The sequence below is a fragment of the Echeneis naucrates genome, chromosome 13 (assembly GCF_900963305.1).
Source record: "Echeneis naucrates chromosome 13, fEcheNa1.1, whole genome shotgun sequence".
In the NCBI taxonomy this organism is placed as follows: Eukaryota; Metazoa; Chordata; class Actinopteri; order Carangiformes; family Echeneidae; genus Echeneis; species Echeneis naucrates.
The window spans coordinates 5,499,351-5,643,529 of NC_042523.1; the positions used below are offsets into that span (position 1 = coordinate 5,499,351).

The following is a 144,179-nucleotide window of genomic DNA, read 5'->3' on the forward strand; positions in this document are numbered from 1 at the left end:
TCCGCCAGACCATAATGTCCCAACTATGACAAAGGAGAGCGGGACTGTGATTTGTCATTAATGGGACCAGTAAGTCCTTTTCTGCTGGAGTAAAAGCTGACCAAATTCTTTACTGGTGAAGCACATCCTTTCTAAGGGCTGCAGTCCTGAACACAACGGCCTGCCACATCTGCTGGCTGCCTGCCTGATTTTCTGCCTGGCTGCTTGCAACTTTTCAAAAAAAAAAAAAAAAAAAGAAAAAAGAAAAAAGAAAAGGAGGGGGAAGAGGACTAGGCGACTGGAAAATGTGAGTTGTTGAAAAACAAAATGTTTTGGATGGCAGTGTGTGTGTGTGTGTGTGTGTGTGTGTGTCGCTGTGTGTGTGTGTCGCTGTGTGTGTGTGTGTGTGTGTGTGTGTGTGTGTGTCGCTGTGTGTGTGTGTGTGTGTGTGTTAGGGGAAAGTTAGTGACAAAGGGAAAGTTGCATCTTATCTGGACCCTCTTCGCCCAGTAAAAGCTTTCAGGTGCACTGTCCCATTGAGCGGATCAGGCCGGGGCAAGCTTGAGGAACTTTTTTTTTTTTTTCTTGCTCTTGGCAACAGATAAGAGAACAGAATCAGACCCAGATTGCTGGGACTATACAGGGATCTGGGTAACACATTACTGCCACCCCAACATGTGCCACCCGCCCAGACTGTGAGAGCTTGGCAACACTGTACTTAATGTGAAAGCAACGCTGGCAAAACAGGTGGGCTCCCTGAATGTGCCCTGTGATTAGATCAGTCATTACCACTGGTATTGTTGGCGAAGAAACTAACCTATTTTTTCAGAAGACCACCTGTATTGGAATGTGTTGCTTCATTTTAACAGCGAATGAGTCAGTCCGTGAATGAGGAAAATACAGTGTTGGCATACAGCGAAGATGAATTCTTTCACTTTTCATCGATGATTTTCTTTTTTCTCTCTTCGTCAGAGAGTGAAGTGTAGCCACTGTGGGTATTTTTCTTACTCAGGTTGTTCACCGAAATTGACTTCTTGTTTGTGAGTGCAGCTGTAATTTGTGCCGCACTGTCTTCAAAACTGAGGACCATACATCTCTTGCTGGCTGCAGCTGTAAGTTTTCTCCCTCTTCCTCCACCTCCTCCCTGCTTTTCCTTCAGCTGACAGTTGTATCAAGGACCACACATTGAGGAGGTGGAGCGCGGCTGTTGTACTTCTCTGGTAGACAGGCTCACATATATTAGCCGGCCCAGAGTATATTTCTGCTCCATCGTCATTTATCTACCAGGCAGGCAGAGTGGGGGTATGAACACGGCTGTGCTGAGGCTCATAAAACAAAGCCTCCCACCTCCGCGACCTTTATTTTCCTCTTGACTCACTTCTCATCCTGCAGCCTGAGACCTTGTCATGCAGGCCTCCTTTGCAGAAGACTCCCCATTGGGCCTCTACCTGAATCACAGAACAGAGAACAGCTACAGCTGACTGGCCTTGGGACAAGGGCAGCAGGAAGGGGCCTCTCTCGTCTATATAACTGAGCCCCAGGAGGACACAAGCAAAAAATATTGTCTTACCGAAGAGCTACAAGAACCCTAGGTACTCCTGCAGCCGTGCAGCGTTTGTTTTCCTACCCATGTCCAGTTTCACTTTGGAATTCTAATCGCATTTTACTACCACTTACAGTTTCAAATGCTTGGTGTAAAAATGTCAGAAGCAAGCACCACATACCTGTCTACTTAAAATAGTAGTTAATCAATACTAATCTATTTTCAAATGTTTTACTCAAAAGGAAGAAAGAAAATAGTTTGTACGCTAAATTATACCCCGTGCTCATTTCCATTCACGTTTGTAAAACAGATGATATGGCGATGTGTGTGGTATGTTTAAAGTGGCTGTTTATCTTAGCTGACTGGAAGAAGAAAATAACTGCTCACTGTACCTGTCCAAAGGTGAAAATGTCCACAATCCAGAAAGCTCATTCATCATCATGATCTATCTTCTGACCATTCCCTGTCCATAGCTTGCTGTAAATATGTATTTTATTTACAGAGTCGATGAATTTACTCGCCCAACTATCCAATGGCCAACTATTTTGGTGACAGTATTGTTACCAAGGAAATTATTCTGCTGTGAATGAGATAAATATTATTGCTGAGTAATAGCTCATAACAAAAGGCTTCCTCTGATGTTTATAATAAATGAGATGACTTGTTCTGCTTCTGAATGGATGACCTCAACTGGCTTTCAAAAGCCCGTAGATAAATTTCCTCTCACAGCCAAACTGAAGATTGCTTGCACTGCACTAAAGTTTCATCATAACAAGTGCTTTAGTTTTAATGTTTAGTGCTGACATCTTGTTTTTCTCAAAACAAGAAGAAAAATCTGTCATGGGGTAAGATTATTTAACATGTTCCCAACTAAAATTAACTAGTGTAAACGATTTACTTGAATCAAGTGTTGTTCTCTTGAGACCAGTGGAGATTTCTGCTTATTCCGTCTTGTTTACACTCACAGAGCCCTGTAACAAGAGCACTCAGACTGGATCGAACCGTGGTTATCTCACTCCACTGACGGAAGTTTTATTTTAGCTTTAAGACACCAGAGTCTTTCTTTTTTTACAGTGTGCTGCTCTGGGAGGACCAAGCTTGCGACATGCTAGGCTGGGTATGTAAACCGCAGGACTGCAATCGGGCCTGGCACTCTCCCCTCCTGTGAAGTGGAAAGCAGGTCCATGTCAGGGAGTGTGTGTGAAGTCCTGGACGAGCTGACCTGGAAAGAGCCAGATGGGGGCCGGGGTTTGAGCACCATGGAGGCCTTTTGCAAACAACATGTGGAAGGGCTTTGGTGACTAATGTAGCGTGGAGTATTTATGTACTGAGCGCTGACTTGACCAATGTCCATCAGGATTCAATGGGCAGATATGCCAAATACAGCCACAGCCTCTGCAACCAATTTCCCGCCCCCCACCGCCCCCACCCCTCTTGGCTTCATCCCCTCGGGACCTCCAGACTGCTCCTGGTTCAGCTGTTTAGTGTACAGTAGCTCATACCCACAATCCTCTCTGAGCAGGTGGTTTGTCATAGGCCTCTTTGTGTTCTGGAGACTGCCATGTCTCTGAAATCAGATGTAACAATCAAGTGCTTCAGGCCTTTTCTTGTACTTTCTCTTGTTTAATTTGTTAAAAATAATATTAAATCAGATTAGTGGAGAGGCTGCATGCAGGTTTCATAAAGCCTATAGGGCCATACTGGAGCTAACAGCTAACTATACTGATGTTGACTTCTTGCCAAGAATTAGATAAGAATGTCGACACAACTCTGCAGGTGTAATTGAGGTGCTTGGTTTTATTTCTTATGTGTTGTTTGTGTGCTGATGCCATTTGTTCTCTTTCCATGTCTTCATGGCTCCTCTCTCTTGGCTGATTATATTCTTCATTGATGTTGACAATCTTGCCATCACTACTGTCTGTTTACTGAATCTTAGTTTTTTTTTTGTTGTTCTTTCTTTGCACATCTATGTCTATTCCAGAGGTTTCTTTCATCTTTTTTTGTCTAAAAGGGATTTTTATATATATATATATATCATAAATTAACATGTTATAATTAATTAGTTTGATCTGAAGTGTGATCTAAAGAAAATTGAAGTCTGAGAAACAAGTTGTTTGTTGTGAGCTTTCTACTAATTTAAAGCTTATTTTTTAAAGGCTATATGTGTCTGTTGACCATTTCAACACACAGCGTGATCTGCTTTTGTTTTTCCAACTCCCTTATTTCCTCACATGAATATCAACACAGTTTGAGAGCAACACTACTGACACCACAGAGACTTGATTCTTGCTTAATGTGCTTAATAACAAAACAATGCGCTTACAGTTTTTGCTGACACCCTAATTTGTTGATAGGCTGCGTGCCATCAGTTCAGCTGGAGAAAACACAATGCCTTTAAACCTGATTAGCAGTTATGGTAAATGTCCATTGAAAGGAATAAAACGTTAAGGGTTTAACTTCATTTGTATAGCTGCATAATGTGTTTGCTGCAGCATTTGGGGAAGCCTTTGTATTATCATGGAATATATCACCAGAAGTGTGGCGGTAAATTATCTCTCAGCAGAGGTTCAGCAGAACAGAAGACTAACATTTTAAATGTTGAGATGTTTCCCTAAAATCAAGAATTAGCTTCAGTCCTGACATCGAAATTACTGCTTTGTTTTCACTGTGTAATAGAGTTGTCAAACATGGTTTACCTCCTTCTTCTTCTTGAAAAAAGAAAAAAAAAAAAGAAAGGAAGAAAAATCCTGTGTAATTTACAAGCACTCCACTAATTTGTGCAAGTGGGAGTGTAAACTTGCATGATAGTGTGGTTGGCACGATGCTCGCTAATTCAAGACTGGCAGGAGTTAGAGCTGAAGAGGAAGCCTGATTGTTCTTCCAGCAGAGTTTCATCGACTTTGTACAGGATCCCCAAGTACAGTTTAATGATATGCAAATATGGCACGGGTTGCAATGAAAAAAAACATTTGCATCAGAATGTGTGCTGAGGCTGATCATCCAGAACTATCTCAATTATTTTGACAGTTGAAAATAAAAGTTTCAGTGATATTCATATTTAATGTTGATTATGGATCCGTGAGAGCAACAGAAAGTTTTGAAAAAACCAAATTTGTCCTGTAGTGATCTCACTTGATATATAGCATGCTGTCCGCACACTATTTTAAATTGTTTTGGTAAAGATTAAACTCATGTTGATTTGATTTGATTGTTTTGGCAGTCCCTGCTCTTAACCTTACTCTCTGCCTTAGTCTCCCAAGTCATTAAAACCCTACACCATTTGGGAAGCACCTGTTGGGTCAAATCTGAACCATGACAACGAGCGATCGGCTTTCACACTAACACAAATTCATGAAATGCAGCATAATAATGCTAATGAAATCACAATTTTAAAACAGAGGGAACAAATGCAATTGATATTTCCCACTGAAGCTTCAGAGACACTCTAAGTGAGTGAAAATATGATTGAGCCTGCACGCCATGTTTTTAAGAGACCTTGTGACCAGGGAGGAGGGCAGGAGATTGTTTTGCACATTTTACTTTCAATAATCTTTTTTGATGTTTAAAGTGGATGATTTTGCAACACAATAAATGGACGTCTTCTCCTCTGAGGCTGTTTGTAATCATTAGTTACAAACCCACAAAAGACTGTGATGCTACACTTCAGTTCAACACATTTATGGCTAGAGGACATTTAGTCACAAGATTTTTATTATTTATTTAACTCAAGGCTAAAAGTCATGAAAGGTATGTATAATGCTTCTGAGACTACTAGCAACACTGCCGTTTGCTAAGTGAAAGTCTTGATAAATTAAAGACAACATGACTATGGCTGGCTTTCCTTTCACCTGCATTCGGACTTGGCGGGACAGTTTTTTGTCATTATCAAACACGTGAGTGTGTGCAGATGTTTTCTATGCCAGACAAGAGTAAAGCTCCCCATCAGCAACAGACGTGTTGTTCTCTTCAGCCACTTTACAAGCTCCTACAGTGGATACTGGCTCATTCTGAAGTAGTTTCTGCCAGTTATACGGAAAGGTGACTATAAACCGGTCAGTAATTTGTCCAAGTACCAGTTGTTGCAGTTGTTTCTTTTGTCCCTCCTCTCATTAAAACCCTGTAGAAAGAGTAGATAGAGACTCCTGTTGGAAAATAAACTCTGTGTATAGTCTTTCATTTTAGTAAATTGAGCATATTTTTTTTTTCCCAACATAAAAAAGTGCAGTTTCAGTTTCAGTTTGTCAAGTTGAATTATAGATTAGTTATTTGATATTAGTAATGCATAAAGTAATTTTATTGAAGCATTTATTTTATTATACATGATTTCATTTCAAGAGATGGAAGCAAAACCTAGCATGGTGGCTGTTCTTGCAGTTTTTGAGTAAATATAGACACACGGGGGAACGGCTGCGAGCAGATCAATTCCCAGACACAAAAATCTTTCACATTATTGTTTGATGGTGCCTGAAAGATGAATAATCTGAGTGGATGCTGCGCAGCTTCGCCAGCAGCTTTGCACATACGACATCATGAAGCTGTTGTCTGTTTCACAAGTCCATGTGAGAATGTTAAACTGCCCTCACTGTCGCTGGCCTGCAACGATGTGCTGCCATACAAACACAGAGTAACCATGAAAACAAACAACACATTATCTGCAGGGAACAACCGATGAGTTTCACTGAGTGACAAATATGTGACTGGCCGCAGCACACACAATAGGTTTCTTCTCTTGCTGCATGTTTTTTTTTTTTTTTTTTTGTACGGTAAAGGCATTAAAGCATTAAAAATTTTTTTTCATAAAACAAACTTGAACCCTAGAGTGACTGCCCCATCTGGAAGCAGTAGAGGGCTTGTCTAAAAGATAAAAACGATATGAATCGCTCCTGGCAACTCAAATGTCCAGTCTGGGATAAATTACATAGACAGGATTCAATGAAAGAGGGTAAAAGGGGGTGGGGTGGGGGGGCAGATTGTCTATCAAGGTCTGGTCCAGCATAGCACAAACACACACACTAAACAAACTACTCTGTGACCTGTAGCATGTGTGCACAGTTCCCAGTGTGCGGTTATGGATTGGCTGGGACTGCATGCTGCCATGTTGCCGCCCCGCTCGCACACTGCATTTAACAAGCAACTGATGGCACTTCCAGATGAGGCCACTCTCAGCCAGCTGCTCTGTCATGTGGGCTGGGGAAAGGATTTCGGCAAGGATCAATAGAGAAAGCTGTCTGTCTCTTTGGCTGCATTTATAGCGCGCAAGTGTCTCATACAAATATGTAAATGATTCCCTTTTAAGCATTATTTCCCAGCTTCATGTTCAATGCTTCATTTTGACCAGCATTTCTGTTCACAGAATTTGTCTGCTTCAGCACCACAAAAACATCTGCTGAGCAGTCTTAACCGAAATGCATTGTGGGATTTTTAAGAGGGAGGAGCAGAATGGAATGAATATGAATAACACAAAGTAAAAACAGACAGCGCAACCAGGAGGGGAGAATGGGAGAAAGACAAAAGATTTAATAGGATCCAGGCTGGGCTGAGCTCTCACTGTTTCAAAGGGAGACGCTGCCACATGTACGTCTATGCCTGTTGTGTGTGTGTGTGTGTGTGTGTGTGTGTGTTGAAGACCCGAGCATGCGGCCAGGCATTTACAGCTACACAAAAGGTCACAGCAACACCTCCAGTCCCCATCACCTTTTTCTTGGGTCAAGCCTCAATTCAAAATGGTTCAGGACCTCACCTCATGCAGCCCCATTAAACTTCACGGTCGCGGCCGGCTCTGTGTCTTCCGTTACCCTCACTAATGTAAATACAGACCGTTGCACATCATTCTACAGTGATGTTTTCATTTGTAGGCCTCTCACATGCGGGATGGGATTAGTGTGGACTGTGTTCAAATAAAACATCCTTTATTAGTGCAGTTAGTTCATATAAAACTAAATTACACCTTCAAAGCAACTTTCCACTCTCTGCCATTACACAAGAATATTTTTCTTGTCCTGCCACAGGCATTGAAGGGAAAAGTAAGGGAAAAGACTTTTCTGGGTTTTTTGTTGTTGTTGTTATAAGTTTTCTTTTTCCCCCTCTTTCTCTTAAATATTAATATCTTTCTGAAGTACTTAAGTTTTTTTTTCTTTTTGCTTTTTATTAATGACCTTATGCATCAAATATAATTATTTTTTTTTTTTGGCCAATCAGGTCAATCCGTGGGGAAAAAATAGCAAAGGCTCAGAACTGAGCAATTTATGTTGCAGAGGATTAGTGATTCATCAATACACCTCACAAATTCAGACACATCTGGACTTGACAGACATCTGGAGGCTGGTATGAATATTCTCCTCAGTGAGGAATACCTGTGTTTGTGTTGGGCATCAAGCTCTAGAATCAAGGAGGGAACTAGTGAAAGACGGAAGGTGATTCAAATTCAGCAGAGAGACTCTACTGCCCTCTACTGTGAGTTGCAGGATTTCATGTGGACAATTCAGAAGGAGAATCTTAATCTGTTAAAGCAGAGCAGTTACATTTCATGAATATATTTATTTTTGTAACCGGAGTGAGATGAAAATAAAAATATAAAAATATCATTTTTTGCTGCATTATGTATTTGAGTTTAACTTTGTTCAATGAGAAAATTTGTCAGGTTTAGAAGCATTAATGTAATCCCACTTATTGCAACCCATAAAGGTTGGAAAATATTACCTCTTCTGATGTCATGTTCACTGCTGTCAGTGATGATAATAAATAATGAGGTAATTATTGACCCAAAACTAAACAGATAAACATTACCATAATGTGCCACCTTGCTGGGTTTAAGCCGAAAAAATAAATTGGCCTTCTGCAGCAGGAGATTGGTCGCTTGGGTACGTACGTGAGCCAAACGCCTTGATCATAGCACAAACAAGACCACAGAGATTAGAATGATTTGAACGCATCAAATGCTCATTTCTCCATGGCAATCAATGACAATGCCTAACGCAAACAGTGGAGTCAATTAAAACACATCTGAGCTCTTTGGGTCGGATGAGAACATTTCCAGTCAGACTGAAAAATGCAATTCCTGTCTCAAAATGTTCAGCTCAGACATGTCACAGCAAATTCGAGTCCAGACTCTTGTCAATGAAAATCTGCTCAGCATCCATCACTGCTTGATTTAGCTCTGCCCCCTCCTCTCACTGAGCAGTTAGTCATTTATATGTCTGCTGGCTGCTCTCCATCAAAAGCCTGCATTCTTTCAAAGTAAGGGTAAGAGCAAAACATGATTGTTGCTGACTTCACCCATCTGGGAAATCCACCTGTTTGAGATCCCGGTCCTGTGCATCGGTGCCCACACCAGATGCAAACCCTTCTCCCAAATTACAATTACTCTCCTCATCAAGCGACCCCCCACCACCACCCCACACACAAGCAGGCACACCAGGTCAGACTGGCACACTGACTGAACAAAAAAATCTGCACATGGCTGCGAGTTATTAGATTATTCAGCCCATTTATCCATGTCAGCCACTGAGGCATCATTGTAAATTTGTTTTGTGCTTCACTGGATTCTGAAGTTGATCCTTTTCTCGCAGGTATTCCTACATATTTATGATTATAACTGATGACAGTGTTGCATATGCTGTAGTGTTTCAGTGCAGTTTGATTTTGTCAGCACTGCCAAGTTCAAACTTTTCTGTTTCAAACGTTACTGGGTTGCATGCTCTTAGATGCAATGAACTGTGTGCACAAATTGGTGCACAAACCTGTCTGCGGCAGCAAACACGCTCATTTTATCTGTGAAATTAAGCATGAAAACACATTGTAGTATTTCAACATTTTAATATTCACAAAGCTGGATTGCATAAAGAACAGTTTGATTTGTGTCAGTGTGACATGGGGAAACTAACTGAAGATATCTACTTTTGTGCAAGAGCACAAACATACACTTTAGAGGGCGTACTATTGTCTGTTGAGTACATGGTGTTCTCAGATGTACTCTATTCACTCTGAAAGTGCTGATAGAGATTGCAGGTGAGGGACTTGACTTCCTACATTGCTACACACAATGACAGGGGTTGCATTTGTCACCACGGAAACCATTAGTTTCTTGGCAACATTCATATCATCTTTGGCTGACTCTAAATTCAAATCTAATGATGGGACTCCAGCAGTCCAGTGAAAGAGGAAATGTTTGTGAGTAAAGTGGTGACAAAGCCTTTGTCAAGGGTGAAAAAGCACAAGGGTGAAAATAATTATGGGGTATGCAGAACTTTTTTTTTTTCTTTGTTTTAACCAGTGTGTTTGCCCAGGCTTCTCACGGCTCCTGCCTGGTGGCTTTTGGATGGCTACGAGACATTTAGACTTGAATTCTACCATCCATAATATTCTTGAATGATGAGTCTAAGAGGACTAATGTGCATCTCCATCACTAAATGTCAACCTTTAAAAAAAAAAAAAAAAAAAAAAAGGAATAACATTCCTGGCATGCAGCGATAGCCTGTCGTCAAATGAAGTTACTCACCCACTCAGAGGGACCTCAGCACTTTTCAGATGGATCTGTGTTTTTAATATGACATTTGTAATTAATTGTTTTGCCAAAAGAGATGAGTAGTGCCTACAACTCTCTTTGTGTAGTTGATGCTGAGAGTCAACATTATTCCTCTGTATAAGACCTAAACCTATCCAGTCATGGCTATAACAAATCCCTTTATTTCGATATATTGTTGTGGAGGGTCCTTCCTTAAATACATCTGCCTGCTTATTTCTTCCCTGTAGCGCCACCACATTCCCTAAGGGTAAACCAATTTACATTCTTGTTTTGCTCTTCAGATCCATGCCAGTTTCCATGACAACATAGTTTCACTTTCTCATCCTCTCTGTCTCACTCTCTCCATCTCCGTCCGCACTCTCTCTCTTCTGTTCGCTCTTACGTTCTCTTGACCTTCCTCCGATGTTTCATTTTCTTTCTCGCCAAACACTGGGGTTGAAATTTCTCCTCTCCACTCATTTCCTCACCTAATTGAGCTCATTCCTCTGCTCTGCCATACACCAGCAGAGAATAATGGACTCAGATAAGGCATATCTCTTGGGGGGTACAGTGGGATAGAATTCACAGCATCTATTGCATTTTTATCACAATATACAAATGCACAGTACTCTGTCTGTGGGCTACTTCTGACTCTTCAATATCCCCAGGCCTGTCTAGTTTGGCAGGCGTGATGCCTACAGCCCAAGATGATTGAATCAAACAAATGTGTATGATACTTTTCTTTTCTTTGATTAAAAATACAATTGGCTAACAGCTATTGTGCATGCTCAATAATTGCACATAGCAAATGAAAAAAAAAATGAAAAAAGCAAGAATGAGCAACAGGAAGAATAAATTGCTGCAATCAAATAACAGTATCTGTTTGCTTATCCTTCAATTTAGTTATTTAAATGAAAAATGCTTTCATCCTTAATCCTTTCTGACCTTATTCCATTATAGTTTGGCATTTGCTGACAGAGTGATGCGCAGTGCACATCTCTACCTAATGGTATAATTAGAATCCCAGCTATTTAATTACTCAATAATTAAAAATGTCTGTTGCCAACAGGTGTCATGGCGTGTCTTTGGTTGATTAATGCCAGTCGTTCCTGTCTTGTCTAGAAGGAGAAGGTCATCCAGAAGGTGGTTGGTCTCCTGCACGACTCTGACCAGTCTGCTGGCTCTCACTCCACATCCACAGGTCAGGGAGTCTCTGTGGAATGTCATCTCCTTTACTGCTCCGATCTGACCCTGATCCCTTCATGTTTCACTACTCTCCTCTCTAGTGCGAATCACTGTCCCTCCCTCCCTGTTATGTAGGACTTGGCATGCAACGTGAGTTTCTGTACATTCAACCGGTTATCTTAAAAATTCTTGTGGGTTTTCGATAACCTGCATCCTGGGGTGAAGAGGCACCTACTGCAGCAGTGGAAACATCTGGACAACATGTACTCTCTTTCTTAACCATGATCCGTGTTCCCATGATTTTGGAAATTACTTTATTTGAGTTAAGCACCAGAAAGCTTTCTAGCTCTATCTGTTGTGGACCCAAGATATAGTCTAGTGTAAATAACCCTAACCATAAATGGAGCTGTCTGAGTTTAACACGGGCTGTGTGTGCTCTGTTTGCCTTTCCAAGATAACTGATCACAGATCAAGAAATGCATTTATCCCTCATCCAGGGTATGTTTCCAAGCTTAGCTCTGCTACCCATGCCACCAGAGGGAGTATTCATCTGAAAAAAGAAAACAAAAAACCAACGACGAGCTGGTTTAAAAGTGCAACAACTGGATGCTCAGTCTGACTGAACTTCTTAATGGTTCCCCCTGAACATGAAGTGCCTGTGCTAAGTTTACAGTTTCTGATCCACCTCTGCTCCGAATGTGAAGCCACAGCCTTCTCCTGCGAGATGTCAACCATTCAGTGTGTGATCATTATAGTGCTGAGAGGGCAATGGACGATTTCAGCTGAAAAAACAAAAAAAAAAAAAAAAACACGATGCGCCGATTGATTGATTGAGGCATCCACAATAGATAAAAGATTTCATTTCACGCGACATTGGCATCACCCGTGTGAAAATGATTATAAAGATTTATTGGCATTTTAAGGAGAGAAAAAACAAGGAAACAAACAAAGGAGAAAAAAAAAAAACTAACTCTGACGGAACACAGAAGTCCAGTGTGACAGATCAGTACAGTGACATACGGATGCCCGTGTGGCCACACTAATTATTGTCAGCGACTGGGAGTGAATGGACTCGCAGAGAAATGCAACGTCCTGCCCTTCTACATCTTGAATAGTGGGAGTCATGAACCGCTGCAAGGTGACACGTCCTCTGATTTCGAGCGAAACTTCAACCTAGACACGGCGTTGTTATTTATCGCCACCCGAGACCTTCCTTCAAAACTGCAGCAGCTCCTTTCTTATCAAACATCGGGATCGGGACCATCTTGCGCAGTGTTACGGCGGAGCGGAGCAAGCGGTGGCGGCGGCGGCCACTCCGGGGAATGTCGACTGGCCGTCAGTCCTGACATCGGCCTCTTCTGATCTCAGACAAGCAGCCAAACGGGGTAGAGTACACGGCATTACAGAAAAACACTGTCACCACCCGAGGCATGCTAGCACTTCTTGTTATTTTCCCATTTTCAGCAGCGGTCTTCTTTACGTGCGGACTCGCGTAACTTTCCGCTTCCTTTTCTTTCTTTTTTTTTTTTTTTTTTTTTTTAAACGAAGTCTGCGGGTCGCTAGCAAGCCGATAACAAAGTTCACAATCCCGTTAGCTAGCGTCGCTTCGCTTTGCAGATGTGTGAGTGTGTGTGAGAGAGTGAACGTGTGTATATATATATATATGTGTGTGTGTGTGTGTGTGTGTGAGTGAGTGAGCTACGGCGGCGGGTAGCCTAGCGGAGACATGAATTAGCATGCTAAAGTTAGCCCCCGTGTTGGAGCTGGCTGGCTGGCTGGCGCAGCAAGTCTCCGCTCATGATCGCCGGGGGTTCACATCAGGGCCATGTGTCCTCAGTGTGCTAACAACACTGCGGTGCTTGTCGCAACTTTTCGTGGATTATAACCTCCTCGGTTTTACCGCCGGGAGAGCCTCCGGTCCAGATGCGTAAACGGTGATTATTAGCTTGTCAGCTAGCTAATCTGGCACACCGAGCCGTAAACGGCGTTTTGAATGGGGCTTTTGTGCAAAGCAGCTAAACCGTGTATGGGTCGGTGACAGGGATGCGTGACGATACCTGTCACTTGAACACATACACACACTCGGAGGGGGGTGGGGGGGCATGCTGTTAAATCAGCTGATCTTTGTGTGTGTGTTTAACAGCTAGACACCGATCAGTCGCCGTGATCAGGGTTATCTGACACAAATAAAGGCAAATGATGAATAGATGTGCCGTCACGATGTTTTAATTTTAAAAGGCACTTCCTGTCCCGCTGTGATTTCGCGTACCCGACAGACGAGCTGTGATAGCTGACATGGAATTAAAAGTTAACATTTCAGTGCCACTGTTTCAATTGGAGCTGGTGTAATTTTATAGTTAAACGCAATCAGATTGCGTGTAAAAGTTGTGTAGAAACATGAATGTTTAAACAAAGTTGTCCCCCAGACACCCTTTTCTCTCTCTCTCTATGTATGTATGTATGTATGTATGTATGTATGTGTGTGTGTGTTCTCAGTCCAAAGTTGTGGCACACCATGACCCTGCTTGCTCAGCCTGTTGAATGTGTTGTGTGATAATGCTGCACTGAAAATGTTCACATGAAAAGACACTACTTATTTTCTCTAGTACACAGCCTTTGTGTTTGTGTGTGTGTCTGCACAGGCGCTGCATGCTCTGTGTGTATCTACAATATCCTGGTGAGCTATATATAGCACCTAACAGAGTTTGCAACTTGATCTGAATTGTCTTTCAGGGCTACAGTACACTGTGCGTTGCTTTCCACTGGAAAATAAATCTCTCTCCCTCATCTTTTAGTTCTGCATATCATTTTTTGCTGTGTTTATTTTAGTTTATTTTTTTCAAAAGGGACCTCGTTGCCTAGCCGTAGGTGTTTTAGCAACCCTGTTCAGTTGTGTGTTTTTAGCTGTATTTAGTCCTCAGGGGCTCGCGTAAATTAGTTTGTCTCTGATAATTACAGAAACTTTGTGCGAATCAATTAATCAAGTCTGCGAGGGTTTAGTAGACCAAATACCTTTCTTTTTTTAGTGCATTTAGTTCTCACCACTTCACAAACAGTATGGATATTTGACACATGTATACATGGAAATTGGATAAAAGAAATGACAGATTTTGATGGCATTTCTATCTGTAAGTGCATGGTGACGTATTGTAGGTGTGAATAAAAAGTCTATTTCCTGCCCCTTTTGCTCTGTCTTGAGTTGAGTTGAATAAACGAGCATGCGGCAGCCACTGCATGTCTACACACACTGCTCCAGTACAAGCAGAGGCAGATTTGGTGAGCTGCTGACAGTGTGTTTCTTATCTGGTTAGGTGATCTGAGAAGTTTGGGGTGAGTTACAGCGAGCGCCACGAAGGTGAGCTATGAAAGAATAATGTGATATTGAGAAGGTGTCCACGTGACAGAATACACTAAGACACTTGTGGACTAAATAAAAGAAAGGCCCCTGTCTCATTGTCAAATAAAAAGCACTGGAGCTAGGCATTTTTCATGACACTTGCATTCTGGGTCACGTTAATGTCACAAAGGTTTTAGCTCTGTGCCTTTCTATGTGCTTGTGTTTTGCATATTTTTGCATATACTCTTTCCATACTGATATTAGTCTTCAACCTTTTAGATCACAGTAACCTCAGGCCCACCAAAGTGTGAACGGTCTATTCAGGCTGTTTACTTTGCTGGTACAGGTGAGAAAATTGGAACCGCAGAGACCTCACAGAAGGAACATGGTCTTTAACTTGGCTGCTTGTTGGTAGATGTCAGAATGTAATGTGAACCAGCTACAGGATTGATCCCTCTGATACTGTCCACAGGTTCATGGGTGCAAGAGAACAGATGTTCACCTCTGTTTGTCAGCACTTACTTAACACTATGCCCCGGAAGTGTTATGTAACCAATGAAGTCTCAGTGGACACTGCAGTGGGGTATTTCTTCATGTTCATGTGGTGTAAATACTAAAGTGTGTCTGATTTAGTAAAGCGTAATATCCAATAGAGTGGATACGCATGGGACTGTGCGACTTTGGTTTACAAGTTCAAAACATGTAGGTGTCTAAAGTAGATGACTCAAACAGGAAAATGAATCAAAGATTTTTCGGATATAAAACCCAATGTAGGTGTATTAACAAGCTTAGTGGCCAAGGAGTCCACCGTGAGACCTGACTCTGAACTATAACCAGATCTAACTAATTAGAAGAAACACCAGAATTCAAGGGCAGTGTCTCTCTTTTTGTGGCAGTGTCTGCAAATTCTTGCCTCCATTGGAGTCTCTTAAAGTCATGCTTACACAACGCAACAGGGGGCTTTTTTTCAAAGAGAGAGACATAGGTAGAATCAACTATCTGACATTAAGCTATATACACATTAATCTTCTATGGCTATATAGTCTGACTGCTGGCATGGTATCCTCACACATTGGTACAACAAAAGCCCTCATACTTATATAGGCCATCATATATTATAGGACAGACAATCTTGGTGAGCCCCCACATCAGAGCACCATTAGAAACATTTTCACTGGCCTTGCTGTTGCTGTGTTTTCAGCTGCTTTCTTTGTCAGTCTGACTCTGCGTTCATTTCACATTTTCCAAAACTTGGGTTTTGTATAATTTGGGTTTGATACCAGTTTAAATTTACTCTCTCTCTGCTCTCATCGCCAAAACTGTGGGAGCAGAGAGATGCTGGAGAATCACTGACTAACATTTAAAATGTATTCATCGGTTGCAGGAAATTACTGAGTGACTTGCTGTAAGTGTATGAGGATACAGAGAGTGGCTGGTGTTCGCTTGACTTATGCTGTCTATATGAATGCATGGTCGTATTTTATCTTTCCAAGGGCCTCGTGGAACTCAGCCTAGCTTTAACAGTGTATGCCATTGTTCCCTTTAAGACTGCAACACAGTGTGTATTGCAAATTGTATTACTCATGAATGCAAAAACAGGCTCTAACTGGGATTCTACATCCAGATGCTGAATCTGTCAGCACCTCTTGCTCTGCTTTTTTCATCATAATATTATTTAGAGTGTATGTATTAATGACATTTTAAGACACTCCCACCATTTGCTTCACAGATATATTTTTAGAGATTAAAACCCACCACTTTCAGTATAAGTCTGCACGCTGCAGTGGATACCATAAATGAGTCCTCAAAGACTAAACATGTGCAAACCCTTCATATCCACCCAAGTAATTATAAGGTTGCCGGTTTCATGCAGGTGAATTTTCCTCCCAGTTTTTTTTTTTTTTTTTTTTCTTGTCCAAAATTTCTCTCCTCTTGCATCATAGCTTCAGCCTATGACACTCACCTCACCAGCTCCCACTGTACCTTCACTGTACCTTCACTGCTTGTTATTCAGGTATGACTCACTCAAGCAAAATGTAATGTCAATTCTGACATTTCTCCTACCGTAGTCCTTCTGTCTCACAATTTGGTTTTATGCATGATATTTCAGTGACTGTCAGATTATTTTTATTTATAGAATCGATGGCTTCTGTTTATGGCAAGTTCAGTGTTGTTTTCGGTAGAGGATGAATGTATGTACAATCTCTAGTGCTCCCTCTAAGATCAACAATTTTGATTAGTTCTACTTTGGTAATTCATCTAATGTGGAAAGAGGGTCAGATGTAAGAATTTATTGTTTGATAAACCATATGTGGAGTATATTCTTAAGATCATTTTTCGATGATCTTTTGATCCTATGGAAAGAGCTGAGAGACTGCATTTGGTTGGATGGACTGCTTTCAGTATTCAGTTTGACATTGAATGGCCTCTGTCCATCAGCCTTCTGTTTTCCAACTTGTCTCTGTGCAGTACTGCCTGCCTTCTGTCTGCACTAAGGCTGCAGTTTGATCTTTTTCCTTGATCTAGTTGGCTTTCATCCCAGAATGTGTTGGAGAGGATACAATCCTTGACCCTCGGTGCAAAATGAGCCCTGTTCTTCTCCGTCCACCGATCTGAGTCTTGAACCAGGTGCCTAGAGGCTTCTTGCCACTTAATTTCCAGCTTGTTGTGAATGTCCTCATCTGTGTTTGTCTTGAGTTGCCAAAAAATCCTGTGTGAATTCCTTGTATTTACATGCCTTCAGTGAAATTCTGTTACCCCATCCAGTGCAGAACATATGTCATAAACATGTGCAGAATCCATTTTTGAAGCACAAATAAATCAGAAGCTTGCAGCTGATATGCTTTTTTTTCTCCTTAGCTCACTACTTTTTGTAAGCTTCAAAATGCTTTACCTCGATGTAAAAAGGAAGGTGCATCTTAGGTCATCTCTTTTGTTGTCGCTGTTCAGAGAGGCCTGTTACATCAAAAGACAGCAATGCTTTGAGATATTCACCAATGTCTCAGTTCTCATTTTTTGCTGTGGCCTTTGCTCTGTTGCAGGCCCTCAATTCTGCACATCGCCTACTGGTTAGCCTATATTTACTCAGCCCCGTGACATGTTTTGTTGCCACAGCAACCTGCTACAACCCCCTAGTGTACAGATTTTATTTATTTATTTTTTGGCTGTCACCTGTGTACTGTCCCACAATGCACTGCAAATTGCCCCAAACAAGTAAAACTAAAAGTACTATATATATATTTATTTATTTTTTTTTTTTTATGAAAGATTCAACCTAAAAGATTTTTTGTTACTAACTCAAAAAACTATGTCATTTTTTTAGGTGTTAGTTCAAATGGATGTTGACCTGCAGTAACCTCTTGTTATGCTTGACTAATGCATTCCTACAATGTCAGGCTGCAGAAAAACAAACTAAATCTTGAGAGAGAAGAACAAGCAAAAGATTGAAGGAATGAGGGAGGAAAAAAAAATATCACGGCAAAGATTATAAAGAGCAAGAAATAGATATGGTTACATAGCTGAATATGATCAATAATCCATAAACAGGGTTTCCCTGCCTATTATACCCACAGCAGGCCCACTGACCAAAAAATGTCAAACATGCAGTATAATTTGTTTTTTTTCTCCTGTAATACTTTTACACCAGTTATGTCCTTTCTTTCATTGCCTACAGCCTTTGAAAGAACACAAATATAGCCTTTTCCCATTTAAAAGTTATGAGTTTTGAATATTCTTTTTCAGTGCAGAAAGCTGTCCCACTTGGTGCATCAGTACCAGCACATTTCCTCTAGATGATCAGTTCTTCCTCAGTGATTTGCCACTGGTTGTTAGCAGACATTGCAGAAATATGTGTTCTAATTTTTTTACCTTTCAATGGCCACATTGTTAAGAGACCTGTGAGTTGGTTTCCAAACCAGCAGCAGCCTGAAACATCTGAAACCTCGTTCATCAAAGGGAGTCTAAAAGCAGCAATTTATCAGGTGCTGGCACCAATGGTCACTCAAAATGTCTTGATGGCTGTCACTTTGAAGCACTTTGACGTTATTGGTCCCACTTGATTCTTCTTCAGGGGAAAGCTGGCATGAACTTGATGGCTGATTCAACATCTTTTAACTCAACAGTACCTGCCTGTCATCATCATTGTTGTTTCTGAAGTATCATGGCTTGCAAATGAATTGTGTGCCTATGACAGGAGCACAGCTGACAGAACCATTCAGTGTTTGCCTTGAATGTTCAACAATCAAGAACAATTGCGCCACAGGAACCACACTACTGTCCTGTGTTTTCTGTCCACAGGTGTAATGTAAACTAAATGTCTTATACTTACAATCATCCAGCATTAGCAATGTTGTCTGTGTTACTGAAGAAAAACTGAAAGACCTCTCCCTAGTCTCAATTATGTCCTCAAAGACTCCTGTAATGCTAGCATGTCTATATGGTTTACATTAGATAAAAGACAATTATTTTAATCATTTTTTCCATCATCACACTTATGATCAATTGATTTGGCCACAGTTTTTAATGCTGGGTCCACTTCATGCCACAACCCTCCCCATTTATCCAGTCTTGGGACCAGCACAAGCCTTCCATTGGTTTGTGTTGTGGCTGGGTTTTGAACCTAGAACCTCTGCATGCCAAGCGTGCACACCACCACTGAGCTATGCCCCTGGGCATTTACATAATACAAAAGAGATGATTGGCAAAATAAGCAGTTGACGCTAGGACTATGTATTTTTTACCATTGAACTGCAGTGAACCAGGTATTCATACAAAATATGGCCAAGAAACCAATCCCATGAACGTGTGGTGACAAAGGGGAGGGGCAAGATAAACCCATAACCTTATCTCTATAGAGGGGGAGTTTGCATTAGTGCAACCACAAACACCGTCAGCCACTGCCATTTGCAAACTAACAAACATCATAAACACATCGAAGCTCTTAATCATGTTAACCATTCTGTTATGTCTGCCTCACAATACACTCTGAGTTTGGTTCTGACTGAGGTTCGAATGTGTATTTCCTCTGAGACTAACCATCATAATACAAAAAACAGTGTATGTATAGAGAGTGAGGTTTATCACAACTACTGTCAGCCGCTGCCAGTTACAAGCTAAGGAAACATAAAGAACCTTTCCCCCACACTTCCTTGTCACCAACTATTAAGCAAAAATGAATGACAAAATGCTGAGTCTGGTCTGACTGTAGCTCAAACATGTGGCTCATGCGTTCATGTTTCATATTGTTTACTCTAGCTAGTGCAAGAAGCGGTGATTGGCGGCACACAAGTCCTGATCCCGAATTTAGTTTTTTTTTTTTTTTCATGTAGAAACCATGTCAAAAAATTTGCAAGTTTAAAATGTTATATTTAATTAAAATTAATCGCAAGTCCAGTTTAGACTATATTAATGGATTAAAGAAGGTCCATGGGTAGATTCATAGCCGCGATTGTGAAATATGAAGTTTGTCAAACTCAGGGAAACGTGGCCAGTGATGAGAACCTATGGCTTGTTTGAAACCTTTGTCTGTGGACACGAAGGGAGTCATTACACCAGCCACATAACTAACGTAACAGTATAGCACGTCTGCCAGAAGTCTTTATGTTGTTCAGTTTTGGCAGGCTGTTATCAACTGCACAGCAAGCAAAACTAGATAGTGAAAAAGATGTTTATACTGTACTAATCATTTTTCAAAAAAAGAAACCTACTGTTAAATTATGTGCAGTGGGAAATTGATTCAGCTGCTTCATTTCCCTAAAGACAACATGCTTTCACTGCAGAACTCGAAATGCTTTTACAGCTCATAAACGGGCATGTGAAATTGAGCTTTCCTCCAGTTCTGCGTGCATTTGCTGTGGAAATGCAGCTCAGATGCAGAGACCTTGTGATCGTTTCCAAAACCACAAGTTTCAGCACAAATTTTCTGCATGTTTGTTTTGTTTGTTTGTTGTTGTTTTGTTTTTGTTTTTTTTTAACCCTTTTGTGTAGAGTATCTTTTGGGAAAAACCTTATGCATATATAATCATTCTGCAAGATGTCGGCTAAACATTCAACTGAGATGGCAAAATATCCTTAATGTATTGATAACAAGGTAGAGTAAAGTCTATACCTTCGGTGGCAAGAAGTCATTTGCAGTGTAGAGAATTTTTTTTTTTTTTTCAATGAAAATTGGACAACAATCAGAAATATCAAAAGACTTTTTAAAGAACACAAGATAGCTATCTTACAGTGTTGATTCTAATAAGCAATCATTGGCCACTAGCCTATTGGAAAAGTCATAATATTCCTGCGGTCCAGTATTTTTTGCATCCTTCTTAAGTTTGGGGCCTGTTGCATTTTAGCTGACAACCTCTTTTGTTGTTTATTGAATAATTTATTGAAGTTAAGCTCGCAATTGGGTATAACATCCAGCAAATGTTCACACAACCTGAACATCTGACCTAAACCCACCAAATGTCTTCTGTTTAGCCTGGCATGGATATTTGTGGTGGCTCTGCCGTCATATCGCCATTATTAGTAGTAAAAGCTTAGAAAAAAGTTTTGACTTTGATCAGATGAACTCTGTTAACAGTCACACAAGTCGCATTATCCATGGCCTTATTCTAAGTCACAGTGCAGCATGGCCAAGCAGATTTAACTCATTTTCCTTCTCTCGGTCTACATTTCCACTGGCGCCATGCGCAAATGCAGTTTGCTAACCAGCTGATGTTTTAAAAAAAAAAACAAAAAAACAACAAAGTCCTAACTGTGTGCCTCTGTGTAACTGTGTGTTGTCCTGCGTCATACACATTATTCATTCATCAGCACTGTTAAACACTTTGGCCTCAGTGTTTACTGGTGTTGATCCTCAGAGCAGCTCTGTGGCTCCTGTGTTTTGGACTTGGCTCTGTATTTTGTTCTCACTCTTGGCCCTGAATTCCCAGGGCTCGCTGGGTCTATTAATACCAGCTCGCTCTAAAAATATAGAGTACTGTGTGACCCACTGGGACTAAATAGGAGCTCAACCTCTTACCGTAGGCAAGCTGACACAAACCCACGTATTAGAGTTGCAAATCATCCATGGGTTTGAGAACGCAGCACCTCTGGATGATTGGCTGCAGACAATCGAGAGAACTTAAGTGCTCGCTACAGTCAAAGGACAATACCTTTTTTGTAGGTTAATTTCAATCATTCACGGAGCCTCCAGGCCAAACTCAGAACAGAGATATTTCTTTCCGTTGATGGGGATGAAGGAATGTGGGAGTGTGCATTGCCCTGCTTTGTGTGTATATGAACTGCTCAAGGGAAATGGACATGACCTCATGCCCTCACACATTTGTTGATTGTTGGTTTTGGACCTTGAATGGAAGTTGGTAAGAAAAAGCTGCAGACACCAGGGCGTGATTGTATTATCCCATCCCACACATTACCATTGTTAGTTATTCATCTTACACCTCTATGTGTAAGCTTTAAACTAAATAGTGTGAAAACAGCAGATAATTTATTTGGGATTATTAGTTATATAGAACAAAGTAATAATAGACAACACCATGTTAATTTGTTCATAGACAGCAATAATTTTTTGGTCGCCCACCACAACATGCTGTGGATAAGGCAAAATTAACTGCTGCTGCAAGTCAACAAAGAGCTGGGAAAGCTAACATTGGCTGATGGTGGATATGCCTATATTGCAAAACCATACTTGTATCGAAATTTGTATTTTGTATTTGAAATTTGCATGAAGTTATGACTGACATTGATTCTTTGAAGATTACGAATCATTACAGCCATTGTTAGTCAGGGTCCAAGTGTGAATGCACACCTGGACACTGAAATCATCCACAAAATCAACAATTATGTGGAGGCTGGCTGCATACAATGAAGTTTAGCAGTCATGAACAGGATTTGAATGGCATGCCCGTCTCCCGTAACTGTACACACCTCACTCTGCTCGGTGTAAGACAGTAACTTTGGTTGCAGCCAAAGGCACCACCTTGTTTGATACCATTTGATCCCAGAAAACAGCCATTATCTCTCCTGCCTCCGCTGGAGACATCTTTTTTTAGAAATAGCCCCACCTTGACGTGTCGCCCTCGGTGGTGAAAAATGTTCAGTTCAGTAGCGCCATGAGAGTCTGTGCTGTTTTGGAACGTACAGGTATTACATTAAGTTCAAGGCACAAAGCCATTTTTAGTGTTTACAAGAATAAGCGTCTCACCTGCTGGTTACTTTACAACCCATTTAAATATTTAACGCTAGGCTATTTCATCAGGCCTCACTGACGATGCATTGTACTTTCACACTGAATCAAAGCACACTCTATAAAACCATTTCAACAGAAACTGAACACTGATTGTTGCAATAGACCCCCTTACTTTCAGCTAATAGTGTCATTTTGATAGCATTATGCATAATTGCATTGAAACAGTTCATGTAAAAGACACAGTTTTAGTCACTTAGTATCAGTCCACTAACTTTACTTTGGATTTAAATGGCTATTTGTAAACACTTGTTTGTTGCTGTTCTCAGATGACTAAGAATTTCACTTGGCTTTACAGAGCTTTGTCCAAAGGGTAAAATTTTTAATAGTTTTTCTATTGGAAATTTATTCACTGTAATCATTTGAGCAAATAATTAATATTCATTAAGACCAGATGATATGACAAAAAAAGAAATACATAAAAAACATACTATGTGTTCTATATACCAGCGATAGTGATATTGGTCATGATTAAAATATTTTTTGGCATGTTCATTTCAATTTTCACAAAAAAAAGACAACAATGTATCGACCAATCATGTTATTTTGCATCGAGAGAACATCATTTGTAAGCCATGCCACCTCTGTAGCAGCAAGTATATTGCAGCTCCAGCCATTTTGTGATTTTAATAATATTTTGACTAATTGTTTAGCCACAAAGTCCATTCATTTTAATTTTCTAAAATGAAAAGCCTAATTTCTTTTTCCACCAGCATAAAATGAAGTTATAAATTATTTCTGTGTGTATAGTCAGGGAGGAGCACTCAAGAGTGTCAACAGCACACTAGCAACTATGCTCAATGGGTCGCTGCCCAATGACTTCATTAATATGAGTTCATTCGTTCTATTTGTACACCATGTGTCAGTGTGTAAAACAGAAAAAATTGTGAAAATTGTCAAGTTATGGGCCTTTGATTTGAGTTGAATTGCTTTGTGTTGTTTTAGTTTTTTTTTCATGTTGAGGTGAGATGCATGCATAATACAAGTGTGTAATGTATGTTAGCCTGATGGTAGACTGTCATGTTTAGGGTATACACTGACATCGCACAATGCCAGTTTGGATCGGCTCCAGCCCTCACACCCCGTGACCCAGTATGGATAAACGGTGAAGATAATGGATGGAAGGATACACTTAGGCCACTGGCTGGGAAACACACTTTGTCCAATGTTTGATGTCCCTTAAGTGTATTGTACATGACAACAAACTGATTGTGCACACAGATCATCAATTGAAGAGGGCAGATTACTAATCCTTTCTTACAAATGTTACCAGAGGCAAACACTAGGTCCCATGTTGTTCAGTCAGGAACACTGACCAAGACTGTTTTCTTTGTTATGTTCCAGGGGGGAGGGGATCTTGGTTTTTCTCAGTGGAGTTAGTCCAATAATTCTGAGGGACAGAAACAGTGCGAAAAAGTCTGTTAGTAATTCATATCACTTCTTCATGCAGGACATCACCCCTCCAGTGGTCTGACTGTAGGTTTTAATTGCTCCTGTCCAGAGTCCACTCGTTAGGTGCATTTCCATTACCTTTAGAAATGTGCAAAATTTCGAAAAAAATCTCTGAAAAATAGCAAAACCGTTTTTTCGTTTTGGTTTTTCAGACGTGTGGATATAGAAGTGTATCGCAAAATCCATCCATCCATCTTCATCCGCTTAACCGAGGTCAGGTTGCGGGGTTGCAACTTTCCCCAGCCACATCAACCAGCTCTGACTGGGGGATCCTGAGGCGTTCCCAGGCCAAAGTGGAGATATAATCTCTCCACCTGGTCCTCAGTCTGCCCCGGGGCCTCCTCCCAGCTGGGCGTAAAAGTTCAACAGAAATACTTTTTTGTATTTACACCTCACCAGACATGAAGTAGGGGGTCCCATGGCTAGTTCACTGCAAATCAGTGTTCCACAACATGGAAAAGCAAAATATTTTTGTCCATCCTCCTTGAAGTGGAGTCTCACAGGTCGAGATTTTATGAGAATGATGGGATGCTGCGAGGCAGGACTGTACAAGAATTACAGTTCATTCGCAAAGCACCCTTCAATGGAAACACCTGCGTTTGTACTTTGTCGAACTTTTAGAAATATTGCTTTTAACGGAAACACAGCTATTGACATACAACAGAGTTTAACCAAAAAATGACCCTCTCTTTGGTTCAGCATTTCACCATCACATTTCCCTCTGAGGGCCGCATAGTGGTTAGTGCTGTTGCCCCACAATAAGAAGGTTGTGGGTTTGGTTCCCGGCTGGGGCCTTTCTATGCGCATTCTTCCCGTGCTTGTGTGGGTTTCCTCCAGGTGCTCTGGTTTCCGCACACCGTCCAAAGACATCATGTTTGGGTTAAGTGGTAACTCCCATAGGTCTGAGTGTGAGTGGTTGTTGATCTCTGTCTGTCTCTGTGTGCTGGCCATGTGATGGACTGGTGACCATGGTGACCCCGCCCTCACCCAGTGTAATTTGGGATTGGCTCCAGCAACCCCAGTGACCCGGAAATGGATAAGCGGTAGAAGATGAATGAATGAATTTCCCTCTGAATTGGACAGACACAGCTGGTTCTTAAATCTTGGATCGAGATCTACTTCAGATACTTTTTAATAGGCTCAGCAGCGATGGCCATGTTCCAAATAGAGTTTGCCATTCAACAAAGTTTAGCATTTTAACAGCTTTATATACAACAGTCGACTTTCATTAAAACAAAGACTTGTAGGGTGTCTGCTCATACAATACAGGGTTATTTCCTCACACTTGTTGCAATAATCCAAGTACTTTGCTCTGCTGCACCCATCTGTTCATGCCTTATCATGGTTATTATTTTTATTTTGTGCTTATTTTTATCGAGCAAATGTGAACTTTTTTGTGGTAGGTGTATAAATCCAGGAGTCAAAATGTCATCCTGCTTTACTTTGGCTGTAATTATTTTTCAAGATTTTAGCCAAGTGCGAAATGATTAACACGGTTTCTTTCTAATGTGTTTTTTCAGTAATTGGTCAGCTGCAAGTATAGCTCAGCTCAAGTTGGGTGAGAAATTCTTCAAAGCGTTCTGGTCTCTCTGGTCTTGAATATTGGTCGTTTGACCCAAAGTCCTTTCTGGTGGAAATGGGCAATTAGCATTTTGGACCTGCAAATACAAACATGAGAAAGCAACGTGTTTTTGCCATTAAGAAGTTGTGCGATCATTAAAAGTGAGGAGACCCAGTTGCACAAGGAAAGCTGCAGCCTGTGAGGCAGATGGAAAGATGCCACCTTATCAACATGAATACTGGAGCTAGAAAGAAAATGAATGTTCACACTTGCTTTGGCAGAAACTGAATGGATGGGAGGGGGTGGAAGAGGTTGAGTAGGGGACTTCCCCTTAAGGGGCATTAACTGAATTTTTTATTTATTTATTTATTTTTTAAACAAGCTGGATTTTTATTGCAAATTAATTGCACAGCAGTCAGGTTGATTTGATTCAGTTCTTCATTCACTCGGTGTAAAGATAAAAACAAACTGATCTACATGTCATACAAACATACAATGTACATGTCCACACCCATCACTGCGACACACCTCATTGTTGCCGGTGCAACCAGTTGTTTGAAGGAGTTGCATAACCAATAGAAAGGAGAGCAGCTGCGTGTCACCAGCTCCAAGTTAATAACTTCTGCCCACAAAATACTTAAACTGTTTACTCAAGTCAATTGTGTGTTCTCTCAATTATTTATTCCATCCTGAATCAGACCTTCCATGATGTCACAGGTCTAATCTAAACTAAACTTGTGGTCTTTGCAGTCAACCACAGTGCTTTTCTCCACATGCTGTGACACAAATTGGGTCTTGAGATCTCGTTAGTTAGTTGGATCACCATTATCTCACCACTACTCTCCCTGGTTCTCGTAAATTTATAGACCTTATGTCAACAGCAATCTTACAAATAAAATGATTTCTGAAGCATTTGAACAGCATTGTGCGAATTGCAGACTATTTGCTAATAAATTGTTTTAAATGTTTTTTGTTTTTTGTTAATATACATTCATGTCTCTCTTAGTAAATAACTTTAAAATTAATATGCCAACCAAAAATGGCAAGTCGGGCCAGAATCTGGTCTGGCTTCTACTCAAAGGTCATGAGACAACATTTATTCCATTTTATGTTATTCATTAAAGGTGGATCAGTTTGAATTGTTGTAATGAGTGCATTACCGCTTAACAAAACCTAAACTCCTCTCCAAAACTCATCCCGAAAAATGCTTTAGTTGTTCTCTCTTCTCAAGTCGCTCTGATGTTCCTAGTGGCTGATTGCTTAAATATAGGCTCCATGCACTCATCAAACAGTGGGGATAGTAGTGGAGTGAGAGACTCCTGGTTTACAAAAGTGACAGAGACCACTTACTTGAGCCCTTGATGAGTTCTACCTGTTACAAAGTGCTTTTACAGTCATTCAGGCTTTTCAGTTGTTGTCTTGTTTATTGTGTCATACACACCAGGAATGACTGCAAGTCTCCTTGCTATGTACTGTCTTTTCTTAAAGGCAGCGGTGGACAGTAACTAAGTAAATTGACTTAAATACTGTACTTCATTACAGTTTTTGAGGATCTATTTTTATGTATTTGTTGGAAACTTTGTACTTTTACTCCACTACATTTGAAAGAGAAATGTACCTTTGATGCCTTGAAGTACTTGTTACATTTGTGTTAGAGATTTCCACAAACTGTTCACGGTGGTGTTGCTGTCACTGTCCCTTGCTCATCTGCCGCTCCATTTGGAAGGTGAGCATGCAGGTAACATTCAAGCGAGGGAGAAAAGGTGTGCATATCGCAAGTCATGGCTTCGGCAGCAAATGGAGACAAAGCCCCTCCTGCTCCCAGTGATCATCTGTGGCCATACCTGAAGTCCACATTTGAACTTACAGACCTAAATAATGATTCTTATTTTTTTTTATTTGTTATTTGTTAAATTTGGATTGGAAATGTTGGATTGCTTCCCAGATGTGTTTAAGCTGTCTCTCAAGCTAAACACAGCCTTGGCTGCCTCTGCTGCCAGTGAAAGGCTTTTTAGTGCAGCTGGGTTAATCTTCATTCCAAGATGGGGAAGAATTCACAGAGTTTTAAAAACCAGCTTCTGCTAAAGCTGAACGAAGACCCTAACCCTTCCTGTTTGAGCAGTAAACTAGAAGGAAAAGAGGAGTGGAGGAGAGGTAGAGAAGATTGGAGGAGAGGGTGGGGGGTGAGGAGAGAAGTGTTTTTTTTTTTTTTTTTTGGTTGTTAACCCAATGGTCTTTGGCTTTAAGTTCACTTTATAGAGGTTTTGTTTTATATACTTATATACTTATTTCATCTAGCATTTTGAATTTGAACAGGGGTGGTTTTCTTTTAATAAAAAGAACAAGTGTTAATCCTTTTGTTAGTTTAAGTTTGTTTACATAGGATTTGCTTCTTTTTCAATAATTTTCTGTTCAAATCAAGTAATTTACTGCATTATTTTAGAGTCAGATCATTTGAATGTACTGTTTCAGGACACACGTTGCGTTGAAAAGCACTTGGAAGACTTAAGTATTCTTGAAAGCATGTCCTCCTGTACTTTTACTGAAGCCATAGTTTTAGTTAGCTACTTTCATTTTTATTGGAGTAACATTTGACCAAGAGGATCTGTACTTTGACTCAATTACTGGAGCTGTGTACTTTGTCCACCACTGCTTAAAGGTCCACTTGAAGGTCAACTTCTCAGCATGCGAATAATCTCCCTCCTCTTTGTTTTGCACAAAGCAAGTGAGTCACACTTTGTCAACAGAGCTGATGTCTGACTGTCCTCGTTTTGAGTTAATGAGTGATGAAGCCTTCAGCCAGCGAACAAGGCACCTTTCTGTGCTGACTCGAGCTGGTGTTGGTTAATGACTAATTGCACCATTGTGTTTACCATTACTTGTCAAGGCGAGTGATTGGTGCAGATGGTTCTGTGAAAGCGGGACATCTGACCTGGCCCACTGTACCATGTGCAGTGGTTGGGTTGGGCTGTGTCATCAGCCTAGAATGGAACCCAGTGGAAATATTTACATGAGATCTGCATCATGTCGGCCAAATATCTGGGCTGGATGCTTTGAACTGGCTCTGATGACTACTTTGACCAGCTATTGTTCACCAGCAGGTGTGGAAGGGTCTTGTTGAGACCTGCAAATAATGAGGAGCTGTTCAGTGCTCAGTGCACACGCACTGAGGCACAGCTTTTGAGGAAGTACTAGTTTGTAAGCTGTGCACAAATTCTTTGACGCAGTCTGCAGTCGCAAAGGTTAAAATCTAAAACTCTGAGGTTATGGACGCGGGAAGGCGGAGGTGTGAAGAGGGCGTTAGCTTGCAGCTATGGACTTGAACCCTGAATGAAGCTCCACGTGCTGAGAAGTGTCCTTCATTCTTGATGCTGAGCTTGAATCCTGCTCCGGTGAGCTTCAGTGTAAAGAGGAGAAGGCTTCATCATCTATGTTTTCATACTGAAATAGCAAGTAGCAGTTGTACAAATGGACTCTTTGGTTTGTGGCATTCCTAACTAGGTCCTTAGTGAAGCCTGTAAAAAAACAAAACAAAACATCTATTGAATTTTTGTCCATTTGTACTTAAAATCAAGTGTGAAACTGAGAGAGGGAGGGAGACACAAGTATTGCTACAGACAATGTTGTAGAATGTGTGATGTTTTTGTGGTTTGTGAAGTGTTTTGTTGGGGGAGGAACCTAAAACACTGCACAGAGACTTCTGAGTTGCAGGTTCCTCCCCCAGCTTGAACTCACTCATTGCTCTCTTTCACTTAAAGAGACAGTAACCTCTCAGCAACCATGTCCACGGCCTTGCTCTATTGTCTGTGTTTTGGCCTCTTCTCCCTCTGCTGTCTCTGCTCATGACGTTGATGTTGACCCACCGGCTGAAAACACACACACTGACAGATAGCACTGACTGTAAAGGTTGCTATCTGCCGCCACTGATGATATAACTCTCTGGTTGTCACCCAGGTCCATGTGTGGTCAGTGAAGTGTACTGGGAAGTATGATGGCAGTGTGTCAGCTGAACATCTGGGTGAGATGAGGTGAGTGAACAGGCAGAGAGTTACTATAAAGCCCTAACCTGGAGTTTGCTGCCAGCTATCTAAAAAAAAAAAGAGAGCTGCAAAAATCTATATTTATTGAATCTATTTTTGTAGAGTTTGGCCAATAACAATTTTCTGATTTGATTATTCTACATTTTCAAATCACTGCATGTGCAGTGGTTAGATCTCTGTCCTTCCTACATAGACTAATTATTTCAATCTTTCTATCTCGTGGTTGAAAACAGATATTTAGCCTGAAATACTGATGATTATTATTTTTCTTTTCTCCCCTAGTGTTGCCTGTAAGCAATGTGAGCTTCCCTGACAAATAGGCAAAGCTATTCTCCAAACCGGACCACCTCTCTCATCAGCTAATCAAATGCACCAAGACAATAAACTGGCCAGTCATGGCAAGCAGGTCACCAATGACAGCCGGTCCCAAATACCGGGAGTAAACCAGCAGGCTCAACAGCAGCCAGGAACTGCTGGCCACCTGGGTTCAAAGGGCGTCAGTGCAGGGACCCATGGAGTCAAAACCAACCAGATTTCTCCTGGTAACCCTGGGCTTAAGGTGGTCAGCAAATCAGTGAGCAGCGTTGGAGGAATGCTGAAAACCAAATCCAAGCGGGAGAGAAGTGTCTCCATTGACTCTGGTGAATCGAGAAATGCCATTCCTCCCTCCCTGGAGACAGATGCCAAAGGAGGTAAGGCCTTACATGCACAGAAGAAACTGTGTCAGCATTCGGGATGTATAGACAATGTGTTTCTGTTCTAAGTATGCAGATGTTCACTTCCTCTACCTTCCTATCAGCCAAATCTTTACCCGAATAACCAGATTACGTGTATTCACCGCCTCCACAGCAGGAAGTGAATGCAAGGACCGAGAGGGCAGAAGAACTTGTTTTCTCTCGCGCTGAAATGCCCTGACCTTTCAGTGAAGCTTCAGAATTTCCCCCTTGCTTTTGATAGTTTGTACCACGCATGTGCTCCAGTGATGTTTCTCAGATGAAAAAGCAAATGGGCTCAGAGGGAAGACAGGTCACAAAGTTATAAAAACTTAGTAAGCCTACAGAGCTTGTTATTAATGCAAGAAATGACAAATAGGTGGAAAGGCCTAACGTTCCTTTCTGTGCACGTCTCAATAAATATTAATGCTCCTGTGTTCATGTGGGGTTTTTAATCTGTACTTGTTTACTCTTTGCCTTTTATAAATGTTCACATGATGATTTAACTGATGATGAGATGGCATTAATATGATTTTTGTGAAACTCATCTTGGCTTCCTGTACATGACAGGAACCTCCTCTTTAGATCCACATATTCACAAAACACAAACACATGTGCACGCCCGCATGCGTGCACACACACACACGCACCCACACACCCACACCCACACCCACACACACACTCACACACACACACACACACACAAATGCCATAATTTGCCAAGAGGGAGAGGTGTGGTTCCAACTCAAAAGCAACAGAGGCTAAAAGATAGATAGGACCATTTGAAAGTAAACTCATTATGGCTTCATTTGACTGCCACTCCACGCTCCCCTCTTCTCCAGTTTCTCTTTCTTTTTGTTGTCTTGTTTACTGCAATTTAATTTCTGCATGTCAGAAAACAGGTGCTTTGAAATAAAATGCAAAACCACCCAGTTCCCAAACCTGGAAACCTGTAGAGGTGGTGGGTGACGGTGGCAAAGGTGGCTCAACAGCTGACCTTCTTGTTAAGATAAAACAGTGGTGGTAGCAAAAATGCTGGGAGAAAACATGAGGTCAGGTCCTCATACCTCTTTCAGTTTCACATCACCTCAAAGACCTCTGGAAGCAGAACTTCTCCCTCTGCTGTCCTTTTCTTTGTACTGTCACAGTACACTTCCTTCCGTAATGTACATTATTTTAAGTATTTTAAGTCTGTGGTTACCCAAGCTCATCTCCCCCCAAGTTTGTCACATGTTGATTAAGGAACTTGAACAACCTTCACTGATTTGCTTATAGATATCCGCTATATGCAGTATGTGACACAAACCAGTGATACTGCCTGTTTGTATATTTTCCTCTCACTGAAGCACTTTATTCGCTTGTGGAAATGTTAAGGCATGAAGGCTGAAGCATTTCATGCTGCTGCATACAGTAGCTAGTGCAACCCCAAAATTATTATAGTACTGTATGAGAAAGCTCAGCAGATGCATCTCAGAACATTGCATCTACACATTTGATTTGATCTGATTGAGGGGCAGGGGGGCAGGGGGGCAGGAGTGTAGTAGAGCAGCAAAAGATCATGGGTTTAATGTTTAGATGTTTCAAGTGTGTATTTCTTATACATAAGTTAATTTAAGAAAAGGTTGTTTATAAATATTTCAGTATTAAACAGAAAGAGCACATTAACATGTAAGGATCAGTAAGTATCAGCATGCCTTCTGGTCACATAAGCAGGAGCATGTTAGTAGAAGAGCATTTTCGATCAAAGGTGTATTGACCGGTTGTTGGTTGTTTGTTTGTTGTTTTTTTTTTTTTTTTTTATCATGACATGACTCTGGTACATATTAACGACATGGCTCTTTGATGCAGTTAACTACACTTGAACAAAGATCATTTGAAGATCGATTTAAATGGATTTTGGTTTTCGTTTGTCAAAAAAGGTGAAAGCTTAACTTCATGAAGGTAGCAATGGCATATGGTTCTGATTCTGGAAAATAGAGTGGTGGGTCAAGACCATCCATGTTGAATGTAAAACTGTTGATGCATGTTCATTGTGTATTTTTCTATAGAGGGTGTTATGCGGAGTAAGCGGCGCTGCGTTCTGGAGAAGAAACAGCCGTACAGTGGAGATGAATGGTGCTCTGGACCTGAGACAGAGGAAGATGAAGACAAGCCGCACACTACAGTCCACCGTGAGTCTGTCTACCTCCACGAGGGAGGAAGCACATCGAATGTAATCCGGCCGTCATCAACAAGAGTATCATTGTGACCACAAATGTGAAGGCTATTTTTTAATTACACAGATATCACAAGCTGTGTCGAAAGGATTGCGGTCCTCATCAACAAGAGTGTCATTGTGACCACAAATTTAAAGACTATTTTGGAATTACTCATAGAAATCCCAAGCCATGTCTTCGTTTTATTTTGCCTGAAAACACCAGATTGAAGCCATAAATTATCAATTGCTGTAGTCAGATCCTGCACTTACACTGAAAAGAGGAAGTTGTCAGCTAATAACATCTTACATTGGAGTGGCCCTCTGCTGATTGGAATTTACATGTGTTTTAGCTCCACCTAGTGTCTAGATGTAGCCAAAAGGCTGCACTGTGATAAATGACATGACCACTCTGCACAAGATAAAGCAGAGGGTTAATGTTTTGTTTCAGGGGATCGTGGGCTGGCAGGTCCTGTCCAAGGGCTCTCTGATCGCTTGTCTGCTGGGCCCATGTCTGAACCTGGTGGTCCTATATTGGGATGTGGAGTTGGACAAGGGCTGAAAGCAGAGCCACCACAATCTTTACAGCAAATGGTGTATGTTTTCACAACCAGCCTAGCCAACAGGTGAGAACTGTTTGCAGGTCTGGTATGAAGGTCATTATTCACATGCAGTTGCCTCAATCTTTTTTTTTATTAGCAAGCTCGATTTGTTTGTCTAGATTTTGAGATTAACTACATCAGCATTGAATTCTGTAACTGCATTTATTATTTAACTTGTGTCACTCCTCTATATATTTGACAGTGCTGCAGAGGCAGTATTGAAAGGACAGACAGATTCCATTCTTCTGTTTCACCAGCAAAATGTTCCACGAACCAAGTTGGAGCAGGTCAGACACCCAAAGCTCATTGTCAAAATAAAGTTCACTGTACAAAACCCTTTCGCTCTCCTCTAACCTCAAGGGAGTGTTTTGCACAGTGAAGATCACAGGTGCAAAGTGTGGGAAGTTTGTTAAACTATTTTGGTGGCAGATGCCTCATCCTTCCTGTTTCAATTATGAGTACTGCACTGAGGATGTCAAGTCAACTGTAAAGTGCATGTGTTGTGTTGGCAAGTTTGATATCAATATATCATATATAAAACTAATACTACTTTTCTTCTTTTGTTTGCCATAGGGCCACCCATCAGGAAAAATTTCTAACCTTTCTGAGAAGGGAAACTCCAGCAGTTCACCACCCACCGGCACCCCGAAATCGCAAAGCGGAACACCACGGCCAGCCTCTGTGGGAGTTGGAGGCCCATTGCATCCTGCAGGGACACCTTCATCAGCAGGACACTCGGATAATGAATCCTCTCAGATCAGATCTGGAGGAGCCTCCAGCAATAATAGCATTGTCACCCATAGGTCAGATGTAGGGACCATGTCCACATCGGCAGGTCCAGTCCTTGGGACTGTAGATGGGGAGGGTCCGGGGGGAATGCCCCTTCCTGTTGCGACTGTTTCTCCCTCAGAAAGTCCCTCCATTCTATCTGCACACCTACAGAGTGATATAGGCCAGAGGAGTGGCCCAGGAAATACAGACGGTCTTTCTAAGGAGCAGCTGGAACATAGGGAGCGCTCTCTGCAGACACTGAGAGATATAGAGAGACTGCTTCTGCGCAGTGGGGCAAATGGAGGCCCTGGAGATGCAGGAGGTTCCAACAATAATGCTCCTAATAACTCCTCCAACCTAAATAATAACAACAATACTGATAGGAGTGGTATTCTTGAAGACAGTGATAATGGTACTAATAACTCTGGAAATTGCAGTAGTAGCAATGTGCTATCATCAACCTTGGCTCAAATGGGAGGTATGAAGAAATATGAAGAACCCCTTCAGTCCATCATTTCTCAAACACAGTCCCTTGGTGGACCTGCCCTCGACAGCCCACAAATGGACACTCACCACAACCTACCACAGCACACTCATCACCAGCTCTCTTCACCAGGGGTCACTATGGGTTCCTTACATGGACCAGAAGGGCTGACCCCTGAGCAAATGGCATGGAGGAAACTTAAAGAAGAATATTACCAAGAGAAGCGGCGACAACAAGAAATGCAACCTTCAACGCATCCTCAGCACTTTAGGATGGTGAATGAGATGGGCTTACACGGTGGTCCCATGATGATGAGAGGACCCCCTCCTCCCTACCACAGCAAGCCTGGAGACCAGCAATGGGGACCTGGCAGTATGATGGGAGGAGGAATGGGTGGAAATTTACGAATGATAGACATGCCCCAAGAGGGACCCCGTGGCCCAAGGTTCCTGGGACAGATGCCAAGAGGGCCATCGGGTGGGGGAGGGTTTCCAGGCAGTCCAGGAGGAATTTTATCAATGGAGGGTCTAGGACCTCAAAGGCCCACCAGACCGGGGATGATTTGGTTAGATGATATAGGTGGTGGAGGCCCTTTTCATGGCTGCTACCCAGGTGGACCTCCTCAGCATTTACAGGGTGACCCAGAGCATATGTTAGCACGTGAGGAAATGTTTCGCATCATGGAGAAACAGCAGATGCAGGGGCTTCCTAGGTTTGAAATTGACAGATTAGCAAAACAGCAGCAACAGGACAATCTGAGCTCAAGAATTATGGATAATCCTGGAGGTCCAGACTTCAATCTGGGAATGGTTCGTGGCCCACCCCCTACTCGAGGTGATCCTATGGACTTTCCCATCTCACGTGAAATTATGGGCTCTCCTGGAGCGGGTCCTCAGATGAGAGACTTGGTGGATTCTCCTCTGGGGAGCAACCTCCCAATCAACATGAACCCACAGATGAATGTTCAGCAACAACAACAGATGATGCTATCACAGAAGCTCAGAGGAAGTTCTGCAGGAGGGGGGCCTTTGGGTGAGATGTTTAGCCCTGGAGAGATTTCCCGAATCAGGGCTTCACATAATGGGAGGGGAGGGAATAAAGGAATGATCCCTGGACCTGACGGCCCCTTTCAGTTTTCTAATCAAGGTCCCTTCCCTGGAGGACAGGTGGAAGGGCCCTATCTTCAACAACCTGGCCCAGCGATGTTTGGGCCTGACCAGCAAGGTCCTAATCAAATGGGAGGTACATCACGACTTAGTCACATGCCAATGACTGGAGGCCTCCGGGGATCAGACCTTGGTCCTAGGCACTCCTCTGACCTATCAGTCAATGTTAACCCCTTGACCTCTCCTTCAGTACCTCCTCCTCATCAGCTCAAGTCACCATCCCTCAACCAAGAGCCATCTCCTCTTCTACCTTCCCCATCTGCTCCAGGTCTCAAGTCACCCTCACAGATCTCTTCAGCAGGCCACCACCCCCCTCTTCCACCTGCATCCGGTGCTGGGACTCCTTCCTCTTCTTCCATGAAGTCTCCCCAGGTAATGGGGTCTTCCAGCCTTGGTTTGCACTCTCCATCTGCCTCTCCTGGACGACTGAAATCCCCAGTCATGGCTGTAGGCTCTCCTGGTTGGACATCTCCTAAAACAGCTCTTCCAAGTCCAGGTGGTCCAACCGGTGGAAAAGTTGTGGGTAATGGAGGAAGTAGTTCCACTGAGACAGGTAAACTACAGTGAGATCACACATAGGTGATCGTAGCAAATGCATTGCAAATTTTTGATCATTGTTAATATTTTTCCTTATTGCTGTGACGCTAATATTTTTATGTTCTTTACAGGCCAATCTCTTCCCCCCAGGAGTTCCAATTCTACCCCCATTAGTCAGCCAGGCTCTATGAATCCTACTATGCCATTTACTTCTTCTCCTGATGCCCCTCCATCTCAGAATCCTTTATCCCTTATCATGTCTCAGATGTCCAAGTATGCCATGCCAAGCTCTACCCCTCTCTACCATGATGCAATCAAAACAATTGCCACTTCTGATGATGAGATGCTGCCTGATCGACCTCTTCTATCTGGTGTTAGCATTGGAGGTATGGAAATAAGGGTATATATTAACATAGACAGAAAACTCATTATTTGACAGTATGTGAAAAAAGCAGTAAAGGCAGATTCTGGTTTGCATCATTTGTAGATATTTCTTTGCCATTTGAAAAAAGACTGAATGCATGACATGCTAATTCTTACATACAGAATTCATTGCGTATAAATACCCTCTCTAGGTCTGAGTGCTGTCATTGTGGTTGGGTGCTTTAAATTATGAAGACATTTATATCTAATATGTTTAGAAAAGGGGACAGTCTTTTTTTAAATGTTGTGATGTTAGTGTAATTTTTCACATGCTGGCCTTGTTTTATCATCAGGAAACATGGGGAACCCACAGACCTCCCAGATAATAGTCTCCCAAGGTTCCATCGGTCCTCACAGTGATCCACAAAGCCCCATGGGTATTGTAAGCCAAGCTCAGCAGCACCTCTCTCATGATGCCTCAGGACCTGTGCTTTCTTCCCCAAACCAAATGGGTATACCTGCCATGAATCCTGCCATGATGGGAGGAGGCACACCTGATGGAATGGGGGCCTGCAATGTTTCGCCAATGTCTCAAAACCAGATGGGGAGTTTTCCTCGCATGCAACCTCCATCTCATGGACCCATGCACTCACCTATCGGGGGAATGTCACAGAATTTCTCTCATGCTAATGAAGATATTCTGCCACCCCAACAATTGCACTTGCTTAGCAAAGGTCATCCACACCAACGCCCCTCTCATCCCTCCGACTCATTTGCCTCTCTGCCCATGGGTGAAGGCCCAGATCTGAGTGAAGTCATACGGCCCACTCACACTGGGATCCCTGAATTTGATCTTTCCCGCATCATTCCATCTGACAAGCCTAGTAGCACTCTTCAGTATTTTCCAAAGAGTGAGCCACATCAGAATCCACACCAGGGGCCACCATCCCAGCAACCTACTTCACACCAGCTCCTAAAACAGTTGTCCTCTTCTGGGCCTCCACACAACAGCAGTGCTTCATCCAACCCCCACTTAGCAAACCTACAGAATATGATGGATGAACAGCAGCTGCCAACTCACCCCTCACATGGTGGGATACGCCAAAGTATGGGCATTCCTCAAGGGGGCTCTAGGGGTATGGTTTCTGGTGGGGGCATGGGCCCCATGTGCCCTCCTGGACATATGATGGGAAGGACAGGCATGACTCCTCAGCAGCAACTCCAGCAACAGCAAGCAATGATGGCCAACAGCCTTCTCCACCATCCCTCAAATCCATACCAAGGCATGATGCCCTCCCAGCAGCATCCACACAACCTTATGGCACAGCAAAACATTATGATGATGCAGGCTAAACAGCGAAGCATGTCAATTCCAGGCGATCCCTTTGGCCCCCAGGGTCCTCTACTGTCCCCTCAGGGCACCATGATGGGCCCCCACCACCCACAGTCTGCTATGATGGGCCCTCAGTCTCTCAGACAACGGGGAATGTCTCTGGACGGTCCCATTGGCTATGGCCCTGGAGGCATGGCCAATATGCCATTCTGATCCCTCTTACATAAACTGTAAAAAAAAATGGTTAAAAAAGTGTGTCCATTAGGTTAACTTCCCATTGTGTCCATTTTTTTTCATTAATGTGATTCTTGCAGTTGTTTTGAAAAGAGGAATGTAAAAACATATATCAGTGGTAATCTTAAAATTCTGGATTACATCTGATGGATTAAAATGTAATATTTAAAAGCACTGTATCATGGTTCAATAACAAATCTGAAGCCATTTTCTAAAATACTGTAAATTATGTATATTTCAAAGATGTGTGTACTTGTTGTGGGGACAAAGTGGCGGTCAGGAGAGGAGTGCCTCAAATTTCTATTCGTTTTAAAAATCATTGATTTATTTTCTCCAACTACCAAACTATTGTGCAAAGACATTACACACACACAGACATACATACACACACACACACACACACAGTGACAGCCAAGTCTGGACACTCATTCAAATGAATAGGGAAGTGTCCCCAAACTTTTGACTAGCAGTGTGTCTCTGTGTGTGTGTGTGTGTATATGTATGTATATATATATATATATACGTATATATGTATGTATGTGTGTGTATATATATATATATATATATATATATATATATATATATATTTATATATATATATATAAAATACTGTATGTGCGTGCGTGTGTGTGTGTGTGTGTAATATAATATAATATATACTTGCTGTATATAAGATGCAATTTGTGATTGTTTGCAGTTGTTCTGTATAACTGTGTTTTAATAGAAGTCTAAAAATAGAATAATACTGATCCCTAAGGTGGCTATAATTTTGGTTATTGTGTTGTCAGTTACTGTTGTTTGATTACACTGGCAAGGGGACATGATTGTTGTATAATGTACAATATCTTTATTACAATCAATGCAGTTGCTAATATACAAGCAAAAATAGGTTTTAGCCAGCAAAAACCTTTTCTTTATAGGGTGAATAAAGCATCTTACAATCAAGCCATTTGCTATTGTCAGAAAATCTGCTTAATTCCAAAACATGTAGCATCATTAGAGTTGCAATGTTGAATGGAACAGAAGCATTTCAGTTACAGCAGGCCTGGTATGAGAGTTTATTAGATGTACGTTGTGCTGGTGGTTGATACTCCGTCAGAAATGGATGGTCGGCTGTAATGGTGAGCTCTGATGAAAGGCAGACACACACGTCCGCAGCCCACTTCACAAAGTAACCGAATTAACTCTTTGCGGAACTCCACCCCAACAAAAGCATACAGGAAAGGGTTCAGGCAGCAGTGACACAAACCAAGGGTCTTTGTAATTTCAAGAGCTACTTGCAGTGAACCATAAGATTTACATTCCTCAAATGCGATAGCCCTCATGTCTACCATAGTACGTGTGACTAAAGTGATATTATATGGGAACCAACAGAAGCAAAACACAAGTGTGACAAGGGAAGCCAATCGAATGGCTCCTTCCTTTGTTTTACTTTTCTGACTGTTACACAAAGTCACTATCAATGCTGTGTAGCAGTAGCTCATTATAGTGAGGGGAAAGAAAAAGAAAATGTGATCTAAGACTCTTTTAGTCAAAACCCAGTTGTGTGCATGTATTTCATAATTGTAGTCTGAACACAGAAGCCGGGATGAGTTGGGATATTCTTCTTTTACAGCCAGAAACACGACAGTTGGCATTGATAATCCAAAACAGACCAGCCACAATAACATGCATGTTAGATGCACGGTTTTTGGACGTCGGCATCTCATACTGGGGACGGCATGAACAATAGCCAAATACCGATCAAACCCGATGCACGCCAGAAGAAAACTCCCACAGAGGAGGTTAAAATTTGTCACCAGGCCAATGAGCTTGCAGAGGAAGTTTCCAAAAAGCCAACCGTTGACCTTGTCGACCAAAATGAAAGGAAATGTGAAAAGGAGCATGAGGTCAGCCAAGGCTAGGTGCAGTAGGTAGATCTCAGTAATGCGGAGGAGGCGCTGACGTCTCAGGAGGACGGTTATCATCAGGCTGTTCCCTACCATACCCAGCAGGAAGATCAAGCTGTAAAGCACAGGCAGGAACACTGTGTTGAAGTTCCACAGACCCAGCTCCTCATCTCCACAGATGAAGGTACTGGACTGATTTATTGTCATCTTGTAGTCGTCGTAAATGTAGAAACTGTAGTTCACAGAGCCTTCCATCTCAGTCACCTTCAGGATATAAAGGGGAGGGACAAGTTGGGTATGTGTGTTAAAATCACTTTGTGTAACTCTCTTCTTTGCAGATATCTCAGTCAAATTGTTTGGCAGGAAATACAGAAAGCCCAGATCCTTTTCACTTCCTCATTACAGTAACCGAGGGTGAGTATGACATAACAGCTTACTTCAGCTATATAAAAATAGCAGTAATGAATAATAGCAACTTTTGCCGCCCAAGCAACAACCATGTTATTATTAGCATAAAGCTCCCTTGTTGCAATTGCAAAAATATTTATATTTCTGATGCTGTGCAAACACATCCATAATTTTGCACACAACAATTTGTGCTGTACAATAATTTTAGAATCTGCATGTTTTTCCGCCAAGTATTGTCATGTAAATAAAAATATATATAAAAAAAAAAAACTAAACAGAAAAAAAGGGATTGAGCGAGAGTGAGAAGTAGAATAATTTTAATGGTTTATTTTATTGTTCATTATTATTTTATTTTTAGATGTAGTCATGCTTAAAAAAAAAACTTTCCCTATTTTCAAAGAAAATGAAAAACAATCTGTTCTGACACAGCTTAAGCCTAAGACTATTTATTAGATTTGAATTTATGTTTCTCTTGCTGTCAATTTTATTCCAGGCTGATTTATTTCCTGTGAAAATAGATTAAAATATATACATTTCAGTCATATATCCAGATATGCACATCATCAGTCTGATCTGTTGTAATGATTGTGACTGTGACTTTGATTCAGAATTACAGATAATCACAGATTTCACAGCACGTCCTCTATCCTCCACATCAGTGAGGCGATGAATGTCTTTCAAATGATCTGAAACTTGAGAAAAATGTGAGAAATGTATCATATCACCCCGCTCTGATTTATTATATATAGTACAGTAGATTTTCTCTGATTTCCCTGATGAGTCAACAGGAAAGAACTTGTTCGCCCACGGTGTAATTTACCCACACCTGCTTGGGCCCTTTTAACAAATCGTTTATTCGTTATTTTTCAAGCTTTCGCTCTACATTGTAACAATTTAAGCAATGCAATAGTTGAAACTTAATCATAAGAGGCACCAGCATCATTACTTTGAACCTCACGGCTATAAAAATGTTAGATGTTGTAGCTCGAGTCTCAAAAATGTTGAAAATAAAATCTAAAGTTTTAAATAGTCGATTATAACTACTGCTATGTGGCCACTTCCAGTTAAAAACATTTGACTGAAAACTAAATTCACAGCAAGGCCTAACATGTTGTTTACTGTTACACTCATTCTTTTATAAATAAAGAAATTACAAAATAAATGTGCACATATTCTGCATAAGAATATATCTGAATTTAAATGACTGACTTAACAATTTTTAAGAATGTCTTACCTTAACCTTGGTAAAGGTTTCTTATAGCTATGCGGATAATTCCTGGCCCTTTTTGCAGGCTGCTCTGTTGTAAGCTGAAATGTGTCGTACTTCCTCCTCGTGCGACTTTTAGTATATTTGCTTTGCGGATTTCTTCGCTGGTGTTTTTTTTTTTTTTTTTTTTTGGCTGCTCAGGATGGAAAACAAGTCGAACAGATTCTTCTAAGTGAAGAAGCTTTTTAACAGGAAGCTAACATAGAGAAATTAAGGTCCACGTAACTCCACCCTATTGCAATTTTGGACCAGCCAGATTTTGTTGCTTGTTTTGAAAAAAAAAAAAAAAAAAATCACATGCTTAAATTCTTGCATCCCCATAATCCCCTTTCAGTTACTGTGTTTTTAAATGCAGTAGTTAAATCATGGAGACAACTTGGAGGTAAAACATGATGTTATTAATTACTTATAATGTTTCTGGAAAGAGTTGTAGCCTCCTGACCACAGAATCTAATTTGCTCCAGTACAGAGACCTCATTTTTAGTTGGTGAGACTGTGTACTGGCCCTTAAATACTGTTATTGTCTTTATAAAGTCGGAGATGTATGCACTACATTTATGTCAAGTTTTCTAAACAGCAGTTTCCAAAATAACATATCTCTTTGCATGGGCAATATAGATGCAACTCTTTTGCATCACCCAGAGAATGTAAACAGAGAAACAATTTATATTCTCCTGTACATTAAACATAAACAGACAACAGGAATTATTTCATTTTCATGTGTGACAATGGAAACTATTTAATTTTCCTCAATTTATACAGTTAGAAATCAAAATATTAGTTTCCAGTGTTGTTATCATTAATGAGCCTTGACCTGCTCCGACATCAGAATGATTTAATAGCATTATATTAATTTATTTCTTCTACAGTATATTCATAGATTTTTAGTCCCATTGCAATACATCTGTATTATTATACCGACAATGTGTTATAGTACACCACTGTGATTTGAAATTGAAAATAATCACAGATTTTGCACGTTCTCTATCTTTTGCATCATTGATGTGAGAAATGTTTTTGAATCTCTCCGAAGCCTGTAAAAAATGTACAAAAAGTAACGTATCATCCCACTCTCATTTAGGATGTAATACTGTGAATTTCTTCCTAGCTTATTTCCCCAATGAGTCAACAGGAAAGAACCAGTTGACACCTTCTGTAACTTACCCACTCATCCGTTTTGGTGCATTTACCAGAACATTGATTTAAGATTCTGTACATTGTGACTTTCTCGTATCTAAACAATTTAAAAACTCTGGATTTGAGTCTTGATAACAGGAAACATTCACATAAAACGTCTTTCTGCAAAACACCAAATGTTGAAACTTGGGTTTAGAAAATGGCAGAACTTTAATATTAGTCTGTATATTAAACTTCTGCCATTTTCTAAACCCAAGTGGTGTCCACTTGACTACAAACTAAAATCACAATAAAACTTAACCAGCTGTTCACTGTAAAACCTATTTAATTTTTTCTATTTTTTATTTTTTATATAATTACAGAATGAATTTACACACATTGGTGCATTTGAATTTGAATTAATTAATTCATTCATTCTGAATGGCTTATTCATCAGGACTGCGAGGGGTGCCAATCCCAGTTTATATTTTGGGTAAAGGCAGGCTTCACCCTGTACAGACCTCCAGTCTATTAGAGGGTCGACGTATAGAGAGAAACAGAGAAAAACAACTATTCTCACTCTCCCCCCCTGCAATTCAGAGCCACATTTGAATATCTATATATACTTGTATGATGAATGAACGAAAATTATATTGAAACTGACCTTTTGCTTGTTTCACTTTTTGCTTTACTGCATGATGCAAAGGTTTGTCTGATCTAATCATGCTTACAGGCCTTTCTGAAGTGTCAAAACAAATATTATTAATATTTTACAGCTTTGATTATGTCTGGACACATAAAGCATATAAGAATTCAGAAGTGCAGAAAAGAAACAAGACCACTACATTTGAGGGATTTAAGATCCACAGGTTTTCACTCGTCCCACAAATCTTATGACACTCACTTCTACATTAAAATGCATTTTGGAAAGATCCCAAGGTCTGTTACACGGCCCGTGCGGATTTACATCTTCTGACAATTTGAACCACATGAAGACACAGACTGCACACATTTCCCCCCAAAATTTGGGATTGACAGGTCCAGAGGAGCAGAAAAGTGTAAAATTTCATGATTGTTGTTCAAGAAACAAACAAGCAAAAAACAACAGAACAAAACAATGAAACAAAATAAAAACAAACTAACAAAATAAATAAAATAAATACAACAATATTTATGTTCTTGTTTACATCCCACCAGTGCATTATCCATTTAGGGTTATGTATTGAACGCTTAAAAATGTTAATGATTTGCGAAATGTTAATAAATAATTACCCTGGGGGCTTTTTTCAATGTTCTTTCCCATTTGTTTTGAATGCAAATCTGACAGCAGCTAACGAATAAAATGTTTTCCTAAACGATGCACATTAACAGTCACGAAATGTTTTTTTGTATGGGTGAGAGAAGGTTAGGGTAAAGTTATGATGATGGTTATGGTCTGGTAGGCCTGCAGGAAGTGTAAGCCAGTCAACCTGACTGTCTTCCTCTGAGTATGTATGTATGTTTGTGTGTGTGTGTGTGTGTGTGTGTGTGTGTGTGTGTGTGTGTGTGTGTGTGTGTGTGCGGGGTAGATTATGTTCCACCATCCCTTCTGTCCTCTCTTTCTCAGATAGTATGATACATAGTATGACACGTCGTATTATTGCAGGAATACAATAAAATATGCTTAAATTTTTTGATGTCCGTACAAATGATTGACATGCTTTTTTAACGTTGGCATGACGTCACGTGACCCGAGTTTCTAACAACCCCCCCACACACACACACACTTCGGTGTTTCTCAATATTTCAGAGGTAACCACAAAATTCTGCTCCCTGTATCTTAAATAATAATCAACTGACTGCACCCCCCATCAAACAGAAACATCTAAGGGTTAAAGTAAAACCTTGATTTGAAATGAAATCAGCTGATTAGTTGGATGGGGGGCGGGTTCAAATACGAGCGGAAGCCATCTTGAAACGGATGGTTGACAAGAGTGTTTCGTAGTCAGCTAAAAATTGATTACACCTTACAAACGCCACATAGAAGACCGGCTATTTCAGTTATCCGAGGTAACTGCACATACACCTAAACTACTGAAGTGTGTAGACGATTATCTGCCAAATATTGCTTTTGCTTGGTCACTTTAACAATTAAATGTTAATGTCATTTCGACGTCTTTAGCCAGTTTTCGTTAGCTTGCTAGCGGACTTAGCACGGCAGCTGAATCGAGTGGCGCGTCCGATATTAGTTGATGGTGGCTCCTTAGTCTTGTTTTTTAATTTCAGAATTGAAAGATGTTTTCTCTGTCGTCTAATCTATCGTCGACACTGTATTTTAAATGCATCGGTTAGACTCATTTTCTGAACCCGGGATCTTGCCGTCGATTAACGTAACAGCACAACATTAGCATGCAGCGTTAGCTTCGTGCGCTAGTTGGCCAGATGTCGGCGGCTTGCTCAAAGGTAGCTGCATATTTAGTTGGACTAAATAGACGCGACGGGCGTATTTCGTAGTAACGTGTGATAGTTTGTGCTAAAAACTCATCAATTTGAGTTAACTGCGTCGGCAGTGACGAATAAGTTTTAATATTCGTGTTTCGTCGCAGTTTCCACATTGTTGGGGAAGGTTAGCCAAACAACAGTAACACCCACCGCTGCGTCGGCTAACTTTAGACGTAGGCCAACCACCACTGATAAGTCTATGGGATGAGCTCAATGTTGACTTGACGCGATCATGGTGCGAAATATCTATGTCAACGCAGTTGCGCAATGTTTTTGTCCGCAATGGCGTTTGTAACATTTCGTCTTTTTGTGTTTCAGAGTTGGAAGAACGCGAAGTAAGGACGCGGCGGTTCAGTTTGGCTAAATGAGATGGCTAGCTGAACAGCCGGCCAGTGCTAGTTAAGCCCTCCTGGTCCATGATTTTTCCAGATAACGTTGGCAGATCACATCAATGCTGAGACCTATTTTGCTAAAGGAATCAATGCTTAACAGTCTTTTAAAAGGGAAGAGGAGTTTGTTCCTTGACACTCGATGTCTTAGAATTGCTGAAGAACCTGCTGAGACAGATTTGGACACCTGAAGTTTAAATAATTATTGAGGTCTCCCAAGAGGCAAAGACAATCTTGAGCGGTCCCCGAGGAGTGGACTCACTTCATCCAGACGGAAGTACTTTGTTGCATTTCGGACACATAAATCAAGTTTAGTGAACATGAGTACTGCCAGAACAGAGAACCCAGTGATTTTGGGCATGTCTAATCAGAATGGACAGCTCAGAGGCTCAGTGAAGCCTGCTGGAGCACCAGGTGGAGGCGGAGGAGGTCCTCAGCAACAGCAGCTTAACCAGATGAAAGGCACAATTAACAATGGTAATACCCAGCCAGCCCCAACAACTAATGCTGTCATCAAGTAAGTCATTTGATTGGAAAGGAAAATTTGGACTGCAATGTTTTTAGATATTGACAATTGTTGTCAGTTCTTTGTGCTTTTCGCTTATAAGATTTAACCTTCCGCAGGCCTGGAGATGACTGGAAGAAAAATTTGAAATTGCCCCCAAAGGACATGAGAATGAAAACTTCGGTTGGTACAACATAGCGCTGTTTATAATACAGAACTCATCCATTTATGTGGAAATTGACAATACCTATTGACAGAAGCCCCTCTCATATTGTATAGTGCTTTTTTTATTATATATTAATTTTGTTGGTTGAGCTAAGAAGTTTTTGTTGCAGTACTGATTACATATCTATTTTGAACATATCCCTACTTTTCATTTTAATTCATTTCAGTTTACAAGCCCATTGTTTCTTTACTTTTTCTAAACCAAATATTTATCACTTTTTTTTTTTTTTTATATAATTTCAGGATGTGACTGCGACAAAAGGCAATGAGTTTGAAGATTATTGCCTAAAGAGGGAGCTGCTCATGGGAATCTTTGAAATGGGCTGGGAGAAGCCATCTCCAATCCAGGTAGACATGAGTCAGCTTTTGTCTAGTTTGATATTTGATCAAGAAATTATTACATGTATTAAAAAAGTACCTGATTTCACAACTATACAGTTGAGTGCATTTAAAACATCTCAGCAGTTATTCGAGTGCCGTCACTCTGACATTGATGTTCTTTAGTACTGTTGGAAAATTAAAGCCAGTCACTGTCATACACTGTCACTGTCATACTATATTAAATGACCTTTTGCAATATAGTGTGTAGGATTTCATGACTGGCAATTTTTTTTTTTTTTTTTTTTACCTCATTAGCATTAAGGCTATAGCTTAAGTACAGCCTCAGTTCCTGAAACCTTGACTGAAATTGTAGTTTTTACCGCTATCCACATGAAAATTTGATTGCGTGCCTTTTTGCTCACTAACTATGGAACAATAACCGATTTAAAAGGATAATTTATTTTTAATCTGGCCATGCTATATGTAACATAAGTGGCAAAAAAATTGCATAGCATTTTGGAGCATATATTGTCAGGCGACATAAAGCTTCCAAAAATGAACTGCTTTAACTCAGCCATATATAGGAGTTCTGTGTATGAATATAATAGTTGTTTTTTTTTTTTTGTCTTTTTTAGGAGGAAAGCATTCCCATTGCACTGTCAGGAAGGGATATTTTGGCCAGAGCCAAGAATGGCACGGGAAAGAGTGGAGCCTACCTCATTCCCTTACTTGAACGCATTGACCTGAAGAAGGACTGCATACAAGGTTAAAGAGCAATTTTTTATTTTATTGATTTTTTTTTATGCCACAATGTACTTAATTTCCTTAATGCCTGGCCTAGCTGTTAAACATAATGAGGCTGAAATGTGGTAGAATAAAGCGGTTTAGTATGAAAATAAAACCTGTAATACCATCAACTACAAATCAGACTTTTGAGACACTTAAATCACCAAAATGCTCCAACCTCTCAAGAAATCAGTGTTTCCTGACTTTCTTCTTCTAAGATATTAAACTGAGTGTTAAGGTTAACCATATTGAAAATTATTTGAACTATTTGTAGGAAATAGTTCTATTTGTACTGTGTGTGTGTGGGGGGGGGGGGATTAATGCAATTGACTGCATACTAAATGATTCATGCACAAAAAAATGTATTTTCAAGTTAGAGTTGGCAAAGGTTAGACACATTACTGTTTACATTTTTTTTTTTTTTTTTCCCTTTTCCTCCCCCCAGCTTTGGTCATAGTACCCACCAGAGAACTGGCTCTGCAAGTAAGCCAAATATGTATCCAGGTCAGCAAACACATGGGTGGAGTGAAGGTAATGGCAACCACAGGTGGAACCAACCTACGTGATGACATTATGAGACTCGATGAGACAGGTAAACCTCAGAATTTGCACAATATGATGACATGCGTAAAATCTGGGTCTGTCTTAATGCTAATGCTGTATTGCATGTTTAAAAATAAAATATCAATATGGATACTCAAGGGCAAAAATCAAATGTGTGTGCCCTATTATTGCATATTGGTGCCACCTCAAATAGAGATCCCATCTGTTCCTCACTGTCTGCTTCTTCTGCACTGAATTCTGAATATTAAAAGTTTCCCCCTCCCCCCCACCAATATCAATTTATTTCACAGTGCATGTGGTCATTGCCACTCCTGGTAGGATCTTGGACCTGATCAAGAAAGGAGTGGCCAAAGTCAACCAAGTGCAGATGATTGTTCTTGATGAAGTGAGTAAAATTCTTGATATTTAATTTTTTCTAAATTAACTCCTGTGATTTTAAGGCTTTAAATAGTTGCTTTAGACAACTTTTAATGTGTTTTCCTTCATATTACCCTGATCCACAGGCTGACAAACTTCTGTCTCAGGACTTTGTGGTCATGATGGAGGAGATACTGGGCTTCCTGCCCAAACAGAGGCAGATCCTGCTTTATTCTGCAACCTTCCCTCTCAGTGTGCAGAAGTTTATGGTAAATTAATTGCATATTTAAACTTTAGTACTGGAGTTGCCATTAAATTAGCTAATAGACAAATCTACCTTTGTCACTCTGTCACAATATCACTTTTTCTATCTCCAATGTAGAATTCCCACTTGCAGAAACCCTATGAGATCAACCTAATGGAGGAGCTTACACTAAAGGGTGTGACTCAGTATTATGCTTATGTAACTGAAAGGCAAAAGGTCCATTGCCTTAACACCTTGTTCTCCAGGGTAAGTGTGGCCTTTGCCCCTTTTTTTTTAAAGCTCTAATTTTCAATTAACTCACTTGCTGTTGAGAATAAAGCACTGCAAAAGTTCAAGCCAACTATAGGCATTTAATACATACAAGGAGTAGGAATGAGGCCTTCAATACTGTTTAACAAATATATTTGTAGGCACAATAAATGGTTATTATTGGATATTTGCAAAATGCAAATGGCTGGAAACACCACAGTTCGAGCAGTGGTTTCACAAGGGTTTCTTTCTTTTTTTTTTTTTTTCCTTCTTTCCAGCTCCAGATCAACCAGTCAATAATCTTCTGCAACTCCTCACAGAGAGTGGAGCTCCTTGCCAAGAAGATCTCCCAGCTTGGTTATTCATGTTTCTACATTCATGCCAAGATGAGACAGGTCAGCTCAAATTAGTGCCTCAGAAATACCTGTTTACCAGCTTTAGACCACAAGACATAGATAGCAATGATTCCATGCCAGAACAACTGCTACTATTACTTTAAGCCGACATGAAAAAGCTGTGCCAAACAGACATGTGCCTTTGTTTGAATGTGCAGCTACAGCCCACATCACCACTCTATTTCTGGAGTACTGCTGTCACTGCCAGTTTTATTTCCTGATGATAAACAGCTGTTGACATCTTGGTAACTGAACAACATGGTACAAACAGCTTATGGATTATACCATGGTATTTGCCATCAGTGTTTACAGATTGCATTGAAGATGAAATGTTTTGACCTTATGGCTCTGCCTTTGGTAGCTTTTACTGTCTATAGTTGTGTTTTACACCTGGCAATTAAGATACACACAACAGTACTGTATAATTTTATAAAGCTTCACACAGTTGTGTGCACCTTAATTTGAAGTGGTCGCGTACGACTGAGTTTACATACTCTAAATACTGCTTGTTCTTTTCTGCTTTCCAGGAGCATCGCAACCGTGTGTTTCATGACTTTAGAAACGGCCTCTGTCGGAATCTTGTCTGCACTGGTAAGTGGTAAAATCACATACTTTTATACCTGCTTTTATAACACAGCTGTAAAATACCTTGAGCCATTTTGTATGAAACTTTCTTGCCTTTTTATTTGATTATTTTTTTTTTAAGACCAAATGAAGATTGCATTTCCGTTTGTTCTAATTTGTATGATGGCATAGCAATGTCGAGCTGAGCAAATGTATCTTGTGCTTATTATAAGCCCTCAGAAATAAGTGTCAGATGCAAGACAAATAGACTGTAGCTGGACAAAGGATCATTAGGCTGAAGCGGCATGGAGACCTTAACAAGATGTAGCTGCCACCAATCCTTTTATGGGGATACAATGGACTCATATTGCTAGTGGGAGCATGCAGCACAGTTGGGGTGTCCTGTACCATCAGACTAGGTGTTGGTAAATTGCGAATGCTGATCATAGTGGGACAACAAGCATTTAAAGTGAAATGAAAACGGCTCTCGTACTGCATAGTTGAGACTGTACATATATGTAAGTGCACACTGTACCCATTGTGCAGGTGTGTCCACATTTTTTTCTTTTCCTTTTCTTTCATGGTGGTAGTAATTGTATTGTTTGCAATTTTTACTTTCAGTTTAGTGATAATTTTTTTTAATAGGAGTTGTAATTATCTATTTATAAATATAATTAAATTATCATGAAAGTATGTGATGCTGTCATAGGTTTTGAATTCTTGTTTCCTTCTAGACCTCTTCACAAGAGGAATTGACATTCAAGCTGTGAATGTTGTGATCAATTTTGACTTTCCTAAGCTGGGGGAGACGTACCTTCATCGCATTGGTCGTTCTGGTAAGGGTGTGTGGGGGATGTGGGTGGGTGTGTAAGTAACAATAAAATTATTAAAATCCTGCCTTTTTTTTTTTTTTTTTTTTTAAATGTCTAGGCCGCTTTGGACATTTGGGTCTTGCCATCAACCTCATCACTTATGATGATCGCTTCAACCTGAAAGGGATTGAGGAGCAGCTTGGAACAGAGATCAAGCCCATCCCTGGCATCATTGACAAGAGCTTATATGTGGCAGAGTACCACAGTGAGAGTGGCGAAGAGGTCAAGCCATGAGCCAGTAAGTGTGGGTCTGTCTCTCTGTGGGTCTGTCTCTCTGTGGGTCTGTCTCTCTGTGGGTCTGTCTCTCTGTGGGTCTGTCTCTCTGTGGGTCTGTCTCTCTGTGGGTCTCTCTCTCTGTGGGTCTCTCTCTCTGTGTCTCTCTCTCTCTGTGTGTCTCTCTCTCTGTGTCTCTCTCTCTCTGTGTGTCTCTCTCTCTCTCTCTCTCTGTGTGTCTCTCTCTCTCTCTCTCTCTGTGTGTCTCTCTCTCTCTCTCTCTCTGTGTGTCTCTCTCTCTCTCTCTCTCTGTGTGTCTGTCTCTCTGTCTGTGTGTCTGTCTCTCTGTGTACACGTCTTCCCCCTCCCATTTCTTTTTTTTTTTTTTTTTGTAAGTACAATTCCATGGCAGCTTTTCTGTCTGTTTGTCTTTTGATGTTACGTAAATGCAGGCAGAAATAACAGTTTGCATCCCTATCTCTAATGCTGCTCTGATCACATAACATTTGATAAACAAACAAGTGATTAATCCATAAACATGCAGTAAAGTTCTTTTGTGTCCTTCCTTAATATACCCATTAAACATTGATGGTACTGGTGGAAAGAGCACTTGTGCATTCTATAATTGGTCAACCCTCCTTTGGCACAAGTCACCTCAAACCAGTTGCTGATCAGACCTGCACAGTCACCTGCCCTCTCTCCAAATATTTCAGTGCTTGTTACATAAATTAGGCCTAATCCCTCACCTCAAATAGCATTTTATTTATAACTCCCCATCTTTTTTTTTTTTAAATCTTGATTCTGTTTAGCCATTGTACTTTCCTAATATTCATAATGGACAAGACAATGACTTGTGTAGTGCATAACTCCACAGAATCATATCAATCATAATCCTTTACTTTGTCTGAATTTACTTGAATTTGTAATTTCAATTGATGCATCAGGGCATATAAAAATTTTCATTATATAGAAATACGCAAAAATTAGAATATATGAACTGTATACTGTAGTATCACAGCAAAATAATATAAACGTTCTTGGTCTAAGTTCACTTTTCTTTCTCTTTCCAGATCAGTCCATTCTCAGTTCCCCTTTGTACCCCCCCCCCCATCCTCCACTTCCCCCCCCCTGTTGGATTTTTGTTTTTTTTTTTGTTTTTTTTTCCCCCCCTTTTCTTTTTTCATGTACAGTTTCTGTCCATCTTCCTTTTTTGGATGCCACCATATGGAATGTGTATTTTGATGGATGCTTTTTGGAAGAACTCATTTGCCTTTTTATGGGGCTCTGTGCTGCACCACCTCATCTGAAGACGTAAGCACCGGGAGGAAAGCATGGGACCAAGTCGAATATGTTAATGCACATTGTGACGATTCATATCCACCAATGACACAAAGCCAGCACCAACAGACCCCTGTATGACACCCTCCATTCTCCACATTTTATTTTGGAAGTTTTAACCAATTTGTATCAAGTGCCTTAACAAGCAGTTCAACTCGTTCTAAAGTAATAACTCTGCATTATCCACCATCTTGTTCTCTTCATACCACATACACACACACACACACACACACATGCATAAATACATTCACCTAATTGAAATGTCTTTACACTAATTTAATGTCTGACCCCACACAGGTGAATGCATAACTGTTTTTGAGTTTGTCATCCATTTGCAAGGAATGGAGATGATCAGGAGGGAGGCTGGTCCGAAGTATCTTTTTGCTGGCTTAGCTGCACTTGAGTCTGGCTAAGTGAGGACATACTTGGATTTTCCATGGACAGAGATGCTGGATTTTTTTCCAAGAGACAGCCAGACTGTCGAGTTGCTTGTGAAGAAGCTTGTGCTTCTAAAAGACCCAGATACTTTCCTCTGTCTTCAGCATCAGAACACTAAATATGAATAAGCAGCCTCTCAACACCATGAGTCATGAGGATTCCTGTTTTGGTGGAGTATAATTGGAGGGAACGCTTTTTTTTTCTTTTTTTTTCTCTTTTCCTTTTGTCCTGTGTTTCACCTTCCTATGGATGGCCATACTTAATTCTGCAAGATGTGCAGCAGACGTGGGGTGCACCATACACCTTGTGTATATACCTTCATTTTAAGATTGTTTTAAACAAGTTCGAAAGGCTGGCTGACAAACTGCAAAGCTCCCCCTTCTCTCTTGTTAGCACTGGAGACTGTTTCTTTAACTGCCAGTTTGTTTGATCTGCAATATTGGCCTGTGACTTTATTTATAATTTTAAAAAATTGCAGAATTTATTAGAATCTAAAACATTTAAATTACCTTGTGCATGAAATATTTTTGGAGGAGGAGTTCATCAGTGATAATCTTTTAGCCCCTCCAAAAATGTATGGCTAGTGCAATCCTTCAAAACTGCACTTAAACTGAGATTGTTTAAACTTTTGCCCTCGTTCTCCTGCTACCAGTGTTAACAAGTATTCTAGGCAGATGGCTTTGTTAAGCTTGTGCATTTGAGGAATGAAATCTTTTGTCACCAGCCTTAACTTGTAAAACTGACTCTTGAGACACACACTCAGATCGCCAGTTATAGTGAGTGTTGCTATTTGAAAGAGAAAATATTATTCTATCATGTAGTTGTACTACTCGCTGCAGTGCAGCTGAATTGGCAGAGAATTAGTTTTCTGTGGGAGGTATTAGCTGTTACGTTGATCTGTGCTCTTTAAGCACAGCTATATTCAAATGTTTGGGTAGACTGCTGTGGTTTTATTCCCCCCCCCCCCCCCTTTTTTTTTTTTTTTTTTTTGAAGAATGTTGGCCAAATGCATCAAAATGAACCATCTGACCTAAAATGTAGCAGGAATTCCTTCTCTGTGCATTGCATGTTAGTTAGCTTTTCCTAAAAGCAACTAACAAAATATGTTTTGCTTAAAAAAAAAAACAAAAAAACAACAACCTCCTGAGCAGGTTGGGCTGCACTTAACGCACAGAGATGGGTTCAGGCAATAACACTGACTGCGCTGCTTTTTGTACACTTGTGTCCAGAGGGGAGAGAGGTGTATGTTGGTGCAGAACATAAAAAATTGCCATGGAGGGGTAATGGGCATGAAGGATTACAAAATTGCTGCTAGTCAGACTGCTTGTTTAAAAAGAAAAAAAAATCTGACTTGGGCACCTCAGACTGCTGACTTTATGGTTTATTTTTCTGCCCTCTGTTGCTTTGATATTTTCGGTTAGGGTTATATTTTTGGGATTTCTATTCTGCATTTTAATGCAATATGACAGCCTTAATTTGCATTGAGGTCCTCTGATCATTTCTTTGTTCAGTCTGACCCTTTTTTGCAAACAGGGTTCCCTTTATTGTAAGATGCTCTCTTGACTGTTCTAATCAATGAGAAGTATTGCTGCACATTTAATTTAAGCTCTTTTTAAACAAAGTGTGACAATGTTTAGTTTAAAAAAAAAACCTTTTATTTCTCATTGGTTAGGACTGTGATCCCTATTCACTTAATTCTGCTGTTGTCCCTGAAATACTTGCGCATCAAATTTGGCTGAGATTATTTTTATTTATTTTTTTTTTTGGTAGGTGGGAGGGTTCTGTCAAAGTATTCAAATTAATTATGCATTAGTTGAGTGAACAGGGATCTAATTGTGCAGGCACTTGGCAGCTGTCTGTTTTTTGTCAGCCCACTGGCAGTAATTGCCACAGCAAATGCTTTCAAGTCTCTTTGAAGGTTTGGTGGATTGCTACCTTTGATTGGAATGCCGCATTGCTGCCAGTGGCTGTCATCTCGAACCTTAAAGACTGAGACAAGAGCATCTTGCCCCAGATTGGCTGACTAATTGGATAGTTTGTGTAACCAAATTGTCTTGTTCTTTAAGGTCTTTTTTTAAAATTCTGGGGGGAGGTTAATTTGTGCGCTTGCTGCCCTGATGCACATGTTTATCCTCTTAATGGATGTGACTCATTCACGATCACACAGCTTCTGTGTAAAAATTGGCTGTTCCATCTGCTGAGGAGATGAGCGGACTCCTTAAGGAATCCATTCAAAACGTCTGCATCAGTAAAAATAACATGGGGAGGAGCCTTTGGGCGAAACTACAGGATGACATGATCTAATGATCCAAAGTTATGATAATGGGTATAAAAAAAGTTTGAAAAAGTTGCCCTTAGATTTGGATTCTTTAAGCGTTTTTATTTATTTTTTTTTTTCCTCCTCAAACGAAAAGTTCAAGTGGAATACACAATATTTAAAAAGTATCCAAATTTAAGTGAATAATTAAAATCTGAGTTTGTTTCTTTTTTTTTTTTTTTTTTTTTTTTTGGTCATAAAATTGGTCAACACTTAATTGGCAGAGTTTTCAGTGAAGCTAGTTTTACAGTGGAGTTAAGTTTAAAAAAAAAAAAAAAAAAAAAGTCATGAATATTATTGGGGACGTTTTGTTGACAATAAAGCTCACTGAAATTTACTGTGTCCACAAGTGTGTTTTTTTTTTTTTTTTTTTTTTTTTTCTTTTTCCTCTCTTCCCCCTCGTTGCCTACCACTGCCTTGTCATGTTCAACCATACCTTCAGTCCGAGGTGTTGGCGTGTTGCAGCTATTTTCTGATATCTCCAAATACACTTTGACCAAGAGGCAGTGTTCAGACAGCAGTTTTAATCGCCCTCTGGTCTCACTTCAGTTTATAGCTTAAGATGCATAGGTTGATGGTATTTTGCTTTTCATCCTTTGTTCTTTTGGCCTTTGCAAAGGGTGTTTTCCCACCACCATGTGACAGGTAAGATGAATGACTCCTTGAGAGCGACCTTATGTTCTTGAACTTTATTTGATTCCAAAATTGGCCCAAATTGTTATACTTTTTAGTTAAAAACATTTTGCAATGAGTAACTCGTGTTTAAAAGTGAAATTACTATATGATCCAGGAAGTCCTTTACTAAGAGGTTTCATAGGTAACTTCTATATTGGTGACACATACAGTGCATTGGTTTATTTTTCAAGAGAACTCATTTGTTTGACTCATTCGTATACCAAAGCTGGTAAATGTGTTGTAACAGATCTGTTGACAGCAGACCTTTGGCCTCATCTGCATTGTTTTTAGACATTTATATGGTTTTATTGCTTCTCTGTGGGACTCTAGAGCAACATGAGTTTATTTTAAGAAGCATGTGACCTTTTGTGTTCTGTTGTTAATCTAATACGAAAGCTTTTTCTCATTTTAGTCAAATATACTGCTCAGGGCCCATTTTGCATCATGTACAGGAAGCTAAGCTGTTTGATGATGACAAGTACTTCGTTGACATGAAGCTAAAGGCAGTGCCTGGTGAGTCAGTCATTTAATTTTTTTTCTAAATTTTATTCACAGTATGTGACTATTATGAGGCTGCTCCTGTTCACTGCAGATGTCGTGTTGTCGGCTTTTCACAACCTTTCAAATGAAACGCCAAACGCCACTGTCCTGCCAGCAGAACTGCAGGAGTTCCTCAGTGTGTACTTTGAGAAACCAGGCACAGAGTTTGAGTCATGGACGCCACCGGACTGGCAGGATAAGTGAGACCTGTTTGAGGACTATTCAGATTGTACTGTATCTTAAATGGTGCATGGTTGACATGTTGATGTTGATATTCAGGCCAAAGTTCCTTGGAGGAATAGCAGACCAAAAACTACGTGACTGGGCTGAAAAGATACATCATCTGTGGAAGTCTCTGGGCAGGAAGGTGAAAAGAGAAGTTAAAAAAAAAAAAAAAAAAAAAGTTAATTGCAGATTGATAATTAGATGGAGTTTGAACTTTATACAAAACTTAATGTAGTCTAAAGCTTTAGGAAATGGAGGAGCAACTTATTACATTTTGGCTATTGAATGAATCAAAAAATAGTAACAGAAGTGAAGCATTTATTTTTTTAAATTCACATCATCATTGCAATAACTTAATAAATGCAGTTGAAGGATTTTAAATCTTAAAAAAAAAAAAAAAAACATGGTTTCTGCTACAGATTCATGTGGGAGTTAAAGACCACCCAGAGCTCTACTCGCAGATATACACCCCACATCCTGTTGTCGTGCCAGGGGGGCGCTTCAGGGAGCTCTACTATTGGTGAGTGGTTGAAGCCTGTCGCTCAGTTGTCTGACAGATAAAGTCAAGTCTCATCAGGCCAGAGTTGGGTGAAAACAGTCAAAACCAGCCTGGGGTCTTTGCTCTGAGACTTTGGTCTTCGGTTCTGTGGGCGCACAGTGATGTGAGCGGCTCTGTGTCCAACAGGGACTCCTACTGGGTCATCAACGGGCTCCTGCTGTCAGAGATGACAGACACAGCCCATGGGATGATTGAAAACTTCGTTTACCTTGTCAACAGGTAATCTTTAGAGCATATTTTAATCTATTCTAGCACTCAATAAAACGTCCATCTTGCTGCAGGTAATTCTGGCATACATATCTTGATTAATTAGTCATTTAGAAATCCAAGTTATGCACTTTGTAAATGGAGCACTTGGGGGGCATTTTGAGATCGAGGGCATAAAAGACTTTCCCCCTCCCACTCTTTACAGACATGGCTTCATTCCTAACGGTGGCCGGATTTACTATGAAAGGCGCAGTCAGCCTCCATTCCTCACTCTAATGGTGGAGAGCTACTATCAAGCAACCAAGGATAAAAGTTTCCTCAGGTGATATTTAGTCCCGAGCTGATGGCCTGCCAGACACATTATCATTCTCCAGCTGCCTCGCATCTCTCCCAGATTGAGGGGAGGGAGGGTGGGGGCAGAGTGAACATGAAAACCTCACTGCTCGTGTCTGTCTGGCTCCAGTATTTTTGTTTCTCCTCACATGCCTGATCTGTAAAGTGCACGTGCTCTTGTGTATGATGATTAAAGACAGTAATAAATATTTTGAATGAAACGTTGCTTCCTGCTTGTTTAGAGGTGTTTTACCAGCTCTGGAGAAGGAGTATCGCTTTTGGATGACAAACCGCTCTGTGGCTGTGACAGTGAACGGAGAAGAGTATGTCCTGAATCGGTATTACGTGCCAGTGGGTTTGCCCAGGTATGACAGAAAGGAGTTTTCTGAGTCATAAACAGAGAATGAAGAGCCTGGACATTACGGGGATGTTCCTTCACCTGCACCAACGTGTCTTTTCTTCCTTCCAGGCCTGAATCCTACACAGATGATCTGGAATTAGCTGAAGGTCTTGCTGATGGTAATGTCTTGTTAGTGTTCATATCATCAGGGGCTGAATGAATCCCTCTTCATGAGCACGAGATATATTCCCCCGTTAGTCATTGCATTCCATAAGAAACAAAAAAGAACGTTGTGGGGTGTTTAGTCCTGCAATGAATGCACTGTATTTTATAATTGCTTCTCAGCCAAAAAGTGGACTACATTTCTCCATTCGGGAATGATTGGTACATAATAAAATTTCTCTGAAACTACCCTAGTACAACACTTTATTAATTTTACTTAATATGAGACACATTGCTTCTTTTATATCACCTGGGAGCATATTGACCACATTTTTTCAAAAAGCACTTTGAAGGAAAGATTTACTTTCTTCCTAAAATGTGGACTTTTCCTTCCAAAGTGTTTTCTGTTATTTCAGAAGATTGCTGGCTTTTATCTAAGATTATATTTTTGTTTCAGTGGGTGAGAGGAATGAAAAATGTTGCAAGCAATGTTCTCAGTGGCTGCAAATTTTACTCCCCTCCATCCTGTCACAAGTCATGTACTCGAATAGGTGCAAAAATTTAGATCCTAGTTTGTTGTGACTATAGCGTTGATGAATTCATGGTTTCTCTTGCCCTCAGACCGCAAAGAGCAGCTGTGGATGGATCTGAAAGCCGGTGCAGAGTCTGGTTGGGACTTCACATCCCGCTGGTATATAGACAGTGATGGCCGCAACAACGGCACCCTCAAAGAGACCCAAACCAGCCAGATCCTGCCCACCGACCTCAATGCACTGCTCTGCCTCAATGAGAAGACTCTTGCTTCATTTCACAGGATACTGGGTGAGTGAATGAGCAGCCTTTGACCTTGGCAATGAACTTTCAGTCCGTGCGCTCCATTTAGCTCCTAACTGGCATTATGTAATTGTGATGTGCTGCTTTCTGACAGGTGATAGTGACTCAGCTGCAGCTTATGACCAGGCTGCAGCCCGTAGACTGGGGGCGATGGAGTCAGTGCTGTGGGATGCTGAGAGGGGAGCCTGGTTTGACTACAACCTGGTGACACACTCGCGGCACCATGAGTTTTACCCCTCCAACCTGGCACCTCTTTGGGCTCAGTGTTATTCTCAGGCTGAGATGGGAGAGAAGGCTGTACAGTACCTGAAGGTTGGTGGTCATTACAGGCTTCACTCAAATAAATGCGGAAGAACAGATTTTTGTTTAATTTAAGGAGCAATTTATCCAAATGTATACATGTTTGTCACACTCACACATTTCACACACAATCTGGCTTTGCAGATACTGTACTGCAGACTTGGTTTTACTTGAACAGATTTACCCCTCTGCAGCAGAACACTAGCACTGTATGGGGTTTTGTTTGAGGTGCATCCAAGCATTGAAAACTGCATTTCAGAAAATTGACCAGTAACTTCTTTTTACACAAACAATGCTCCAGTGACAATGGCTGGGTTGCACAACAGTGTGAATAGTTTTTAAAAGAACATTTTTTTTTTCCCCTGTGGGAGATGGTGGGGGTAAATACAACACCAATGGGTGGCAGTAGAATACTTCAAAACCAAAAGCTGTGCAGAGAGATGCCATTAGGGGCAAGTGAAAAATTATATATTTATGACATTTATGTGAAATACCCCTTTAGCCTGTATTTATCAAGATAATGTTGAATAAGCAGTGATGACTTTCTCTCCACAAATGTCAACACAGCTGCACATATACTCTCCAGCGCAGCACACAGCTCCAGTCCACAGTTCGCACTTTAAATATTTTGCAGAAGCTCTTCTTGACATTTATTGAGGGAGGAGAGATTGTTGCTCATTTGATTTGATTTCCCCACCAGCGGCTTGAGCCGAGAGCCATCCCCTCTGCACTGAGGGCCTCTCTCCCTCTCTGGGTGTATGAACAGTGCTCATTAGCTCCAGCAGGTGGCACACACACACTACACAGGGTTCTGTTCCTCTGGTAGTGACAGACTTTTCCTGTCTGTACAGGGGAGTGGGGCTCTACAGTTCCCCAACGGAGTTCCAACATCACTGAAGGAGTCTGGACAGCAGTGGGACTATCCAAACGCGTGGCCTCCCTTACAGCACATGCTCATCAGTGGTAGGTGGTTGTGAATTATCTACTACGCCAAGATATTTTTGAAACCTATAGTGATGGTTCACTGATTGTTATGCTGCTGTGTTGTCTGCACAATATTTCCTGAGATCGCATGGTGGAGGTAGGCTAGTGTTTTGTTTTGTTTTTTTTTTTTCTCCCCCTCTAAATTTTGTATTCCAGCATGCTGGATTACAAACAAACCACTTTAACCATTAGATAAATCAAGTAATGCTCTTCCAGGTCAGTGCTGGTGCCACCTTTTGTTTTTGACAATGATCAGAGAGCGTTTTCTTAGTCTGTGGAATCACTGCCAGGTTGAATTTCCCCAAAAGTGGCAGGACCAGGAATCAAACCAACAGCGGATGTGACTTCCCCACATGTTGCAGATTTCCTTTGGTTTATCTAATTGTTGAAATGCTAAATACTGGATTTTAAGGTTTGTCCAAACTGCCGTCAGAGGATGCCAAAGATCTAGCATTTGATTTGGCCCAGCGTTGGATCAAGACAAACTGGTTAGCATACATGAAGTATGACGCCATGTTTGAAAAGGTGAGTCTTTCCAGGTCTTAGTTTTCCAGCACTCGCATTGTGCAGCGATAGCACTGCTGGCCTGGTCTGTAACTTTCTTCTTTATGACAGTACGATGTGAATGGAGACGGCAAACCTGGAGGTGGAGGAGAATATGAAGTTCAGGTATCTCCTTTAATGTTTTGATGATGTAAAATTGATGTGCTTTCAGTCACTAGTCCTTCTAATTTAATGGCGCTGTCAATTCTTTTGACCTCACTTCTTTGACCTACTTCTTAGCTTTAACACATGCAGACATTCTCTCATTCCTTTTTACTACTTTATAATTTTTCTGCCATTTCCATTCACACAAATGAATCGCCTGATTTCTTTTAGTGTTTTTAATCTCAGCTTTACAGTTCTGCTAATATTTTATAAATAATAATAATAATTAAAAAAAAATAATCTCTCTCCTACTCTGCTGTGTTGGTCTTTCTCTAGCTGGGTTTTGGTTGGACCAATGGCGTGGCCTTGCAGCTCCTCGACCAGTATGGGGCGACTCTCACCTCAGGAAACAGACGTCTCTCTCCTGGTCTCCTGCTGCCTTTGGTCATCTCAGCCATTCTCATGCTCCAGTGAATCAGAGGTGACAACTGAGCCTGGAGGCTGGTTTTTATTCTTGGCATCACTCCTGTAATTGACATACTCCAAAACAGACATTAAAAATCTGACGTTTTTCGTCATTCTGATCATTTTTATTTGTAGAAGGAAAATAATTTATCATGATTCATCAAATTCTTTTTGATAGATATTTTGCAATATATCTTTGGAGGTAGGCTACATCATCTATGGGGCCATTGTAAGATGTGGATAATACAGACACTTCTGAATTCTCTGCGGTTAGCACGTGGTGTCGGTGCTCATTGCTGCTTAAATCAAAACTTTAGGTTGTCCCATATATTGGAATTATATCACAGAAACATTCATTAGATTTAATCAAACAATCCAATCTAAGACATAAAGCTTAACACTCTACTACACCATAACGCTTACTTAGTTTTGCAAAGCCAATAAGAAATAAACTGAAGTAAAATGCAACTATGCTGTTTGAAACCTAGCAACCTTTATTGTCTGCAGCATCGGAATACATTTTATTCAGGTCTCAGCTAAAGCGTTTCAGATGGTGGTATAAGGTCACATATGAAATGGCAAATAGTGGGGCATCCCGGTGGCTCATCTGGCAGAGTGCATATAACAAATCCTCTTAATCACAGTGGCCTGGCATCGACTCCCCTCTCTCACTCTCCCTGACTTTTCAGTCAGAGCTCTGCTCAATTAAAATCCAATGTTTAGTCATGGTCCTTCATCGGGGATCAACATTTTATTACTAAAATCAAACATTTTAGAAACTTCAAGAAACATTATATATAACATGGAACAAACAAATGGAAACCACATCATTGTAAAACCCTCCCACACTTCTCCAGTTCAAAGCTTCTAATATAAAATGGCAGCAGCAGGGTTTTGGGTTTGCATTAGAGGTGACTCACTATAACACAGTTGACACGAGTGAACAATAAACAGTGAAACAATGAGACAAAATTGCACTGGATTACATGCATGTGTTTTGAGTGAATCCCTGGTGCCTCTAAGAGAAATTTGAATTCAAGGTGGGAATGTCAGACTGTTATATACACACAAAAAGAACAAAATCTAATCATAAATGCAATTAGGTAAAGAAATCTTGAGGACTGGATGTAAAAATGATGCACATGTTCAGTACCTAATTTTTCTTATTTTGTAAAATGTTGTTCTGCACTTAAAAGCCACCAAACTGACAGCTTGGCATTTAAAACTTGACATTGTGTTTAGATCACTGGTTCCCAACCTCTTCCAATTCATAACCCAGTTGAAAACTCCAAAATACGGATGGCCTGTAACCAGCCCTAGATGCTGCCTCCTCTCAATCCTTTTTATTTTAATGATCAGACAATCAAATATGTGAGACTTCAGAATTCTTCTTGTTGCTAGCCAGCTATCCAGTTTGATCCGATTAATTGCCATGTAAAATTGATCCGTATATTGAGAGATCAAACAAGTCTGTGATGTGTTCAGTCTGGCAACGACATAAAAGTAATTTTGTGAATGATTTGTCAACCTACCTGGTTTGGATGACCAATGAGTCCTTTTAATAATAATAAAAAAAAAAGAAGTCAGCACTTGAAAACTTTCTGAAGCCGTTAAGTTGGAATTTGATTGTCACTCAAACAAACCTTAAGTCCAAAGTGAAACACAGACAAGTCAGCATTTTCTGTTTTTGCCATTTCTGATTGTTCTGAGGAAGTCATTCCGTCTCTCCTACTTCTGCTTATTTCTATAGTGATGGGCAGGTCAAGCATGAAATTAACTCCATATAGATATTCAAATGATTGGCTAAGAAGGTGATGAGAATTTTGCTCCGTAAAGAAGAAATTGGATTCCTCTTGGCTGTGCAGATGAAGCCCGAGCAGGGATTTCTTAGCATCTCTCTCTTTAGCCTGAGTGCACACACAACAGATTGACTGTGCAACTTAAACGGGCAAAGGGCCAAAAGGTGCAGTGGCCCGTGCAACCCCACAGATTGTAATATGCTTTTGTGAGCCTCCATCTACAAGTCATATCAGTGGTATTTTTTTCACCCCCCCCTGCATAACTGTGGCACCCATACGGTATCAGCCATGTGTGAGAGTGTTTGGAGAGAGTTTAAACAGCAGGCTGCAGTCATTACGTTTTCAGCTCCGGTTGACAGCAGTAATTCAAGTAGAACCTACTTCTTTTGATAACTTGCACATTACCGGGCCGTTTTAACAGAAATGCGTTGCGTTCGGTTAATGAGGAGGAGGAGGCTGTAAAGTGTGGAAGTTGTGTTGACAAGGTGAGACTAAACTGCGTTTTTGTGTGCATGCGTGTGCGCGCACATGTAATTATATAATGTCAGAATGTTCTACTGGGAAGCACGTTGATATGGTGTCCACGAATTGTAAAGCATCATTGACAAGTTCACTGCATGGACACAAAGGTCAGAGTGTCTTGTCCTCACCAGTCGTCCTGTAACTGCTACGGCATACAAACTAACAGGGACACCCGAAATAAAGTGCTTGACATTTTTAACCCACTTTTTTCAAGATTAATTTACCGACAAGGTGTTTTTGCATGCAGGGGAGACATTTTTCTTAAATGTTTTAAGACGCTTTATATGTGGTGCCTTTTAAAATTTACTACTTTAATATAGCTTTCACCTTACATTTTTTTTTATTTTTATTTTTTTGGAAACATCATTCTGTCTGGGTCCTTTCTCGATTTCCATGCTGAGAACGAGATGCAGCACGACATGCAGAAATATGTGAACTCGTTTGAAATAGCAGTAACAGTTGAAAGAATGTTGGCATAGAGGACGACAGAGGTGGCTTAGTATCTCTGTTGCTTTAGTTGGAGGCATGCACTTCATTACTGTTCCTTGGCTCAGCCTTCACTAGCCCCTGCAGCGCACATCATAAAGTCTGCTCATTATCCACTGAGTCCTTGTGGAGCCGCTGAGTCCTGCTAGGTGCTGCAGGAATCCTGCTCCGCACCGCCAGGATTATCCACCCCCCCCACCACCACACCCACCTGCGTCCCCCCCAGTCTTTGAAGACCAACAGTGGAGATATGCAGGCAGGCCGTCTGTCCTCTGATGCTGAGTGAGAAAGCCAAGAGGTGGTTCCTCAGTTTCTACCAACTCCCATTCAATGTGTTTTAATCAATAGCTCATTGAGGGTTCATGCCTGTCTTCCTGTGTAATATATTTACCTAATAATGACCTGGGCTGCCTCAACGAATTGCTTTGTCTCTGGCTTAGCAGCTAAATTGTTTTGTGATTTGACCAACTCCTTGACCTCCAAACTGGAAGGATTGGCTAACTGGAAGCCTTATACTGATAGGTATGAGATAGCTTAGCAATACTGATCCCGGACTGTCCGAAGATATCGGGCTTTTTATAATCAATAACTCGGGCAGAATCATTCCTATAGAATTTAGCCTGCTTAAGAGGAGATTCCAAAATCCAATCTAAAGGAAGAGCTATCAGCGGGAGAGAATGTGATATTGTCTCAGCTGACAAGCAACCTTGAACTTGAGACTGGCATAAAGAAAGACTGTTTCAAAAGCAATTTGGCTTACTTATGCAGTTCACAAGACTCCTTGCTGACTTTGTTTCCAATAAGTAACTCCTCAAGCTCTGCATTTGAAGGCTCAGTTGTTTAAAGACCCTGAAGAGGTGCCTTTTAATTTATTCTAATGTATTTTTCTATTACATCACGTATTTATAAATGGCACACAATGATTAAAATTCATAAAAACATCCTTCGTTATTAAGACTTTAACATTCAAAAGTAGAGCTAATCTGCTTCTTCTGGAGTGTGTGGGTGTGATTTGATCAGATTTAATTGACAGCACGCTTGCAACGCAAGCCAACAAACTAGACATCTGTCATCACATTTTTATTTCAAATGCAGCTATAAACTGGTGAACAGAAGTATGAAGCATCACTGTTCTCCTGAGCTTCGCCCACTTCAAACCTTCAAACCCATTGCAGCTTCCTGTTTTGTGAAACAAAACTTTTCAAACTCATTTTCTTGACGAGTACAGCGCTCAGTGTCACACGCTGGTAGGAAAGGGAAAAGGAACAACCTTTAACCTACACTGAAAACTTTAGTTTGAATCCCGCTTCATTTGAAAAAATTATGCAGATGTACCTGCAAAGAGTGACTGAAAGGACTCAAAAGACGGCTCCCGTTTTTGCATTGTTACTGTTGTCCCCAAAGTCTCAGAAGGTTAATGACACTGCAAAAGAAAAATACATTTGTCTGAAATATGTTGGACTCTTGCCCAAACATACCTCTGAGAGGCAGCAGAGATCTTTGTTTTGGATGGAATGCTTTTTTTTTTTTTCTTTTTTCCCCCTACACACTTCTACAAGACAATCAGCATGGACACCACAAAGCCAATCAATAATTGCAGCTCGGCAGTGTTCTTGCCTCCTGATGGAGAGCTCTTACCAGACACTTTTACATTGTTAAAAAAAAAAATGTAATCATATACTCTGCATTTGTCTTTGAAGATGGTTTTGTTGTGTTTGACCCATAAGCCAAGCGAATCACACACAATGTGTTACTCTGCTTTTTTTTCCCCCATTATCCAGCTGAGTGGGATGTCAGTATGATGGCTGACTCAGATCAATAGTGTTCTGATGGTGAGGACTTGAATCTTCAGATCTGGGGACGCTTGCTCTTTGCCATGAGTGGGAGATCGCCTTGTTTTGCCGGAGTAATTGAAGGTGATCATGAATCTTGTGTGTGCCACTGAGAGAGCACATGTAGGGTTATCACATTTATGCCTGTTGCCATTTCTTTGCCTAAAGATGAAAGCAGCGTCGTGTCAACTGGCGGGGCTTGCTGGCTAATGGCAGAAACGTAGTGTGTGACAACAGCGTCTGAGCCATTTTTGCACAGAGCTAGTCTAACTGTGAAGGTGCCATCATGGGACAAAGATAAGTCAGTCAAACAGGCAGGCAGCGGAGGCCAGACCTGTGTGGGGGCGGGGGGGGATATCGGGAGGGAAGACAAAGCAAGGGAGTGAAAGAGAGCACATGAGGAGTCTTGCTTATAACAGCTGCACAGATGGTACAGCAGATGAGATGGGAGGGATAGATGGATAGATAAGCAGCGAGAGTAAGACGGGGAAAGAGAGAAATGGCACGAGAGCATGTGCTTGACAGTATACATAAGGAGCGCTAGATTGGAGAACTTCCAAGGGAAACACGTTAATATTTATTGTTCTGTGGCTGGTTGGAAACTTTCTTACCACCGCCAATTCGTCAGGAAGAAAAATGGCTGAGGAGACGTCTGTGAAATATTAATTCCACAGCAGAGAAGTGTGACGCTGAAGGTAGGACGGATAGAGCGGCATATGGTGGGAGATCCTGAGGGAAAGAACATTGGGTTCACAGGCTCCGCAGACGAGAGAGGATCGGAGAAGTGAGGACGCACGATGAAAAGAGGGAGGGAGATGAAATTAATGGGAGGGGGATTCAGTGACGCTCATGTGTGTGCATTTGGAGGAAAGTGCTATTATTTGAATAGCCCAGGCCTGCATTCAGAACCACCCCCCCCCCTTGAACTAACACAGCTTCACAATTCCAATGCATTCAATGATCCACATCATTTTTGTTTATTCTGTTAGAACGGAACGATAAAATTAGGATTTGATCCAGCTCAGCGTTACATTTTGAACAGAAGGATTCATCGGTACACAGTTGTGTATGGCTGTGTGTTTGATGTTCGTGCAGACACACAAACAGACACTCTTCAGTGATTAGACTCCATCGCGAGCTAATGAGTTCATCCCATTGGAACCGGCACACTGGTGGTGAATACACTGAACATATGGCTTCTAGGAGTACCTACTGTATGATCCACGTAGCTGATATTCCCTCAGTGCCAGAGCTTTATTCTCTAACTGAGAACAGTTTCACATTCCCTGAACAAGTACAAAGGGTATTACAATCTGCACATCTCATTTATTCATTCAAAACATGCTTAATGTTTTAATGGCTACTTTCCAACTATGCAGGATGCTTCCAAGCAAACATGTGTTGCACGAAAATATGTTTTGCACAGAAATATAATCTGCGTCAGTCAATCAAAACGTTATTACCACTGAATGATGAAGTGAATGATCTTGTTGCAATGGTACCTGTCAGCAGGTATGAAATATCAGCAACATTCAGAACATTCTGTCTTGAAGTCGATGTATTGGAAATAGGGAAAAGTGTGTGACTGTCATCAGCTATGAAAATTGTCAAATTGTGATGGCTGGACGACTGGGACAGACTGGGCCACATGATTCCCCCATCCTCAATCCCATTTAGGATCTGCGGGATGTGCTAGACAAACAAGTGTGACCTCCAGGGCTTAAAGGATCTGCTACTCAAGTCCTGGTCCAGAATCCACAGCTCCCCCTCAGAGGTCTAGAGGAGGCCCAAGCTTCGACTGGAAAGCGGGCGTGGCTCCGCGATATCAGGTAGGTGGTTGTCATATTATGGCAGCTTCGTGCATGCCGCTAATATGTGGCGTTGCGTAACAGCATCATCAGTGGCGAGCTAAAGCCATTTACAGCTTGTGGTATCAGATCTACTGCAGGTGATGTCGAAACATTTCATGCAAATAATTTCGACTCTCGCATTACATCTGGGTTTTAGAAGAATTAAATCGCAGCTAATACCTGACAAGGATATCTCCCCCTAAAGCTATTGGCTCTTATTATTAATTATACAGTGAAATAATTGAATTCTGTCCTAATAAGACCACACTTGCATCATTTATAACAGACAACTATCAGTGTCAACACATGCAGAATATTGTGTGAGATTGTTGAAAGTCTGTGGGCTGTTAATAAAGATGGCTGTAGCCTCCATGTCGTCACGCACACGTTTCTGAAGACCCATTAGGAGCTTGCAGAAAGCTTGCAGAAAGCTGTCATTGCTATGTCAGTGTTTGACTGTTGAACGGAAAGAGTTTGTTTTTCTTTTTTCTTTTTTTTTTTAAACCAGGATGTAAAGTTTGTATGTGCTGTAAAGTTAGCATCTTTAATGGAGAGTTTTGATAATTTAATACATTGTATAGTCAATAGTATCATAGGTGTCACTCCTCACAGGGATGTTGCTGCTTGTGTATTGAAAGGCTGACTGGTGAAGTGAATAACACTTTTTTCACCGTGGCTCCTGTTAGTGTGTAGAATATATTGGGCGGCAAGTCAATATTTTGTCCTTTATGTTAGGAGGAAAAATTGGCACACCTAAGGATTTGAGCGAGTTTGACAAGAGGGCAAATTGTAATCTCCAAAACTGAAGCTCCTGTCGGGGCGTTCCTAGTATGCAGTGGTCAGTATCTTTCAAAAGCGGCGACCCAGTGACAGGCTCATAGATGCCCGTGTGGTCTGATCCAACAGACGAACCCACGTTGCTGAGGAAGTTAAAGCTAGTTCTGATCTAAAAGCAAACAAAAAAAAAAATGTCTGAACAGACAGAGCATCGCAGCCTGTCTGCTGAATCCTGTTTTCTTTTACATCACAGGGGTATCCAGCTGCGTGTGTGTGGCTTACCTGGGGGATGGATGGCACCAGGATGCACTATGGGAAGAAAGCAAGCTGACATCGTTCTGCTGGGAAACCTTGGGCCCTCCATTCATGTGGATGTTACCTAGCTAAGCATTGTTGCAGACCATGTACGCCCTTTCATGGCTGTGGCCTCTTTCAGCAGGACATTGTGCCACAAAGCAAAAATGGCTCAGGAATGGTTTGAGGAGCACAACAAGTTTGACGTGTTGACTTGGCCTCCAAATGACCCAGATCTCAAGTCACTGGAGCATCTGAGGGATGTGCTGGACGAACAGGGGGGGATCAACACAATATTTGGCAGTGAATCATAATGTTATGCTTGATGGGTGTATATTAGACACAGATGAGGTTCTTTGAGTCACATTGCAGACTCTTGTATGTCATGTATGAACGGTTTAAAGCTTATAGCTTCAAAGCCAGATACAGTGCACTAATTGCCACGACGGGTTTAATGAACAGGACTTACTTTTTAAGGAGAGATATGTAAAGTAACTTTAAAAAAAAAAAAAAAAAAACCTCTTGATGCTACTCTATCACTGGATTGTAGATGAGGGGTTAAAAAGCAGCTGCTTTGGGGAAAGACCCTACCTAAAAATTTGCACAAAATTTGTAGAAAACATAGGAGACATTGTGTTTAGTGTCAGCAGTTTCTCAGAAAGTAAAATGGGTGTTGAACTAATGGAGACAACGCGTGACGTTTTGGGGGGTGGGGGGGCAGAAAATATCACCTGAGAAACAATAAACAACATTTTCCATGTTGAGTGTGTTGTGGGAATACGTTGATGACCGAGAGAGAAAACAACCTTCCTCGTGAAAAGGGTGGGTAGACGCGGAGCAGGACTTCCTGACAAGCATGTTGAGCAGCACCTGGAGCTCCACTCTGCCTCGGCTCATAATCAACACCGGAGGTGAGTCACGTAGCCGTAGCCCAGAGCTGACACCTAGAAGCGGCAGAGGAGGAACATTTTGAACATCTGACAGCAGTGTTGGCTCACTGCAGACTTGGCAAAACTTAATTGGAGGAGAGTGAATACCGGAGACACAGCAGAGTAATCTGCACACAGTTTGTGTGTGTAAATACAAACAAGGATGCACGAGAAGAGTGGTGCTTGAATTAGCGATTACCCAACAGGTCTGCATGTTCAGCATTCCTGCACGTACAGCGCAGTGCCCTGCCCTATCCTTCATTAGAAGGAGAGTCCTCTTCCAGCTCAGTCCATTAAAATACGACCAGCGTTTGTGGACCTGATAATGAACAAATTTGTACTTTTGAGTTTGCGTGCACGCTGGGTTGTCCTATAATTAACACACACACACACACCTTGGCTGAAGTGATGAGGAAGCTAATTTGGAAGCACACACGTCCTGAGGCGATTTCTGTCACTTTTCCTTTTGTTATATGATCCTCACTGGGAATCCACAACATCTGAATATTTCCAAAGGTCAGGTCAAGACTATCTTTGTCCACTTGAGACCTATTGTGTCCCCGTGGACAAGAATAATGAAGAAACCAATTTCCTCTTTTGTCAAAGCAATGTGAACTGCAGTAGTCAGCAAATCCAGCCGAAACATACTTCAGGAGAGAGAAGGGGGGCTTTCATTTTGAGGAAATATTGGGAGTTTCACAGCTTTTATTGTCCGTGATTGTCATCTGTTCTAAATGAAAATTTGCCTGCTCTTGTGACATATAACCGAACATTCTATTTATTGCAGCACCGTTGTGATTTTTTCTTTTTATTCCAATGGCCACAAGGAAATAGCTCTTGCTTCCTTTCATCTTCTTTAATATCTGCTATTAAAATTTAAATAAAAAAAGGAAAAAAAAAAAAAAAACAATTTTCTTATCAGATGTCACTTTTACTTTCCACCTCTGGAAGGCAGTGAATAGAGGATGTATGAAATTAATTTAAAAAATGAGCAATTTGCGTTACTAAAGTTGATGGGAAAGCGTCTCTCTCCCGGTGTGGGCTTGAGAATCGGTTAAAAAACGCCTTCCCAGGTGTTGTGCCACCAGATGGGCTCAAGATATGATAATATATTCCCCAAGCATTGGCTCCGTCTTTGAAAAATGCTGGTGCTGGAAGAAGATGGCCTTGCGCTGTTTGAAAGGGAAGCCGCAGGGGGGACAGATGCTCTGATATTCCAGCAGGAGTATAGCTGCGGGGCCTCATGGCTGTTCTCTGCCTGGCAGGGGGAAGTTCAGTTGAGTCACGCCTACGCAGCGCAGCAGGAGAAGCAGGGAAAATGGCAATAAGCAGCGGCATGCTCCTCAGGTCACGTTGCTGCGTTTCCACAAGAGAGTAAGAGGGAAGAGCCAATCGGAGGTTCTGCTCATTTATAGAGTGTCAGGGAGACGCTGTCTTCCTTGCGCTTTGAAAATGGAGAGATAAATAAAATGTAACATTTCTGACCCTCACAAAACAAGACCAAAGTCATCAAGGTGTCTGACAGTTATGTCTGACTCAACGTGAGTGAGGGGGTTGGGGAATCCGAAACCTGATCAGTCACTGAGATTTTGCAGTCCAACAGGTGAATCAGTGTTTGGATATAAATGCAGTTGCAAGTAGAATAAAGATTTTCAATAATAAGCCCGACCATAGAAATCCGCCGATCCATGGTGACGTTATCTCCCATCACATCATTACAGGAAGATAAAAGAGATTTCAAAGTCTCTTATCTTGTAATAGTTACATCATTTTATTCCCAGTCCACCCTTCATCAGCTGAAGTATTTTTACATTTCCATTATTTAGAAGAAAAAAAATGTGACCAAGACTGGAGTCGGATCATCGAGCTCTACTTTAGTCCGCTGAATAATTTTCGGAATCTTGTGTTACTAAACAGGTCAGGCAGCTTCCTGAGGTCCTTGAGCCTGAAAATGACTTAATTAAGAGTTTGGACTTTCTTTTCGCTTTGGAGCCAGAACATGAGCCACAGGGAGAGAGAAAATGGTGTGAGACAGCACCTAAATACGGGTATAAAAATGGCACAAAGGTGGACTGTACTAGCTTAAAGGCAAATTGGTTGTAATTTTTGCTCTTTGGCTCTTATTGGCTTCAGACTGTAAATCAGTTGTGTTGACCACAAGGTGAGAAGGTGTATGCATTATGCACCAGCTGTGCCTTCATTCTCAGCCTGCTATTTTATGTGATTTTGTGAATATTTTGTCCAATAGTGGACTGGGGGGGTTCATTTAGCAGGTTTAAAGCAGATATAATCAACCTTTTCATGAAAACTGGTCAGTCAAGCAAGCTGATGCTACACTTCCTTGAGATTTTATGGTGCTTTAAGGTGTCTTTCAGCTATTTACACTGCTTTTGCATACTAAAAATGTATTATTTTGGGTCATTCTCCTCCCAAAGTTTTTGGCTTCAGCCAGCAGACATTTTCAGTGAAAGAGCTCTGATAGCCCGACATACAGCTCTGGAAAAAAAAAATTAAAAAAGCACTGCAAATTTTTCAGAAATCAGCATCTCTATATATATTACAGTCTTTCCATTCCAGTCAATTACAACACAAGCATACCTGTTTCTACCTAATAAGGTAATGATCATATTTAACAAGGAGCTGTATAAAAACCTTTGTTGTGGTCATCGCTATGCTCTGGAAATAGGACCAACTGGATGGCAAAAACAGTGTCAGTAGTACATCAAAAGTAACTGGAATCAAAAAAGAACCAGTGACCATGCCAAAAGGAACAAAAAGACAGGTTTTGTGTATGATGAAGAAGGGTTCAGTTCTGGCTTTACTGGCAGAGGGATGCAGTGAGCGTTGGGTTGCTTCCATCCTTAAAATATCTAAGACAGCGGTTCATAAGAACAAGGTCAAGAAGCAGACATCGGGAACAACAAAGCTACAGTTTGACTGGCAGAGGCCGACAACAACTCCCCACTGACCGGGATGACCGTCACCTCATTCAAATGTCACTCAGGAACCGTAGGATGACCAAGTGACCTGCAAAATGAATGGCAAATGGCAGGGGTGAAGTGCACAGCAAGAAGGCTTGGCTCAAGTTGTGCAAAGCCAGAAAAAAAGTCCATCATCAATGAGAAGCGAAGAAGAGGCAAGCTGAAGGACTGCACCATAGAGGACTGGAGTAAAGTCTTCTTCTCTGATGCGCCTAATTTCCAGCTTTGTCCAACACCTGGTTGTCTAATGGTTAGACCTGGAGAGGCCTGCATGCCAAAATGTCTCACATCCATTGTGAAATTTGGTGGAGGACCAGTGATGGTCTCATAATGCGTCAGCAAAGCTGGAGTCGGGCAGATTCGTCTTTGCGAAGGACGCATGACTCAAGCCACATAAGGTTATCCTGGAAGAAAACTTGCTGCCTTCTTCTCTGACAATGACCCCCAACTGTGAGGATTGGTTTTTCCAGCAGGACTACGCTCCATGCTGCACAGCTACAGTAGGCCAATCAAGGTGTGGATGAAGGACCACCCGATCAGGACCTTGTCATGGTCAGCCCAAATTCCAGACCTGAACCCCGTTGAAAACCTCTGGAATATGATCGAGAGGAGAATGGATGGTCACACGCCATCAAACAAAGCTGAGCTGCTTGAATTTTTGCACCAGGAATGGCATAAAGTCACCCAACAGCAATGTTAAAGACTGGAGAGCATGCCAAGACGCATGAAAGCTGCGATTGCAAATCAGGGTTATTCCACCAAATATTGATTTCTGAACACTTCCTAAGTTAAAAGTACAGTGGCATAGTGGTTAGTGCTGTTGCCTTACAACAAGGTTGCAGGTTCCATTCCTTTTCTGAGTTTGCATGTTCTCCCTGTGCCTGTGTGGGTTTCCGTCCAAAGACATGTTCAAGTTAATTGGTGACTGTAAAATGTCTTAATGTTGGCCCTGTGATGGAGTGGTGACCTGTCCAGGTTGACCCCTCACCCAGAATGAAGTGGGATTGGCCCCCACGGCCCAGAAACGGATAAGCAGTAGAAAATGAATGAAGGCTCATTATAGATGCTCAGTCTCTGAGGAATGTGTAAAATCAGCTGCTGTATGCTGTTTGTCTCCAAAGATAATGTCAAATAGGACGTAAGGTTTCAAAAGGGCCAAATTCTCTTAAAAAAAAAAAAAAGATTACACATGCCAAACACAAAATGCAATATCAAAGAAGAGGATTTTTGTGAGCTGAAATTAATCACAGAGATCTGACAGAAACACATGCTGATGTGAAACTTATATATCTGACAGTCATAGGCATACTTGCGAAAGCAATTTGGTTAGCAATAGTGGTTACTTATTTATTCCAGCCCTCGGAGGAAATGGCCACTGGAGGCGAGGCGTTCCCCAGCAGCATTCAAACTCTTTTGTAAGTCCTTGAAGTTGGCAAAAGCTGGTATTGTTTCATTCCGTTCAAGGTGAAAGCAGGCGATTAGGATTACGCTCATTTGGTTTCCATTAGCAAATAGCGGCAGCTCTGTGAGATGACACGTCCCCGCGCCATGCCTTCCGTGGCCTCGCTGGATTTTGGAGAGGCCTTGGGTACAAAGAATGAGTTTATCACTCTTAATGAGAGACTCTGCAGTAGGCCACACTCCATTACACATCAGCCAGATGATAAATTACATTGCCTTCCCTGACTCCCTGACCCCAAGGGATGTTTAATTAATCAGAGGCTGGACATGGCTGCCATTAGCCGAAGGAACAGTGGTCAGGGCTGCCCTGGACAAGTTCTTACTCCCACACTTCATTATTTGGCTCTTTTCAGCTCCCTCACCTTGGCAACCAGATGTGAAAATAGAGAATTACAGCTCAGTAAGAGGGGGAGAGAGGTCCTCGTGACCTCCTGGGGGCTGTTACCAACACTAGCTGCTATTTGAAAGTGAAACAACCTTGGCCCCTAATCAGGTTTGAATATGAATAATTTTGTCTCACAGATTAACTAAGAGCAGCGGGTGGTGGTGGGCGGATGTCAATGTGGGATATAGGGTTCCAGGAGGATTCTGCTAAAATTGGTTGTAGTTCAACACAAATGTAATTCAATTCACCAAAAATGATTACAATTAGAGCAATGAAGGAGTATTCCAATGAGGTTTTATTCTCTATGCTATAATTTTTCCATTAATGACGTCCACAGTTAACGTGGTACTAAATCCAATGCTGGAAGACCTATATAGAACCTTTACTGAAGCAAAAGTAGCAGTAAAGTACTGCTTTGGCCCCACTTACTGATTTATTATGGAATATGCCATTAATCCAGAATAAATACAGAGGCGTCAGTGCGTAAGCAGCATGTTAATTATGTAGCTCCTGGAGGTGCGGTTGGCTTGAACTATTTCATATACAGTTTATATACAGCTACATCATAAAAATCCGAAGGGTGGCAAGATGATTAGTGGGAGAGGAAAAAAAGAATTCTGATACATGAGTCAATCTAAGAATTTTTTTGCTGAGGTATTGGTTCATTTGGAAATGTTTTAAAATGAAACCATCTGAGTGGTGCAGCTATTAATGGCATTTGTTTTCATGTTGACACTTGGAACATTTCCCTATAGTGAACTTGTTTGGAGTGCTGTCATTGGCTGATTCAGATGCGCCTTTCTAGAGGCTGTCAACTGATTAATTTATCCTAGCAATTGATTGGCTGAAGGGCCAGTGTCGGTCCAGACATCAGACTTGGATAGATGTTGACAGATGCCAACAAGGGCCTGTTCACTACCCAGGTGTAAATAGCAGCCATTAAATTAACTACCCAGCAGCCACGGTGATTTAAAATGAAATCCCGCTGCCTATCTTGATTGTTGATTCAGATTGGTAATCCTGAAGCATCACTGCTTTACCAGCATTTTACTGTCGGAGCTGGACAAGGTGGGGCTAGTTTTAAAAGTGAAATCAAGGATTTACGGGGAATTGCAAGGATGGCTTATTATTGATCCCATTATGTACACTGGCCATCCTTCAGGCTCGTGGGAGGGCTGGAGCCAGGGCAGGGGACACCCTAGACAGATCCTTTTCCTATATTAATAAACCTTTTGGTTCACAGCAATACTTTTTTTTATTATTTTTTTTCTGACCAAACCTACTTATGAAATGTGACCCCCATCTACAAACAGCCCTGAAAAATGGGATGAAGTCAAAAGGATGGAAAGCAGGAGTTTAATCTTTGTTTTAAATGCTTGGTGTGTTTTCCATTGTGAATGCAAACAGCAACAGTCAGTGCTGAAATAGAGTTTTGGACAGCAGCCAGAAAGAGGAAACCATTAAGCGGCTCATCTTTTTTTTTTTTTCTTCTTTTTTTTGTTGTTTTTCCTCTCAGCTCTCCAACTCCAGACGTTGGATTCCATCCTTTTACTGTGAATAAGCAAGTTTGAAGTCCACACACAGCCACAATAATAATTTGTTGTCAGTCCAAATATAACCTGCACAGAAATTCAATTGATTAAATGGAAGACATCAAAACAAAAGCCATTGGTGTAAGAATGATGTTGGAAAGATAAAAAGCTGAAAAAATGGTTGGAAAGGTCAAACAAAACACTGCTGAAAAGACCTGAATAGAGAGAATGACAGATGAATGAAAATCTTGAATGGGGGGGTCTGGCATGGTGTGCCATTCTGTGTCATGGGTGAGGGAGAAGACTTCTGTCCTCCCAGAAGTCGTGATGGCCTCTTTTAAGGTTAGGTTTGATACTTTTACAGGATTTATACAAACAAAAAAAGAACAGATGGAAGTCTAATTTTGTTAAATCTGAGACTTTTTTAAAGTGGACACTACATTAAAGCAAGATATTGTAATTTGGACACAAATGAAGTCAATTAGGGTTTACTGTTTTGGATTTTACAACTCAAGCAAGTTTGCTTTTTAGACCTATTAATGGTGGCCTTAAATCTTTAACCCATACATTTAAAAAAAAAAAAAAATGGAAAGGCAACACTTGCTTGGGAAATAGTACAAATATGAAGACCCCAGTAAATGAGCTAAAAGATGTAAAAGCAATATGGGGGTCCATTAGCTTGCGGTGATTACGCCTAGATTCTCTCAGTGACCCGACAGAGCTGCTGGAAGCCATGCTTTTAACCGACACCGCAAAATTTCCCTCCATTTCAGAATCTGCAGCGCGAGACAAAAACCTGTCTTGGAAACTCAATTGTTATTTATTCTGGACAAGGAAAAACACATTTAGCCTTCCAAGATCAGTTTATGTTCTCTCAGTGCCTTAAGATACTGTGCATAGGTTTATGGTAAAGTCGTCCTCGGCATGGACGATGGTTGCAGCGGCTGGAGTTTCGTGTCTGTTTGTCTCTTTTCTTCATCTTGAGATTAATATTTGGTGGCGTACACTGAATACAGAATGCAACTTTGTGACACAGAAAAATTTTCCTTTGAATAATTGTTAAGATTCTTTGCCTGTTTTTCTTTTTTGTACAGGAATAAAAAAAAACACCTTCTATTACATGTAGATTGCGATCTGGCAGCCTTCGACACGGCACAGAAAACTCATCTCCAGCTCAAACAACTAGAATGACATGTTTTGCTCTTTCTACCCAGAGACCATCAGCATCTCCTGATGCTGTTGTTTCAGCTTGTCTGTTTCTATTCTTTCGAAATATCTCCCCGTACTGTACATCTGTCTGAACCAAACGCCGCTTTTCTTTCCATTGACTTAGTGATACTGTGCTGTGATTGGACGTTGAGAGGGGCGAATAGTCGCGTGCACATTCTTCTGTGCCATTTATAAGCATAAGTGGCAGAGGCAGAATGGTAGCCAGAGCAGGGAAAAGGAGTTGGGATGAATTTCGCCTCAGAATATCATTCAACTTGCCTATTATTTAAATTCAGATGTTAAGTCTGCTGTGAAAGGTCAGAAAGACATGGCTGGAATATGTGAGCTGCAGGCTGCCAAATGGTGCCACCTTTCTTAGCCTCCAGAAATCTTTCATGCACAGTTACTGAGCTCATATCACATTCGGATATCAGACAAAGGTGACGCCAGATATTTTTGAATAGGTCTATTCTACTAAACTGCAGAGAAAAAAAAAGAAAAAAAAAAATCTCAGTGAATGCACACGTTGTTTGTTGGATGCCCTCTGCTTACATGTTCAGCTACTTATCACATTATCACATTTCTGACCTACATTTTGATTGTTGCATTGAATTGTGGCCAAGCGGTAGTGACAGCAGATTTGGTAACAGGCTTCCGCTGAGGTGCATGTTACAGCCTCTGTGTGGCAGTGTGTGCTCACGGTGTCAATCTCAGACATTTCAGGCACGAACAGCCCTCCTGGCACCTCTGGTTTGTCTCATCTGCTCTCTGCATGCTGAGCATCTTCCAATCTGGCCGCAAGCGATGGAGAGACTGGCATTCTTGGTGTCAGGTCTCTTCAGGATTGTCAGAAGTCCTCGGTCAAATCCCCCTACTGGCTGGCCCTGAAGGCTCCAAGGAAATTAACCAGGAGGAGAGACTGTAGGGGGTGGGGAACTGTGACAGGAGCTTTTCTTCTGTTTATGCCGCAACAGTCTTACTCTTTCATAAGCGACATCTTCAATGATCCCTGCCAGTGGTCATTTTATCAGGGGGAATGTCAGTGACAGCTACGGAGAACGAGGACATGAAATGGACTCCTGCGTGAGTTTCTGGCAACTGACCAACGCCTCTCTTTAGTCTTACATCCAGTTACAGTTTCCTCGGAGTAAATCAACTTGAACTCTCTGCAACTCATCTGCATAAATACATGAAAATTCAAATCAGGCAAGAAATTAAAATTTTTTGCTAATGGGCCAAAACTGCTTCCATCCAGGTCGCAAATTCACAAGCACTGTTTGACCTTTTGAATTAAAAATAACCTCCAACCCATTGCTGGATGCATGCCAAAATTGCAAAAATAAACTTCCACCAATATAGACATCAGCAGGATCTGATTTGACTTTAACTCTCATCCTGATTAACAGCACAACAGCCTGCTGAACACGAATGCATTGCAAGAGACAGAGTTAAAGGCAACACATTGCTTCGGTTCAATGTGCTTTTCTTGCAAAATTTAATCAGTCTATGCAGGAATGGGTATTGACATGCAGTTATTGGATGGAGGGAAAAAAAAAAAAAACATGTGAAGAGGGAAAAAAAAAAAAGTGAAATAAAAGCGAACAGCACTCAACTGCAGCATCTCTTCCAATGAAAGCTGTATTGTAAAGTGCTGCACTGTGATTCACATCATATCTACCCAGAAACACGCCGTTCGTTACTGCGTGAAAGGAAGCTGTCTTCCTAAATAAAACACTGTGGTGTAGTTAATCCAGAATGGATAAACAGACTGCACCATGATGACAGGGGCCTTCCGTTTAATATCTCTTACTTTCTTATATAATTGCTGGCAATGTGCCAATGGATGAGCAACACTATTTATTCATTCATTCATTTTGTATCGCTTATCTGTTTCCGGGTTGCAGGGCAGCTGGAAACAATCCCAGCTCTGAGCAGGACTCATTTATGAATATTTTGGATTCTTTTTTCTTTCATTTTTTTTTTTTTTTTTTTTGCAACAGTAAAATTAAGTATCTTAATGTTTAAGCATTTTAATTCTCTAGTCCAGATGTTCTCATCTGGCTCCTGTCAATAAAGTTTCCTCAATTGGAGTGTGTATCTAATGCCAATATCAAGACATGTAGTTACATAAACCCTGATAGGTTTTATCGATGGTGTCCGCCTCCCAGTCTCGAGAACATTTCCGAAGCCTGCGTCCATCATGTCCGTGTTACTCTGCTGCTGCACCAGCCTCCACTCCTTCATGAACTATTTCCGCTGCATTTTGGAATCTGGCTTCAGGGATTTGCTCCCATTTAGTAAGAGGAGAACTGGTGAGAGCCTCAGCCACTCATGTTAGGAGATAAGTCTGCCCTTGGTTCATCCCAAAGGTGTCGGGTGGGTTTGAGATGAGGACCGGGTTGCAGGGAGGTCAGGCTCCTCCACACCTCTGTGAACAAGGAAACTGTCAGGAAGAAACAGTACCAAACACATAGCGTTGCTGCAAAGCTAGAAACACATTATTGTCTAAATTGTATTATACATGGATGCATTTATACATCCCATGGTAAAAGAACAGTTTGACATTATGGGAAATAACAGAAGATTGATACACCTCTACTATGAGACCATTAAATATGAAGCTCTAGACAGCAGGTGGTTAACTTGGCTTCTCATTAAGCTATCATTGCATCTAAAGATCAGTAATTAACACATTATATTTACTTTGTTGTTTCTGTTACACAAAGCCATCATTTCAGAAGGACATGTTGTTATAGAGTGACTCCCTGGTGTCTTGCTGTCCACGTACTTTCAGCCATGCAGTCCAGGATGTATAGTGTAGAAATTACTAATATGAGAGGGATAATGGCTGAATGCAGCAGCAGTATGTGTCACTCTGTTGGGTGTATAATGAGAAGTGAATGTACAGGCGCTTAAAAGAAAGTCATTTCTGTGAGACTCCCATTCCATGTCATCAGTCCTCCACTCATGTTTGCCTCGTGGTGTCCCTAACGTAGAAGATTTACAATCTAACAGTATTACAATTTCCCTCAAACAGCTTGACATTTGTAGAGTATATTGAAGAAACTTAACAGAGCAAAAAAAAAAAAAAAAAAAACTACATCGGGGGGTAAAAAGCCATTGACAGAGATTCTCTTAAAGATAATTACTCCGGTCTGAGATCTATGTTAATAAACCTTTTCCACCAGACTACAGCTTCACAAAAGCAGTTGCTAATGCAATTGTACAAGACATTCGCTTGTTCGAAAATAGGCGGAATTTCAATGTGCAGATAAACGTGAATCATTGCCAGCCAGTGTCTATTCTTCTTTTCAGCTCCACCCTCTCTGGGACTCTGCAATGAATTCCGAATAGAAGTTTGTCCATATGCTATCTAATGCGTAGCTCTTCTTTGCAGCTGCTAAGACTTTTATTTTTATTTTTTTTTCCCCACACACAGATTACAATAAAGAGGAATTTTGATAATGAAGATGAGGAGAGGTGGTGGAGGTGGAAGACAAATGGGTTTGATCTGTGGAGAAAGGGCGTAGGAGTCCTGTGGGCCTCGGCTTCATAAAAGGTGCTTGTAGCCTCCAGGGAAGATGCTCACTCGTTCCCTCTCTCCTCTGTCTGGCTCTGTGTGTCTTTCATCCTCATCTGTCACCACCCACGCCACTCAAGATCAATTATGACTGACAAGTGCTTTTTTTTTTTTTTTTTTATGTTAGAATTCATTTAAGCTCCTTGGTCTCTGGGTAGATACTTACAAGTCACCACCCTTAACATTTGTTACTCCTACATCCCACTGTTAGCCAGATCCAATATCCTGCCGGGTACCTGACGAATCTCTGATTTCACCGAAGCCCCTTGAAGCATTAAGCATTTTTATCTGAAGAGGACTTTTAATGACTTGTGCACTGTTTGCCAGGTCAAGTGGTGGTGCCATGTTCACACAGAAGAGGGAAAAAGATTTTTCACATGACAATCTGGTCGCTCACAGTGTGTTATGCTGAGCCGGAAATTGATATCTTAAGCTTTAAGAATTACTTCAAGCGTGTCCGTTTATTTAAATGTTTCAAAAATATGCCAGAAAATGGATTATCCTTGCCAACTCCCTTTAGCTAGTGCATCAGATAACAAGCGCAACATAACAACTCAATTACGATTCAGTGTAAATAGTCATCTGCGCCTGGAGTTTGCTCAACCTCTCCCAAATGAGCACGATGATGAGATGTTTGTGTAAACCTTCAGGTCTCAAAACAGAGTCCACGCTGAATTCCTGACACATCACAGGCAGCTGAGTCTCTCGTGATTCAGCGTCAAATTGAAATAGTTTAATTCAAAATAAAACATCAAATTATAATGCTCAGCAGAGGTATTTACTCCCTGTGAGGACAATGTCACATGGCTAGGGATACAAATGAGCATGATTAGCTCATCATGCTCACAGTCCTTAGCCAGGCATGAAGTCATCTGTCGGTGCAATGATTATAGATGAAGATGGAGGACGGCTCTGCACTCCCTCCCTCAAAGCCACAATATCCTGGATACAAGCATTTCCATCTTGCACTGGCACCTTTTGCTGCCAGTCTGCTCAGCAGTGATCAGGAAGTGGAGCTGCCTTATCAGTGGTGATAAAATTTTATTCATTATCTGGTTTTACAAGAAAAAAGCCTACCAACCACTGACGTTCCCATTAATCTTAGCTGTGGTTTGTGTTTAGTAGACAACATTGCTAGATGAATGATTTTTTTTTTTTTTTTCCTTTTTTGGCTTTTTCCTGTTTGGGGTCGCTACAACAGTCAAGCTCTGTGACTTGCATTGTTGACTTGGCTACAGTTTTTATGCAAGATGCCCTTTCTGTCGCTTTGAACCAGCACAAGCACTGGTTGCGGCTGGGACGTGAACCCGGGGCTTCTGCATTCAAAGCATGCACTCCACCACTGAGTTACATCCCCAGGCATTGCCAGATGTACGACAATTATCATGTTTGTATGATAATCCTGTGCACGCTTACCAGGCTTATTTTAAGGTATCGTCTCTTGTGCCTTTTCACAGCCAGTCAACGCACGACTCAGCACGTGGTGAGTGTGTCTCAGAATGTTTATGACCTTGATACATGATGATTCAACAGAAGCCATGTAGAAGATGAGTACTTATGATTGATAATGTTTTGAGGGCTGTGCAGTGCAGGAAGATGCAGTGTTCCGCAAAAGGGACTTTTTTTTTTTTTTTTTTTTCAGCCGTCATGTATTTAAATGTAAAACCGCGTTATAGGCTGTAATAAACATACTCTGTGATGATGTGCTATCGAGGCGGATGGTCCTGAGCCACGTCAGGGTGTGTACTCCTCAAAATACATAACATTAAGCCACTGGTACGATGCTTCAACATTTCCCATCTGGCAACACTGTTAATAGGCTACTAATTAGCCAGTGCTAGCATCCTAAGCTAAGTGATGACCATGGGGCTCATGCTAAATTTCAACATGGCGACGTTTGAATTTAGCACTGAGCACTCGTGTAACTTCCTCTGAGAAGCCGATGAAACAACTTTGTTGCGCTTTCTTTAAAGTTTTTTTTTTTTTTTTTTTTTATTCTTTTTAATCCTCTCATTGAAAAAAGTAGCACAACAGCACACCTGACCAATCTTTGTTTAGCCACAGAAGTTAATGGTAATTACGCAGAATATTAAAGTTTAAGTGCATTGGGCAGCGGTTGTTATTTAAAAAAACAACTCCCACTGACAAATAATTTTTCAATTTAAATGACATGCCTTTTCGCTTCATTCTGCAGATCCCTCCTTATCACTGACTCTTCCCAGCTGCGCTTTTGTTATTCAGTTTAACGTAATTCCAAATTACCTTTTTGTAAAACAGGCTGTTAAGCTCCAACTAGTACTCGACAAGCAGAATTGCTGACACTTGCTCATTGTTCTTCCACATAAACAAACATCATGTCCTCCACACGACGCACCATAATGAGCCGCATATTGACCATCATGTGCTTTAATTCATGCAAAATTTTTTCTCTAAACTGATCACTGTGAAATTAGCTGTGATAACAACTGCTAATGCTACATTCTAAAGCTGCCTGTGACTGGCAGCCCGTCCACTCACTTCATTATTTGCCCTTCCCGCTGCTTTGAATGTCTGCTCATGTTACTGGGAGGGATTTCATGGGGACATAAGTCCGATAACTCTTAAATTAGGCTTAATAAAAGCACAAAGCTCACCACTGGGCATACAGTCAAATGTGCTGACAGTTTTTTGTTGTCTTTTTTTTTGTCATGGAATGAGACTAATCAGGAGTATTTTAATGAGAAAATCCCTACTGACGCTTTGCAATTACGTTATTTCTTTGTTTACAGAGGATCTGGTTATTTTCAACATTAAGTTCAAGAATTGGAAGAATAGTGATGGAGGTTTTTACATATTGACACAGGGATTTCTATTTATTCTATTTCACAATACCCATCAGCCCATTCAAGCATGGTTAATAGCCATTTTTGTAAACTACCCTTGAATGCATCAAGTCAAAACTGTTAGGTCGATGACAGGAGAGAAAAAAAGAAATCTTATCAGTACAGTTGCAACTGGCCCCATAGTGTCAGAGCTGAAAAGAATAGTTCAGTTTTTAATACTAATATCAATATTCCTCCCAATCTTTGTGGAGCTGTGAGAGTGAATTGGGGGCTTGCTGATTGGTTTTCACTCTTTAACAGGGGCTCTGGAGAGGCAATTTAATTTCTTCTCCTGCCTGTCTCCTAGGAGACAATTTTTTCTCCCCCCCATTTTTATGCTTTCCTCTCCAAAAATGTCAACATGACTTTGTCAGCACTAAGCACATTCTCTGCTGTGACAGATATCACCTGACCCCAATTTATGAAAGGCAGAGAAGAGACACGTCGCTGTAGCACAATATGAATATATTATCATGTTGGAATGTCCTGTATTCAGCGGTTGAGAATTATATTGAAGGATGTGCTGGAAATCAGCGCAGACTTCGCTTAAAAAAGACAAAGGTGCTCTGTTCAGATGCAAAAAAGGGAGCTCATGAATACTCTTAACATGTGGTTATCCCTCATCAGTCTGCCTACAGGAACTGTGATGTGACTGTCAAGCACAGATCAAATGCAAGGATCAATCACAAAGGGCGCAAAATAAAATAAATAATGAAAACAAAAACTTTTATTCCCGCATCTTATCTGTGAGATCTGTCCGACACTTCTGACACATCTGTATAGAGTTCCTGTCTCATCTTTTCAACGCAACAGCCAGCCTTGAGTTCAAATGCAGCCTACTTCCTCAATGGTGTAATGTCATTATGGTGCCAATATTAGCCGTGTGAGGATGGATCTTGGCCTTTCTCAGCTAAGCAAGGCAAACAGTTATAGAGCAGCCTTCCTTCTCACTCTAATGGTGTTTTCTGCCACTCAGAGAGAACTGCTTCGGTAATGTTTATTGAATTCTGTCCTCAACAACAGCCATAAATGCAGACAACATTGGTTGTGGACTGAAGCCTTGACGAGGCAGATCTATATGTACTGTAAGCACTCACTGCACATGGGCACAGATGAAGACATCCACTATATATATATATATATATAAATATATATATGTGCACATGTATGCACACACTAACTTGCACATATATTGCAGCCAAAAAACATTTGCTATCATGTGACCACAAGGCTTTCAGATGCTAACCTCCAATGAATATAAAGTATAAACACTCCTCCAAATTCTCCACCCCTGGCCTCTATTTCATGCCATTATCTTGGCATAATAAACACATTAGCTTCTCCCCACCCAATTCCTGCTCCTAAGATGAATCTTTCCTCACTATATAAAATAATTTCTACCATTATATGTGCTGATAAATTATTCATGAGGGTTCATGGAGAGTTTCAGCCACATCTCACCCCTGGAGGATGCAGAGCTGACAGACACACACTCAGGTTCTACAGTTGGACAGGCTCTCGAGAAAGAAAGTGAAGGATTTACTGAAAAATTCTTGCTTTGGAAATGATATCCAGTCTTTTATATTCACTCTGAAGGCTAGTTATTCACAGAGACATGAAGGCAGTTTAAATAAAGATGCAACATTATTTGATCCCAATTGAATTTGGGATTCAAGTGAAATGATTTCTAAGCTGCCACATCTGGACTTGTCTTCCCTGCATCCTATAAGTAGACAGTTGACTTCATCAGAGATAAACTTAAGAAAAAAAGAATCAATTTATATTATTGAGAAAAAAATAAAAATAAATAATAGCACGACGATAACTTCCACTTACAGTATAAATGACGTAAGCATACTTTACGATGCTTCAGAGTCATTTGCAGGTGGCACAGACGATGATGAGCTTCCTTTCCCTTTAAACACTCCCTGCAGACGCTGCTCTGCAGGAATAATACCAAAATAACTACTTAGGTGCTGAGTCATTACTGCTATTATTCTTCAAAACCGCAAAATGAGTGCTCCATGAATGGCTCCTCACAACTTATCTGCATATCCCAATGGTAAAGATATGATTAAGTTCAGGCAAATTGCACACTTTTGACACTGTTTTACTAATGCCTTTGCTTGTGACACCTCTATATATAGCAAAAGATTTTATAACTTTTCTACGTACGGGGGCCTTGAGAGAAAAGAAAACATTCTTAGATATTATTAGGAGATTGAACATTAACACTGGTCTCTTGCATATATATTCAACCACCATGTCACCCTATTGACAGCCTACCACCTTTAACTTTTAAACTGCTACAATAAAGTCACACTGCCTCCTGCTATGAGACACAATTAAAACACTGGTTTCATTAAGATGTAAAAACAACAGTTAATGCTGTGATATTTTAGAGAAGACTTTCTGCTGTGCTAAGACCACCATGACTTGTGTTTAGCTTAATAGGATTAGGGACTCTCAGGCCTCATTTACATGCTGGATCAAAAACACATCTTTGTGTTCTGCGCTTGTTATATGTACTGCTAATGCTGAAAAGTGATATATGTCTGTAAAGACGAAAGTCAACTTTTCTTATATTAAACTGGATTCTGTTCGTCATCTGTTTGTAAATATCCTAAGGCAAGGATGGCGATCTGGACTGAGATGCTCTTCTCTCTGGGTCTGAACAAATAATCTATGGGTGAGAATTATTACATTTTGACAGAAAGTTTATATTTTAGCCTCCGCAGCAGGAGTAGCTTTTACAGCAAGCAGAGTCAGTAAGAGAAATACACACACACACACACAAGCACAGGAAAATTTGGTTTAAAAGTTTGCAATGTAAGATGTAGGATGAAAAGAAAGGAAGTTTTTCACATTGTTAAATCAAAATCGTAACATTCCCCCCCATATGTAACTGGATCTCCATGACCATTGAATACCTCTTTCCCAAACAATATCTGTGTCTATGCTTGTCCAAAATACATAACCACACTGACAGACCATGTGATAATTTTGCAGTTCATGCTATTTTGTTTTTTGGTACAGCACTAATTGAATAAATGTGTCATCTTGTCATCAAGTTTTGCTAAATTTCCGGTGTTTTGTAACCCTGAGTTGTGCTCTCTGGTAGTATATTATAGTATATTTAACTCAGGTGCTGTCCATTCCTTCTGATCATCCTTGAGATGGTTCTACACCTTCACTGGAGTCCAGCTGTGTTAAATTAAATTGACTGCACTTGACTAGGAAAGGCACACACCTGTCTATCTTACAGAACAAATGAGAATCATGAGGTCAGAGGAACTGCCCAAAGCGCTCAGAGACAGAATTGTCTACCTAAAGCTGGCTGTCCGACCAAACTGAGCAATCGAGGAGGAAGAGCCGTGGTGAGAGAGGTAAAGAAGAAGCCACGGATCACTGTGGCTGAACTCCAGAGATGCAGTGGGGAGATGGGAGAAAGTTCTAGAAAGTCATCCACTGCTGCAGCCCTGCACCAATTGGGGCTTTATGGCAGAGTGGCCTGATGGAAGCCTCTCCTCAGTGCACCTAACCCTAACCCTAAACCATGAAAGCATGTGAAAATTTTCCCAAAAAACCAGGCACAATGCAATCCCAACAGTGAGGCATGGTGGTGGCAGCATCATGCTGTTGGGGTGTGTTTCAGCTGCAGGGACTGGGCCACTGGCTGCAACTGAAGGAAAGATGAACATGGCCAAGCACAGGGACATCCTGGACAAAAACCCTTTCCTGAGTGCTCAGGATCTCAGACTGGGCTGAAGGTTTACCTTCCAACAAGCCAAAGACCCTCAGCACACAGTTAAAATAACGAAGGAGCGACTTCAGAACAACTCTGACTGTTTTTTAATGGCCCAGCCAAAGCCCTGACCTAAACCCAACCGAGCATCTCTGGAGAGACCTGAAAATGGCTGTCCACCAACGTTCACCATTCTGTGAAAATGTGCAAAGAGGAATGGCAGGGGGTCCCCAAATCCAGGTGGGGGAAACCTGTTACATAATTCCCAAGAAGACACATGGCTGTATTTGCTCAAAAGGGTGCTTCTGCCATGTGATATTTCCGTTTTTATTCTTTATTCAATTTGCAAAAGTGTCTACATTTCTGTGTTTTCCTGTCAAAATGGGGTGCTGTGTACATTAATGAGGAAAAAAATCTACCTCAATGATTTAAGCAACAAAGAGTGAAAAATGTAAGGGGGTCTGAATACTTTCCATCCCCACTGCATGTCTTCACAGAGTCTGTTATGAAATTCTCATACATGAAGCTGCTGTCCGTATAGCTTCAGCAGTCATTCTGAATGCGTGTCATCAAGTTAAGCCAAAAATGGACTAAGTAGGAGTAGCTACATTTAAGGTTGTAAGAACGACAGGGGCTCCTCAAGACTGTGACGGGTCAGCTTGAGACTGCATATTTCCAGGTTCCAAGTGCTGCTAGTGTCAGAATACAGGATGAAGCCAGGAAGCAGGGACAGGCTGTAATCTTCTTGCGCAGGCCTATTTCCAGACCGGGCCTCGAAATTAATGAAATGAAAATGAATGGGCCGCATTGTTGGGTATTTATCTTACACTCTGGTTTCTGTCAAATGCAGAACCCTAAATTATGAAACGGTCCATTCGTTGTGGCTACCTATTGTGTAACTATGGCAACACCTCTAAAAGTATAATTCAAACTGTACTGTTGCAAATAATGACAGTCTTTGCCACAAACTGGATTTTAAGGTCATGACCGCTTTTAGGTTCTTGACTGTAAGATTTGTGGTTTTAGTCACACTAGGAGCTTGGCTGCGGGGATGGAAATAAGCAGTCTGTCAAAAGGTTGACACTTAAATATCTCAGCGGCTCATGGATTGCTGCAAAAGTTTATACACGTTTGACTTTGATGGTTGTGAGGCAGTGGAACCAGCTGATGCTGTTGACCCTCTGACTTTTCCTCTGGCACCACCATCAGGTTGACATTTGTGGTTTTGAATGAAATGACCTCAACACTATAACATGGATGGTCATTAAATTTTCTACAGACAGTCCCAGGCTGCACTGAATTAATGGCGAAAGAACAGAATGTTACAGCCATCATTGTTAAAATGCTAATTTTTTGCGCTTTATTCATGGAATGTGTTGTTTCTGTGTGATTTAGTTTCTATATTAATCTCATCCATTATCTATACCATTTATCTTGAGCTGGAATCAGAACCAATCTTTGCAGGGAACATCCTGGACAGGTTGCCAACCTGTGACCGTTCTGTACATTACATATAGAGACAATTTAATTCATATTCATAACTTTATTTATATGTTTCATGTGTTCGTCTCTAGCCTGTGGGAGGAAGCACACTGGAGGGAACCCATGCAAACACTGGCAGTACATTCAGGTGCAACACAGAAAAGGTCCCAGGCGCAGGGTGAAGAGTTTTTTTCTGGTATTAATAAAGCCATCCATCCTTTATATGCACTGTTAAAACATTTGCTCCCATACGCATTTGTTGCCAAGCTCAGTGGAGGACAAAATGATAATTGAGGTGGCGGGTTTCTGAATTTTTCATGGTGTAATCTGTTTTGTTTATTGCGAATTTAGGAAAAAAAAAAAAAAGCGAAAACAAAACAATCTAACACACAAGAAAAGAGTGACACTCGGACAAAGTTGGTGGACAGTGTAGATGAGTTGGTTAGCCTATAGTCCATAATATACACCAACCAGCCGTGAGCTGCGTTATCTGGCACTATGACATCAGCAGATCCCTCAAGGCCAGCTCGTTTGTAAGTGGATTGTCATCAAGTTTTGTGTGGATTGGACTTGTTTATCTAGCTCATCCCACAGATTGGATTGGCGGAGGCTGAGGCTGAGCCAGCACCTTGAAGTTGGTTGTTGTGTTCTCAAAGACCTGCTAAGATATTTTTGTGCGCTGCAGGGAGCATTATTCTGCCGAAAGGCAAAGCGTATCCTGGTGCCGTGTCTTCCCCACACGCACATGCACCGGCCAGCCACATGACATACCACCTGGTCCAGGGCTGCTCAGGTGCTGGTTGTAGGCACCTGTGACAGTGGCTTGGTGTCAGCATGAGACAACCCGACCGCGCTGTGACTACACAACCAACTTAACATTCAGTCTGCCGTAGTTTTTAAACATACAATTTTTAACAAAGTTGCATTTGCGAAGAACAGTAAAGAAGCACTGCATCATAAAGCAACAGAACAATGGGAGCGGAGTGGGGCAGGGAAAATAACTAAATCTTTCAGTAGGAATTGTAAGATATTTCTGGAACAGCAGTAAAAACATAAGAAATTATTGAAATGACCTTTCGTTGTTGTTGCTTTGTTTGCTTTACGGATCAGATCACACAGACTGGCCTTTCCTCATGCACATCGCTGAGCGCTGTCCTCTCATGACCCTGTTTACAATTCGCTGGTTTCCCTCCTTTGGGGCCCTTCCTGTAACTACTGACCACTGCAAACCTGCAACATACCATAAGAACTCCTTTCGTTCCACTTGTTCATCTTCTTCCTTCTAACCCATTAACTTCAAGGACAAACCGTTCCCTTGTTCCTTATATGTCACACGAGTGCAGTTGTCACTGCAGTGAGATAATTATAACGTTCCCAATGTAATAGTTGATTGATGTATTTTGTGATAATGGGGGCAAATTACATGTTAAAACTCACTTTGCAGACTGTTTAATATAATTCAAGCACTCTGAACAAACTTAATATCTGGCTCTCCATCAGATTACTCAGGTGCAGGTGTCTGTGGCAGGGCTGCTTTTGCTCTGACGTGTACAGTGGCTGTTTTGGTCTCTGTAGCCAGTGGGGAACATTATCCACTAACAGCCTGAAGGGAGGATTTCATCTTTAGACTCAGAGTTACTGCTTAAAATTTTCTGCTGTCACACTGATGGTATCTGCCGACCACCGTGGATCCGATCGGTCTGGCCGCCTCACACGTGGCACTATATTGGTTCATTATCCTTCGAAAACACTCCTCAAGATGGGAAATGTCTGCCTGTCCTCCAAAGATCTGTGACAGAGCTGTGAAGATTTAATACACCCACATACTGTCTTGAGAAAATGAAAAAGCATGACCCTTTACAAACAACATCTACACAGTGATCAGGTGGCAGAAAATAGTGCCAGAGGAGGGGGGGGGGACAAGAATTATGTCTGATTTGCTATGCCATGTTTTCAGACACAACAACAAATAGAACATGCTGTGACAGTGCTGATTCATCAATGTCAAAACTTCATTCATACATTATTAGATTACGTGCATGCAACAAGCGGAGACAAATCCAACGGTCTCAGGTGGCAGTAGGCAGCGACACCAAAGCCGAAACTGGCCGAAGAGCTGGATTTAAACAGCTCACTTTGCTCTCTGAAAGCCTTCAAAGGACAACTTCATCCTCTCCAGGTTACCCGATTTGCTGCTTCAGCCTCACAGCGATAACCTGCAGGTCAGCCTCTTTTCCTTTTATCCCGCGTGTAACTGCGCTATTCTACATTCCCACCACAAAAATTCACTATAGATTTTTTTTTAAAGTACGTTCAAAGTTGTTTTTACATGAAACGGTAAGAAAGCACTGCTTCCTAAAGCCACTGGACAGTGACTGTGAGAAACAGAAGAGGGTCTTAAAGGACTTGAAGCATTTCAGTAGGAAATTGTAGTGTGTTGTTCTGCAACACGATATTAACATTAAATCAAATAGCTACAACATGACAGGCCTGTTAAGCGACTGTCCTGGGAGCTTTTTTAAACATTAGATCTGTTGATATATTGATTGGCAGGAGAAGCACGTGCGCGACTGATTGTTGTGTTGCGATTGACCCTGTGTCCTGTGTTTCACAGCCGCGTTACCTGAAAACTCCTCCCTTCGTCATCGCAAAGATCTCTGTCTCCTGCTGGATGACCTTTGTTTTCAAAACAACAACAACAACAACAGCAGCAACAACAACAGAAAAAGACCTAGTCACATCTCCAAACCCCAATCCACGCTCCGTCTCACAATTTTCTGCATTCTTTTCCGTCTTTCTTCTTCTGTTATGTTTGTTTGTAATACATTACTTTGTACATCACAGCTGTTGTTTGCTGCTATAGTTCTCGTTCAGCTTGCTTATTGTGGTGACTTAGTAAGATAAATGTGTTCAAGCTGCTGTTCTGTTTAAGGGTCCATGATATTGACTGCTACCTCTTTGCAATAAGACCCTTATAAGAATTTATGAATGGGTTATATAAATTTTATTATTGGCCCATTAACATTGATTTTATTAGATTAAAGGAAAAGCATTCCCATGATGCTTGCCAAATAGAGACTCCACATCTATCGCTACTCTTTCATATGTATTATATGTATGTTAATTATTCAACTTTCTTGTTTTCTCGATTAAAGCTGTTATGCACAGTGGATATTTGAACAGAGGTGTGCTTGCCGATTGGTGTTTCCTTTAGGGCAGCACTCCAACCCAACTGTGAACCATCTTTTACTCGATGTACTGCTCACCTCTTCTTTTCAGTTATCCATCCATAATCGAATTCTTTCCAGCTGTCAGACAGCTGCAAACGTGTTAATGGGTTTAAGAACCCTTACTGTAAAGTTATAAATAATATTCATCAAAAAATAATGATGTGTGTCACACTTCTTGAGAAGGCTCCTGGCACTAGTTATGAATCCATTAGCAAGATTCATGAATAGGAAGCATTAACTTTTCACTCTTCCCAAATAGTGAGGCTGCATCAGTGTATAAAAATGGTCTCATAAGCGTTATATGGTAAAATTAATTATTAATTTTAATAATAATTATAATTTAATTAATAATGCAGTACTGGTCCTGCCGGTAGATTTTGAAGTTGTACCTCTCAACCATTTGTTTGCGCAAATTTTATTGGTGTGTAACTTTACTTTGTGTGAGCTATTTCTCCCTGAAAGTCTTTGTTATCATGGGTTTATACAGCCACTGGATGTAGCTGCTTCAGTGTTATGAGAGACTTTGTGCCGTGTGCAATTGTGCATCATGGCTGCAGTTGAAAATTCAAGTGCATTTTAGGGGATTTCTAGTATGGCCACACTTCCTGACTTTATTTGAGCACGTTCAAAGGAGCAATTCACTAAAGATGAGTTCTTAGAACGTGCCAATTATCACGCTGAGATTGCCAGCAGCAAGAACTATCCTAAAGAGTATTGAAGAAGCTGTTAGAGTGAGTCAAACTTAAAAACTGCAGCAAGGGTCATCAGCTTTTTTCCCAGCCACAATTTTTTGCTTTCTTGTCATGTATCGTCTCTGCTAACCTTTGCTTTGCTTTGACAATTATGGGTGTGGGTATGGATTCTCTAAAAGTAGGGTGACAACACCGATGAATGAAGCAGTGGCTTTACAATGGATATAAACAGATTTGAAAAAAAAAATGACGTACACTTTTTTAGTGCTTCTAAAAGTCTTAGATCTTTCAATATACAAAAATGGGAGCAAAAACAATATTGCTGCATTTATATTTTTGTTCATTGTATCTGCCCTGACTGAGTCTGTACTATAATGTTTTTCTTTGCAAGCTATTAAAAGTTGCAGGAAAAGTATTGCTGTGAGCTGTTTTTTTTTTCTTCTTGTCTGCAGTAGATCCTTGCTTGCTCATGGTATTTAACACAATCAGACAAGTTGGAAAAACACTGTTATCAAAGAGGCAGACAGGCACAACTTTCCACTTCGGGCTGTGTTCTAATAATGTGACAAAACTGCTATCAGAAAAGAGCTCCAATTTCATCATAAGGACTTTTGATGTGGCTTTGACATCTGTGATTAAAGAGGATAGCATGTGATAAGGAGTAATGGACTGTCAATGTATTATCTACAGTAGTGTCAGGAAGAGGTGATGCAGGAGACAGGAAGGCAAAAAGAAAGGGGACAGACCGAATTGCTGCCGACAGTCCCACCCTTTCCCGAGGCCAGTCATGTTATTTTTTTTTTTTAATACAGCAGGCAAAGCAGGCGGCAGAAATTATTTTCAATAATCAAACTGAGACTGAGCTGAACCTAAGAGCACCAGTTGCTCAGAGTATCCTGAACTAAATGCACACTTTTCTTTTATTTATTGTCATCTGTTATTTACCAAAGCAATTCCCTCAGGCTGCTGCAGACTGACTGGAGAAGTCGCTCCCTTTTTCTCATCTCACTGCTTACGTTTTACAGATGGTTCCCAGATGGGTCATTGTACAGACTTTTCCTGGCAGCCTATTTGTGCAGGGACTGCAAACAATTAATTTGGTTTGCGGTAAGATAATTTGCAAATCGAAGAGTAATTATTCTGTCTTTGATGTCGCATTGTACATTCTATCTTCGGGGACATATGTGATCTCTTTGTTTACAATGTTCATTAAATGTATAACCCTCCACATATTCATTCAGCTGTAAAATAATCACAAAAGACTTAGACTAACATGATGTAGTGGCATTAAAAACACTTTTAATTTGACTTAATGGTCAAATGGGATTCTATATATGTAATATGATTATAATGTATCGCAGGCTCCAAAATGATTTTTCTTCATGAATGACATGAGCAATGTGTTTTATTTAATAGGAAAGAGTTATAATCTGGATGAATCTGTAAGCGCCTGAGAAATCAGGTGTTGTGACCATAAAATAAAAACGCAACTTCTATTATAATATGCGCGGAAATGCAAATTCATACAATGGATTGAGGTGTGAAAAATGAACTTCAGCAGAAATGTCAAGAGCAATACTGAACGTGGACTTGTGGGTGATAGTTTGAATGGGAACGTCAGACGCCTTGGGAGGAAAATCTACCTTTTTTTAAAATTGCGTCTCTCACCCTAATAGTAAGGATAATAAATGCTCTTTCTTGCCTCCAAGTTGCCGCTGCTAGTTTTTTTTTTTTTTTCTTCACGTAAACAAGAGAGCAAAACACAAAGCCTTGCATACCTGCATGACAGTAGTCATCAGCGTGATAGACATTTGCTCTTGGGAAGAAAATAAGGCCCTTGGAAGCACTGACATTACATTATTGTGTTTTTGCTACATATGGAGTAGTAACAGATGTCTTCTTAGTCATGATGTAATATTAAACATTTCCCTTGATAGAAATTGAAATTCTGTGCAAACAATATATATGTGTGTGTGTGTGTGTGTAAAAAAGATAAAATCAAACTTACTAAGGCTCACATGCATCTGCACAAATTTACATATGTGATATTGTGAGATGCTAGGACCAGCTCACCAGCGGAAGAGAGGCCAGTTTCAGTTACAGTTTGCAGAGTCAGTGTTTCATGCTTAAAAGTAGAAGTGGTGCAAGTGCAAAATGAATGCACCACAATGAGACAGGCGATCCCTCCTCTGTCCTCTGGACCAGGGTCTTCTCCCAGCAGGATGTGTAGAGGAAAAACGACCATAGCATCCTGTCTGGGGTCATCCCGATCAGCTGCATGAACCGTCTTCACCTGAGGGTGCGAGAAGAAAACTCACCGTGAACCCTGGCACCTGTGACTTTATACTTTCCATCACAGCGCAGAGCTCGCGCCATGAGGCAGGGTTGGAGATCAGCTCTCTCTTATCTCTGCTAACCCACTCACCCTTTGGGCCACAGCTCATTTAAGAAAGGGATGCAACAACATGCTCCTTTGTTCCACAGACAGAGGAGGGCCCTCCCTACAGTGCTCACCTTTTCACACCCATGAGAAAAGACTGCCACAAACTCAAAGTCCAGCACAAAAACCCTTGTTTGTTCCTCCTCTAGCTCTCTTGTGTCTTGGCCCTGAGCCCCTGTTGGCTTGGATCCTCTGCAGGCCTCTTGTGAATCCTGTCTCTTAGATTTGCCCCCCTGGCTCAGAGGTCCCTCTCAGAGCCTGCTCTATGGAAGCGATCTGAGGTCGTCTCCTAAGAGTGCACAAGTTTAATGCCTGCAGATTTGACTGGATCTTCCTGCTGTTTCCTTCAAGCAACGGGCCTAATATTAGTATCAGCAGCTAACTTAACAGCAACAGCAGCGACAAAAACAGCGGGAGGAACTAAAGAGACATTCAGTCACTCAGAACTGCAGATCTGGACTCTGGCCTTGGACAAGAAAGGTCAGCTGTTCGTCAAAGAACTTGGTAAAGTTCACTTGGCTATTTAGTCACTGTTACAAAAACACCTATATAACCCATATTAGAGTAGCAATTTTATGTTTGTTTGTTACGATGTGACAAACAACCGTTGGTCTTTTTATGTTGCACATATTAAGCTATTTTTTAGTCACCGATACAAATGAAAAGTATTTCATGAGACAGAATTTGTGATTTGGCTTTTATTTCCCTCTTTAAGGTGGTGCCCAGAGGTTAACTTTGATAATGATTAAAGTTTTTATTTGACATTAATGTTTTTAATATTAATAGTTACTTACTTTTGATAGCCAAACAGCAGTGAACTACTTGCACCAACATGACCCGAATGGACTGAAATTCCCTGACTTGTGGTGTCCTTACAGATGCCTGTGTAGAAAGTAGTTTATTTCAGCAGTGTACCGTGGTCTCAGATCATCTGGAGTATCAACTGTCATCATCATCAAACAAGTCCAGCTTTTTCTAGTGATGCCAAAGGAATTGCATTATCAGCATAAACAAGAGATGTGAGCCTGATTTCACATTGTGTCAAATTACAAACATAGTCGATGACAAAGCACAACCTTGGCTGATGGCCACAGAGAGTGCCATTCGGCTTGTTCCGCGTCAGGTTGTACAAGGACTAGTTTGCTCACAGCGATGTCAGAAACTCCTGATGTACACAAGCTGTTATCCTGAAACCACAGGCCATGCAGCTCTGCAATTAAATGCGTCTGTACCGAAGGATTGGCATCAGAGAGACTGGCTGCGCGTTTGAAGAGTCTCATTTGTCTTTGTTCTATTTGAGGCTGTGTTTTGTGTTTTCCCTAGAGGCGAAGCAGAAAGTGTAGCCCTCGTGCGAACGGAGAAAGTAAGCCCATGGAGCACATTGACTTCGTGAACAAAGGCAAAAGGAGGGAGGCTGAAACTTCAAGGACAGAGAGCCAGAGGTTTTCAAATGCAATCCTAAAGTGACTTGTGGCCCAAGACGGGCCTGAAAGGACTTGGGGTTTGTCTTCCAAACAGACTCCCAACTGAGGAAAGAACCAACCCATAACAGCCTCACTGCTTTTTCCTGAACCTTAGAATTAGGACATCTTTTAGAGTCGGGCTCATAATATAAAATTATTTAACACTGAGATTTCTTGAGAATAGGAACTCTCTACAGACGTTTGCTCTGGTGTTGACACGCTGCTGGGCAGATTCAGCACATCTATTCCCACTGATTGTCCACAGGGCAAAGCGCATGCAGATTTTCAGAGCCAATATACATTTTACCAGGCTAGTTAAACTGTCTTCATGATGTATTTGCATGTTTTTTCAGCCTATTAAATTCATGTGAGCGTGACCTGACAATAAACATAACCGCTTTAAGCCATAAACATGAATCCAGGCTTTGTATCTCCGACTATACGTGCTGCCTGTTCAAAGAGAAGCAGATCAAACCTTCTAGCTCCAAACATGACAGGGAAACAGCAGGTTCTGAAGTTGAGCAGATGAAGAGACTCGCCAAGGCCCAAATAAGGTAACATTTACAAACCCCACAGTTGTGAAAATAGGATTTAATAGCTGTTTTGTGTGGGTTTTGGAAAAATGTGAGGCAGAGTAGTGTTAACACAGGTTAATTCCTCCTGTTTGATCAAAGCCAGCCGGATTCAGAGAGGGTTCCCATATGGACTAATGCCAAGAACGAGTTTGGGCTATAGACTCCAAGTGTGGTAAAACACTGCAGAACTACCTGCTAACAAAATTTGTTTTTTATATCTGGTCAGGTTCATCATTTCATTTTATTCTGCTTTCTGTTAGGACACTGTTGTTATCAGATAGATAGATAGATAGGTAGATAGATGGATACTTTATTAATCCCAAAGGAAATGTAAGGCCTTACAATAATATTCCATCAACAAAATTGTGTTTTTCATATGTAAAACCTCCTCTGTAAGCTTGGGAGGTGGCTGTGGATGGTTTGCTCTAATTTCCAACAAATAACACAAGCTGTGATCCCACTGTCCATCTCTGTGCTTGGTATGCTGCAGACACTCAAAGGTTTCTGAAAATATGGCTAACTTAGCTACTTACGGCAGCATTTCTGAGTATTGATGAAAGCAATAGCTCAACATTGAAGCAGCATACAGTATTCAGCCGGCGCACGGATGAGCCTTTAGAATGAACTGAGCATACAGAAGGACAACAGAGAGATGGCTTATGAGCGCTTTGAGATGTTGTAATTAGGCTCAATTGCAAATGTTTCAATTCAAGCTCCTTCCTCATTAAGGAAAAAGCAAACCATCACCTTCAAAGCCTAAGGGTGTGAAATGCCATCTCTCTGTGCGGGCAGTTTCCAAAATAAACTATGTGTTGGCAAAATAAAATGTAGAACCGTTGCATTTCAGTTCATCAACGATCTGAGTATACTCAGCAGGACGTGGCATAATTGCGAACATGCGGCATTTCACTGGCTGCCCCCTCCCCACCATAAAGACCATTTGTGTTATATCTTAATATATCAATTTGCCTTCTTTGTTGACACCCACTGTGTGGTTTTCTTAGGAGTTTTTTCGAGACAGTGTGTCACGGTGAAGCAATAGCCCTTGCCCTCATTTAGAATGGCTTAACAGTGAGGTATGTTATATCTGTCAGGCCAGCGTGCCTCGGTCACTGTTAATGTGCTCGTGGCGTTGCCGGCTCTCGAAACATGTGTGAGTATCACAGAATAGTAATCGTGGTACGCTGTTTTTCAGCGTCATAGTTTGAAGGTCAACTGCTGACTGAGGTCCAGATTTCATTAACATGCGTCTCGGGTTCACCTCTCATTAATCTCCAGTGGCCACTTGTGGGTCTTGCTTCCCTGCTCTGTATGCACAGAGACATATGGGTTGTTGTTTTGATTCAGTCCAACTCTAACAGAAGGACCTGTTGCTTTTGTGTGTATGTGACAGAGAGAGTCCAGGCCAAGGAGGGGTTAGATAAGTCAAAGCACTGCTTGCAGCTCTACGATGAAATGAGGTCTTCACCATTTGAAACATTCTTCTTTGTGTTTTTCATTTCGTTTTGAGGACAAGAGAGAAACATCAACACCAGCCTCGTTGCCTGCTTGTCATTGGCCTGTCTATTGCGTATTATTTCAATTTTTGCAGTTAATGTGACCCCGGTGCCCCTCAGAGCTCAGCACTCGAGAATGAAAGAAAACACTTGCAAACAGACAAAACACAAGCCAATTCAAAAAGCATACAATTGTGTTGTCAGTCTTTGCCCACAAGTATAAAGTCTAACACAGCAACCAAATAAACAGATACTGAAAAAAACTCAACATAAAAACTTAAAAATCATAAAAACATAACATAGAACATAAAAATCTCAATTTCTTGTTTTCCCAACTTGCAGTGTGAAATGACCTGAAAAATTCTGTGAAACTTGGTGTGATGTGTGATGAACAAACAAATGTTTTTATTTGAAAATCGAAGTCAAGTAGAGAAGTTTATATATATATATATATATAAGAAAAAACAAACAAACATAAACACAGGTGCCACGCATATATTAAAGAGTAAGCACACTTACATCAGTGTATGATGTTTATGTATAACAACTAAAATAGCATAATTTAGCAAACATCCTCATCATCTACCACTTATCTGTTTCCGGGTTGGGGGTTTGCTGGAGCCAGTCCCAGCTCACACTGGGTGAGGGACGGGGTCACCCTGGACAGGTCATCAGTCCATCACAGGGCCAACACACAGAGACAGACAGAGACCAACAACCACTCACACTTACAGACAATTTAGAGTCACCAGCTAACCTAAACATGATGTCTTTGGACGGTGGGAGGAAACTGGAGTACCCGGAGGAACCCCACGCAAGCACAGGGAAAACTCCAAACAGAAAGGCCCCAAGCCCGGGAACCGAGGCCACAACCTTCTTATTGTGGGGGAACAGCACTAGCCACTACGAGTCCGTGCTGCCCGAACATTATCCTTCACTGTTTTAACAAAAATTCTTTTTTATTTGGGATTAATCCTATGTGTCAGGGAAATAACCATCATTACAGCACCAAGATCGGTCAACAAGATCACAATGCTGCAAGTAGGCACAACTCACTAAAACTCATTAAGATGTTACATGGAGGAGGTGAAAAACAGCCAGCAAAAAGAAGCAAAGAGCCAATCTGCTGAACATGCTTTACACGACATGAGGTAGAATACACCTTCAGTCTGTCTGAATTAGCTTGTTCCGTGTTGCTGCAGGCTCTATATAAAGATTACAGACATCTGAGTGTGTGTCTATCAGCCCTTATTCTTGTGTTCAGCTTTCTTTTTTCGAACAAGTTGATTGCATTGTCTGGAGCAAACTTTTTTCATTCAGTCTCAGCTCTCAGTTTATTTTTGAGAAAAACTGATTCTTTAACCTACAAAAGCTGCGGCGTCTCAGTCAAAATTTTCTGAACAGTCATTTTTGGGTAATTGACAACAGCTTCTCCAGGATGTGAGACAATTTTTTGAGCACTTTCTGTTCCCTGCATTATCAGTGGCTCCTGTCTGACAAACTCCTGCTGGCCTCTCTGTGAAGAGGGACAGGACTTTAAATACTGTATATTCCCGTTCAACCTTTCCAATCTGAGCTTGGCTGTTAAAAAATCCCCCTAACCACCTCACACATCTCGTGTGATTTTAATAGAAGTCAGATAGAAAGATGAATCTCATCCCAACAAATTGAAAATATTATAAATATAAAAAAAATAATAAATCAAAATGGTCCCGGAGTGTGACGAACAACTCAAAGTTTAGTTCAGCGCTCATGAATGGCCAGACAGACAATCCAAAGCCATCATTTAGGAAATAAAAATTCCCACAGGCAGTTTCCCTTGCATTTCGAATGTGCACTGGAGGAGGCCCATCAGCAGCACCACAGAAAATCTACAGACTGAAAATAGCTTTGGATCAAGAGGAGCAATCAGTGGACTACATGTTGCGTGGAAACAAGTGGGGGGCTGATTACCTCCAGTCGGTTCACCCTGGAAAACTGATGCCAAATCAATTCTTCAAGGTGCAAACACGCTGCAACCATTTCCACCAAAAGGAGGGAAATCATGGAGGCCGTCCAAAAGTACTTTGGCACCAAAATGAATTTGACAACTTTGTCGGTATGAAGGCCACATCTGCAGAGACTGAGGAATCTATTGGTTTATTTCAGGATTTGTTTCCTCTTATGATTCAATCCAGTTACGTGGCTGTAGAGAGATTAATGTCAGCGAAAAGTTAATAAAAAAGATGATAATTAATAATAAGTAAATCAAGAGGAGACTGAACTGCTTACATGACAACAAGAAGGCAACATGTGGACAAGCAACAGTAGACTTAGATCAGATCAGCACAAACACAATATTCATATGGGACTGCAAGATAACTGATTATCCGTCAGATTTAAATTCAATTCATTGAGTCAAACAGAAACAGCTGGGCTTTGAATCCCCTCTGTCGGCCTCTTACATTACAGGATTGTGTTCAGTGCTTTGGTCTAAAGGTTAGTCTTTTTTCATTACACAATTGCATCAAGTCAAACATTAAAATTGATATATGTGATGTCAGTTGGGTGCAGGTGTAGTGGTTAGCGCTGTACACAGTAAGAAGGTTGCAGGTTTGGTTCCCGGCCTGGGGCCTTTCTGTGCATGTTCTCCCCGTGCCTGCCAGTTTCCCACCGTCCAAAGACATCATGTTTGGATTAAGTGGTGCCTAAATTGTCTGCAGGTCTGAGTGTGAGTGTGAGTGGTTGTTGTTCTCCGTCTGTCTCTGTGTGTTGACCCTGTGATGGACTGGTGACCTGTACAGGGTGACTCCGCCCCTCACCCAGAGTGGCTCCAGCACCCCCCACAACCCGGAAATGGAAAAAGCGATAGAAGATGGATGAATGGATATAACTTGGATTAAAAACAAACATTCACTCATCTTCACAGGTGAAGCTCATAATCTCATCATTTTAGTGCATAAACTGCACAACAAAATCCAAGTTGATTCGGACTCCTGTGTAGCTAAGTTGATGCGTCATGGATAAACTCACGGTTGGACGGCGCAGCCGATCTGGATAAAGCACGTTCTCGTCAACTGCATGTGGGAAACGCTTGCTGTGCCAGACTGATTACAGACAACAGAAACAACCATTTTCATTCCAATCCCTGGTAGAAAACATGGCCAATTCAAAAAGTCCAAACTTTGACTCCCACGTGTCCCCTTTAAACTCCCGTGCACTTTTCAATTTTCTCCCTACCAAGTAAATATCATGGGTGTCAAACTGGAAGTGTAAGGGTAACCTTAGGGCACAGTGGTACTATCTGGCACCACACAGAGCCCAGCGTGACACTGTCTCAGTCCACAGGAGCTAAAGAGTGATTGATGGTAAGAGTTTCTCTCTCATTTGAAGGAAGAGGAGGGCTAGAAAGCTTGATAGAAATGGAGAAAAAAGAGAATTGAACAGATACTGAGTATGGAATGAGCACACGGGGCTCATTAAAAATCTTCGTGCGGCTTGCCGGTGTTTAGTTTTTATGATGCACTTTGGATTTCTGGGGTGTGTGGATACATACTGAGGGAGGTGGTGGCACTGGCGATGGTCATGGTGGCGAAACACACCTCCGGCTAAATCAGTTGGACAGGTATGAGATTAGGAGAGGATGTAGCTCTTCTTTGTGTGAAAGGTTTCCCTGTCAGCCGTCAGGAGCAGCATGTGGCCCTGTGCGATACAGCCAGTGGCTGTCAGAGGTCCAGTAACGGGTGACCTCAGCCCCCCCCCCCCCCCCCCCCCCCCCCCGCCCCAACACCACCGTCTACCGGGGCTTGTTTATGTAATACTCCCTTTTAATCACACCTCAGCACAGGTCTAGTTAACAGACTTTTCAGGACAGTCATGGACTCGACCAACAACATGTGCTGTGCATTTATACTTTAACTGGGCTCCCTCAGAAGCCTGCCAATAAATCCTAATATAATTAAAAAGTTGGTGAGGTTTGGGGAGTCAGATATTTCTATCAACATTTCTGGCTTTCCTCCTCTAGTCATCGCTGCCTCAGTTATCTCCCGAAGGTTCCATTTGATACCAAACCCACACATTACTCTTTGGCAGTGATTCAAGGATATGTCCTCCGTTAAATGATGACGCAAGCTAAGTTTTTTTTTTTTTTTTTTTTGTTGTTGTTGTTGTTGGTTGAGACGAAATTAAGAAGGGACGGGACAAGGTTAGAGGAGCATTACTGCAATGCTGAACCAGCTGTGGATTACGTTATTTACAGTGTTAGTTTCCCTGTTTATTTAAGATGGCCAGACACTATGTACTTAAATTCAGCTCAATCATAAAATTAGACCAGCCTGCAGCCAGAAATGGATGTAAATTTTGTTTAGTGTCTGTCTGGCTTAAAAAGTGGTGTAAAATGAATATCAATGACCATGAAAAAGAGAAGAATGATATAATACTCAAATGAATGAATAAATGATAGGCCAAAAGTAACGACTATATCATGAACATTTCTCAGATTGAATTGTGAGCTTCACTTTTAACCGTCTGGCTGTAAATCAGAAAATACCACAGCATCACTTCCAAAGATATGGCAGTGCTACAAAAGTCACTCTCTTTTGAAATGGTATTACTAGTCTGCCCTTTTGCGCAATCACCGACCTTTTCATGTGACACACATGGTGTCAAAGATCAGTCATCACTGGTCGAGTGCTGGAGAAGCTTCATCTCTTAAGTTTGGAGGAACAACAAAGTTTCCCCGAACGTGAGCTGAATGTAAGTGTCCAACAGCAGAAACTCAGGTCTGAAATAACGCCTCATTCTGAGCAGCTATCCCCAGCATACCCATTAATCCCTCATATTCTCTTCCCAAAGATCTCTTTGACATGAGCCTGCCTCCATTAGTAGGATTTAAAGCCCTGAGTAAGAATGAAACACAGAGTAGGCTCTGGACAGGCAGCTGGTTTAAGCGCTACACTCGCTCTCCTCAGCTGCAGAGAGGCTTGGCATGCTGGTGAAGGGTAGTGACCCATTTTGGTTCAGGTAACTGAAATCTTTTTAAAGTTTTAAATGTCAAATGAAATTGATCAGCAGAATTATATCAAAGAAACGGGGGACATTTCTCAGCTGGTTAAACTCCAGCAGCAAGGAATTGATTGTCTTACATCTAAAAAGAAATTCATGAAGCTACTTGGTCTGTGTAGCCAAACCTGCAACTTCATCACCGATGAGTCTGAAAGGATTAAATTAATATTTCTAAGCTTTGGAAGAATATTACAACAGCAGATAAGCAACAGAATGAATTCTGCTAAAGTTTGCAGTCTATGTGTTTTTTTCACGTTTACTCTCAGTGCCCCGAGTCAGGTGTGACTTGTCATGCATTGTTGTCTGCACAGTGTTTTCAATTTTCGTACTTCTATTGGGTTGCTGCAAAGAAATTTTCAGATCAACAGGACCAACTGAACCGGTATCAGAACTTACCCACCTACTGGTTAGGGTTACACTTACACTTTCTATCAAGTAGGACGGTAATAACCAGGCACTGTGATGAAAATTGATTTACAAATACACATGAATGCAAATAATTATTATGGCAGCGGGTGATTCATATTTCGCCCCTACCAGTGGAAGTTTCATGTACGCAGCTCAGCCATAACGTTAGGTTAAGACCATCTGCCTTATAGGTCCCCAGTTTGCCAGCAAAATCTCATCTAGCTCTCTGACGTTTTGTTGTGGTATCTTGCACAGAGGTCTCAGCAGTGGATCTTGTTTGTCCATCCTGTCCTGCTGATGCTGGTTCGGATTGAGATCTTGGAAATTTGGTGCCCATGGCGAGTCCTTGAACTGGTCGTGTTCCTCAGAAAAACGTTCCTACAACCAACTTGCAGCTGAAAGATGCCACTGCCATTGCTGGGAATGGGAATGATGTCACATGTCAAGGTAACGTGAATGTGGTTTTTCTCAGCAGAGCACTACACAAAGCAACACGCTGCCTCCACCAGCTTGCCATCTTTCCAGTGTCATAACATGTCTGCCCAAGGTAAGTGACACACACATCACAACTTGGTTCATCAGTATGGGCCACCTTCTTCTCTGGGGTCCATGGTTCTTTTTCGATGTTCAGGTGCTTGTTTTTGAACAGAAGTCAGCATGGCCACCCCGACTACACAGCCCCTGAGTCCCGCCACATCAATTTCAGGAGAAAATGTTAACTTGCTGCCTAATATATCCAACCCACCGACAGGTGCTGCTGTAACAAGATAATCTATGTTATTCATTTCATCCATGTGTGGTCGCAATGTTTGGATTGATTAGTGTATGTAAGAAACGCACAGCAACGAAAAAATAGAAATAAATGACAAATATCACAGCAGCTCAGGGCCTCTCTGAGTTTGATTTCTGATTTATGTTTTCACCTACTCTTCCTGCAGATCACTAAGTTCAGGGAAACTTTTAGCACACATTAGTCTCGCACACACTGCATGTTTCGATGTGGATCGTCAGGCCAGAGGGCCGCGAGGTCTGTTGGTTCATGTCGGATTTTGAGGTCTGCCTCAGGTCATTGTCTTTTTGTAAAAGCCAGCCTCTGCCCTCCTCTGGTGGTCAAAGAGCTCAGGTTTAACATTACCTGTCCACAGGCTTGTCCAGATGGTGCACTGCATAGTTCAGACATTTCATGACGAGGTCACAGGTAATGTCAGATCCTCACAGGGGCCCACAGTGTTGAATGTCACCGCAAGGTTTAAAGAGTTTGAAATTTATCATCTGCTGACATTCCCTAATGGCAATGTTTTACCTGCCTCATAAGCCTAACGAGTCAATTAAGGCCTGAAGAGTTAATGAATTTCTGAGTGATTCACAAATTACCCAGAAATTTCCACACGCTACAATCACCATTAGATTATTTTCTGTTTTTTTAGACTCATGAAATACAAATTATTAGGGCATTAACATTTAAGTAGAGGCACATTTTTTTGTATTTGCTTTTATTTACTGATTTCCATTTCAGATGTAAACAAAATATGTACATATACATGAAGTTGTCCAAATGTTTTTCCCCAAAAAATATTTTAAAAGAAGCAATTTGTCCGTGAAATCCTTAAAACGCAGAGGCATGTTCAACTTGGTGTGAACGCAATTGACAAATCTTTGCCATAGTTTATCTTTTGGATCCCAAAAGCATACTGAAAATCAACTTAACATGTTTCCTATTCATCAAATAAACAAATGGCCTAAAAGAGGAAAAAAATTCTATTTAAATACACACCAATGTGATCAAAGAATAAAAAAAAAAAAAAAAAATCCAATTCATCTACTGTGAATTTAAACTTGAATTTCAATGGTAAAATGTTCAATACATGCTCATTTTCCCAAGCAGAGATAACTTCCCTTTTCAATTATATCAATTTTACATACTGTGGGCTATTTAAACCTTCAAAGTAGAATTAAGAGCAGCCACTTTGGAGTTCTGTTTTCAGCCCTCTTGCTGGGAGCCCTGCAGGTCTGATGACCCTGAGTGTTCACATATTTATAACCGAGGTCACTCTGCTGTCAGCCTGTTTGTTCTGCTCTTCGTGCCTCTGTCTACTGCACAGTGCTCACCCATGTGTCGATAACAGCCCTTACAGTTCTTGAGGTGCGGTTTTGCACTTCAGCTGCAGTCTCCTGCTCACTTTAACCTGTTGTCTCACCTCCTACTGTGACTGGAGCTGTCACCTACGCCTCTCTCTCACCAACCTGCTTCCCCTGTCACTGTTGAGCCTCTCGTCTCACAAGCCATTTATCACCCTGTTTGGAAAACTCTCCCCCTTCCTGTAGCAAAAGCATGATTCTAATTAAAGTTTCTAACTGTGAGGTTAAGAGCCAATTTCATGCACCTTACTCTTGATAAATAGGCAGTGGCCCCTTCCCTCCTTCAATCCCTTCCTGATCTGTTTGTCCAGGCCACTTTGGCATTACCAGTCTATCCTGCTCCACTCCTCCAAGTTTCACTTCTTCCAGATAAGTTTCATCACTAATAACATCTATTATTCATCTTTCTTTAGCTGTGTCATTAATGTTGAGTCAATGACAGAGCAATGAAGTGAAAAGTATAGACTATTTATTGCTGAAATCTTTTTAACCGGCACAATAGGAAGCGCATCAATTCAAATCCCATCCAAACACACCTTTATGAGCTCCAGGGTGGGAAGCCTGGAAACCAAAAAGCATTCTGCAAGAGTTCAGATTTTCTTGCGGGACTATGCTCGAGCATTAATTATTTGGCTATTATAAAACTCATTGATTCCCCCCTGATGAAATGTAAAACATGATCCAAAAAAAAAAATGAAAAGAAAAAAATGTCAACACATTTTGTGAAATAGAAGAACAGGCAGAGGCATTGATTAGACTCTTTGACAAATAGTCATGCCTGAAGGCTCTGTTGAACTGGGGATTAATTACTATCTTTGCTCTGAAAAAGGAAACATTGATCTGAGTGAGTGAAGAAAAAGAGGATTAATGACAGAGGGCTTTATGTTGATTAAGATCAAGTAAGACAGAAAAATATGTCAGATTTGAATGTCACCAGAGAGAAATGATCGTGCCATTTTCCTTTTAAGACTGCACCCCAGAATGATGAAGCTGTTTCAGCTCTGACCACATACACCTAGTATCTTTTTTATTGTTTGTTTGTTTGTTTTTTTTTTATTTTTGGGCAACATTGATAAAAACCTTACAACACAGGCATCTACATTTGTGCTTTCAGTTGTCATAATAATGATAGTGTAATTTTACAGCATGTGCCGGAACAACCTATAAATAAATACACAAAGAAATCAACAAGGCGATCTGTGTAACAACCCTCTTGATTACTGCTTGAACCTGTTAGCACCTTCTATCTCCCCTAACCTGTTAGCTTGCTGTTATGAGTAGTTGTCCAATGTGAGGCGAGCGAATGTTGTGAGCTTTGCTGGTAGTGTCGGACAGATCGAGATTGTTAAACACGATGGACGGGACGATCCCTTTTGAGATCTGGGAGCACAATGAAGTTGTAAAGAAGCAAGCAGAAGTTCAGAAATAACTTTTGCTCCTTGTTTGCACTGGGAACATGAGCGCATCATCAGCTAAAGTTTGCAAGAATGTTTGAAATGGAGTGTTTTAGTTGTAGAGTAGTAGTGTTTATTTTTGTGTCTAACTGTAGAGGGGAAATCAACCTGCCCGTTGGTTCGATGCCACTTGGAGGTCTTGGAAGCTTATTTGGAGGGCAAAGTATTGTTTGAAAAATGCTGAGCAAAATCTTTGCCTTTTATATTTCTTTGTATGATTGACTGCATTTTTATTTTATTTTTTTTCATTTCATTGCTGAATTCTCTGTCCGCCGTGTTCCAAATTCCCCGCGGAGGTCAATAAAATTCAATCGTATCCCACCTCATTAAGATTTGATCTCTGTCCACTTGGTGCACAGAGGTCATTTTGGAAAACACATATGACTCAGCAAGACATTCAGCACATTAAAAACACACATAACACTTTGTTAGGAAGGTATTTCCCCCCTTTTTTTTTTAAACCACAGAGTAATTTTATTTGCTGCACCAGTATTGCCAAGATTTGAATTTTAACATAGAGCCCATGTCTCTCTTCACTCTATTTATTCTGTTTACACACTGACAAAATACAGCTGTTGACAGCTCCCATTATGTATCAGAAGACAAGTTAACACTTCTACAGGATGAGAACCTTTTTTATATACCTAATTTAAAAGAAAGAGAGAAGGAGGAGGAGTCACTTACGGAATGTTTTAACATTTAGTCCAAATGTTAATTAGGATTCAAAGATGAACTGATTCGAATAGGTCAAAAATACGTTTTCACCTCCTGGTTCATGTAATATCTTAATGAGTTTTAGTGAGCTGTGTGTACTTCCAATACTGTCCGATGTTGGTGCTGTAAGAATGGTTATTGCCCCGACATGGAAATCATTTTACATAAAACATTATTTTTGTTAAAACAATGAAAGACAATTTTGGGCCAGCACGGCAGCGTAGTGGTTAGTGCTGTCCCTATGCGTGGTTTCCTGCGGGTACTCCAGTTTCCTCCCACCATCCAAAGACATCATGTTTGGGTTAACTGGTGACTCTAAATTGTCTGTAGGTCTGAGTGTGAGTGTGAGTGGTTGTTGGTCTCTGTGTGTCTCTGTGTGTTGACCCTGTGATGGACTGATGACCTGTCCAGGGTGACCCCGCCCTCACCCAGTGTGAGCTGGGATTGGCTCCAGCACCCCCCGTGAACTGGAAACGGATAAGCTGTAGCAGATGAATGATTGAAAATTCATTTAAGCGAATTTCTATCGAATGTATATCTTCACACACCGTATAAGGAATGAAAAACTGAATGAATTAGAAAGTTTCCCATATTGCGAAACCCTATTCAGAAGTCATAATGTGTTCTAAAGATTGTATGGATGTCAATCTAAAGCTGCAGCTGGTAGTTTTTTTCCATAAATCATCTTCTAAGCGCTCAGCTGTAAAAGGGAAATCCTTTCACAGCACTCTGTCACAGGGAAAGCAATGAGTCATGTACAGCAGATAATGACGGAGCCTATTTTGGAGGATAATTTGTAATCTGCCATCAGACAGCGGTAGAGCGCAAGAGAGAGGTTGAAATTCATAGATTTATATTGATAGTGAGACTCCCACTGCCAAATATTCATTACCTTTTTTGGTCTCCATGTCCGTTTTTTGTTTTTTTTTTTTTTTCCCCTCTGACTGAAATTAAATTTATTTTCACTGTTGCTTTGTAGCCACAAATGGGATGGCAAACAAATACATGAATGAAAAAAAGAAAGAAAAGAAAAACAAAAGTGAAAGAAAAGCTTTGGAAGAAAAATAAAAAACGTCATATTCTTGCACCAAGAACATACATCAGCTGCAACAACGCTCTATTATTTTACTAATCTTATATATATATATATATATATATATATATATATATATATATATATATATTTTTTTTTTTTTTTTTACAATAAAAACTCAGTGTCCACCAAAAACATGTTGACCAACTCAAGGAAAAAAAAAAACTACATAAAACCAAACAGGCTGCTTTATATTTACAATTTATCTTTCTGATTAAATATTTTATCAAGCTGATTTTCTCATCACTCTCAGAATAGTCCTCCCACACTGTTCTTCACACCTTGACCTCAGGGTTGTCCTCGAGGTAAGACAAACACATGTCATGCAAACAGGTAGTCAAAGCCAATGTGGCCGTTTTAAACAGACAGTGCTGCATGGGTCACTTTCATAACTTAATTTACTGTTTAGTGGCATTCAGAGGAACCATAACCTGGTTTCTTCTGATTAACTTCAAGTCAGAAATCAATAGAATGAGACGACCTCTCAGCGTGCCCACAGATTGCCTTAAATCAGCACAAATTGAGCTGTATTTGTATTTGAAGTTAGGGGTTAATGGAAGTCATGCCATGAATATGGTGTAGGTTTTGATTGATAGTGTGTTGTTAGGTGGTAGCCTTCTCTGACTGTGTTGTAAAACGTGCCATGTCTTTCTTTAATTATACCCCACCCCCCTTCCATTAACTGTGTTTATATTCTTTCATTCGCTTTGTGATGAGAACAACGGTGGAAAGGTCCACTTTCATTCATTATGAAATATGAATTTAATCACCGTGGTAGCTATATTAACCTTGTTCCAGTGACTGTGATAGAGAGCAGTGGGTCACTGTGAGCAGAAGCTTTGCATTGGAAATATGTGTTCGTGTAAATGAGACAATGAAAAAAATAAAAAAAAACAAACACAAAATCAAAACTACGGGCTGTGATGTAGTTATGTCGCCTACGTCCTCCCAACATGGTGAACGATATGATACAGTGTTACGCCAAAAGTAGAAAGAAAAGAAAAACACTTTTAACTACTGTAACTCACTCTCCGTTCCGTTTTAATTCCTCAATAGTTATTTAAATAGCAAATGAAAGCAAAAATTAGGGTTCAACGAGCTAAATCAAATAAATCAGTCAAGATCGTTTAAAGGTCACGCACATTTACAACGATTTTCACTTCACTAAGTGAAGATGCTTGTGTTGAAACTCCGCCTGCATAAATATCAATACTGTACATCAGTCCCAGTTCTAGTCCTTCCTACCATATGAAATAGACTTGTTAGCTTTTGGGAGGCCATTCCCTGACAGATGACAATGTAGCAGGCAGCAAAGTAGGAGGCAACATGTGGCCTGTGATGTTGCCCAGCAGTCCTATTGACTTGTAGTGTTTGGATTTTACCAGGTGCATGGCAAATCTCGCGGTTGAAATTATAACAGCCTATTTGCCATGTGGCCGACAGTGGCAGTTTATAGTTTCAATTGAATTTTATCTCGGCAGCCAGCTATTTGCAGATCATTACACAGGGAGTGCAAGCCCTAGATTGCCACTAGAGCGGTAGCGGCCTTGTGCTGGTTTGTTTGCTCGTTCATTTATTTATGCTTTTCAAATCTCAACACCGTTGTTGTTCATTTGGGATGCTAACAAACTAGTTCAAGGTTGTTGCAGTGGGACAGAATGAGAGAGAGAGAGAGAGAGAGAGAGAGAGAGAGGCCGAGAGCATGAGAGCTAACAGTGCATTCAGCGCCAGCTTGCTTCATTTCTGTGCTGGCAAGCTTCATCACACACCCACACTATGTTGCCATCATATAAAATGTTAATTTGAGAAGTGTAACGTTGTGGGACGGGGGCTGAACTGCTGCCAAAACATGCAGGGCCAGGACTTAGGAAGGGAAAGGCCAAAAGCAATGAACTGAGATATGCCACTGCTAGTTCAACTGCCTGTGGCCAGCTGGTCAGAACAAAAGATCTCTGGACGCAGATTAATATTTCCCTCACAGACAGCTATCAGCTCTTCATCCATACAGGTCGGACTTCCTCTGTGTATTGGCTGGGCACAACTTCCTGGCTGCAAGTACAATGCCTGCTAAAGAAGGGTAACCTTGACTGCTCTCTTCACTTGCCACCGGACAGCCTCAACATGAAAACCAGACGTAATAATAGCTAATGTGAAGCTGGTGTTACATCGTTGTGGAACATTTTCCCTTTTCAGACGGCACACCTCCACAGATGTTGTGAGGCTGTCATGGTTTTCAGCATCGGTTGCCCTGGGGAACATCTGGCACCACCCACAATCTGGATTCTTCCTTATGCCAGTGTTGTAGGAGAGGATTTCAAAATGATGAGGAGAAGAAAGTGCTGATTACAGTTCCACAGAGGTGCAAGATTTTGTGTTGACCTTTCAAGTTGGGGAATGTGGAATAGATAAAGGGAATAATATACAAAACTACAGCTATGCACAGACATAAAAGGCATGTTTGAAGGGTCAGATCTCTGAAGGTGCTTAAAACAGACATAAAAGTTATAGCTCATCTATCCAAATAATGCTCTTGCCATGTAAAAATATTGTAAAGTTGAACGTATGAATATAGATTTAAAAAAAAAAACAAAAAAACAAATACACACAATTATGACCGCTTTACAGGGAGAATAGTAGAAAGTAGCACAAAATGTAAACAATAATAAGCACTGAGCCCAGCTGTTGGAAATGCGACACGGTCTCTCTCTCTCCTGCAAAAGATGAATATCACGCAGCTTCATTTGCTGGCATGAAATGTTGACATGAAGCATACATGCAGATCAAATATATGTCTCTGCATACATGTCTTCCATCTGTGGGAAACTGGTGATCTAGAGTCTGCTGCTCTCTGTCATTTGCCATTCGTGGCTCACGCTTTTTGGAGCAGCATTCTATCTGAGACGCAACAGGCTGTCAAAACAGAATAAGAAGGTTTTACTGCAGGAGTGGTGAAACGTCGCCTGCTACTGAGCAACTTGGCCCTTTACATCTTCAAATATATCTCTGATAAAGAAATATGCATTAAAAATTTTGAGAATGAATTAATATAAATTTCTACCATTTGATTGACTTATGGGAGTCGCCCACACATTACGTAGGGAGCTGCTCTGGCTGCTGCCTGCATAACGTGAGACATGCTAGCACAGATACAGGGTGCTGTTGCTAAAGTAACGCTACTGATTAAGCAGGCACGTTGGCAATCAGGAAATATCAGAGGAGCACAGGAGGTTCTCACTGAATGAGAGGAGGCAAAATGGGAAACCCATTTCTGGCTTTGCCTTTTAAAGCGTCAAGCCTTTAGTGATATTTTTTATGACTCCACGAACTTCCCAAAGGCAATGAACTTGTAAGCAAAAGGTGAACGTGTATAAACAGCCAGTGAAGAAGACACCTGTAAAGTACTCAGAGACAGACATGCTTGCCTCATGTCAGATGCTGAAGAGCCGTACAATGAAGGGAACGCCACATGAGATGTTATAGCTGTCTTCACTCCTGAAAATGACAATTTGCAGCATTCTGGAGGAGACTGGGTGAGCCGTCATGGCACACAAGCAGCATGTCAGACATGAACACAATTGTAATACAACTACTGTATTCTGATCTTGAGAAATGGAAGACGTCCAGCATTGCTTTGCGACATTCAAGCCTTCCTCCAGTATTTGGTTAAAAAGTGACTGATTTGACGCTTTAGTTAATTATAAATATTGTGTTGGACAGAATCACTGCCATAAGAAATGAATGGGGATGAAAGAATTCAAAGGTCAAAGGTCTGTTTATTTTTTCTATATTCATCGCAGTTACTCATGTCATCATTGCTTCACAGCTTAAGAAAAATATGTTTAACAAAAACTGATGATTTATGATTTTTGTGTTAATACTGGAGGAGGGCTATATAAATCACTGACACAAGCAAGAACTGTTTGGAGATAACAGAATTAAAGAAGAGCTGCTTGACATTGCACTGGTCAAAGATTGGATCTGCAGCACCGACTGAAAGAAACTCATGACTATAAGGGGACCAAATTTCAAATTGTTAAAAAGATTGAGCACCTTCTGTGGTGGGACCAGGAGATGACCTTTCAAGACTGACCATTTCCCAGATTCTAGGACATTTCACAGAATCATCCATCATGAGTTCCTTCTGTTCACGAAGATCAATTTGGGCCATGTCTTGAAAACTGTGGTATGGTTGTAAATTTTATTTGTGCTCAATCACCAACAGTTCGAAAACTTTTAATAATCTGAAGCTACTTCTCCTGGTTTTTAAATAGTTGAACCCATTCGAGCTGCTCCTGCAATAGAAACATCAGGGAACTCCAGCTGGTTGTAGATTTGGCAATTCTGAACAAACTGAATTAAGTCCAAAAGTTGAAAATGTTGCAATGTTGCTTATGAATAATTTTAACCTTCATCAATTAACTCATTTTCAGACACTTTCTTTAAGTGAGTTCACACGTTTCTTTCTTGTTGAAATGAAGCAGCTGAGGTCTGTGTATGTGCCGCAACACTGGGTGAAAATCGACACAGTTTTGAAGACAAATTCTGCAAACTGAAGCAACAGCGGTTCACTTTCCTAATCAACCCTTTAACCGCTCAGTTGGATTGTTTGAAAGCCCCCTTTCGTGACAGATGAGGCAACGTCCTAGTTGCAGATGACTGAATGGGGATGACAGATGGAATTGTGCTGTGAGAAAATGATACCCACAGACAAATGTCCAAATGTTAGACACACAGCACTCAAACTAATATCAATATTTGGAACAACTGAAGTCTCCATTAGACTACATGTTGGATATGAAAAGAGTGCAGAAAAACAATGATTGTCAAGTGCCCCACTGAGTGAACTGAGGTACTGAAGCGAAGGCCAATAAGAACTGTTTGGCCATGTTGTTTCATTTACGCTGAAAGATGAACAGAAGGAAATGCACATGCACAAGCACATAGCAGCGTAAATGCAAATGTCAATAGCACATTTTCCGGTTATATACGCCACCAGTCAGAGGTTTGGACACATTTTCCTATTCATTTGAATGAGAAAGTGTGTCCAAACTTTTAGTCTACTCGATTAGTTGCGTTGTGGTGAATGTGTGTGGTACAAGAGCTGTTCCACCCATAGCTGCAGATCACTGCAGAGTCTTCGGTGAAAGCAGCAACGGTGCATTATCAGCAGCAGTCTCCCTGACATTCGGGATATCTACAAATCAGACGTGCTTGGCACAGCATCTTACAGGACAGCAGTCACCCAGCACAAAGGTTGAGCTCCTTCTTAACCTCTCATGACATACTGTAGTGTGCAGGAGTTTGGCTGCGTGTAGCTTTTACCACCTGGCTATCAGTCCTATCAGTCGACTAAACTCTCAGAAATAATGGTCCCTCGTGTCATTCCCGTCATTGTTCCTGTGTTGGTGGCACTGTTGAATACTAAAATTCATTTAGCATAGACTCTATTACTTGTGCTAATGAGGGTTACCATTGAGTTCTTGTGCTAAACCTGCGGTAAAGTGTCATATTATCTTGTTTTTGCTCTGTTCTCATTCTAATTTCGTCTCTTCTGCAGTAGTTGATGCATTGTTAACATTGCTGAGTTGTCTTTTGTTCCTCCCCCCTCAATGTGTCCCAAGCGCTCTCAGCAACATCGCTTCCAAAATAAATGGCATAGAATAGGTAGAGAGAATAAATTGACAAAATAGCTGGCTAGATAGATGAATGGACATGTAATCAGCAGAGAGAGAAAGAAGAATTGATAAACACTTTGTAACTCTGACTAATGACTGACTGACTAACTAACAGTGGCATATTTCCCCAAACGCTACAAAGGAACAGCTGATTGGAGCTGAAGGCAGACAGCACACAGCTCCTCCTCGCCAGAGGAAAAACAGAGGCAGAGCTGGGCTTCCTGCACATGACCAAACAGTTAACAACCTCCCAGCTGGATAAGACAAATGGCGAAAGTGATCAAATCAAGTTAACTTTATTTCAAAATCAATTTCCAGAGAAACATCTGTGACAAAAAAAGCTTTATAGACTATAAATTGAGAGAAGGAAAAAACAAACAAACACAAGGACATAGCGCACAAATGAGACACAGAGAGTGAATGATGCTGGATCAGTGTGTTTGTCTTTCGATGGACCATATGCCCCGTATTGGGCACTAGGGGGCAGAACGACTAATCATGTGTGTGAGTGAACAAATGAATCTTACAGGCCCACATGGGGCATTGCATTAACAAAAACAGATGATAATGAGAAAGGGACATACACGCAAAGCTTTGTGTAGCGGCTTCGTTTGTGTCAGTATGAAATCACATTGCGACCCACTACAGAAATGAATAAATGACAGACTGCAGTCAAGTGGATAAAGCAGAACGAAGGGCTAGCAGCTGATGCTGTTCAGGGAGGAGGCATTGTAGTGAAGGGCAGTCAGACGGGCTCCTAAAGTGCTTCTTGGCACGCCTCAGTGGAAAGAGCGAAAGTGGTCCATGGCATTGACATTTTGTCATCAAGAGGGTGGAGGACATTGTCCATAATAACAGAGTGCAACATCGTTTTCTTCACCACTACCCTGACAGAGTCTGGTTCGTCCCTTGAGCAGAACTGGCTTTTTCTCACTTCTCACAAACTTGCTCAGAAACGTGTGACCCCTGAAATGATACTGCAAACTGCCTGCATGCACCCTCAATCCTGTCTGTGGAGTTTATGAACGATGACAAATATAGGATGAAGCACCTGTATACTGGTCAATAGGAAGTTCATTAACTTAAAAGGTATAATTTAAAATATTTAATATAAAAAGGTATGATTTTATTAATCCTTTAAATAATTTGCGAAGCGATAATTGCTGAGAGTCTACAGCCACACCCACAGCTCTGTGACGCTGCACTTTGGCAAAGTTAAAAGCTAGCATTAGTTTGCTCAAACAGTGACAAGGACATTTTGCTAACATGCGGCTAGTGCAGTTAAAAATTCCAAAATGTATATGATTTAAAGGTCTATGATTATGAATATGAGTTCCCTTTTTGTTTAGTTTTTTTTTGTTTTTGCAGTTTGTATTTTAAAAAATTTTATATATTTGGGCTGCTGTTGCTTACCAAACAAAATAATAAAGTCTGTGATTCAGCAATTAATTATCCTGAGTTCTGGTCAACTGTGAGGAAAGATTTTAAATATTCCTTGGCTGTCTGTGGATTAAATGCTTGCTGACATCAACTGATACAGGCAATAACCATGAAATGGCTACATATCCATATTTTGTACATGTAAGGGAGCTTAAATGACACAGTCAGACTCAGCGGTCAGAAATAGTCCTTTATAATTGTAACCAGACAGTAAGTCCATGTGAGCCAACTAGTAAAAAAAGAGTGTGGGGAGGGGGGGGGGATTAAAATATGACTAAATTAGTTTTCCACCAACTTCAGCTGTTTAGCTATACTAATTATGCCTGTGAGCATACGATAGTTTGGAAATAGAAGTCATTATCATCATAATTATTTCCAAAATGTAACTTTTCAGAAAGAAGTAAAAAAAAAGAAAAAAAAAAGGAAATATTCTCCAAAATCTGCCATTTTCATCAAGTACTCACCCAAAAACCCGAGCATAGTTCTTTCCATCCACTGATGTTTGACTCAGTCTCACTTCTGCCTGCAGGTCAGCCCCCTTACCTCGCCCCGTCAGGAATCTACCACCAAAGGTGAAAACTACTGTGCCCCAGCCGGTTCAAACTTGCAAATGTATTCTTACGTCCCCAGGACAGTTTTGTTTGCATTGGTAAGCATCCTCTATCTTCCACCTATCAGCAGTGGTGCACCAACAACAAATACGTTAAAGGTGAATATTTCTGAAGGGCCAAGAAAATGGGATTAATCACAACATCTTATAATAAAAGGAATACAAAGTCATGCAGCATGAATTTAGCCCGAGAAATCAATAATTGACTGACTCCACACACATTACGTAGTAAAAGTCATTAGCTCAGTTTCTATCAGGGAATGCTGATATTGGATGCTCTGCTGTTTTTCGAAGCTTTCCAGAGAGGTTTGAGGCCACAATTCACTAACATTTTCGTGAAGGATTATTTGGCTGTTGATTTTGTGGCTAATCACTTGATGGTTTCATTTCTAAAGAATAAGAAAGCCTATTACAAATTCCCACAACACACAGGGAACACTTCAAATGGTCAGTTTTGTCTCAGCAAGAGTCCACAATGATAAACAATAAGCAGTGACATAAAATGGAGACAAGCATCAAATTTCTAAAAATGAGAAAGTGAAACCAGTGAATATTTAAATAAATATGCATTTCTGACGAAGTTGAGTTGCTCTCTCTGATTTGACCAACAAATTAACTTATCAAATCTTTCATGGAAGCTTTCTGAGCATCTGCTTGGGAATAAAAATAATCTATTCTTTATTTTTTTCCAAGTTATTTGAAAACAATCCGTCATTTTTATACATGAACGCTGTGAGCTTCAGAAATAAAAGACGCATCTTAATTTCACGCCCTTTTTCCTGAAACGTAGCAATAATACACCTCCCTTCACTTTCGCGGCTCCTCAAGTGACCAGTGTGTGTTCACGTGAAAATGCCTGCAGCCTCTCATCCCAAGTCACCCAACGTCTTTGCCACCAAGTGTCACTGTTGCTACACTAAGCCGTTGCCTCCAATTGCTTATGATGTGCTGGTGTGGATAGAGATAGACAGTGACTGAAAGTGAGAGAGGCAGCTGCTAGGCAGATCGTCAGTCTGTCTCTTACTGTAGTTGTCTTCCTCCGCCCTCGCCCTGCACCTCTCTCTCGCTCTCTCCCAAAGCACTGCGTGCCCCAGAAACAAGGTAGCGCCATCTAATTGCTCTAATGGCATCCCATCCTCATTAGACTCTTGACCTTGGCTGGGCATGATAAGTGTAGGTCAGCGTGGATTAGAAGTGGCCCCCTAGGTCTGCTCCGCTCTCCCAGTTACCAGTCGATACCTCTGACACAATTCACTCCCCTGAAGAACATGAGTGCTTCCCTGATTTAGAGCTGAGCAGCATTTGAAGCGTGTTTACCAACCACGGCAGTGCAGCTGGTATTGTTTTCACCTTGTGTGTCTGTGCGTGTCATCGGGGCAAAATGTGAACCTGGAGACATCTCGTGCAGCCGTAACTACCACAGAGGCGGCTTTGAGTACTTTGACGGGTGTTTATATGTTTATCTGTGGGCAGGTTTTTATTTAGAGACTGACAGTCTGTGCAGACAACTGACAAGTTGATTTTTTCTTTCTTTTTCTTTTTTTTTTTTTTTTTACCATAAGACCACTCCAACCTAATGACCTAAAGTAAAAATAGGTGAGACAATTGCACTATGTAATATCTGGCTCTTTATGCCTGACTAATGATTTGAATGATGAGCAGATAATGAAAAAATAAACGTTCTTACCTTATTGTGTGTTGTTGTTGATTTTGTTTTTGACACTAACCTGTTAGCTGCAGATGCCAAAATAAGATGCTTTCCTGTGCTGTTGTCTGTGTAACATTGCAGCATATGGAAGTCGCAGCTCAGATGCCATCGAGATGTTTCAAGATAAGCAAACTTAACCACCGGCTTTGATGACAATGACCTGAAAGAGATTTTGTCAAAGATGTATGAAGAGGACGACAATAGCAGCCTTTGATTTTTGAACTGTTTCGACAACAATCAGGTCTGGATCTGCAACGGCTGATAAAGCGATTGCAGATTCTGGAAGAATTGCACGATGATTGTAAAATGCAAATGACACAAACAAAGACATTTGAGCCTGGGAATTTCAGTACAAGGCCAGGTGATATAATAAACGGACGTGAGGAGGAGGTGGCACGAAACCTTGTAGTGTTCACTCTAATGATCCATTTGCCGTGGGACATAATATTCACACATTCTCCAATCGACACCTCATCTTGGCGCTAACAGAGTCTGTTTGAGGGGGGTGGGGGACCACGCAGAGAAAACTGTGGATAGACAGAAAAATGTTGAGTTATACCCCTCAAGACAAAATGTAATAGTTATATGAAAAAGACTGCACCGGAGTATCTCTGCAGGCTAAACAGCAATGATTCAGTTCCATAAGACCGTTATTAGGCGTCTATCCACCTATGCAATTAAACTTACCCCAGCTAAGCTGTTTGGGAAAAAATACTCCCTTGTTCTGCCTCATCTTCAGCGTACCTGGAGGCTGTGTGTGCACACATCTGTGCATGCGTGTCTGTACAATACACTTGAAGAAGTTGTCATAGTGGCCGTGTTCGTGCAGCTAAGTATGCGTGAGAGAGAACCAAAGGCAGCAACCACAAAGACAAAGGGACACGGTGAGCAAGCGCGACCTGGCCAAGGTGCATCAAAACACCACTTTCATCCCTTCAAATTCAGTCCCTCAGAAACAGAGTGCCCTGCAATTGTATCAGCACTTCCTGTTTCCAGAGGACCTCCGCTACCGAGCGCTTTGAGGCTCGTGGTAAACAAGTGTTATTACGCTACCTCTGTGAGAAACTCCGGCTTAAAGAAGGATTTGCTTCCTATGACCGGTGCTGATGAGCGACGTGGCCATTAAGGATGCTCGTGGCTTCGAGCCATCGTTACGTTATGGTTGACCCTTTGTCTTCTCACAGCCATGTTTTCAAACTCAGCGTTAATTAATAAGCTGCAGTCCTTCTGTGAAACCCAAGGCACAACCAGGGTAAAAAAAAAACAAAAACAAAAGCGTCAGGCAGTTGGGGGGATAAAATAGAGTTATAATATAAAAGGCTAAGCAATTTGAGAGACAATCAGCTGTGAACTTGTCTGCAAGCTCCTGCTTCCTGCTGAGAGGCTGCTCCCAAGATCATGTGCTCATTTATTCACCTCCCTCACCTTCATTTTCACCCCTACATTCAATTCTGGATCTTAAATCCTTGCAGACAGATAGATATTCTAGTGAAAATGTCACCAGCAGAACATGAAGGCTCTTACATGTGAAGGAAGACCAGATGATAACACATTAATAAGACCGTATTTAAATATTTATGGTCCAAAGACATTTTAAATATGCTCAAGGCAGTGCCAATACTCAAACTGTGCTGTTTCACTTACCCTATATTAAATTTAATTTGCATCAGTGCTTTTATTGTTTATATTTATTTATTTATTATTTTTTTTTCATTTTGGTCTTCTTTTTTTGTAGACATCTGGGATAAAAGCAAAATGCATCAACAAACATGAGAAACGCTGCCTTGTCTCATTATATCAAATCAACAGGGAACAAAACTGTCTGAATAAATTACATTTCAGCAGAAATGACATAAGAAAGTCCCTAAACAAAAAGCCGCCCCCCACCTTCAAAAAAAAAAAAAAAAAAGATCACTGCCATCGCACTGTATCAGAGTAGATGTGAATCAGTTTGCACAATGGTTCATAGCAACAAACCGTGAAGCAAGATGATATCCTTGTTCAAAGAAAATCAATTTTGGCTGAAAATTATAGAACTGAAGGATACTTTCGGTTGGGAAATTCTCCATCCCTCATGCTTTATGTTTCAATCTTTCTCTCTGAGTCTGAGTGTCAGACTCAGTTGCTGTTCGATTTTTTTGTTTTTTTTCCTTTAAGCATGAAGCCTTTTCGCTGTCTGCGTCCTCCCCGGTTTGCAGTGAAGACATTCCCTATCATGCAAAATGGGATGATTCAACAGAATTATCAACGCATGTCGAATCAATTCACCATCTCTAATGTTTTTTTGGAGGCGACTGTATCATCGTTTAAGAATCTTTTCTCATGCTGCTTGCAAGCACAAACAAACAAAATCCATCCTCGCCTGCCTGAGGATGGTGAACCTCTTGATACTTCATGGGGGGGGGGATTTTAATTTTGGTGTTTGAAACAAGTGAACAAACTGTGAAATGAAGGGAGGAATGGTTAAACCCTTACCAGTTGATTACAGCGTCATCTTTATGAGTGTGAGTGCGTGCGTGTGTTTTTGTGTGTGTGGCCAGGGGGTTTCTTTGTGTGCAGGTGTGTTGAAGGAGTGTGTCTGTGTGTGTGTGTGTGTGTGTGTGTAGCGAGAGAAGAGATGGACAAACCCAGGGGTCCGTTTATCTAAGCTGACAGAAACAATTTACAGCACTGCCAAATGGGGAGTAGGAGCACCCCACACACAGTGAACTGGAGGCGAACCAGACGGAGAGAGCAGCAACAGAGTGGCATTAAGAAGGAGCCCCGCAACACTCACACTGCTGGGCTGGGGAGAATATCTGGAGCCGGCAATCTCTGGCCATAAATCACCCATCCATCCATCCATCCATCCTGTTTTCAGCCTCCGTTAGTCAGTGGATTGTTTTTTGCCACACATCTGGATCCATCATTTTTCTTACCCTTCCAATGTAATAATTACGGTGATGGAGATTCAAATCGAAATGAAAAGATGGAGCAAAACTCCTCATGCATATCTGATATTTTAGTGATCAGCTGCTGTTTGGCCACAGGTGCATCTTCGGTGAAAATCAAAATGAACTGCTGGACGCTAAGACAACTTTTACTTTTACAAGTATGTGTTTTGAATGTGTCTTCGTCAGGTTCTTTAAGTGGAAAGAAGCTTCTGTAAAGGTTGCTGATGATTTAGCTACTCTAATAGATAAATACTATTGATTGTCTTCCTTCAGCAAAGTCACCATATTATGATATTTTGTTGTCCACATCAATGATTCTGAGCAATTTTACAAAGCAATTTTACAAATAACGTCAAGGGCTTGCATCGATTCTTCACTTTGAAGGATCCACTTAGAAGCGTTGAAAGAATAAAAATACACTGACGCGATGAAGACTGTGGTGTGCAGCTGAAAGCTCTGAAAAAGTTAAGAAGTTTCAGAATATTTTGTCGCACATACGCCTTAAAGTCAGGAATGAGCTCCCATGCTTATGGTGACGCCGCATTACAAAAATATGATAATGGGCTGACACGCACACACACAAGCTTGTCTGTCTGCAGCCTTTGACCGGTCTGCGTGGTGCTTTAGACTGTAGAGTGAAATAAATAATTAACACAAGGAAAGGGCACAATTTATGGCACAGTTGCGGTGTTGAATTGCTACCAATGCAGTATTTGCAATAAGCCAATACTGTTGCTCATGACAGCTTGCAACACCAAACACCACAAGACAAGGGTTCAGATCTTGACTTATCTAACTGTCAGCTAATGAGATGGGACAAATCCTTATGAAGATGAAGACTGAGATGCAAATAAAGCATATGAAGCGTTTTGTCTGATAGAATGTGCCGAAAGTCAGACACAGATATCGTACATCAATTTGACTATTTAATTTATGTGATAAATACATAAATAATAAAAAAAAAAAACAACATTAACAAAACAAAACACAGTGAGATATTGCTGATTTCAAATATATCAATTATTTGGACCCTCTAATGGGAAATTCTGTGGATTAAACAGACTTTGAACACATTTGAAATTACCCTGTGGATTTTTCTTTCAAAAAAAAAAAAAAAAAACTAATCTACAAAACAAAATACACAGTGTATGAGGTCTGAAAAAATGTCAAGTCCATTTCCTTCCTCACAAAACATCCGTGCTGCCGTAGTATTTTAAATCAAGTGTTGTTTACATCCATGTTTACAAGTGTGCACTGTTCCTTCCTGCCTTTATTGGTGCATTTGGCATATCTTGACATCAGCACCTGTTGAAAGCGCTTCTCTGTGCGTGTTTTCTTGAGCCCAAGATAAAGGGAGATCCTCTTGTTGAGAGAGTTTCACAGACTCTAGCAGAGGTCAAAGACATCTTTTACTTTGAGTGTGAACACCTCATGTAAAAGCTTGGATGCTTTGGGCCAAGAGCGGTTTGTTTTCAGTGGATGCCTTCATGAGTTAGGCCAGTGTTTGCACGGATTAAAGATCTTGGAGACGAACTGAATTCATTATTGAGAGAAGCGTCATAATTAAAAAGCTGTCATTGCTTTAAGTGGTTTCCAGTAGCTCAAAAGTGGAATTCCAACATGTGCAGGTAAAAGTTAGCAGAGAGTAAGGCAGCAACAGATTCCAGTATGAGTCGGTGCCCCAACAAAGAGCCTTTGATGAGACTATATTCCGGGAAACAAGCTGATGTAGCAGATGCAGGCAAAATATGCATGATTAACACCACGTCTGCTGGAAACAGCCAAGTTTACAATGTCAGCTTCTGTCATCCTCTTCCTATGTCACTAACAAACACCTACAACCGCTGAACAGGCAAACAAGCTCTTCTGCAGCCAATATCACAGCGTTAATCAGACCAGAGCGAGGACAGGCCCCGGACAGGGCTGACAAGGTGAGACTGGTCTTGAGATGAATAAAAGAAACTATAACAAACTCCACACAATGGAGCGAACAGTGCCCGCCTCATCTAGAATAGAGCACAATAGATGAGAATAGCAGCGAGACTGACAATTAGCTTTCTCCTTTCTTTTGACGATCAATCTGACGATTATTTTCTCAATTAACTGATAAGTCTTTTCATCTAAAAAAAATATGCGAAAAATGGTGAAAACTGCTCGTCGCAATCTCTGAAAGCCCGAATCCATATTTGTTTAAATAGCTGACGGAGTTTGATCTACAGTGAGAAATGAAAACAACTCTACTGTTCATCAGATCAGAAAATCCTCACAATCACTGGAACAAGGGAAGGCTTGAATGTTTTTTTTTTTTTACTTGAAAAATTACTTAATCAAAGAACCAAAGGATCAAAATAGTTGCAGATTAATTTTCTGTTGAGCAACAAATTGATTAGTCAACTAATTGGGCCAGCTGTATATCAGAAATAAACTAGTGGTTGACAAACTTTAACACATCAAAGGTCCCCTGAACAGATGCAAACGAGAAAAGAGATTTTCCCAGCTGATGAAATGACTGAAGCTCAGAAAGAGTCACAGAATCTGTCATTGTGGGATTTATGGATGAAATTACAGTGAAAATAAATGATTGGGGTCTTTGAGAGGGGTTATTGGGAGTCAACATATTGAGAATCTATTCCCTCCAACATAACGAGGACAGAATAGCTCGAATACAGAAAGGCTGCTTTATCTAATAACCTAAAAAAACTGTTTTCAGTGAATTGCAAAGCCTTTGATATGACAAAATATCAATATTTCACATATCAAAGCGGAGATCTTCAAACAAGAGTCCAAGGCTACAGTAAAGAGACGTGAGTTATGATCACTATAAACTGACATATTTGCCATTTCAGAGGCTCAAACATGTGAATGATTTCCCTTGAAAAACAACCAATAAACTAATCGTGGCAGGTAAAACAGAGAATAGAACGTGTCAGGACACATTTGAGTTGTCCACAGTACAGTGGACGAGAGCAGAAGCTAATAAAGTCATAATTGTTGGGGGCATATCAACCTGGGAAATTAACAAGTCAGGAAAAAAAAAAAAAGAAAACTCGAGACATTTTTGGAAAAACTTTTGTTTTCGGCTCTCTATTACAGTTTTCCTCTGTGTGTAACAAATAACACTTCGGTGAGTGTCAGCAGGGTCACTGCAGCCTCTGGTTACACTGCTCAGACTAATGGAGAGAAAACAAAATACTGTCAGAAGAGGGTGAAAGGGTCTTTAAGTGGCCTTATCTTTCTCCACCGGTCTCCGAAGCTTCAAATTAGAGTGCACATGATTACTTTTCACTCTCCTAAAAAAAAAAAAAGGAGGGGTGTAGGGTAAATTAAAAAAAAAAAGAAAAAGAAAGAAATAATCGAGAACACACTCTATTTCATTTAGCCAGTCCACTTTCTCTTGCTTAATAGCTTGCCTGAGGGAAAACCTGTGGACTGTGGGAGGTAAAGCTTGACATTATTGGATGAGATATCCAAATGAAATCGCAGGGATCCTGTAAAGAAATTGGTACAGTTTGACACGCATTCTGACGCTTTGATGTTAATGTGATTATGAGAATGGTGAGGTAGACTCGCTGCACATCACGTGACTGTGCTAATCTGATTATGTCGCTTCAATTAGGGCCATATTCGGAGCATTAACACCAGCATTAAGACATCAAGTGCTGCGGTTTATTGAACAGTTTGTACAGATGTTGTTGCTTTTCTGACTCACACCGATCATGTCGTTCTCCACAAGTTTTGACACTTGCAAAACATACACCAGGTTGTTAACTTTTACAGCCACTATCTGTATTTACATCCATACCTCCTGCCTTGAGGCTCAGCGCTGAATAATTTCTGAGGAAGTTTCAGGGAGGGAAATAGTGTAGCCGCACAGCAAAGGGGAAATGATTGACATGGCTCGTGTGCTATAGGCAGCAATTATGTGACAAACATTTTGAATAAAAAAACCACATCGTGGGTGATGAAGTGAAAATATTAACTTCTACTGCTATGCATTTAAACAGCTCAATGAAATTCCCCTCTTACTCCACACAGGCACACAAATCATTGTGTGCATATAAACAGAGTGAGACAAAACCCACTTGATAAGTTTGTGTAAATCAATAAACCTCCTGCACATGAATGGAAATGTGTTTGGAGGAGTGGGTGCATCCCTTGCTTTTCTACTGTGGTAACGGACTAGAGGAGCTATTGCATCCTTTATCTCTTGGGAAGCAGTTTAACCATGAATATATATTTGCCGTTCAGATCCCGAATACTAATATGGAAAAGCTTTATACCAAAAATCCTTTGGATTTGAGAACATTAGTGCTGGAGAGCTCTGAGAAAGTGGAACCACACACAGAGTAGCACATATGCTGTATAACCATGCAAGATAAACTCAAAAAAAAGAAAAAAAAGAAAAAAAGAAAAGGCTCTTTGATGAGCGTGGGTATGTATCATACATATTATGCTTTGATACTAATTGAACGTTTGAAAATACAATAATATCTTCCAAGTTTCAAAGTTTTCAAGTGAAATACCTGCTGTCATCTCGAGATGCTTGAAGCAATCACAGTGTGATTGTTGTGGCAATTTTTTCGGAGAATGTAGGCGCTTGGTTAAGCTGAGGGAAAAAAACATGACTTCAGGCATGAAGCAGAGTGCCTTTGTGTCATCAATATTAACTAAATCAATGTGTTTTCCCATGAATGCTATGGAAACCTGATCCCTGGTGTCGACATTGTGCAAAACAAATTGGTTGTCGCACAGTTTTGTTTTTTTTTTTGTGTCCTTGTGTTTCTGTGGACTCTACAGCCAACTCCTGAAGCATGTTCTGCTGTACTTGTGTCTGAATTGGTTCTTTGTTTTAGAGTTGTATGTTTGTCGCGTTGCAGATTGTATATCAATGAATACGATTAAGAAATAATATTTCGTGAGGTAATAAAAAACATGTATGTTTTAATAGCATTTGGGATAATCTTAGCTTAATGCACTTATATGCTTGCTTGCAGAGAGACTCTGCCCGTGTTAATGACAAGACTTCAGGAGGTGGCTACAGCCCCCTGTGAAATGGCACATAATCAATTTTTCTTCTTGGGTTTTGTGCAGATCAAACATACGAGATATTGCTAATATGCAATGATACATTTTGTTAACATTGGGAAGATTCACGCTGACAGTTTTCCCATGATTTCAGTGCTTTTTACACTAACAGCAGGTTAGCCAATATAATAGGCCTTTTTTTCTTTTATCGTATCAGCCAAAACTTTCCTTACTTTAACATTTTTGTTCAGGGTATGTTAATGCATTTAAGGAGTGTGACCATGATGTGTACTGAGCGAATTTGCAACCCCAAAATAAACAGATATGAAACTGATAATATAGCTGGCATCTGATACTTTATTAACCAAGTCCCACATGATAGTCGGGCACAATATTATATTTATCTTTTGCTACACTTCATAAAGAAATAACGATAGACTTGTGCAATATATCTACAAACAGCTTCTGAACCAAAATAAATGTCCTGTAGAGGAAATCAGTAGCAATGCTAACGTTACACTCCACTCTCTCATCTGCATTTGTGGCCACAGGTGCTGAGCTTTAACAAACACAATTCATGTTATATGCTGAGAGATGTGAGATGAAACATTATGCAAATGAGCAGCTCTTTTCCTTTGGCAAGGTCCTCCGACCTTCATCCCACAAAGCCGCTGACACTCACACTTCATTTTGATCAGGAAATGGTTTATTATTGGAAGAATTTTATATATGTATAAATATATATATAGAAAAAAAAGAAAATGCAGATGGCAAAGAAATCAGCGACCTGGATTCAAGAGAGGATGAAATGTACAATCACTGTTAATTCATCCCTTTAATTAAAGACCACAAAAAGCATCTTGACAGGAAGCCGGGGTGAGAAAATCCAGAGCCACTATTGTTTGCTTTACAAGTGCCTCAAAGTGCCTCAACGAGCCTTTAGGTCCCCACGCACTGCAGCAAGATTATCTTTAATAGGAATCGTGTGGGTGCCACTGGCCTGACAGTGAATGCATAGGAAGGAAAATATTTAATAAAAGGGTTTCTCTTGGCTCTTCATTTCCATTTTTATAACAAATCGTCAGCTTTGCCCCATGTAATGAGGGTATTTACTCTGTACAAAAGAAAAGGGAGATTAGAGCATCACAGGATGGGATTATAAAAACCGGAGACCACAAAGGCAGCCAATCACTTCCAGAAAATCCCTCAACATCTTCAAGCTTTCATCTGCTATTTCCTTGTTTACTCTCCACAGTCCTTTATCCTTCCGCTTCTCTTTGTTTCTCCTGTTTCCGCTCACTTCTCTCTTCACTCTCATGTACAAGCTTCCTCTTTTTGCTTTCTGTTCTTCAAAATTGTAAAAAAGTGACACTAGGAAAGTCTCTTCATTAAAAAAATGCACGCAGCGATGGAAACTGGTGACTTTTCATTCCTGGTTTGCGTCAGTCAAAGTCAGCGTTGATTGACACTTTCTGTTTTGCTCCTGTTCAACAGTCTTTTTTATGAACCTGAAACAAACTGGTCAGTAGAATTACAAAGTCACTTATGTACAAAGGAATGTCAAGGAAGCTGAAAAAGAAAAAGTTGAGACAGTGAGAACAAAATGAAAAATTGCCTGCAAAGAAAAAAAAAAAAACACTCAAGAGAAATGGAGAAAAAGAGAAAACAACTCCACTCCCCGAGTGCATAACCCATCCAGAGGGTAAGACAATATCAAAGCAATTTCAGTTCAAATTTAAACTGCCCACTTGTCCATTTTCCATGAAGCAGATAGAATCTGAGAGCACAGGCTTTGAGAAAAGGTCACAGATAGGACCCTGTGCTCAGGTGATACACAGTGAATGGCAGCCCAGTGGTGCTACACTTCAAACCTTTGATTTTATTTTTTTTTTTTTACTGTGTATTGATGTGAGAAAAAATCCAATCCAATCTGGCACAATAACTAACTGGGAGACAAAAAACATATAAATGAAGATTACGTCAGTGATATGAGTAGGAAGCATAAACGTGAAATATCTAAATGAAAATACCCAAGAGCATCAGTGTGGCAGTGCTATGGCAGATTGTCTGGTGAGAATCTGATACCGATGCAGTAGCATGCATGCGTTACGCTGTGGATACTGTAGTTGGTGTTCCTGTATGAAGCTATAAGGATCAGCAGATGGATTTAGAATTTCAGAAGTCTACATCAATGACAAATTATCTGAACATTCTGTATTGTACACCTATTGGTTTATACACATCACAAAGTGAATTAATTTATTTAAACAAAAGTAATGGCTCTACAAAATAAAAAACCTACTCCATAGTGGGACTCCTGGTAATCCACTGCATAACCTAACATGCTACATTGATGCTCAAAAGGGTAAGGAAGACAAAAACAATGCGCTTCAAAAAAAAAAAAAAAAAATGGCTTTGTGTGTCTTCTAAATGGAAGGAAATGCACTAAAGCCCGTTTGTTAGCCCCAAATTATCAATGTTCTTTTGTGAGGAACAGGTTGTCCGCTGTAAAATTACATCAAATCACAAGAAAAAAAAAAAAAAAAAAATCTTTCTGTATCACTGTGATCTGTTTACATGATTCCTGTGTTGCTAGCAATTCATTCTCCAGGCATAATCCACTTCGCTGTGGTCCAGAGGGCAGCAAGAAGACCGTGTTCCTTCGGGCGCAAAGCTTCGTCCATTCTTTGAGCAGCACATTTAGGTGAGGAATCTTGTTATCCAGGGACTGTTGGTGCCCGAACAGAGCTTGGGTGAGGAGGATGTTGCAAAGAGGGAGTCACTCTTCACTCTGTGTGTCCCAGCGGGACACGCAGGCATCACACAAAACCAATCACTTTGTAAATGAGATCAGTAGGAAGCTAATAATACATCCACTCCAGTGTCATTGCTTCAGATGGTCCTCCGCTGCAGGTGTCCGCAAACTTTTTCTTTTTTGTCATCTACTTCCAGGAAACAACAGATAACGCCCGTAATAAATCTGCCGAAAGAGGGATGACAGGTTTGTTGCTCTACTTTTTTTTTTTTTTTGGTTCAGTGCTGACCGTGACGGATAGACAGCAGCTGCAGTACAGAAGCTAAGTGTTTTTTTTTTGTTTTTTTTATTCCCTTATGATAAAATCAAGGGAGCGCTATGGATCTGCACTGGTGGCTCATCTGTCTGTCACTCAGTGAAACACAATATCTAGGACAGCACCAATACATTTTTATCTAAACTTCGGTGAATGACAAGTCTCATTCCTCTTTTCCTGCCACATTAAAAATTGCACTGATTGGCCAAAGAAGCACACAAAGCATTTTCTTTCCCGACAGCGTGTGAGCAAGAACGTGAGCAAACGTAGTTCAAAACTTTTCGCCTCATTACTTCTTGGCCTCATTTGTTGGGGCAGCACGTGAACGTGAACATTTGTAGCCGTTTGTTCTTCACAACACTCTTCTGCCTCTTCTCCTCTGTGTACTCTGAAATTTTTCCCTCCATCCAAGTAGCCACGTTACTTTTTTCTCAACCCGCTTTCACAGACATTCAGCAATAAAGTGTGCAGAAAAGGGGTGATGAGTTCTGCTTTCTACGAAGTAGCGCTGCAACGTTGATCAATTAGATAAGTGAAACAAAATAACTTTATCAGTTAATCATTGGCTTGGAACTTATCGTTTAGAGACTACATTTATATGGTGCTAACTTGTTCTGCCAATTATGATTGAGGGGAAACCCTTTGCACTTGAATCATTGTGGGTTTAGTTTCTTTTGTAAACAAACAGATATTGTATTGTAGATATAGGAAAACAAATCCACTATATCAGAACATTTTGCAGATGCAGACGCTTCATTATCAAAACTTGATGGCTCCGTTAATGAACAACGTCTCCTCATTTTGCTGAGAAAGACAAAACTAATTTCAGGCTGCCTCACAAATTGTATTTTTTGTTGCAAATTAATAACAGCATTAGGGTTATGGTTAGCAGACTGACTGAATGAATACCACGCACTGAAAAGCTGCATAGTGTCCCTGCTATACAAACACATAAAAATGCAGGTGATGGTTGAAATGACTGAAATGTGGAAAAACAAACAAACAACGGCAAAAAAAAAAAAAAAAAAAAAAAAGGAATGGAAATAGCAACATGGATGTAAAGTTCATTAGCTGAGAAGTCACACCCCCCTGCTGCGGTAAATACACATGGGGTGTGAGTCAGGAGGAATTATTGCAATGTTAAAAAGAAACATTCACAGCATGACAATACCTCTGACTCACACTGACACACAGTCACACAGACCAAAAATGGGCTACACCATATCTCAACCTGTGATTTTTATTTTTTATTTTTCATTTTTTTTGTATCGTAAGCATGAGTATACAAATTTGCAGCTGATAAAGGAAACATTCAGAAGCCTTGCGTTGCCAGTTGGAAAATCACACCATGTTTAAAAAGCTCTGAGCTCTTCATAATGGGATTCATTCATATAAGATAGCCAATAATGTCAGTAAAATTTAGCCAGTGTGCAGTTGAAGTAATTTCCCTGTTTGATATTAATTGCACTATCTTTGTTCTGTGACATTTTCTTTTCATTCATTAAGTTTAATGTGTTTGGACTATAGTGTGTGCCAAGCACGATATCCTACAGGGTTATGATGATGTGTATATTACAGCAATGTACCAACACATGTCAGTGTTGCCCCGAAATAAATTACCAGTGTCTGAAAATGCAGTTCGCTGCTCACTGTAGAGAGGTTTGAATGCTAATTATGTGGAGATCAGCGTGATTGATTTGGTTCTGTCAGTGTCCTTTAAAGCAAATAGTGCTTTTCCCTTCTCAAGGCACAGAAAGCATCATACTTGATCTTAAGCTTTCACCAGCGAAGACATTTATTTCAGTCAACTGAGCGTGCCGAAGCAACACACTGCCACTGAGGGTCATGAGAAGTCAATAGTGAATATATGCCTCATTTATCCCTTTTAGATACAGAATGTATACACGCGGGCACAAAATGGGAAGAGGGTTTGTGTCGAAGCGTTAATTTCCTGATGAATTTATACAGGTCTGACACTTGTCTCAATTTGTTCCGGCATTACTCAGGGCCGTAAGTGAAAGCGTCAGTCTGCCTGTGTAATCCTTTCCCCAAAATGTCAGAGTGTGCACACTTACAAGGCTGCCTTTGGAAAAATGAAAAGACCACAATGGAAGGAGGCGGGAGTTGCAGATTGTAGTATTTGAAAGAGGGAAGACGGAGGCAATGACTGAAAGGAACCGAGCCCCCCCCCCCCCCTCTCAGCCCAGCCAGTCGAGGTAGATGGCTGACCTCCCTGAGCCCGGGTCTGCCTGAGGTTTCTGCCTCTTCAGGGAAGGTTTCCCTTGTACTGTCACTAAGTGCTTGCTCTTTGGGGGGGGGTCTGTTGGGTCTCTTTAACAACTTCACAAAAATTTCGGTGTAGATCTGCTAAATATGCAAAGTACTTTTGTTATAATTTGGTGGCATATAAATAAATTTGATTTGAAAACAACGGCGGAATGAAAACATGACATCTCCCTCTGCACTCTGATTAAAATAAAGCCATGTTGTTTTCAACCAGGGTTAAAATTGCATCCACATCCCTAAATGTGAAACCAGATGCTTTGTCAACATTAAAAGCATCTCCTCGTTTTCTCGTGGGGTTGATCGCATAGGCAAGCACAAAGACAGCACTGGAGGGAAAATACAAGTATTCTGAGTTATTGCTTTCAGAGAGGAGCTGTATTTAAACAACAAAAAGCCCATCCTGTCTGGTGACACTGATGACGGCCGCCTTCTGAAATAGCTGCACTCTCATTTGAATTAAATAAATGGAACAGAAGGAAATTGGCACAATTTCTAATTTTGGAAAAGTTTCCATTCTCCGGCCTGCATTCGCCTACATTTGAAAATTAAATGCTCTCTGTCGCTTACTAAACCTTTTCCTGTGATTACACAGCAACATTCAGCATTTATTAGCTGTCTCCGTGAATCATCTTCATCATTTTTCTGATACAGCACATGCAGCATTAATGCGGTTCATGCAGTGTTTGATTCTCTAGGAAGGGGTGAGATGACCCCACTACGATGCCTCACCATTCAAAGGGCACAGCAAACATTACTGAAAACAATACACACACTACATGAGGGTAAAATGAGATAACGGAATAATTTATACTAGTGATAAGATCACGCTGGCCATTGCCACAGAAATTAAAAGGCAATTGACCACAAGATATATGGCTGTCGGAGCCCCGGTGGTCGAGTGGTTCAGAGTGTGTGCAGCGTTGCTGCTTCAAATCTTGCCAGCGACCTGTGCTGCAGGTCAGCGTAGGCCTCTCTGCGAGTTACTGATTAAAATAAAGGCAATAACAGCCCAAAATAAATCTTTAATTTTTCTATAATTGTATGTTTTCTTTCCATTAATAATGCAAGTAAATGTTGCAGTGGATGCCTATATGCTCCGAATATAAAGAACCCAGATAGTACACAGTTGGTGGGCAAGGAATGCCGTCCACATCCAGTCCCAGCAGGCCTTGCTTGCCTCCATGAGTTCCATGTCTCATTATGAGAGTTCGTAGAGGTCAAACAGCATCCCTATGCCACAAATGCATGTTCTCTTTCCCTGTTTTTTCAACAACTAGCAGTATTGGGTGCAAAGATAGATCTTTATAGTTTGTTATTTTGGTTTTTGTTCACTGCTGGAAGCTGCAATTGACTCTCAGCTCGTTTAAAAGTACTTTTTAAATGAATCCACAGGGTAAAATCCTCTGATTTTATCCGGCGGTTACAAAAAACTTTGTGCAGTAACTTAAAGCTACTCCAGAAGCGGGTCCACTTCTAGATCTTCGTCATAAAAAAATAAAAAGGCCACATTCATATCCTATGGCTGAATCAGCATCGCAAGAAAAGCCATAACTTCATGATCAGTTGACTAATACTTTATCCTTATTCTATATCAAAGTTGTTAAAGGGATAAAGCAAACCTTTTACCTCCCATCACTCTCACAGTTCCACTGACAAAAAGTCAACCTCCTCATCACAGCTCTGTCAAAAGAAAAAAAAAAAATACAGAAAGACTAACGTGCTGCAATTCAACTCAAATGATCATAACTACCAGGTGTGGCCCACTGGATTGCAGCAATTTTCAAAATTTGTGCTCCTTTTCGGAGCAATACCTCATCCAGGTCACTACACTGACACGACGTGCATCACGAATGAAAAGCCATAAGCCAGTTTTGATATGAAAAATGATCTGCTTATTAACTACGCCTACAGGGCCTCCCGAAAAATTATCATGGTTTGAAGTTATCTTCAGTATCGAAGTAATTCTCCAAATGGGACCTGTTAACGACTAATTCTGGGTATTTTTAATGGTGTCAGTTCACTGAAGAGTCAACAAATATCAGTCAAAAAATGTGTGTGAGTGTCTTGATTTATTCATCTGAAAATTCCGTCATCAACTCTCTTTGGTCCGCGTGATTTTCAACATGTCTTGGTTCTCTCAATTCAAGCTATCCGGCTTCATTTCACAGCATCTTGAATGTAAAAGTCCTCTGTGGTTTTCAAATCCGGTACCTGACAGCGTTCAAAAATCTGCTGCCTTGATGCAGGCTTTTGTGCCAGAATAACCACAGGCTCCTTTTGCGTTTGACCTACTTTTAATACAGTAGGTATTCGATTTTAAATCCAAAGAATAATCTAATTCCTTATGTGCATGTAAATGTCGGCTGCAGAATTACAGCATAACCTTATCCAAAAGTGTCATACCACTCAATTAGAAAAGGTCACCAGGGCACTGTTCATCCAGTTTTCATTCAAGCATGTCTCAATTTTACACTTGCTCCCCTCCATTTCCCTCAGTATTTGCCTCCATAAAAAAAAAAAAAAAAAAAAATAGTACATAGCCTATATAGTACAGGCCAAAAGTTTGGACACACCTTCTCATTCAAGTGAATAGGAAAGCGTGGCCAAACTTTTGGACTGTACTGTATATATATAAAGAATAATAATAATTCCAGCCAGGAAGTGAATGACACCAAAGTCGGATTAGTACAAGTGGGGATATTAAGAAAATGTTTCTCTGTTTTCCTGTGGGTAGATTTGGATTCAGGAAAGAAAGATAAAATGATCAGTTAAGCTTGTGATTTTCATTTCAGACTACATAAAAGGAACAGGCAGTGTCCTCAGCTGCAGTGTGTGAATCTGATGAAGGGGGAATCACGCAGACCGGCGACTGTGAGTGTCCTGAGTATTGAAAAGGGCTCGAACAATTTGCTTCTCCAAAACATGTTGCTCTGCTGCTTTTTGCTAGCGGAGTTTGTTTCCTGATTTATGGATTTCTTCATAGAAGGACAAATTTCGCTGTTTGCCTTCGTTTATTTACTGACTGGGTATGTTTAATAGTTACTATTATACTGACCTGATTATTGGCTATGCTGGCTTACCTTCACTGTATCATTGGTAGTAAAAAAAGAATTTTGGGTCAATAATATGGTTGGCCAAACATGTTTGTATTCATGTTTATTTATGTATACTTTCAACGTGTACTTAAGTGATACTACTTTTGGTAAACTGTAGAATGTTAGCTGTCAGCCTTAGTTTTCCAATAGTAACAAATTCCTCCAGGACTTACATTTTTTCACTTTGTGTGGCTCATATGAAATAATAATGAAGCTGATTGAAAACAAACAAACCATTGGCCAATGTTGAAGACAACGAAAGACAACATGCATGCATTTAAGTACGCCTACCTGCAGATTTTTCAAAACTGTGACATGTAGTGCGAATGCTCCTGGACAACTTGTTATTCTGATACTCTACCAGTAACACAATTACAACACAAAGCAGGAGCTCGTGTGTGGAAGGATGATGAGAGCACGATCAAGCACGCTTACAAATTTTGTTTACACGTGTGACGTGATACCTGAAGGGCGAGTGGTGAAATTTACAAAATCCAAGGATATCTTCAGTGACATTTCTCATCTTAAGCTTTTTTAAAAGTCTCTTTTTATTTATTCTTTTTTTTTTCATTTCGTTAAAAATAGTTGTCACACTCATTTGCATTTCACCTTCATTGGAGAACATTTCACCTGCTCTACAGTGTAGAGAGGCAGGAAACATGAGCAGCAAGGAGCATGCCTGAATGTCTGTTTGTGGAGATTTGGAGAGCACATTTTCAGTGATACATGGTTTGGTGACTACTAATGTAATATGAACCACATTGCATTCGTTTTATCCTAAAATCCCCATAATTTCCTCGGAGACAGTTCTATTCCGTGTCTTCCCATTGCAACCTCTTCTCCCCTACTGCTAATATTTACTAGTACACATTTAGAACCACCAGGTTGGAATCAGTAAGCACGTTTACCTTATCGCTTTAGTCCGACCAAAACTGGACTTTTAAAATACATGTAAACACGTTAGCTCGACTGAAATCGAGCTTAAAATTATCGGACCAACACACCCAGATAATGTGATTGAAAGTCAGTCTACTGCTGCATGCATACAGACAGTCGGACTGGAGCTGGAGGAGGTGATCTGCGCGCGTGCTAAAGTGTCGCACTAAGCTATGACCCGGAAGTCAAACGGCATTTAACACGTAAAAGCTTTTTTGGATGGAAAATCATTTTCGGAGGAATACAGAGGCCAACTTGCTAGCTAACCGGTCTTTGTTTCTTTCCACCGCTGTTGTGGTCTGTGACGTCATAGGTCGATCGGAAGTGGCCCATTACCCACAAGCCCGAAAGAGTGCATACGGCCACAAGGCGACATGATTTCAACAAATAAATCGATTTCACTCCCATGCATGTATACTGGGACAAGGACAGAGGTCCGATGAGATGGCTTTATTGAACTACAACCATAGTTTCCTACTGTGGCCAAGTGTCTGCCCTTGGAGGGATATGTTGGATTTCTTTAACAACTTTGTGATGATTTGGCGCTATATAAATAAATTTGATTTGATTTTGATTTTGATTTTATGTTTTAGTTCTGCATCAGCATGTACAGCACAGGCCAAAAGTTTGGACACACCTTCTCATTCAAATGAATAGGATCCATCTATATATCCTAATAGACTAATTAGATCTGTGTAACATCAAATGTATCATCCATGTTCTATTATAAGTTAATAAGTTTATGAATCACTAAACATAATCTTTGATATCTGAGATTACTATCTTTACATGCGAAACTATGCACACACTGTATAACACATTTGGACGGAAACTTGGATTGATATAATCATTGCCATTACATGACAAACACATGAATACATAAAGTGCCCTTTAAAATTCATGTAACAGTCCGGAGAGATGTGAAAATATGTATTTAGAAGAAACACAAGATCATGTACTTCATGCATATTTTATCAGACAGATTTTTTAAAAATTCATAATGCAAAAATCTAATGAGCGCTGTAAAGTTTCGGCTTCTGAAATCACGGCAAGATCTGGGCAGAGGGCTTCACTCCCTGTCGTTTAGAGCTCGGTGTGTGATGGCTGTCTGACAGTTTCATTCGTTCATAAAGAACTGGTGTACGCATTCTGTTAAGAGGTATATACCCATCTGTAATGTTAGAGGTTCCAGTGGCCCAGAATATTCAGCAAAGTTAGTATGTTAAATAATTGTTTTCCAACTCTTTATCCATGTGTGGAATGAGATATGACGGGAAGGAAGCAGCAAAATTAAAATAATCACACTCTCTTAATTAGTTAGAAGGATCTGGCATTTCAGTGACATTTTGCTTTTGTTATTATGTATATTGCATAGTCATCCAGGTGAGCGTAGACTTTAAAATCCACTAAATTGAGGTATTAAATATTATTGTCTCTCAGATCACATTTTGAATTAAAACGTACTTCCGTAATTGGGTTAGATCCTCAGAAAGGGTCTAAAATAAGTAGGCCTGATCATAAAACTGCCATCATGTTACAATTTCTAAAAAGAAAATGATGTAGTATTGGATGTTTTCAGAATAAGGATGTGTTAATTATTTAACTCATTACAATCATAGCCCTTGATTTACCTAAATTGTTTTGGCATGGCAGCAGGTCTTACTTGCAGACGCAGTTTGGATAGAAGGCGATTATTTAAAATACTAATGTAGTATTTAATAGTGTTACAGTACTTGTCTCTGTTCTTACACCACATCTGCCTGTAGTGACATAGTGAACAGCAATGAGCCAAAGGACTGAAATGTTCCTGAGCATAATATCAATCCACTGTTGTCTTGAACGTGACCGCTTTCCTCGAGATTTGTGACTCCCACTGTCCCCTTGAAGTCTGTATAATAGTAATTGTACACAGATTTTCATGTCATCAGCATGTCACTCCCCCAGGAATAATCTCCTGTGTGCACGCTGTGATCTGGGAGGGTCTGACAGTTGCAGCAAACCTTTCATTATTTACCCCGTGTACAGTTTCTTATCTATCTTTGTATTTCATAAATCCTGCGGCAGTCATGTGATGTGTTCTGAAGCCCACGACGAGCCCGTTTTTTTCCACCAGCAAGTAAAAAGCCATTTGAGGATGCTTGTGAATTTTGATTGTCAAATAAACCTCATAAGGCTCATAAGAAAGAATATTATGTCTAAGGCGCCATAGTCCCGATGTCATACACAAATAATGAAAAAGAGCAAAGATATTACAGGCTGGAGAATGATTGCACATGCGAGAACACAAACTAAACACTGATTTTCAAGTTCCCTATTTCAATATAAACATAATGAGCAAGATGATTCGCTGCAGACGACATTAAAAGATAACAAGCCATGCATGTGAGCTGACATGCTGTGCTAACACACACTGCTCAGTATGATGGTGTACTCTGTACTTTATTGTGTTCTCTGGCAACAGAGTTACAGAGACTGCTTTGCTTAGAAAATTAATAAATAGCCGAACAGACTGCTTTTGATACTTCATTCTACTTTTGCATATTCTATCATGTATATACGATACTGTACTTTACATATAGATTAAAGTCCAACTTGAATTAAAATGCATGATTTTCCCCTGCTAGAACACATCCAGTTTCTGCTCTGTAAATAACTGATCCCATGATGTTCCCACCAAGACCTTTTTCTTTCATCTTTCAAAAACACGAGAATAATAACCATTTGGAACAGACTAGATTCACTTCTGACTGATACTTGATTTTTGGGTCCAATGCTGTTTTTTTTTTTTTTTTTGTTGTTGTTGTTGTTGCTGTTGTTGTTGTTGTTTTTTTTAAGAATTGTAATCTACATACACAGCCTACAGGAAACAGAGTACGTTATGCACCTCATCAGCATTCTCTGTAAAATGGAGAAACTGCATCACAATTACCGAAAAATATATTGCAGTACTTTTTTCCTCTGTGATTTCTTGTTTACAGTACACCAACATCTGTACGTACGATCTAAATGCAACAAGCTCATATCTGGTAGGCTTATTATTTATATGCCTGGCTCTGTGTCAGACTGTGAACATTAAATGATAAATGGTGATATCAGTTTGGACCCTTCAGAACCTTTACAGCTGACTATAAAGGTAATAAGCTAACTTAGTTAACTCAGTTTAATATTACTTTTGTGGATATTATAGTTTTATTAGGGGCTTCTCTTGGCGCCCTTTCGATCATGGGCCCCTAGAATCCTTCTTCCTATTCTCCTCTTTTTGGCACTGCATTCATGTATTGAGTCTCAATTTCAGACGCATTACAAGCGTGCTCCTGTCAAGTCAGTGCAACAACAAGACTCCTTACAAGTCAGTGCCCAATTTACACCAGCTAATGATTTTCACACCCACAGTCAGTCACTCCAAGATGCAATATACCAGGGGCAATTTGGGGTTCAGCATCTTGCCCAGGGAGAGTAGCATCTGTGACTCGAAGGAGCGGGGAAATGAACCACCAACCTTGCTGACGAGTGGATGACCCGCTCCACCTCCTGAGACACAGCTGGCCACTTATGCGATCATTATCATTATCGTCATCATAGAATCAATTGTTTAGCTGCAGCATGAATTAGATTTAGCACACTTCGCCTCTTCTTAATCTCATCATTTACAGAAGTCGGGCACTTGAAAAACAAAGGAACTGTCATTTGGAGTTAGGTTGGTTACATAACATACAGCAAGAAGCTCAAAGTCAAAACTTAACAGCTTAGCAATTCCTAACCTCATCAACAAAGCAGATTTATCTCAGTCCGATCTAAGTCCATTATCAGCATGAAGCTAACAACAGCTGCTCTGTTGTAATGGAAATCTTAATTATACACATTAATTATGCTGCGATGAACAGAAGAGAAACGATATATAAGCCATTATCATCAAAATCAATTGAACCGTACAAGGCATATTGGACTCTCGCGTTGCATGCAGACGATTGGAAATGTGCTACACTCAAGCTAAATGAGTGTCACATAGACCCCCGTGTAGCAGACAGAAGACAGGCACTGAGCTTTGGTTCTATCAGTCCTCACCTACCCCCATGATGGGATTTTTATCTCGAGACCTGAGGGAGGGATCTGTTTGAATGGAATCTGGACAGGCCCACAGATAGCCTGTTATTACCAGCAGCCGGCAACACAACAACCATCAATCTCCACGAGTTTCTCTGTTTACACGCAGGACAGCAAAACAGTCATGAGTCATTGGCGCTTAGGACACAGTTAGAGTGAAATGATGTTTCCCCCGACCCGCCCGTCACCCAGATGCTCCTAATCGAGCTATGCGGTGGATGTACTGTTGGCGATGGAAGCATCTTGTAGACAATGTGGCAAACAGCTGACATCCAACCAGTTATTACACCCAACATTGTTCTCCCTGATTGCAATCAGATGTCTTTGGCTTTGTCTCTCACGAGCTCGGAGCCTCAGAGATCTTTGTGATGTCTTGTGCCGTGCTTCTTTACCAACTGTCAGGGTCACCTCGTCTGTTTGATTTCCCGATCGCTCTGCAATGCCATCACAATTCATTTTGTATAACAGCAGAAGATTGTTGGATCTGCACAATGTAACCCTGATGAAAAAGGTTAGCGGGTGTGCTCCTTCAGGCCCAAATCTTAGGTCCTATTTCTGGCAAAGCTCGAACATAGCAGTCTTGAAAAAAGAAGTGTACAGTGGAAACCTTACAGAAGCGATTCTGGAGGTTATTATTATTTGAAAGAATAGACTTGATTAAAGAAAAGGAAAAACAGATTTCTTCCTGGCTTTTTGTTAAAAACACATTCATGCGCAGCCCAAAGCCGCATCCATAGGCCACCCACATATTATTCTCTCCATGATCTCACATTTTCAAAAGTCCTGATTGAGCGGTTTATCACATCTGACTTGCGTCCACATATGTGGACATCACATTTTGGGTCGTCTAGACCACAATACAAATTTTTTCTCTACAAGGGCCGGGTGTCCACATATATGAGGCCATTATACTTCCACTTAGTGGTGGCAGAAGAGTAATACATTACCAGTTATATTCAAGATGACCAACTACACAAAAGAGAAATTAAAAATGCATGTCATGCAGGAACCTTATGAGGTTCATAATGTTCTCCAGAAGACAAAGTCTAATTTTCATTTACCTCACTATCTGCAGATGAATTGGTTTATCTGAACACTTATTTTCCTCATGCACTCCACTTTTAAGAATATATGACATGGGACAGTGGAAACAATTACCAAAACAATGTAAATAAGGAAGAAGTTAAAAGCAGGTCACCAGTTACAAAAGAATATGAATAAAGTCAGAAAAAGGCCAATATTCACAATAAGTTCCATGACAAGTAATTTCTGTATCCCTCCTTTACTCCAAATGTCCTTTTGTGGGGATTTTAACAAAGAATGCATACCTAACCCTCGAACAGATTGCTGTCATTTCACCAATGATTTTTGTGTGTGTTTGCGTGTGAAGATATTGATTGTTGTGAATCGTATCAGGATCATGTGTCGATGTGTTGTTAATGCCACAGATGACGCTGTAGGGACTCAGCTTTGCGGGTCATTTGCATATTGACATTTTGTGAAAAGGTGGCCATTTTCTGTATTCGTGGAAAATGCAGCCATACAGAATAGTTATTATACAAATATTACAGTCTTCGGGAGGCGCTTTTCTTTCAGCTGACTTCATTCTTCAGCAGTGACATGCTGAATGACACAGAATTACTGAGCCTGGAGGCTGGAGTGTAGGTACGCTGTGGGACAGATAGGTTTGATTACTGTTTAATCTACTGAATATAAATTAGAATTAAAGCAGGATATTGTAACATGAATATTAGGTCTTTTAAAGTGCTTATTTCCGTTTCTCTGCAATGGCTTTTTTATTATTGTATATTATTATCCGTCCGTCCATCTTCTACCGATTTTCTGTTTCCGGGTCGCAGGGGTTGCTGGGGCCAATCCCAGCTCACACTGGTTGAGGGGCGGGGTCACCCTGGACAGGTCCACAGGGCCAACACACAGAGACAGACAGAGACCAACAACCACTCACACTCAGACCTACAGACAATTTAGTCACCTATTAACCCGAACTTGGTGTCTTTGGACGGTGGCAGGAAACCCCACATGCAAACTCCGCACAGAAAGACCCCAAGCCGGGAACTGAGCCCGCAACCTTTTTGTTGTGGGGGGACAGCACGAATCACTACACTGCTGTGCTGCCCCTGCACATACTATTATATTATTTATTATGCAGTTATACACTGATTCTTAAACTGCTTATTTTTCTCAGTGAGTAGCAAAAGAGAGCATCATAATCTTTATGTGTGTGGAAGAGGGTGTTGTTTCCACAACATGTACCATTGTACCTGCCATATCTCGGCTCTCCTAATTGCTGTGGTTTGTTCGCAGCAGGGAGAGCAGTGAGAGCCAGCAGACCACTGCTTTTTCAGATCACTCCAGGCTGCGGCTCATTATACAGGAATAAGCAAATCATGTATAATGATTCTAAAAACAAAGCCGACACTGAATGTGATGGAGTTATTTTTAGGTCCCTCCTCGCCATCTTAGCTTTACGCCGAATGTACCTCTGCTCTAATTTATGGCTGTAATTACGGGTAATCATTAGCCCTGTTTAAACTTTAAAAAAGGGAATCTGCTGCCCACTGCTCTGCTCTGCTTCCCCTGCTGATTATTTTTAAGTTTACCCAATTTACTTCACTTATAATTTGCATATTTGAAACACCATGCCTTTATGATTATAGAGTCACATCAACCTGGTGTGTTATTTGTCAGTTTCCTATATAAAGTCACATTTACAGTCATACACTAGACTAATGTTCCTCTCATTATCAGCTGAGCTCTAAGAGCACAAAATCCTCTTTTAAAAAGTGAAACAGGCTTGCCAGGGCCATGATCCAGGAAATAGCACTGAAGTGACACTGGAACAAATTGACTTCTTGCTGTTGCTGTATGAAAGAATTCATGTTAACATGATGCTGCTGGAAGATTTTCACACATTGAAATTGATTTGTCTGTTTTTTTTGTTTTTTTGTTTTTTTTTTTTAAGAAAGGCAAGTTTACTTTGAATCTGTTAAGATAATAATCTCCTCAAAAGTCAGCAATTTCTGCTCCAGCACCATCAAAGCAGCCACTTTTTCATAGTTTTCGTTACAACTAAAATTCTGTGACCGACTCTCAGTAATTTAAAGTGAAATGGGGCTGATTTCTTGAACAAAGGTTAAAAAATGTTCAACAAAAGTAACGGAGCAAATGTATTATCAATCCAGCAGAGGGACGCTCCGTTTTGCAATGTCCTAGGAAACTTCCACGGAGTGATGGACTAATTATTCCTCTGCTGATTCTTTTTCCTTCTCCTGTTACTATTTCTGAAAGCGCTCCCATCTGGCTGCCTTTCACAACAATATTACACAATGAACTTTCATT

At 40.8% G+C, this 144,179-nt stretch overlaps 4 protein-coding genes across 6 annotated transcripts; 3 read left to right on the top strand and 1 right to left on the bottom strand.

Annotated features, from left to right (window-relative positions):
- Positions 1-11,973: 11,973 nt before the first annotated feature.
- Positions 11,974-38,721, top strand: bcl9l (bcl9 like). Of its 3 annotated transcripts, none has more exons than XM_029518281.1 (9): positions 11,974-12,595; positions 29,751-29,824; positions 30,119-30,528; positions 32,598-32,720; positions 33,195-33,369; positions 33,548-33,632; positions 33,919-36,319; positions 36,435-36,689; positions 37,020-38,721. In XM_029518281.1, exons 3-9 carry the CDS (start codon positions 30,204-30,206, stop codon positions 38,210-38,212), a joined length of 4,557 nt encoding a protein of 1,518 aa, XP_029374141.1. In that variant the 5' UTR covers positions 11,974-12,595; positions 29,751-29,824; positions 30,119-30,203; the 3' UTR covers positions 38,213-38,721. The 3 variants fall into 3 exon arrangements, with proteins under 3 accessions (XP_029374141.1, XP_029374143.1, XP_029374142.1); XM_029518283.1 differs by lacking the exon at positions 11,974-12,595 and adding an exon at positions 14,547-14,565; XM_029518282.1 differs by lacking the exon at positions 11,974-12,595 and adding an exon at positions 29,025-29,188.
- Positions 38,722-39,069: 348 nt separating this feature from the next.
- On the bottom strand, positions 39,070-41,922 carry cxcr5 (chemokine (C-X-C motif) receptor 5). The gene is made up of 2 exons (XM_029517852.1): positions 41,765-41,922; positions 39,070-40,386 (listed from the first exon to the last, which is right to left on the bottom strand). Exon 2 carries the CDS (start codon positions 40,375-40,377, stop codon positions 39,295-39,297), a length of 1,083 nt encoding a protein of 360 aa, XP_029373712.1. The 5' UTR covers positions 40,378-40,386; positions 41,765-41,922; the 3' UTR covers positions 39,070-39,294.
- A 2,936-nt stretch (positions 41,923-44,858) lies between these two features.
- On the top strand, positions 44,859-55,476 carry ddx6 (DEAD (Asp-Glu-Ala-Asp) box helicase 6). The gene is made up of 14 exons (XM_029518217.1): positions 44,859-44,962; positions 45,713-46,300; positions 46,408-46,471; positions 46,757-46,861; positions 47,470-47,599; positions 48,066-48,212; positions 48,475-48,569; positions 48,688-48,810; positions 48,924-49,052; positions 49,334-49,450; positions 49,978-50,041; positions 50,749-50,850; positions 50,945-51,124; positions 52,170-55,476. The coding sequence occupies exons 2-13, from the start codon at positions 46,104-46,106 to the stop codon at positions 51,118-51,120; spliced, it is 1,449 nt and encodes a 482-aa protein (XP_029374077.1). The 5' UTR covers positions 44,859-44,962; positions 45,713-46,103; the 3' UTR covers positions 51,121-51,124; positions 52,170-55,476.
- A 278-nt stretch (positions 55,477-55,754) lies between these two features.
- Positions 55,755-61,542, top strand: treh (trehalase (brush-border membrane glycoprotein)). Its single transcript, XM_029517606.1, has 15 exons — positions 55,755-55,837; positions 56,280-56,380; positions 56,460-56,607; positions 56,687-56,774; positions 57,052-57,152; positions 57,318-57,410; positions 57,604-57,720; positions 57,974-58,096; positions 58,201-58,250; positions 58,855-59,055; positions 59,162-59,379; positions 60,219-60,330; positions 60,764-60,876; positions 60,967-61,020; positions 61,336-61,542. Exons 1-15 carry the CDS (start codon positions 55,755-55,757, stop codon positions 61,471-61,473), a joined length of 1,740 nt encoding a protein of 579 aa, XP_029373466.1. The 3' UTR covers positions 61,474-61,542.
- The last annotated feature ends 82,637 nt before the right edge of the window (positions 61,543-144,179 follow it).

Bases quoted from the DNA above. Each gene is read 5' to 3' on its own strand.
- bcl9l (XM_029518281.1), top strand. From the start codon at position 30,204: ATGCACCAAGACAATAAACTGGCCAGTCATGGCAAGCAGGTCACCAAT. The intron at 33,370-33,547 runs GTGAGAACTGTT...TATATTTGACAG, and splicing joins ACAACCAGCCTAGCCAACAG to TGCTGCAGAGGCAGTATTGA. The intron at 33,633-33,918 runs GTCAGACACCCA...TGTTTGCCATAG, and splicing joins CACGAACCAAGTTGGAGCAG to GGCCACCCATCAGGAAAAAT.
- treh (XM_029517606.1), top strand. From the start codon at position 55,755: ATGCATAGGTTGATGGTATTTTGCTTTTCATCCTTTGTTCTTTTGGCC. The intron at 56,775-57,051 runs GTGAAAAGAGAA...TTTCTGCTACAG, and splicing joins GGAAGTCTCTGGGCAGGAAG to ATTCATGTGGGAGTTAAAGA. The intron at 57,153-57,317 runs GTGAGTGGTTGA...TGTGTCCAACAG, and splicing joins TTCAGGGAGCTCTACTATTG to GGACTCCTACTGGGTCATCA.
- ddx6 (XM_029518217.1), top strand. From the start codon at position 46,104: ATGAGTACTGCCAGAACAGAGAACCCAGTGATTTTGGGCATGTCTAAT. The intron at 49,451-49,977 runs GTCAGCTCAAAT...TCTGCTTTCCAG, and splicing joins TTCATGCCAAGATGAGACAG to GAGCATCGCAACCGTGTGTT. The intron at 50,042-50,748 runs GTAAGTGGTAAA...GTTTCCTTCTAG, and splicing joins TCGGAATCTTGTCTGCACTG to ACCTCTTCACAAGAGGAATT.
- cxcr5 (XM_029517852.1), bottom strand. From the start codon at position 40,377: ATGGAAGGCTCTGTGAACTACAGTTTCTACATTTACGACGACTACAAG.